Consider the following 144,179-nt stretch of genomic DNA (forward strand, 5'->3'; position numbering starts at 1 on the left):
CAGAGCATTGTGAAAATGACTGGTCCATAAAATGGCAGTTGAGGTGGTAGAGAATCTCACTTGTGAGACCCTGGAGTAGCATGCTTCAGAAGCAACTGATAGTTTTGGGAATGTGCCAAGAAGCTTGGAAGATATGGAAAAACATCTCTTTAATGTTGCAGGTCTTGGCAGTTATATAGTAGGCCCCAGGCAAGTATAACAAAATAGTTTCAATGTTGATCACTTTGTATTTCTGAGTTTTAAAGTTCCCCCAGTTAAAAAAGGGATTTAGTCATTGTGAAATGCATGCTTTTGGTTTGTATGAAACATATGCATACTAAACTATTGTCACATTAAAATTTATTTAAAAATACATGATCACATTAGAAAGCATATTTTACAGTAGTTAAAGCAGCAATAGTTTTTTTTATTACAAATTCTAAAAAAAGAATACAACTTTAAAAGTAAAAAGACACACTGATTATCATTGAAAACATTAAATTTAAAATTATCTCCTAAACACAAAAAATCTTTACATTAGCACAACTGCAATGTATTTGTTGGGTTTTACAGACATAGAATTGCTGTATGGTTTAGACCCTATCAATAATTTCTATTAAGTACAATGGTAACCAAGCATTAAGACAACTAGGCACAGGTAGTGGATCTGAAAAATAAAGGGTTCATTGACCAGTTTTGGGTCAGAGAAACCTATTCTGTTGGTAATTAAAGGCTCTTATAAATTGGGTCGTGGCCATGCACGTCAGTGTGCAGGAAGAGCAGCAGGCCCTACTCCTTCCTTGCCAGTTCCAGGAAGCAGCCACCTCTTCCATGAGTCATAGATGTTCCTTGGTCCTTATTTATCTGGACATACTCATGGGATATTCAGAACTGAAATTAAGGACCCCAAATTTATTTGCATTTGAAGTCTTTTATATCATATTCTCCCCATTATTCTAAGACCCCACCAACAGGGGTAGCTAGAGCTGCTCACATGGTACATACAGGCTGTCTGACCCTGGAACCAGCCTGGGGTTCTGGTTTTGATGGTGCTATCAGTGGTCAAAGAAGAGTCTTGAAGGCCCAGAGACTGTGGCAGTGGCTTTAGCCATGGTGAACAACAGCTGAGTACAATGTTCTCAGCAAGCAGTGTTACCCACTGGGTTGGGCCATAACAAAATGCATTTGAAATCAATAAGACTAAACCGTATACATAAAACAATAAAGAACATTATGAACCAACAACTACAACAACAACGGATCAGGCCTCTGAAAATCCAGAAACCAGAAAGCTATTTTAAAGTGTTTAAATATAATTATACAAGAAGAAAAAAAAAATACTCAGCTAAACAAGTTAAGCAACCTTATTTTCACATCCATACATAAAAAAAAAAAAAATGACCTTTGCTGGCATTAGGTACCATATGATCTTCAGTACTTTTCCCTTTGATATATAAGCACGTTAGAGGACTTTATAAAGTAGAGAACTTTATAGTAGAGGACTTTATAAAGTAGAGAACGTACAGAGAAGGCACTGTTTTGGCACTAGCAAAAAGGGTAGTTAACTTCACTCACCAGATACACTCGCTAATCATGTGACTCTTAATAATCCATGATGTACACTCTAAACCCAACCCTTGAAAGCCCTGTGGGAATTGTAATTTTGGTGCTGTCACTTGAAGCAATCAGGAGAAATCATGGGCAACGGTGCAAGGAAAGGAGAGCTGGAATTTTGGCACGACTTTGTCATGTAGTTATGCCCTGATAGAGAGAGATGATAAGGCTCAGCTGCTCTCTCATCATTGAGGGCAATTACTTTCCCTTATACTCCTTGTGAAGTACTCAAATGAATTTAGAAAATATGGTAAAAACAGATTCTAATTAAAAATGTTTTATCAAAAAGAATTGACAGCTAACTTGCCAACACCCAGGACTCAGAAAATATTTTGGCTAATATTTAAAATAAAAAAGCTTAAAAACTTTTTCATTAAAATAAAAAAAAAAAGGCTCTCATCCTGCCTTTCATTGGTTGATATCAACTTTGGTAACAGTAAAATTTATATACCGATATTAGTTTCAACATTGAGATGTTGATACATAGAACTAATGCACAAGTGTATGTATCTATGTATCAAATGATATTTTAGTTTTCTTGATGTTTATCTTGGGGGGAAATGTGGTTAAGCAATGATCTGAATTTTAGTATGTACTGAAGGCTTTAATAAGCTTTTCTCATAAGGAGTTTTTAAACTAGAGTATGCAGGGATAGCATTGCCTTTTATGGTAATTCACAAAGCATTCCTTTTTAGAGAAAAACATTAAGGAGTCATTATAAGACATTTTCATTGAAAAATGTTGAGAACATAGTTCCTAGTATATAAAGAAAAGTTATGGGAGCTGCTTTTACTTAATCACAATTAAAAGAATGTGATATACTTTTTTTTTAATTCTGGAGAGGACTTTATATAAATTTGATTGATTACTAGTCAAATCTACATAAAACATTTTGGTAATCTTAAAAAAGTAAATATAACATTTTGTTCAAAGGGTTATAAATTCAAATGCAGGCAACAGAACTGGTATGTCAGAAAAGGTACAAAGGAAACAAGTAAACAGTGATACCCAAAGTCCCTACCTCTACTCCATTTAGATTACAAAGCACCTGTTATAATATATCTATAATGTAGAGTTCAGTGATTTTATATTAGAAACATGATAAATATTTCTTAATCTATCTATAGAAAATATACATATAAAATTGCTGTATATTTTTAAATAGTTTAAAACCTAAAATACCTATCAATATAAAACACTAATTTTTCTCCACATCAGTTGGCTTTTCTATCCAAATAACAATATCATATCCAAAGCCTACCATAAACACAACTTAATACACTGATATTTGAAACACACACACACACACACACACACACATATACATCACACATACATACATAAACGTGCTTACATACATACAAACAGGCACATCCACTTGAGTCTTCACAGAAAAAAATGTGCTGCCATGACCAAGCATCTCTTCATAGACATTTTTGTCTACTAAGCATTTCAATGTGGAAAAAACAATTTTTAACTTAATTCTGCTCCCTAATTGAATACAGTGGGCATACTATTTTAGCTGCCTATCACATTCTAAGCTAATTTCTTAATTTTGTTATAGTAAAAGATTTAAAGATTCATATATGAAATTGTGCACATTTCCTGTGTGAAGGGCCCATTCTACATTGATTCTAGAATAAAAAGGGTCTAAGTGTACTGCTAGAACAGCAAGGATTTCATCCCCACAGTCCTTACTAAAATATTTTGCCCCTTGCTTATTTAACTCCTCCCCTTCAGTAAAACTTGGCTGGGCTTCAGATTTTACCACATGCGTCCTGGAAATTGTGGAATGTCAGTAATGAGTTGTGTTAGGGATGCTAAAACATAGCAGCTATAAACATAGGCCTCCTACCTGTTAATCTGATATTCAATTAAAACAATTCCTGACTACACAATATAATTGCAACTTGAATAGCATCAATAAGATAACTGATCTCCTAAAAGAAATGTCAGAAAACAAATGTTTTCCTTGCCTTTGGATTAGGGGGATCAACTAGCATGCTTGGTAACACTCACCCAGGTGTTCTGGGATGCCACCCACCTGTAAGTGTCTAGCTCTAGTCTCCTCTAATGAACCATTTAAATATTTGCACAAAAAGTCATTCATGAGGAGCAAAACACACTGAAGATGAATTTATGATCCACTATAAGGTAAAATATAGAACGTAGAATATTTTAACATATACAATTATTCATAGACAAAGGTTATCATGTTTATATAGCTTTAATTCAGTTTGGTTAATTTTTTAGTTTAAAGCTTTAAGTAATTATGTTCTTAATCAAAAGAATTCCCCCACTTATTGATGGCTAATGTGAAACACTGCAACTGGTACTAATAGTTTAACTGGTACTAACAGTTTAAATGACTGTTAGTCATTTAAAAGCAAAGGAAATAAAAAGTGCTAAAAGATTTATTGGGGAGCAGGGTGGGAGACTTCCCTAAGTGCTTCCAAAAGAAACAACAGAATCAAAATAGATCTTAACTCCTTAAACTGGGTCAAATGCCCTTTACTATCCAAACAGGCACTTTAATATCAGAATAGGGGAGTTGTTTCTTACATTCTTGTATCTTTTCCTCTACTTGGTGTTGTAAAGGTAGAATTTGGTATGGTATCCCCTCACACTTAGGATAAGACAAAATAATAGAAAAAGAGGAGTGAATTTTGTGCCTGTTTAGTTAAAAATGTTGAACTGTGATCAGGGCCTACAAAAAATGTATGAATTATTCCACCAACTGAGTCATTTGTCAGATTCTACTGGTTTAAGTGACTTCCATTTATTCCTGCTTACAGGCCATGGGGCCCACCTCACTCCTTAGTTTTAAGAGTCCCAAGTAGATCACAGTACATCTCACAAGCACTTCAGTGGGTTGAGGGTGCAGACGGTGCAGGTATCTCACCTCTAAGGACCATAGCTTGCAAAGAAGAGTTCCAGGGGATGCCATCTGGTGACATGGAATGCCATTCTGTCCTGCATATAACAGCAGAGGCAAATGCTCCTTCTGGCTGAAGTTTGCAAACTGTTGTACCACACAGGAAAAAAATTGAACTAAACTCATTACTGGTATTTACAACTTAAAGAAAAGGCTCATTCTTTATCCCCTCACCCCTACCAGTGATAGACATGATAGTGGGCAACTGCATCTTTAGTGTACCTGCACTGACATTAACGAAGCCTATGAAGGAAAAGCAATCATTATTTCCCCAACCACAGAGGGCACTTACAAAGCACTTTCTATTCAGTGATTCACCTCTATTTGGTATGTGCAGTATATGCCATCAATTATGACAATACTGGTGTGATGTGACAAAATAATAGCAATACACCAACTAACTTTTAACATTCATGTTCCCAAACATATACCTACATTCACACATACACACACACATACACAATTTTAGGGATATTTATCACTGAGAAGAGAGCTCAGGAGGTTTCCCATGCATATAATTCACCATGTGAGGAGATACAATTCAGGTGAACTGTGCACGCCGCAATCCCATGACAACCTAGCATGATGATGACATCCTGTCATAGTTTATTCAATGTAGGATATGAACGTAAGACTGTGGACCAGCTCTGCTCCTGCAAGCATTAGCATTCACTTGTCTTTTCATGGAATATGAAAGGCAAACTGAGATTTCTTTGGTGATGGTCATTTGCTTGAATGGCAGATTTTTCCTCTGCTGCTGTATTAATGTTGTCTGAATAAGCATCTTCATCATCTTCTTCATCCCTTGGGTTGCCCTCCAGGCTGTGTCTAATGCCGTAGGCAAAGTAAATAAGAAAACCTTTTGGAGGGAAAAAAACAACAACAAAGTTTTAGGTGTGTCAGAAAGTAACTCTTCATCTGGGAAATTTAACATACAACTTAATAGGCTTTCCCCGCTTCTCTTTCTGCCATTTTAGAAGAATGGAATGCAAATACAAGGTACCCCATAGCATGTCTCCTCTATATTTTTTCTGGTAGAAAAATGTACTTCTTTATTTTTAACTTCATAGAATGCATTTTTCTCTAAATAAATGTCTTTCAGGCAATGTTTGTGTGGAATAAAATTACATGTATGTTTTCAAAACTCAATACCATACTTACAACAAAATGACATGTGGGTAAAGACTAAAATTACATCTTAAATATGCATGGTGGACTATCACAGTCATGGTTCGTTATTCTGGAAAGCATGTCCTATGTTAACAAAAGGGACATGGATATGCCTTCTACATGTCCCTATCACCACGAGAGGCCAAAGAATGGTGCATACAGGAACTGTCAATCAACGGTCATGCTAACTGTGTGAGGATAAGAGGTGATGTTTTATGTATTCTCTTAAGGTAATTACAACTATGCAAGCATTTTGCTGTGTTTTGATTATATTTTAGAAAACTGGGTGAGAATTTGGTTTGATATGACATTACTTTTTCTGTGCTTCATTTTTCTCATCCGTAAGTTGGAGAAAATAGAACCTGAGTGGTTTTCCAGGCTTACTGAGAGATCTAAATTAAAAAAGGGATCTGAGGGACTGGAGATATCTTTGGGGGGTAGGGCACTTGCCTAGCATGTGCGAGAGCCCTGAAGTCTATCCCCAGCACTTCAAGCACAGCAAAAAACAAACAAACAAACAAACAAACAAAAAACCAGGTATGTGAAAAATACCTGAGAAAGAAAACACTGATGTATTCTAAGACTTGGGATAGGAAGGAACTGAAGTATTTTTTAAAAATTTTAAAAAGCTTAAAGTTAGAGAGGAAATATTCTCTAATGACAGCCCATGAAAAATGAAAGAGAGGGCCAAAGTTCCCAAAACTAATACATTAAAAGACTTACCAAGAGCCATCCAAATGCTGAATCTGACCCAAGTATCTGCACTCAATTGGACCATCAGGTAAATGTTCACCAGGATGCTAAATGCTGGCAAAAATGGTAAGAATGGAACCTAAGAGGAAAAGGACATCTTTTTAAACTCATATTTGAAAGCATATTCCCCAAATGATTCCAAAATTATGCAATAAATTTGTCATAATTACTCTCAAAATGCATCATTAAATTTATATTCTTCCAAGAAAACCAACCCAAGTAAAAAACATACTTCTAGAGACTGTTGAAAGGAGAGACACATTTCAGATTATTTACTGAAGCTCAAAGCAATAGGAGATTTGATCAAACCCAATAACTTCTGCATCATCACCAAGATAAAGTGGATTTAGGGCTTATCCTTCTACTATAGAAATCAACAGGGCATGCCTCTGGAACTCTGTGTATACATGGTAACCCTCCCTCTTCAAGCCCAAGCCTGCTCTCACTTCTAATAGGACATGATTATTACAGAGGACAGGCTTTCAATGGGAATAAATGTGAGGGGGCTCTGAATCTCTAAAGATATTCCAATTATTTTTCTAATATTACAGATTAGTAAAAAAAAAAAATCTGTTAATTACCCTATATACAAATCTTGCGTTAGGAGCATATCCAAATTTTAGCAATGGGGAGTACAACAGCCAATATAGAGGGAATACTGTGACAAAAGGGACATGTCCAGGAATTTTAACATTCTTGTTCATGGGTTAACTTTGTTAGAAATATTATTATTATTTTTTTAAACAAGTCACAGTTCAAACAGAGGAAGTGAGTGCACACAATGCTTAGGATCTCTAATCCCTACCACACATACCATAAAGGCTACTTTTTGCTGATTTTGTGGCTGCCTCCAAATAGTGAGGATGACGGTGATGCAGAGAACGAGAAACAACACGAGAAGAGCGAGGCTCCAGGCTTCCCTCCTGGCAATAGCCTGGACTCCATAAGTGGTCAGAATACTCAGGCCCAATATGAGGAATGCTGCAAGGTGTTAAGTATTAAAATGAAGTCAGCACGTGCACTTCACTTCCGCAGTTCTAACAGTCTATTCTGATACAACATGAGTTCTTTATATATGTGCTTCACCGAATATAAAGATTATTTGCTTCCTCTTTTCTTCTTTTGCATTGGGAAAACAGATGGTTGATTTTACTGATTTAAGAAACACTGCACGATTCTGCATTACCATCTGCTTAGACAACAACCTTCTCACTTGGTGCTACCATCTTGCTTTCCTTGCCCATATGCCATCTGGATCCTCATTTGCTACTCTCTGACTATATTACATGGACTGATGGGATGCTATAGAGGGTAGACAGTCCCCCCCCCACCCCCCGCCATGAGAGATGGCAAGTGTATTTTAAACTGTTGCATAGAGTGATAACTCAGCTGGATAATATTTATGTCCTGCATCCTTTTTCCCTGTTTCAGACAATGACATGATTCCTAGTCTATGTTAGAGGGTCCTCCTATTTTCTCTCAGAGAAACCTGTTCTTCCCTGGCTTGCCAGCAATACTCTTGTGCCATAAAAGCCTTCTGAGAGCAAGGACCATCTCTCCTACTATCCAGGTGCCCAGTAGAGTGTCACACCGATGATGATTAAGAAAAGTCACTGGATTTATGGGTAATTAGATAACTGGGTGAGCAAACAAAGATTTACTTTGCTGCCTCCCAATCCCATCAGATTCCAGTTCCATTATTGGAAGAGGTATTTGACTTGATAGACTTAAAGCAGAGTATCCTAACAGCCAATGAAATGTTTTGCACTTCTGCAACTCTTTCCTTAGGGAATTTCTTCCTTTCTTCTTCAATTATCAAGACACAATAAACCTATCTTGATAATACTCCATAATCTCAACTACTCATAACTTGTTAGGGGGAAATTTCAGGACTCAAATTGGTTGCTAACACAGGTTAGAGTAATGTTGAGTCCTACTGTTCTGTTTCTTTCACTTCATTCTGGCTCCACCTACACACATCTGCTGGGTCTTTACAACATGCAGTGAAGAAGACTTACCTAGGAATCCTACCAGAAAGCTCACGAGAGAAGCCGACTGTCGTGTAGGCAGAGCAGAGGGGCTAAAGAGTGTTCGCAGGCTGAAGCCCTGTTGTTGCAGCATGATGACTTGGGACTCACTTTTTGAGGCTGTATCGGCACATGATCCCAGAGCTTCTTTCTCAGGGGAGTATTTGGGCTGCTCATAACATAAACCAGGCTGGTACCTATCCCCAAATAGATACTTGTGTTTTTATTTTCAAAGAGACACTTGGCTCAAATGAAACCAGCAGCTAAAACTCTTAAATAAGACATGTTACAAAGTCATACCGTGTGCAGTCAAATGACTCTTCTCAAGATCCAGACATATGAGGATTAAAGGTCACAAACCTTTTCAATAAAATATTTGTAGCAACCCTGGATTTTCTCTGATAACACTTAATTAAAAAGTTATACAATAGATGCAAAAAAACAGTTACATTTTAAGGTGAGACAATTGTGACAATAGGATAATTGCTTCTGAAATTGTCTAAGCTCAAAGGAAATGCAGTTCATGGAAACAGTATAGAAACTTTGGCTAAATACCAGCTACCGAATAGTATAATCTCTTCAGGTTGGTATTCAAAGGCCTCATCATTGTCTGGTCTCATTTCTACTAACTTTCCAACCTGACTCCTGTAGCTTAACCCAGACAAGCTCATCTAACCATTTTGCCTTCTCCCTACCCAGTGCATGCCATTTTCCTTTATGATTTGTGCCCTCTTCCTCTATAGAAAGTTGTTAAGATAGCAGCCTGCTCCTCCTACCACAGGCCCCACCTCCTGGTATCTCCCCGATCCTTCTCCAGTGAGGCCTCTTCTTCTGAGCAGCCTTTGCTTATTTTAGAAAGTAGTATTTTCCCTCCATATAAAGAAATATGCTTACTGAGAAAAAATACTCTATGCAGAAGAAAATTAAAACCACTTGGAACCACTCCTAGTGTTAATCACTGTTAGCATTTTGGTACAATTTCATCCAGGCATATATGTGTATACACATATATCAATTCTTTATGTAAACATATAAGTATTTAAATAAGCTCAGATGCTATATATAGGTTTATATCCTGAAACTGACATATATATCCACACATTATCATTTTATTTGCTGTAAAAGAATCCACTGAATAAATGTATCCTCATTTATCTAACCATTCTCCTTTTGATAGGATAGTTGCATTTTTTTTTCACTCTTGTAAATTCACTTTTTCCATGAACATCTTTTAAATCTATCTGTGCATGCTTCTTTGATTAAACTTTTAGTGTAAAATTTTAATACTGAATTATCGGGACAAAAAGTATTGTATATTTAAATGTTTATACATTATAAGAAATTACCATTTACATAGATTGGGCTGATCTATCACTAATGATCAAAATGTTCTCAATTCTTTGCTAAAGACCAAGTCTGCCTCTGCTTCTGCCAATTTACAGTGATGTTTACTAATGGACATGGCCTCTCACCTTGTCAGACTATTGGCATCGTTGAAAGCAAGGATGGTAAGACCCATTTTCTTTATTCCCTGAGACCCACCTGGCACATGCCTTTCAGAACCAGTGGCAACTCACCTGAGAATGAGCACACAGGCTGCGACCAGAGAGTAGGCCATAAGGGTGCCAATGGACATCATGTCCACAAGTGCCTTCAGGTCAAAAAGAAATGCCATCACAGCTATTGGGAAAAGAAAAGAAAAAAAGACCAAGTTCATAATTTTTAATGAAATTCCATACAGTTAATCACTTGACTCAGGGACAAATGACTGGCACTTTTTTTTTTTAATTTCAATATCAATGACAAATTATAGAAAATATATTTCTCACAGTTATAAAGTGTTCTTTAGGTCATATAAATTGCTAATCAGTCTTCAAAGACCCTCAGCTGTCTAGCAAGTACAAAATACGTCTCATTTATTATTTGCAACACGTTTGTCCTGACAAACAGTAAAAATATATGATAGAATACTGTCCTGGAATGTCTCAGAAGAAAAATATTGCTAGCAAATACTGGCTAGCTCATTATTAAAAACCATAAAAAAATTTCAGAGAGTTTTCATTTTAGAAATTATATAGTCATTTTAATTTCTATCTGTATTAAGAAGTACATACAACTCAAAAACTTTGAAATGAGTTTGAAAAATTAAACAATACAATAATTTTCAATTCAATATTTCTGATATAGATGAAATTCTACTGTGACTAAAGCTATACATTCTAGGTAGACTGGTTAGATGTGAGAGACCAGTTTGTGGTCCTGCACACCAAATCCAGTGATGTTAACAAGTAAAATAGACTTTAATATTAACTTAAATTTATTACATTTACATGGTATTCTAGACCTCTCTCTGAAAGATTTATATCTTATGATCTCATTTCATCTTTAAGTCAATGATCTTATGAGATGGGAAATAATTTCAGTTTAGCTATGTAAAATAGCTGGTATTGGACCATTTTTTTACCCAAAACCCAGCATTTGCCCATGGTCTGACCTAACAGGATTATCCCCATTTTATAGACAGGTTAACTTAGCAGGCTACAATCACCGGGCTGAGGCAGAGCTCCACCTAAACCAACATCCCTGCACTCCTTCTATAATATCACATCTTTTCTTTAAATACACTGTAAGCCTAACTTCAAAAACTCTTTATTGCTAGTATACTTAATTTTAGTATGTTTTATAAGGATCACAGTGAAATAAGATAGTTAGAGAGGAAAATATGATTGATTATCCATACAGGCAAGTAAGGTCTGAGAGTCCAAAATAACCAAAATGTAATGTTTCAGAGCATTAAAAGAAGAATTCCATTACAATTACCTTCTTTCATTATTAACTTCTACATCTTATTATGCTGCTAAATTACATTATTTTCAAGTGGAGAGGGATACATTATCTTTAAAATTCTGAATACAAAGTATTATTGGGTAATAGTTTTACTTAAAAGAGTAAAAGGTTTTAGAGATTAAATAAAATATGTGATCCTTTGACAGGAAAAATTTATGAACTATCTTTAATACTGTAATGCACTGATAAATAAAATGATTTTGGGGTCATCCAGCTCAATCTTTATTTTATAGGGACAGAAATCTGAGAAAACAAGTGACTTGACCTTCTAATCTACGCCTTGTCAACTGTCAGATTTATTGAAAATTGTTCACAAAGTGAAACTGTTTCAGCAAATACTTTCTAGCCCTGAAATCTCATTTCATATATAATGAAGCATTAGCCCTCTCTAAGTCCCCAATATATCAGAGCTTTAACAAAATCATTTTGACTTAAATGTCTACTACCAAGACTATATCATTTTATATATCTATAAAACATTCTATTGTTTTTATCCTGCTTCTTCTAACAGTCCTCTAAGACCATTCTTTTCAAGCTGTAGAATCTCTGAAAATTTTTGCATGCAATAAGAATCTGGCCGAAGGCATTTTACAAGGATATTAAGACATGTCAAAATGTAGGCAATCTGGATTTTCTGAATGTAAGTTACACATCCAAATTGGTGCAAATACAACTAGATTCCAAATGGGGTAAGAGGATATTGTAAGTCTTAGAGAACTAGGTATCCAGAAAGCAGGGATGCCACAGTACTGAGGGCAGCAAGTACAATGGCCAGCCAGAGGTTATCTTTTATCTTTGACATTCTCAATACTTGATTAAGGAGGGGTGAAATTTAGCTTTCAAAAAATCCTAGAATCATTATTTTAAAATTTAATTTTTCCCAAATTAAGTGATTCTTCAATTAAAATATTCTGTATCAAAAATAGAATTTCATGTGCTCATTTATCAATTTAAAAAGTATACCCAATACATATTGAAGAAGCATTATTTTATAACCTTTGCACATCAGTTAGAAGTCCAAATGGTTAAAATAATGACATAATAAAAAATCCCAAAAGATCAATTAAGGATGAATTTCAATTTACCACCACCACCACCACCACAATTTTCAAATGTTAATCCCAAAGCTCATACATTAATTTATCCATGATTTTGTTCTTAACTTACATGCACAGCATGCAGACCCACTTTCTAAGTCCATGCATGCGCACAAAATGCTCCAGTCCAGTGTTGAAGAATCCTATATTTGTAAAGCTTACCAGAAATGACCCCTGCAGTCAACGTGGCAGCAACTGGTGACTGCCTCTTACTCACTCTGGCAAGAAATCTAAACAGTAAACCATCCCGGGCCATGGCAAACAGAATGCGGGGTAAAGGAAACATAGAGCCCAGAAGACTAGAACAGAAAAATTCATAATTCACATGTAAGTTATTTTAAGTATTATTCCAGAAAGGTATATACACAGGTAAAGACTGGACATAATAACACGCAGAACCAAAAAATTCAAAACAGGAACAAGTCACAAAAAATTACTGAACTATTAAACTCCATATCAATCAAAACAGGTGATCACCTAACTTTCTATTCTTTCTCAGAATCCTTGATGAAAAAGATCCCCCTTTTCTCAACAGACATCAACCCTCTCTCACCTGCCACTGCACCCGATGATAAAGTAGCAATTATTGGTGTCTTCGTTTTGGAATTGATTTGAGCTAGACATTTGAAAAGCAACCCATCCTCCGCCATAGCATAGATTACCCGAGGCATTGGGAAAATGGATCCAAGAAGACTGAATGAAAAGCAAAGACATGCAGTATGGCAAACACATTCATGCAAGATTACACCTCAGCACTGAAATCAAGTAACTGTGTACAAATCAGCTGGACAGCTATAATTATGAAGTCATATTATTTTAAAATGCACTATGATTGGACATTTAAAAATATTTGACAATACATTGTACTAGTCGTTATTTTGTTCTAGATTATTTGCCCACCCAAATTATCACACTGAAAACAATATTGCAAGTAAGTCATCTGTGTGCACCATGAGTCTTACTGAATTAAAATGAAATAATTAGACATTACAAAAAAAACCCAAACAAATTAATATCATTAAGACATTTTTGGTGACAATAATTCAGAAATAAACTTCCTAAATTAACACATAATTAAAGAAGAGATTAAGCAGCTGTATCTCATATTCAATAACTATGCATTTTTATATTATCATTATTTTTCATCATATAGATGATCAAATTGGTAATAATTCCCAGCATCACAAGATAATTAAAGCTGAGACAGGTTTTTTTAAAAAATCAACTTACTGCAAATGTAGTACAGAGAAGTAGCCACAACTAAAAGTTAGTAACAGTAAAGTTTAACAAGAATTTTGCTTAAGATTTTTAATTACTTGTGTTTCTAGTAATACCATTCCATCTATTATTTAGTTGTAGAAGATGAACACTAAAGAGAAAACAAGTAAAATGCTTTATTTTTAAAAATCCATTTTCTCTTTTAATAAAGGTGTGTTGAGCTTAACCACAGATGAATCTCTGTCCAACCCTTCTAAGACTACAGTGACACAATGTTTACAATTCTGACTTTTTAAACCATGTGAAGGTCTTCAAAATAAACCTCAACACTAGCAGATGGCTGAGAAACCCACAATAGCAATTTCTTTTTTCTTTTTTTTTTTTTTTTTTTTTTTTTGAGATCTTACAATGCTACTCAGGCTGACCCAAAACTCCTGGGCTCAAGTAATCCTCCTGCCTCAGCCTCCTCTGTGACTAAAACTATAGGTGTACACCACTGTGTCCAGGTCACAGAATAATTTCTAATTGCCACTCAACATTATTATGTTTTTTAAAAATAAAAGAAATTCTGAAATAAAACTATACTGAAAGTTATATTTATTTTTCTAATTTGACTTTTAGAAAATTACTTTCACTCAAAACATTAGTAAGCAGGCAAAAAGATTAATTTTCTCTTTGTAAAAATATTCTATAGTACAATGTAGTACCATATTAGGGTAAAATTTTACTTTTGATCACATATTAATTGGAAATATGGATAACTCAAAAGAAAAACAAGATATGAATCCTAAAGTATTAAAACAAACAGCAACTGAATATGACCATGTTAGACTCAAATACCCTTTTCTCTTAAGATAAATAGAATATGAACTTCCACCATTAATTTGAGAATGGTAATTTCTATTTCTAGAGCAAGTTCATTCTGAAAAGTCTATGCTCATAATAAAAAGCATACGTTTATATTTTAAAATGATACAACACGTATCTTCCACTCACACAGACTCAGTATTACTTTAAGGGACAGCAGGAAGTGCCAAGTCTGCATACAGTTTCAGAGCGTCTCAAACACTGCAAGCAACACCAAGGCCAGCAGAAAAAACGTATGGCATTTAGAATCTTAAAGTTTTATAACACACACATATACAAAGATGAGTGACATATATGTGTATGTGCTGATGCCATATATATTTCAGTGGAAGCTTGGACCATCCATATCTTGAAAAGCTAATTCTAAACTGATGGGGAAAAAAGACTTTTTGTTTTAATCAATTAATATTTTTACATGGCAATTCAGTGCAAACTGTTAAGCACACAGCTGCAAAATAAGTTCATCATGTTAGGATATTTTTAGAACATACAAAGGCAGTGTTTTAGATACTAACTGCACTTTGGAGGAACCCAAACTGCCCCTACCCCAAAGGCAAAGCCATGTACCTTGTTGACAACGCACACAGAGAGCCTGCTGCAACAACATATTTGGCAGGGCCCCATCCAACATACTCAAATGCCACTGGAAGGGGGCTTTTTTCATCCAGGAGGTAGTAGGGCATCATAAGTGTCAAAGCTGCAGAGACCCCAAAATAAGCCATAAAGCAAACAAGCAAAGAAGTCACTATTCCAATGGGAATAGCTTTCTGGGGATTCCGGACCTCTTCACCTAAGGAAAGAAACAAAAGACATTCATGCTCAATATAAAATAAATTAAGGGCAAGGAACTGAATGTGGGTCAAATTCTTCCTGTCCTCCTCTACTCCTCTACTCCACTTATTTGACACAAAACTTCCCCTCTTTTTTTGAAAGTACTTAGCTATTACATAAAAATCTAATTTCCAGAGGGAGAAGAGAAGTCACGCATTTTACAAAAAGAGAAGTTTCCCATTAAAAAAAAAAAATATCAGCATTCTTAAGGATTTAGGGATAGGCCTACAGTCTTAATCTACTTGGAAAATGACTCATCCACAGAGATTAAATGACTGCCATGACACTCTGTCGGCTCTTAAACATGAAGGCTTCCCATAAACTTATTTCTAAAGGAATTCTAGTTGCAATATAAAAAAAAGAATATTTTGTATCCTTACAAAATTAGGCATTACCCAAAACATGGTCAACTATATTATAAGGTCATGTAATGGTAAGAACCCAGAGGAAACACTTGCAGAGTGATTCTTCTTTTAAAAATTTGTTCTTTTTAGATACACATGACTGTAGAGTGTATTTTGACATATTATACACTCATGGAGTTTAACTTATTCTATTTAGGATCCCAATCTTGTGGTTGTGCATGATGTGGAGTTTCATTGGTTGTGTATTCATATATGTACCTATCTGAATAGTTAGGAAATAGGAAAGTTGTATGTAGGATTCATTTTGTTTCCTATTTCCATACCCCTTCCCTTCCCTTTGTCTAATCCAATGAATTTCTATTCTTCCCTCCCACCCCTTTTATGTGTTAGCATACACATATCAGAGAGAACATTGGCCTTTGGTTTTTGGGATTGGCTTATTTCATTTAGCATGACAGTCTCCAGTTCTATCCGTTTACTGGCAAATGCCATATTTCATTCTCCTTTAAGGCTGAGCAATATTCCACTGTATAAATATACTGCATTTTATTTATCCATTCATCTGTTGAAGGGAATCAAGTTGGTTTCATAGCTTAACTATCGTGAACTATACAGCTGCTACAAACACTGACTTGGCTGTGTCACTGTGGTATGCTGATTTTAAGTCCTTTGGGTATAAACTGAGGAGTGAGATAACTGGGTCAATGATGGTTTCTGAGATGCAACAATTTGCAGTCCCAACCAGCAATGTATAAGTGTACTGGAGTGAGATGAAACCTCAGCGTAGTTTTAATTTATATTTCTCTAATTGCTAGTGATGTTGAACATTTTTTCATATATTTGTTGACCATGCATATTTCTTCTTCTGTGAAGTGTCTGTTCAGTTCCTTGGACCACTTATTGATTGGGTTATTTGGGTTTTTGGTGTTAAGTTTTTGAGTTCTTTATATATCCTGGAGATTAATGCTCTATCTGAGGTGCAGGTGGCAAAGATTTTCTCCCATTCTGTAGGCTCTCTGTTCGCCGCCTTGATTGTTTCTTTGCTGTGAAGAAGCTTTTTAGTTTGATGCCATCCCACTTGGCGATGCTTGATCTTACTCATTGTGCTTTAGGAGTCTTGTTGAGGAACTCAGTTCCTAAGCTGACATGACAGAGCGTTGGGCCTACATTTTCTTCCAGTAGGCATAAGGTCTCTGGTGTAATGCCTAGGTCCTTGATCCACTTTTGAGTTTTGTGCAGGATGAGAGACAGGGGTTAAATTTACTCTACTACATATGGACTTCCAGTTTTCCTAGCACTATTTGTTGAAGAGGCTATCTTTTCTCCAACATATGTTTATGGCACCTTTAGCTAGTATGAGGTAACTGTATTTATGTGGGTTTGCCTGTGTCCTCTATTCTGTTCCATTGGTCTTCATGTCTGTTTTTGTGCCAATACCATGCTGGTTTCTTTACTGTATCCGTGTAGTATAATTTAACGTCTACTATTGTGATGCCTCCTACTTCACTTTTCTCACTAAGGATTCCTTTGGTCATTCTGGGCCTCTTATTTTTCCAAATGAATTTCACAAGTGCTTTTTCTATTTTTATGAAGATCATCATCAGAACCTTAACAGGAAAATTGCACTAAATCTGTATAGCACTTTTGGTATTATGGCCATTTTGACAATACTAATTCTGCCTATCTAAGAACACGCAAGATCTTTCCTTCTTCTGAGGTCTTCTTCAATTTCTTTCTTTACAGTTCTACAGTTTTCACTGTAGAGGTCTTTCACTTCTCTTGTTAGCTTGAGTCCCAAATGTTTTAATTTTTTTGAGGCTAGTTTGAATGGGATAGTTTTCATAATTTCTCTTTCAGTTGATTCATCATTGGTGTACAGGAATGCAATTGATTTATGATTGTTAATTTTATATCCTGACACTTTACTGAATTCATTTATGAGTTCTAGAAGCCTTCTGGTTTTGTGCAGGGTGAGACAGAAGGGTTAAGTTTTTTGGGTCATCTAAATATAGAATCTTTTCATTGACAAATAGGGATAGTTTGAGTTCTTCTTTTCCTATTTGTAACCTTTAATTTTCTTTCTTTTGCCTAACTCCTCTAGCTAGAGTTTCAAGGATTATGTTGAAAAGAAGTGGTGAAAGAGGGCACCCTTGTCTTATTTCAGTTTTTAGAGGGAATGCTTTCAATTTGTTTCCATTTAGAATGATGTTGGCCTTGGGTTTAGTGTATATAGCTTTTACAATATTGAGGCATGTTCCTATTATCCCTAGCTTTTCTAGTGTTTTGAACATGAAGGGGTGCTGTATTTTGTCAAATGCATTTTTTGCATCTATAGAGATAATTATGTGATTCTTGTCTTTAAGTCTATTGATGTGATGAATTGCGTTTATTGATTTTATAAGTTGAACCAATCTTGCATCCCTGGGATAAACCCCACTTGATTGTGGTGCACTATATTTTTAATACTTTGTATTCAATTTGCCAGTATTTCATTAAGAATACTTCCATCTGTGTTCATCAGGGATATTGGTGTGAAGTTTTCTTTCCTTGATGTGTCTTTGTCTGGTTTTGGTATCAGGGTGATATTAGTTTCATAGATTGAGTTTGAAAGGGATTCTTCCTTTTCTATTTCATGGAATAACTTAAGGAGGATTGGGATTAGTTCTCTAAAGGTCTGGTAGAATTGGCTGAGAATCTGTCTGGCCTTGGGCTTTTATTTGTTGGTAGGCTTTTGATGGCATCTTCAATTACATTGTTTGAAATTGATTTGTTTAAATTTTCTATGTTGGAGAGTAATTCTTATTTGAGCACTTATTGTACAGGATAAAGATAAAAGTATCAGTCAATGTTTAGTCTGACTAAAGAAAAGACAATTTAAGAAGATAATCACTTTAAAGTGATAGCACTCCAAATAGAAGGTGAAGGATAGTAATTATGATTAACACTAAGTATCTGACAGCTTGCAAAGTACTGGTCCCATATGCTATCTTAGGTAATCTTCACAGTATCTGAGGGGTCTGTACAGCTATAGAAGCCAAGGCTCAATAGTTTCAGTAAACTACTGAGTGTCACTACAGGTGTCACAGATGGATCTGGAACCAGCACCCTTCCTACCCAAATCCCACTCCTTCCTTGACTCTCTGCTGCCACGCACAGCTACTTCTGTGGTAAAGGAATACTTTCACCTTCTACCTGGAGCTAAGACATTATTCTTACCAGTTGTTGCAATGCAGTCAAATCCCACAAAGGCATAAAAGCAAGTGGCAGCACCAGCTAAGGTTCCTGCAAAGCCATAAGGCATAAAGCCACCAGCCCCGTAGATGCTTGTTCCGTTTTCAGAAGGTGGCTCTCTAAGGAAGAGAGCAAACACACTGTTAAGTCATTTTCATAGAAACTTACACTTTTGGTGATTTGTCTCAAACAACATCCTTTGAAAGTTGTTGTATTCATCAGCTCTTTGAAGCTGACATATAAAAAACTAAAACTAACATCTTATTTTGTCACCCTGTTCTTGACGATGACCCTCTGTGTCACTAACATCCAAGCAGAGGCTGATCAATAGCAAATGCATATACGACCCAGACCTACTCTGGCTGGAACCCACAAGTAGGCAGGATTTTCAGAGTACAGACCCTACCATGGGCCAAGCTCTGCGACAAAGACAAGAAACTTCCTTCCTATTTTTCCAATATAAGTACATTCTTCAACTCATGAAGCAGATAGGAACCAGATTACAAGTAAAACAGAATTCCCTAGGCTTGCTCAATAATATGGAAGCTAAGATTTCATTATATGTTAAAATCTGTATAAAATCAGAGGAGACTAATTTCTACCTCATCAGAATGACCATGAACAATATATATAAAGAGAAACATTTACATGTATCTTACTCTATATAATAGATGTTTTTGTAATCTTATTTCTGCTTATATACCTAATATCATTCTCCAAAAAACAAGACCTGAAAATTATTAAAAGTCTGAAAAAATGCAAAGAAACTGAATGTGGTCCCAAAGGATTCATGACTCAAAAACACTCATTGTTTTTTAGAGGTGGTGAACAGCTCGGGGGAAAAGGTCAAGTTCTTCCAGTGGTTAGGGTTTGCCCTGGCTCTTCCCCGGAACCAGTAGCTATACAGCTTCTCACAGTGGCTCAAGAGGGAGCACACCTACACCTATAGTCTGGAGGGGAGTCTGGGAGGGAGAGCCTTGGCATAGACCATAGACCAGAGCCCAGAGCCCAGAATGGTCTCGGAAGCAAAACGTTTGAGAGCCACTACACTAAAGAAAACTTTCATGTACACCCCATTACAATGTAACATTAAAATAAAAATTAAAAGAGGGATTAAAAAAACGTAAATATTTTACCTGGCATTTGCTGATATATTTTTGAGAAACTCTTCACTAATCTTCCAGTTAGCCACATTTCCCTTCACAAAGCCAGCAACCATGACAAAAAGAAGGACCAGGATATTAATAGCTGTGAAGAATTTATTTACCCAAGCAGACTCCTTTACTCCAAAAGATAAAAGACCTATGGAAAAAGAAAGAGCATTGTCATTTTACCTACAAGAAAGGCCATGACATTCTGAAGCAAATATAGACTTAGGGATGTTATTGTTATCAGCATTCTTGTATTTAACTCCCATTTATCCATTTCCATGGCTAGTTCACTCATTAGTTGGCTCATTGTGAAGCCACATCTTCTGAACATAACCAGTTTGATTTCTGGAGGAAAAAGTGCTCAGCCTGGAGATTCCATACTAAGAAATATAAGTCTAGTAACTCTGGCCATTGTTACCAATGGTAGGCAGATGTAAAGCAACACTTCACTCTAATGGAATGCTATTCTAAAAAGCTATTTTAAGCAATTAATTTCATGGTACTGGGGAATGAACCTTTTAAAATTAAAAGCTCAATCATACATCTGCCATGTATTTATTTTACACATAGCTAGAATATAATTCTTCAATTGTCATGCTAAAAAGTTCCTTGTTAAATTTATTTAATCAATAGCTTTATTGTATAGTAAGATATAAAAATATTCCATACAAGTAATCTTACCAGAAGAACTATGAAGAGAATAAAAGTCAACCATGATGTCTCCTCAAGAATTTTGCACAAATACAGAGACATATTTCCACATCAATAAATACATAACCTCATTTTTAACAGCTGTGTAACCAATTATACGGAGATACCATACTTTAATCTCTTATTTATAGACAATTAGATCACTCTTAAATTTTTTTACATTTATAAAGAGCAGTGATATCATCCTCTTATAAATATCTCTGTATACTTTCAAATTATTTCTTTACAACAATTTTCTTTTAAAATTTTTTTTTTAGCTATACATGAACACAATGTCTTTATCTTGTTTATTTATTTTTATGTGGTGCTGAGGTTCGAACCCAGTGCCTCACACATTTGAGGCAAGCACTCTGCCCTGAGCTACAGTCCCAGCCCACAACAATTTTCTTTTTTTTTCCCTTCTTTTTTGATAGTGGGAATTTAATCCAGGGACATTTTACCACTAAGCTGCATCCCCAGCCCTTTTTTTTTAACTTAATTTTTAGTTGTAGTTGGACACAATGCCTTTATTTTACTTATTTATTTTTATGTGGTGCTGAGGATCGAACCCAGGGCCTCACCTGTACTAGGCAAGTGCTCTACCGCTGAACCACAGCCCCCCCAGCCCTTTTTATTTTGAGCTATTTACAATAAATTTCTATAAGTTAATACTGTATCAAAGGGTATGCAATTTTACCCAAGGCTTTTTAGTCATATTGTGAAAATATTCCACAGAAACTCTGGCCCAATTGAAATTGCCCAGTTTTTCTATCAGTATATTCTGTTCATATTGATTTATAAGATTTATTTATAAATTAATGCTATAAGCTTTCTGTATAATATATACTTTCCCTATTTATCATTTTCTTTCTTTCTTTTTTTATTTATATTTTATTTTATTTCTCTATGGTACTAGGGACAGAACCCAAGGCCTTGTGCCCATGAGGCAGGTGCTCTAACCAGTTAGCTATACCCAGTTCTGTCATTTACTTTTAACCTCCCTATTGATTATATATATAGAAAAGTTATTCAAAGAACCTATAAATTTTCCTCTTTTAATTACTATCTTTAATGATTTTTTTCCTAATATTAACCTATAAATGTTCATATGTTTCCTTCTAGTTATTAATGATTATTACATTTATCATATTTGAATCTTTAATCTATCTAGCATAAGATATGAATTATGGACCTAATAAAGTTTACATATTATTATTGGAGAAATGATTGCTATGGAAATACTATGCCACAGATTTACCTGCTTCTTCTCTACACCCACAACACCCTGCATAAGCAAGATTTTCCAAGCAGAGGTGAGAGAAGTTGAATCTCATTCTTTTAATTCCCAGAATCTCATAATAATAACTCTGAATGATACAAAGGACAGCCACAGGGTCAGGACAAGCACTGACTCTGTAATTGTCTAGCTGGGTTACAAATGGTTGCTATACATCCCAGAGAATAACAAAGCCACTATCACATTTTATATCAGTTTCCCAATGCTCCATGTGCACTCTTTACTCTGAGGTCTCATCTCCCACCAATAGATTAGAGACCAATAAATATCTCATTTGAAAATGGCATGTACCTCCCTCCGATTGACAAGGCAGGGGGTATTACCAAAGGAATAAATATTTATAAGAGGGGTTTCTGACCTTCAAAGACTCTAAGGACAGAGTTATAATGTAAATTTAGACTATCTTTAAAGGAAAGCTATGATGATGAATGAACAGAGAAAAATGATGTAGGCTCAGGCCAAGCCTTAGTCTTGCCATGGAATTTAAATGGGTCACAGCTACATGCTGCTCAATGCTGAGAGAGTAATGCTGAATATTTTAAGTTTAATGAAATCACCTCTAAATAAAATATGATATAACTTATTTAATGTAAGCTAGGCTGTTTAGCTACCAAACTAAATTCCATCATCTGTTGAAAGTTAAACATTTTAGACCTATAAATTTTGTTCATGTTTCTATCCCTATATAATACATTTTATTAAGGACTAACTTTTTAAACAATAAGGATATTTTTAAAATTAGATAATTTTACAGGTAAACATTTCATAATGAGCCAAAAGATATTTTTGTCACATCCTTCTAATCTGGGGGAAAAAAATAGAGGTAAGGCTGGACAGGCAAGAGCAGGTAGATTACTCACGGTAAATCAAGTAGGAAGTAAGAACAAATAAATTTTTTTTTTTTTTTTTTTTTTAAGTGCAATCCTTGATGGGCTTAACTAGGACTTCAGGGCTGTCGGTTTGGCTGAGTAATAGTGTTTGCCTAGCATGCCTAATGGCTCCGGGGTAGAGCATTTGCCTAGCATGCTCAAGGCCCTGGGTTTGATCCCAAGCGCACACACACACACACAAGCAATATCAGGACTGCAGACAGCACTATCAATCAAAATAAAAGAACGTTCAAATAATTAAAACAAGTAAAAGGGCATAGCAGGAAGCAAAATAAGCCAATCCCAAAGAATCAAAGGCCCAATGTTTTTTCTGATATGAGGATGCTAATTCACAATAGTGGGCAGGGAGAAGAAGAGAGGTATTCTGGACTAGACAGAGGGACATGAAGGGAGGGAAAAGGGCATGGGGGTAGGAATGATATAATGAACTGGACATTATTACCCTAAGTGCATACATGATTACATGACTTAAGTACTCTACATCATGTACAACCAGATGAATGAGAAGTTATACTCCATTTATGTATGACATATCAAAATGTATTCTACTGTCATATATGACTAATTAGAATAAATAAAAAAATATATTAAAGAAACAAAGAAAAAAATGGGGCTGGGACTGTAGCTCAGCCTGGCATATGTGAGAAACTGAATTTGATCTTCAGCACCACATAAAAATAAACAAATAAAATAAAGGCATGCTGTCCATCTACAACTGAAAAAAAAAAAAAACAAAGAAAAAGAAAACAGAAGGGGACAGCAGGGATTAACTATGCTTACAAAATGAAGTTGGCCGTCAATTGAGTGCTTGCTATGTACCAAGAAAGAGGCATGTTTAAGGTAGAAACTGATATCCTTATTTTATGGATGAGCAAACTGAGTGATGGATGGAAAGATTAAGTAAACTGTTCTAAGAGCAGTAAGTGGCAGAGCAAGATTGAAAACCGGATTGTTCCTACTTCTAGTTCTTGTGCCTTTTTAAACCACTATGCTATAACACTGGTTAAAAACTGAAAAATTTCATCAATTATGTTTGCTATATAACATCTGTGTTCAAAAACAAAAGGTGTGGGCTGGGGTTGTGGCTCAGTGGTAGAGCACTGGCTTAGCACATGTGAGGCACTGGGTTTGATTCTCAGCACCACATACTAAATAAATAATGGTATTGTGTCCATCTACAACTAAAAAATATCCAAAAAAAAAAAAAAAAAAGATGATCTGAATGCCTCCTTTTCAACCAGGATGCCTACAATATGCAGATAGAAAACCTGAATTTCTTCTAGAAATAGTATACTTGCAAATATCCTTAGTTGTATTGGATAAGATGGGACAATCCCAAGAAATCATACATTTTCCTTATTGAAACTTCACTGCCACTCCTGCAAATGTTCAATTCATATTATAAAACTGATGTCCTCATGCTATCATTTGGCTAATGCCTTTTACTCAGACATGTTTCTTCTATCATTCCAAACAATTCAGATTCAGACTTTTGTTTTTGGTTTGGTACTGAGGTTTAAACCCAGAGGCACTTTATCACTGAGCTACAAACCAACCTTTTTTATTTTTAATTTTGAGAAAGGGTCTTGCTAAATTGCTGAGGCTGATCTTGAACTTGCAATCCTTTTTTTTTTTTTTTTTGAGTCTCCTGAGTTGCTTAATTTTGAGACATAACCAATCACAGAAGATAAAATGAGTTTAACCAGTGACAATGCCCACAGACATCCAACAGAAACCTAAGTGTGTAAACATGCTGACTTAATCTGGAGAGCTCACACTCCAAATTCAGCAGTGACCTACTTTCCTGAGATGATTAATTTGGAATTTGGCTCATCATAGGGAAAAGTATGTTTGGTTATCTTACCTGCTAGAAGTAATATAAGGCACACAGCAAAAAAGTCTGGATACTCTGCAAGGCCAGTATAATTCATTTTGAAGTATGTTCTGAAAAACTGACCAATCTGCTTGCTAAGAAGTTCATCAAAGGTGCCACTCCATGCTCTTGCCACACTTGATGTACCTTCCCAAAATATAGAACATTCAGAGAATAAAAATCAATAGCAGAAAATTAACATCATATGCTACTTGGTCTTATTCTAGGATTAACTTACATTAATTCACATAGATTGAAAATTTTAATCACATTAGAAAATTATTTTAATAATTTTGTAATTATACAATAGTATCAAATGCTCAAGTTCAAAACTGTAGAATCAGGTGACTTTATTTGCAATAAAGAACCATATATAATATAATTATATGTATATATATATATATATATATATATATATATATATATATATATATATATATACATACATATATTTCTTTTTTTTTTAACATGGGATTTTTCAAACCCATTAGGAGACATATCTGGTGTTGAAACAAAATCACAGAATTGGGGCAGGGATGTAGCTCAGTGGTAAAGTGCTTGCCCAGCATGCATGAGACCCTGGCTTCAATTTTAAGCTAAAAAAAAAAAATAAATAAGATCAACAGATCAATCAATTGATCAATCACAGAATTGTGCAACTGGAGACATTTTAGAAATGAGAAAAGTGAGACACTGGGATGGGCGGTCATGCAGCTGCCAAGGAACGCAGACCTGCACCCGCACCACCAGGCCTCTTGCTCAGGGGTGCTGCTTCTACCATTCTACACAATTTAGATTTATCTGTGAAACGTACCTATCACATATGACAAAATGAGATTCCAGCCAGTGATGAAGGCCCACAGCTCGCCAACTGTAACATAAGTGTACAAATATGCAGACCCAGTTTTGGGGACTCGGGCCCCAAATTCAGCGTAGCAGAGGCCAGCCATCACGGATGCCAGGGCGGCGATGAGGAAGGAGACCACGATGCTGGGGCCCGAGTCAGCTTTGGCAACCTCCCCAGCAAGGACATACACGCCAGCACCCAGGGTGCTTCCCACCCCCAGGGCGATGAGGTCCATGGTGGTCAAGCAGCGGCATAGTTTGGAATCTTCCAGACTGTCTAGAGTGACGATTTTTCTCCGGATCAGACATCGGGCAAAAGTCAGCACTGCTTTGCAGGGAATCATTCTGAAGAGTGCAACCTGAGTGGGAGAGAGGAGGAGGAGAGGGTCAGAGGCATCTGGAAACAGCATCCCCCATCTGGCGACCTGTCCTGTTCTGACTCAGGGTGACCACATTCACTTTTTACCTGTTAACATGGCTCAGAGCAACCACATGATGGAGGGTTGAGAGCTATGCATTGCTAGAGCCCACTCACACTCCACACTTAAGATGCCACTGAGTGGCTGATTTGGGAAGCAAAGGGTTAGCAGACCTGGGTGTTCAAAAGGATTTGTCACTTTTGTTCACTTTCTAAAAATTTAAAAAAGTATTCTGTTGACAGAAATTCCAGGAGGTGGTTAATTTAGTCATTGCTCCAAGGAAGGAAGTGAATTGCCTCATCTTTTAAGTTTGTTTCTGTATCTGTAAGCATTCAGGTATTTTAGACCTTACTAAATGTCAACTCAGGTATTTTAGAACTTACTAAATGTCAGGGGTTGTGCTATGAGTATGTACAGAAAGGTGTTACACAGATGTGTTCTCTAGCTTTATGGCATTTACAGTATAGTTTTGTCTAAAAGCAGGTAAAATGGTGATCGTGATGTACTAGCCAGTCTGTGTGAGCTATAGTTTCCTTTTAAAACAATGTAGAGCAGATGTGAACTTGCTAGGATAATAAAATTGCCCTCAAAGCATGCTGAGATTATGTGACTAAAACTACTATTCAATCATGCTTTAAATATGACTTCCTATATTCATTTGAGATTTTAAAAGAAATACGTAAACCCAAAATCCATGTCAACTATTCTTATTTATAGCCTTTTTTAAAAATGGAAGAAATAAAGAAGGCAAAGAATCTTACTCCCTATTCCTCATTTTATATTTCTAATATCTGTTTAAACTTGATTCCAATGAATATGTACAACCTATGTATAAAATATAAAAATTAGAAAGCTCTACATGGCCTTGTCTACAGAGACATGTGATTCAGCAGGCAAATTCTAAAGAATAGGAAATAGAATACAAATTGCTTATCAGTCAATAAAATTTTAACTGAAAAGTCATGTTTGTTTTCACTTCATGTATTGTACTTCTGCACAATGATCTTGTTGGCTTTGAATGCTGTTTCCTTCAACTTCTTTATATTCACCATCAATAACCTCAACTCATAAGATCACAACTTGACATCTTCCCTCAACAGGTTAGACCTTTATATACTATAAAATAAACCCTTGAACATGTCTCAACCTTAGTCTAAAGCTTGTATTAAAATATTTTATTTGTAAGAATAAAATAAAGCTACTTTTCTGTACTAAATCTAAGTGACATTCATAAGAGAAAGAGATATTTCTGGAATGTGAACAAATCAGTATCACATTAATTCTGGCAGGTAAAATTAACCCACTGAACATTATTCATTGACATAAATACAAGTTCTCAATATTGAAGGCAGCTAATTCAAAGAATCTAAAGCAACATGGAAAACAAGTAAAAAATTTCTTGAAGTTAAAAATAAACTTTTACACATCTTCAATTTCTTCCACACCAAAACATAGCACTTCACAAGTGCTTGTTGAAAAATTTGCAACTTTGTCAATACTATATTTAGGCATTGATAGCTATCCCTGTATAACATATCTAGAAGATAAAGTAGGTACATGTTCTGCTTAGAAAGAATGAGAAAGTGGAAAGTAGAAGTTTTATGTAGAGTTCAATTAAGAGGGGAGGGAAGATGGGAGAAGGTATTTATTAAATGCTGAGTTTCTGTAACGTTTGAAGTATTTTTATACAGACCTGTTCGAAGATCAAGAATTAGGCACCACTGCTAAAGGAAAAGTGCTTGGAAATGGTACACTGAATTTCACTAGAGATTTAAGATCATGGGACATGTCATACCCAACTGTAGGAATGCAACAAGTGGGCAACAGAAAGAGGTATACCTATTTGTCATTTAACTAAATAAACGTTCATGAAGGAGCTAGCACTTATTTAACCTTGACTTTTGTGAATAAAAGACACAGATTCTACAACTAAGCATATTTAACAAAGGAAAAAAAATCAGGAAGCAAGCAAGGAAAACAAAGCAGGGATTTTTGATAAGATTGGGAATGAGCTTTTACTTTTAAAACCTTTTTCTGATATTATAATCACACTCATGTATGTGAAATTTTGAGAGGAAAATATAGCATAAAAATGAAAGAAAATAAGGAAACCAATTGTTACCTGAAATCAATAGATTAGTAATGGTCAGCTCTTCAATATAAAATTGAATGTCATTCACTTCAGATTATGAAGGAAGTAAAAAGTGAAACCTTTTAGAAATGTATCGATTTCATCAGGTAAGACTGGATTTCTCCTGCTTGTCTCCTATTAAAGATGCAAAGTATTTTATGTGCAGATAGCTTTTCTATGTGGCTCTGGGGAAATAAGACACACAGGTCCCATTTGTCAAGCATTCATTTGCTTCTGAGTAATTGAAAAGCATACGTCAGAAATTTCTCAGAACTGACAGATTACTCAATGTCCTTTGCAAACAATCTCAACTACACATAGCCTGGTAAAATACCAATAATAAAAGCAGTGACACAAAACTAATTTTGTAGAAATATAATGGTATGGGAGAAAAGGAACATGAAAACATACTGGGTCAACTTAATGAGTCATTCTTAAATAAACATTCATCACATCCTAGTGGGCGTATCATACAGTGCTTAGTATCTAAAGAAAAAAGATAATCTCATGCTTTTATAAAATATATATATATATTTTTGCGGAGACAGCGATACATAGAAATAGTGTGGCAACAAGGGAATGAGAAAAATGATATGTGTGTCCAGTGTTAGTGAAATAATTTGCTATCAATACATTTTTTTGTTTAATAACTTTTCCTTTAAATATTTTTTTAAAAATCTTGTGAGATAGTTACATCAACCTTACTCTATTTTTTGTTAAGAGAGAGAGAGAGAGAGAGAATTTTAATATTTATTTTTTAATTATCGGACACAACATCTTTGTTTGTATGTGGTGCTGAGGATTGAACCCGGGCCGCACACATGCCAGGGGAGCGCACTACCGCTTGAGCCACATCACCAGCCCCTTACTCTCATTTTTGCAAGGCACTTTCACTGCTAAAAAAATATTCAATGGACATCATTATCCAAAGTATATGTATAAAGACACGAATTGGTGTGAACATACTTTATATACAACCAGAGATATGAAAAATTGTGCTGTATATGGTAATAAGAATTGTAATGCACTCTCCTGTCATTTATTTTTAAAAATCAATTAAAAATTTTAATAAAAAATTATACAGCAGGAAAAACGTAATTCACTCATACTTAACCTTTTGCAACAAATCCATACGAAGTGATGCTATTGATACAAGGGGCTGACAGTTTTTCCAGGAGTGCAATATAGATCTGTACCATATACCCCCTGTCAGCTTCTGCTCTACTGACCAAGAATTCATCTTTAGTATGGAACCTACATATATGTGCTAAAAGACAGTGATCTGACTCTGGGAAGAGGCCCATGTAACACTCATCCCCATGTCCCTGGCCTTAGAATTATAAAGGGTGTCTATATGACATGTCTATATGATATCTATGTCTCTATATGACATCTCCAATCATTATGGTGGTATGAATAGATATGAATCCTTCTTCAATATTTTTTAATAATTACTAAAACAGTGGCTTCTCATTTGAGGAAGAAAAACAAGCATAATATTAGATGAGACCTGAAAATAAAATTAGCCAAGTGAGGACTGGGAACCATTAACAATACGGTCTGCTGCAGAAGGTTCTGGATGATTTCAATGAGCCAATGAGCCTAATGACACATGTGCATCTTCCTCAGCCCACCTTCACCCACTCCCCACCTTAAGTATCACAGTTTCTAAGCACCTTATGCCTTGACGAACTCCTATCAGTTTTTTTTAAGTGTTTTTCTTAGTCATAGGTGGACACAATAACTTTATTTAATTAACTTATCTACATGGGTGGTGAGAATCAAACCCAGTGCCACCCACTTGCCTCACACTCTACCACTGAGCTATGACTCCAACCCCAACCCCTATTAATTCTTGCCAAAGAAAGTTAAAACTCCTGCTTCAGCATCTTGGAGTTATGACCTTTAAAAACTTCTTCCATCCAGGTTGCCAACATGACAGCACAAAATTTTGGGATAGAGTAAATCCTCAGCCCTGATGATTTTCCACCACAGAGAGGACTTCAACTCCTCAGACATCTTTCAAAATCTGCTAATACAGTCAAAAGTCCATCCTGGATTTTCACTTTGGTTCAATAGTTTGATGTAGAGTTTAACTCACATAGAAATGAATTGTTCCCCTCCTGTTCTACGTACAGGCTGAAATTTCAAACTCAGTCCTCTGTCCCAGTATCACAGGCTCTAACAATAAATCTTACAGGCGTGGAACTAGCAATGACAAGCGAGTGGGACAGGTGTCCCAACAAATCATCCATGAATTAGCTCATTCAAATTTAACCAATTTTTCCTTCCTCATTCCAGTTGCTAGTTTCACAGACAGACATATGCACTTTGTTTTTGGACTGACCGAAGGAAAGTGATTACAGTAAATAGGACAAAGATCTTTAGCTCCTGGGATTTTTTTCTCTGAACTAGACCTTTTGATCTTGGATTTCCACACCCATCGTCAATTGTATTTCTACGACTTTAAAGTTCCAAGACAATTTTACAAATTATATTGCAGGTTAAATAACTTTAGTAAAAAGAAAGAAAGATATGGACAGGATGCCACAAAATTATTGGGTTTTCTCTTGGAGCTGAGGTTACAGATCAGCAGCAGAGTGCTTGCCTCGCAGATGTGAGGCACTGGGTTCGATCCTCAGCACCACATGAAAATAAAGTAAAGATATTGTGTCCATCTTTAAAAAATCTTTTAAAAATATTGGGTTTTCTCTTATTCTTTTTTCTTAGCTTTGTGAGATTAATTTCTTAAGAAATAACTATTATTCAGGATAAAAGGCAATCATAAAAGATAACTGTTTAGTCTGGGTTTACAAAACAAACAAATAAACAAAACCAAAACAACAAACTTTTGCATTCAAACATAAAACCTTAATTTTCTGGAAAATAAGAATACTTTTTCATATACATTTCACTTATATTTGATCCAAAATTTATCTTACCTTCATGTCAAATTTTCTGAACAATTTCTGAACAACTTACATAACTCTAATCTCTAAAGTTTTCTCCAGATAGGTGAATGTCATTGTAGATACCAGTATAAATTAAAACACAGTTGAGGCCACTACAAAGTTACAACCACTGTCCTAATACAGTTTATATTTTCTTCCTTTTTATAGCAAGGCAGTACTGTCAGAAGTAAGAGCAAAATGTATTATTTCAAAATTTCTGATACAGAGTCCAGACCCAGGCAAGAACTTTTCTTAAGGACATGCAAGAAATAAATGGCTGATGTAGAGATTTGAAGTTTGTAAAGACAACGGGTGCTTCAAAACATGTGAATTCATTTAACTTTAGTGAAAGCAAAAACCAGGAGCAAAATATACCTGTCATTCAAATAGATGTAAATAAATGAATAAATAAAGGGGGTGGAGCATGCAACCTTGTTCTTAGGGTTGGGGAAGAAGAAAGTGAAATGAAGAAAGCAAGCCCTCTGCATCTTGGTAACCAGAGCAGCTGCCCAGTCAGCACTCTGCCTGTCCTGTCAAAGAGCTCAGTGACTGGCTTAGACCCATAAGGTCTTCGCAATAGTTGGGTAATAAATCACTCTGAATGCCAGAGGGTACCACCTGTTCCCTCTCCCTAGGCTGCTGGGACCATCACCCTATGAGTGCCACTGCAAACATTAGGAAACACCCTTTCCAAAGTTATTTCACACCCGTCACTAATCTACAAGTGCTACTATTAAAAAATACCTAAGTACTGGGATGGGGTTGTGGCTCAGTGGTAAAGTGCTTGTCTAGTATGCACAAGGCACTGGGTTCGATCCTCAGCACCACATAAATGTAAAATAAAGATATTGTGTCCACCTAAAACTTAAGAATAAACATTAAAAAAACAAAAATAAAAATACCTAAGTATTGAACTCAAGGGCACTCAACCACTGAGCCAAATCCCCAGCCCTATTTTGTATTCAGAGACAGGGTCTCACTGAGTTGCTTAGTACTTTGCCATTGCTGAGGCTGGCTTTGAACTCATGATCCTCCTGTCTTAGCCTCCAGAGTTGCTGGGATTACAGGCTTGTACCATTGTCCCCGATAACTTATTCTTTGATGACCTGTCACACTATCCCTGTAGGATCAGGACTGTTATTAATCTCATAGCATGGATGAGAAAACTGAGGTATAGAAGAGTTATGCAATATCACAATCAGCATGTCATGGAAACAGAGGAGAAACGCAGCAGGTGGGACCCTCTACTAACAACCACTATGCTGCCCAGTCATTATACCACGGATCCATCTCACTGACCACTCCTCCTCTCCACTCTCTCCCCATAGCACTGTTTTACAACCCCCAAGCCACAGTAAATGGGCTACAGACAGGTACCTAGCTTAGAGTTAAATACTCAAAGGCTGGGCACATTTAGGAGACCTTGTAACTCTGAACATTACAACAACTGAACCAGTCAAACCATCAGTCCTCTGGCTGGAGTCACATGGGCCGGGCACATAGAAACCAAGAAGCTGGCAGTAGAAGCCAGGTGTGGCCACTCAGAAAAGAGCAGGGATAACAGAGTTTGTTGCCCAAGCAGGGAGACGTGGAAGGAGGGGCGCAAGCCAACTTTTCCCTTCCTTCGGCCCCTGCTGATGTGATATTGAGTGTGCCAGATTCCCCTGCATCTTTTCCACAAACTTCTGTGTGCTTAAGCTATGCTGAGTTGTCTCTGGTCAAGAAAACCAGAAGCTATCGCTGAAGGTCATGGGGGTCACAGCAGGGCCTGCTCCACCAGGCTTTATACTCCCACTTTCAACTCTTCAATAAAATCTGGACCTTTGGCAATTTCTGCTACATTTCCTGATAATTCCTCTTCCTTCCAGAAACAGGTGTATGGATGCAATAACTTGAAATCTGTTTCAATATTTTTCCCATAAGGTATTCAAAGAGTTTAATACCCTTTAGGCCTGCTTTCTATGCACACCCACTGAACACTGTAATATTTGGCATGTTTTTTATGGGGCAAGCTATTTCAGATGAGTAGATTTTCTAGATTACTGAAGTTTATAGCATTAAATCTTTGGTTACTCTCAATTAAATTGCCAGTAATTCTTCTATAAATGCTGCTGAATTTTATGGTGGCCAATGCAGTGTCTAAACTGCTCCTCGTTACAAGAGGGGGATTCATTCAGTATTACGTCTCAAGAAAACTGCTTTAAAAAATAAACACAACTGTTTTAAAAACACTCTATATTACCTTACTCCTACCTTTAATCCACTGCCCATAAAATTCAAGCCAACTCCAGGAGGCCAAGAAAATCCAGATGACCTGGAGGAACCTTAAGCATGTCTTGGTTAGTAGCTGAATTTCAGATCTGAGACGCTAGAAGTAGGTGCCTAGACTGGAAAGGGAATTAAAAGTACATGAAACCTCTCTTTGTTTGAAGGCAAAGAGCTGAGAAATCCAATTTCCTCTAATCATTCTCTTGGAAAGTACCCCTTTCCATCCTCCACCTTTACCTCCTCCACCCCCCCAAACCACCTAACTTCATTAATAGTTAGAATTTGACCACTTTTGCTTCAATGGTTGGCAAAATTTCTTTCATAAAATTATGGTAGAAAAAGAACTGAACAAGAATTCACACTCATTTTTAATTCAAGTCCAAGAAATGGAGATGGATAATTCAAGTCCAAGTAATAACTTTTGAAACTATTTTTCAACTTGGAAAAGCACGTTCTGATTTGGTACCTCTTAAATTACAGGAATAATGCATAACCAGATATTTTTATCATTAGCATCTTGGCAGTTTGGTGAAACACTACTATCGACTAAGAGAAGTTTGTGAGTTCCCCCCATTGGCTTTAAATACTTCTGAATAAAACACTCCTGTTGTGTGCTCAGAGAAGCAATGAAAATGGTGCCAGTTCTTCATCATCATGGTTCAGAGTCAGTAAAAATTATATTTAGAATATGCAAACTAAGAATAATTTTTAAAATTGAAATGTTTTTAAATTAAAATGAAACAATAAGATCCCTAAAATTGAAGTCTGACTTCCTTGTCACATTTCTATTCTCTTATTAGTAAGCTGTAACTTCAAACAATTTCTCTGAAGAGTGTTTACTAGAATTCGTCTTAATTTTTATATTATTACATAGACTTGAATTCAACCTACCAGTCGTTCAACACAATGCCAATTTCTCTAAAAGATCAAGCCTTAAAATTTTCAAAAAATAAAACGTCTACATGCAATTTCTTAACAAAATTCCAGGGGACAGAGGGGAATAGACAAGTGGTCATTACCAAAGAATTTGCTAGATAGTTGTGGCTATGGGAAGTCCAGGCACTACTGGGACTCACAGAAAGGGCTTGCCTTGGTCAGACTGGGGCTGGAGTCGGAGGCAGCAAGGGCTCTTCCTTGGGAGAAGCCACGACTAATCTGACTAATCCATTATTCCACTCCTGAATCCATTCTTTAAAAAAGTTGAATACTGTTTAGCTACTCCTTAGAGCAAAGAAAAAATCAGAAAACCAACTATGCTCTTTTCTAATAACTAAGCAATATCCATAATCTTCAAAACATGTTGAATTTTGATGATTTACATAATCTGTCACTTCTTAAAATACACATTCAAAAATTTTCCTCAAAAAATTTCCTCACTGTATTTTTAAAAAAACTCTGAAAAGATTCTGAATTTTGTAAAATACTTATTAGCAATTAATATTTATTCCCCTAATAAAGAGCATAAAAGAAAAAAAAATCCTAGACATATTATTCTGCAAATTCTTAGTTAATAGTTCCTGGAAACACTTATTTTGATTTTTAGTTTTCAATAGCATTAGCTTAAGTGGCTATACAATTTAAGATTCAAATTATCATAGGGCTTTATGTAAAACTGTGGATGTGTAACCGATGTGACTCTGCAATCTGTATTTGGGGTAAAAATGGGAGTGCATAACCCACTTGAATCTAATGTATGAAATATGAAATGTCAAGAGCTTTGTAATGTTTTGAACAACCAATTAAAAAAAAAAGATTCAAATTATCTCAGAATCTAAAAAACTACTGGGTAATCATTGATCAATGAGTTTTAAAGTAATATGCAAAGAGTAGGTTTATATGAATAAATTCATAGAAACAAAAGAATAAAGCATTGCAAACTCTGAAACTTATATAAAATATGTATATATTTACTTAAATTTAATTAAACTCTACCTGCTACTCCTGATGCTTCTCATACTTCTTGTTTAAAACATTCATTTTTAATCTTATTACCCCAAACTAAAATTTAGATAAATGTAAAGTTAGCCTTCTCTCCTCTAAAGGCTTTATAATGGCAGTGGTACACCTGCAGTATTCAAGTAAGAAGAGTGCAGAAAGAACCAAGATAAACTCCCTTTGACCCCACATGCATACTGCTTCTGTAGGAAAAATCATCTGATCTGTCCCCTTCATGGTATTCAGCCCTAAGATGCAGAGAAAAAGATCCACTCTTTGGCCCTGAATTCTGGCTATGTCCAGAAAACCAGCCCTGATCTTAAATGATGCCCAGGAGAAAAAAAAAAGCAAATATTTGAAACCATGTTGTACAGAGATGTATAAATGAACTAGTTTGGCTCAACAATTTAGTTTCCACAGTTTTATAGATGCTTGAAAATATTTAGAAATATCAGCACATAGTAAAATAAGAGAATTATAAAATGTAAACAATGAGCTGTTCGTTTTCAGACTCCGGATCAATTTATCCACACTTGCATCTCATTGGCCTCCTGCCAACTTCAACAACTCCAACATTTCAGCCTGGGTTTCAAAACCCCTCCGCTGTGACTTGTTCTCAGCAGAACCTCCTAGCCTTATGTTTTGTTATTCTCCACATGCATATTGTAGTCTAGTCTGTCCTCATACTATCCTTAGAACATTTGTCTTCTCACCTACATAGGTTAAAAAGATGCCCTAAGCTGTTTCTGGCTGCCCCTCGCTGGTCCCTAGTCCTTCACCTGTGCTCTCACTCCCAGGTCTTCTGAGCCACTGCAGAGACAGATTGAGAAGGTTCTCTGCCTTCTCTATCAGCTCCTGAGCTTTCTTTTTGACTCTAGGTAAAGACAGCAGCCTAAAGAACGAGACCCTCCAGAATGTCCACCTGCTAAGTGAGAAGTGGGGAGGAGAGGAAAAAGAAGTGGAATACGGTCATGTCTCCTTCAAGAGATGTGACTGAAGATGGAAATTCCTTTGAAGTGTCCTTTTGGCAGCTGGTCTGTGCTGCTTTGAGAACATCTCCCTGAAGACATGTGGTAGGGTTCACACGGTTGCTCACACCCTGTGCCCTCTTGCTCCCTGCTCTCCCAGTGAAGGGAATGTGGCTTGCCTGATGTAAAAGACACTGTGTGTGTTCACATTCCATCACTTCTAAAAAATTTTTTTTTTTTTTTTTTTTTTTTTTTTTGCTTAACATACATTTCAAAATACACCCCTAGCCTACTCTGTATTTTTAGGTCACTTTTTCTTTACCATAGTTAGTATACAGGTGACTACTTGCTTTCCTCCTTGTTAGGAGTTGACTTTTATCCTCCCACAAGCTATGATGATGTTCTAAACCCCAGTACCTTGCCTGGTGATGTTATTTGGAAACAGGGTCTTCGTAGATGTTATCAATTTAAGATAAGGTCATTAGGCTGGACCCTAATCCACTACGACCAGTCTTTATAAGAAGAGGTTAAGTGCCACATGACCAGTCTTTATAAGAAGAGGTTAAGTGCCACGTGACACTCAGGAAGAAGGTCATGTGATGAACAGAGGCAGAAGTTGGAGTTACACAGCTACAAGCTAAGGAACACCAAGACTGCCGGCCACCATCAGATGCTAGGGAAGGTGAGGGAGGATTCTCCACCACAGTGTCAGGGAAGTGTGGCTCGGCTGTGTCCATGATTCTGGACCTGTATCTTCCAGAACTGTGAGATAATAATTTCTGTTATTTTAAGATACCTGTTTTTTTTTTTTTTTTTAAATGGCAATCCTTGGAAATTAATACACTTATTTAGACTACAAGTTGCTCTACAAGTTTCTTGAAATCAAGGTCTACATTGTATTCATTTGTTGCATCTAGTGTCCTCAGTCTTTGAAATACAGTCAGGAGTGCAGTAAATATTTGTTCAATGAATGAGTGAATGAATGAATGGCTTGTACTTGGTTTGTAGTCAACTAAATTTTTTGTCTTTTTTCTCAAAGATATTTACATAGATATCATAATGCACTAATAAAAAACATTTATTTTATACTTTTTGGGGAGAAGGAGGGTACCAGGGATTGAACCCAGGGATGCTTAACCACTGAGTCATAGCCACAGCTCTTTTTATTTTTTATGTTGAGACAAGGTCTTGCTAAATTTCTTAGGGCCTAAGTTGCTGAGGCTGGCCTCAGGTTTGCAATCCTCTCCCTCAGCCTCTCTAGTTACTGGGATAATAGGGTGTGCACCACCATTTTTAAAAGGTGTATCAGTATAGAATGGGTTCCTTGACTTTCATTTTGTCTCACTACCTTAAAATCTAAATTTATCATTTTGAGTTTTATAGTGCTTGGGATCATATTGCAGTGCAAATCCATCAAACAGTTTGTTGAAACACGCCATACACCTCTGTGCCACTGCAAAACGGATCTTAACCCAAGTAAATGACAAAAAAGGTTAAGCCTGATGGAGCAACAAAAGATCACTATGGCATACAACCGAGAACTTCCCTCTGTGATACTGACCCATAAGTCAACACCCTGAGCGTATGATGCCCCTACGGAGAAATCCACCTTTCTCTCCAGCTTATCCTAAGGTTATCAGAATATATGGTGCTGAGTGCTTTGCTGAAATCTTAACACATTATGTTTAAGCTTCCCAAATACAGCAGTCTGATAACTATAAAAGAGAGGATGTGAAATGTGTTAGGCACAATTTGTTCTTGGTAAACTCAGGGTGCCTTTTGGGGATCAGTTACTTCTTTTCCAAGTACATACCACAGATTGCTGGAATTCTGCTAATGAACTGTGTCCAACTCCCTGTTGTGGTTTCCAGGCTCTACACTGGTCTTCAGTTTAAAAATAAGGGTGATTGCCTCTTTCCTTTCTGGTACTTCAGGGTGCTAGCATTACAGGTGGTCGCTCCACACACATAGCTACAAATCCTCTTAATATCACAGGATGTAATTCATTCGAAAACTGAACGAGCTAGTTAGGTTCTCTCTCACCAGTTTGGGCTTGGCTTCCCTCATTGTTATCCACTCGACCTTCTACTCAGATGGCCATTCTTCCTGGATGGACAGAAGCAAGATGGAGATTCACGAGCTCTGTATTGCCTAGGTCACCTGCTGCTGCTACCAGGTAAGAATTCGCCCTTTGTTGTTCACCTTCACGATCAAATATTTCATGAAACTCAAACATTTCTTTGTGACTTTTTCATAAATTCATACTATTTGCTGTATTCTTCTTAAATATGAACCCCTCAAATGAATTCCTGTGGCAGTGACATGAATGCTCTCGTATCTGCCCCTCCTGTTTCCAACGCTAAGTATTCGTTATCTGACTAGGCTTTTAATTGTATTATGGTCTTTTCTTCTTCTCATAGAGTATAACCTTTCCGGATTAGAGTTCATGGAGTTCTATTTGTGTTTTCTCTGAGTATTCTGAAATCTGCTTTTGAAAATGTAAGTATATGGATTGTGTCCACCAGCTAGTCATTAGAGAATGTCCTTGGGTATAAACAAACTATTCTGTTATCAGGAGAAAAAAGTGTTATAGATTAAAAAAAAAAAAAAGTTTCTGCAATTTTTTAAACCTCCCAAACTCTCACTACTCAGCCTCCCTATTTCATTTATCTTCTGTGAACAAAGACCAAGTTTGTTTAAGAATCTTTCATAGGAAGGTTTCAACAAATCCTGCTTGCAGGAATGTCCTTTGCATGCAGCAAAACAATGTTTCATCATCTGCAGCTCTAGCACCATCCAGTTGCTTAATGTGCCCCGAGTGTGAACTCACACACAGCCCATCACTAAGGAGGGACGCAGAATTATACCACAATAAGTTAAAGGTAAACAGTTGTCAGATTAAAATCACAGTAAACAAATCCTCCTGCAGTATCACCAGGCTTCCCTAAGGACTTGCCATTCCTGCAGTTCACACACCGGAACCTGTTATCTATGATGGTGCCCCTTTCCTAGGACATTGTCCTGTGAACGAAAAGACAATTTGTTAGGCAATCAAAAGCAAATGCAACAAGTGCTAATAATTACAACTAAGATCTCTGGCCACTTGCTGCTTTCATGTTTGGGTTTTTTATTGTATATTCTCATGGCATACAACATAATGTTCTTATATACTTATTCATAGTGAAATGGTTACTATAGTCAAGCAAATTAATACATGCATCAGATCAGTCACCTTTAAAAAAAAAAGACTTCTAAATAGTTTTCCAATTAGAGAAATACCCATAATGAAAGGATAATTTTAAAAACACAAATGTAGAGAAAATATGTAGGAAAAGGGTTCCATATTAGATTACAATTTTATCTAATTTCAGGAACAGAGTCAAGTTCTGAGTCATCCTTGACTCCTGCCCCAGTCAATAATTTTTGGTGACTTCTTCAATACTAAAAGTTAAGGTGCTATTGCTAAAAAAAAAAAAAAAAAAAAAAAGGAGCAAGCACACGATATCACAGATATTAATCATGGAGGCTAAGAACTTGTTCCTGACTTCTACATGGTGGCTGTTACTTCTGCTACAAACAAGAAACAAGCCAGGAAAAAAAAAAAAATCAGGATTAGGTGTGAAAGTTACAACTGTATACATAAATGCACAAACATTTCATCTGATTATTTTTACTAATTCTTAAGGTGGGGATAAAGAAAAAATAAAAGGCAAATTACTTTTTTTTTTTTTTTGGATAATTTACAATTATTCCCATACTTCTAGGCATAGAACAGAACTTTAAGATGGCACTCATGCAAAATTAAACACTTGAAAAATTTCTAATGAGAATCAGGTGTAGTTATATTGCCACCCATGCACCAATCTTACAGGTAAGTGATAAAAGTGAACGTCTAAAAGCAACCCAATGTGGGAGCAGCTTGGGATTTTCGATGCCCTCAGACAGGTTTCTACCTCTCAGTTCCTCATCTTCTTACTGGTGAAATGAAGAACACAGTGTCATTCTTGGAAGGATGCTGTAGGATCCAATGAGATAGATACTCGAAGTGCAGAAAAGGCAGGCACTTAATTTATTATTAAAATATAAACCAAAGTCATGTATTTGAAATTCTTGTCTCAGAACACCAAAAATAATAATAAAAACCCCACTTATAAAAACCACCTGTTTTTAATGAGAGAGGCTGTGTATACACAGAAGTTAAGACTTACAATGAAAGGAATTGCTGATCACTAAAGAAGAGAGCTCAGGCCCAAAGACTTTTTTCCAGGCACACAGACAACTAATGAGACTAGATCAGAACCCAGGTCTCCCTGTTCCACACAGCGTTCTGATGACCTGTGACTGAGTGGTTCTCTAAAGCTGCCACCTCATCCCTTCCCTGTCTCCATGAGATTTTGTATAAATAGTCTCTCTCTTTACATAAAGCTCCTTTATGTTCAAACACCAGCATACAGACATTAGAGTCTTTTGAAGGCAGGTTCAAAACCGTACAGATAGGGTATCACTGATCTGCAATGCTTGGGGCCAGAAGTGTTCCAGACTTTAGAGATTTTGTGACATTGGAATACCTGTAGACTTTCACTGGTTGAGCATCCCTATTCTGAAAATCTAGACTTTTTTGAGCATCACTTTGGAGCTCAAAAAGTTTTAGATTTTTGAAGTTTGGATTTTCAGATTAGGGATGCTCAACCTGTCTTTTAAGTGTCAGGAGACTTGAGAAATCAGAAGCTGAATCTTACAAATACATGCTATCATTAATTCTTCTTCTTTTTTTGTACTGAGGGTTGAACCCAGGAGCACTCGACCACTGAGCACATCCCCAGCCTTATTTTGTATTTTACTTAGAGACAGCGTCTCACTGAGATGCTTAGTACCTAGCTTTTGCTGGGGCTAGCTTTGAACTTGTGATCCCCTGACTCAGACTCCCGAGCTGCTGGGATTACAGACATGCACCACCACGCCCGGCTCTTGTTAATTCTTATAAGAATATCTTTCCCATATAACACATACTTAAAACTAAGAAATATCCATATACTATTAATTTTTGGCAACTACATGGGATTTCCATTTCCTGAAGTATATGGGTAGGATACTCTGAAAAGCTTTCCTACAAAAACCCAATTAAATTCTGAATATATGAAAATGTGATAGATTAGCACTCAGGAGAAAGTAAGGGAAATTTCACAAAAGGTTAGTGGCGGAGGGCATGAATGAGATGGAAGCAAAAGAGTGGATAGAAAGTTAATGTGATGGGGAGAGATGCCTAGGCAAGTGGGAAGCCGCAGGCCCTCCTCCAGATGAGAGAGTTGAAACCAGACTACAGTGCTAGACCAGGACAAAGAGGACTCAAGTGGTCCAGGTCAGTGGCATTTTTGTGTACCTAATAAAATAGACTTAGCATGTTTTATATACCAATGTATATCCTCCGTGGAGGAAAGTCCACTTAATTTTGGCCTTCAGAATTTCTACAGATTAAATTCAACAAAATATGGGCTCACAATCAAAATATCCCAAACACACACTATTAAATAAACCACTACAGATTAAAGTCAACAGGCTATATGTGAAAGTTAATAGAAACAACATATCTAACCCTCCTCAAACTTCAGATTAGGGAAATCTCCACTAAGCATAAGGAATAGCTATGTAGAAAAAGTTTTAGAAAATAAAAGATCAAACTTTTAAAAAATGAATCAAAGCAGAAAACTTACGAAATCACCCACCCAGGTAGATTTTAAAAATAACTGAAGAGACCTCTTGGAAAAATATAATCACAGAAAAATTTAAAACTTAGTAAATGAGTTAAATGGCATATTAGACACAGCTAAAGAATTCCTTAACTAAATGGAACACAATAATTACACATAGGTTATTACCAGGAAAGAGAGTCAATAGACTTGTTTAAAGTATGCATGGCAAACTTCAGATCTAAGCACCAAAAGAAAAGAAATAGAGTTCATATAAGTCAAGTAAGTAGAGGAAGTAAATGGAATAATAAAATCCAAATAGTACAGAATCGTGGTCAGATTTGTATAATAGTTTCCTTTGAAATTTGCTTCATGGCTTAAACTTTATCTTATTGGTTTTTGGGTATGTTTCTTATGGGTTTATAAAGAGTATAGATTCTCTAATTTCTCGATGCTGAGTTCTGTGCATGTTAGTATAACACATTTACTTGTGTATTTGTTTATTGTTGCTCCCTGTGGGTTAATTTCCATGAGAGTGAGGACTTTGTTTTGTTTATGACTCTGTCATTAATGACTAGAACAGTGATGCACAGTAGAAAAAAAAAGGAGGTAAGAAATGGGGCACAAATAAAACATAAGTTAAAATGACAGAAACATGTCTAAAGGATCAAGAATCTCCGTAAATATGATTGACAAAATTTCCTGTCAAAATCAAAGAGCATCTATTTGAATTTTTAAAAAACTCATAACTGAGATATATCAAAACAAAAGAATATGGAAAGGTTGGAAATAGATGGAGAAAGAATAAACAGGATAATAATCATAATAAATAAAGAAAAAACAAGCAGGCAAATGCTGATAAGTAGAGAAAGAAAATTCAGGCAAATTCTAATAAAAAAGAAAGCAGAGTTTTTATGTCAATAAGATATTACATAACCATGTTAATATAAGATATGATGAACTTTGAGGCTAAAGGCCTAATAATTAGAGCTATTACATAAAAATTAAAATTATTATTATATACTTGAATAAATTCAACTACATTTCTATGTATATGTTAGTCAGTTTTGTTATTATAACAAAATACCTAAGGCTGGGAGCTTTATAAAGAAAAGAAGTTGACTTAACTCAAAAGTTCTGGAGGTTCAGAGGCATGGAACAGACATCAGCTTAGCTCTGGTGAAGGCCTCATATGGTGGATGGCATCAAGATAGGAGTTCATGCAAGAAGAAGAAATCACATGCCTAGACAGGAATCCAGAGTGTAGGGAGAGGCCAATCTTGTTCTTCTAGCAACCTTGTGGGAACAAATTCAGGGTCCTCTCCCCAAGAGCAACAACTCCAATGACCTGACCAGCTCTAACTTAACCCCACCTCCCAAGGGTCCCACCACCTCTCAACACTGCCACACTGAGGACCAAGCTTCCAGTACACAAACCCTTGGGGGACAAATCACATCTAAACCATAGCGATGTACTAAAATAAAAACACTTCAGAAAACATAAATCAAAAACTGAAAGAAATATGGGGACAAACTGAGGAATGCATGCTTAATGAGAGACTTCAGCTCACCTCCCTCGATTATTGATGTTAAAAGTACAAAAAATAAGCAGTATTACAGATGATGTGAACAGCTAAACTAACATGGTTTTATTAACTTATAAACAGCAATCAGTTCTACTGTGCATCACGGTTCTAGTCATTTAATGTCAGAGCCAGAGCCGTAAACAAAACCAAGTCCTCATTCTCAGGGAAATTAACCCACAGGGAGCAACAATAAACAAATACACAAGTAAATGTGCAGGCAAACATGCTAGGAATTCTGAATCAAGAAATTAGAGAATCCATACTCTTTTTAAACCCATGAGAAACAAAACTGATAAAATTTTAACCCATGAAGCGAATTTCAAAGGAAACTCTCATACAAATCTGACCACAATTCGGACTGGTGAGCTAGTTAGGTCAATCCCAAATCTACTTTAAAACTCAAATGTTTTGGAAGTTTATGGATACACTGAGGAAAGAACTGTAGGTCAACAAACATCTTCCAAGTTTTTAAATGCCCCACTTAAAGAAAAGGACCTTTAAGCTACCCTAGAATAATTGTGCTAAATGTTTTAGTGCCTTCATCTCAGAATTTATTAGTCCATTCTATTTTTTTTAAACACTGTTGACTGTTTAAAAATTCTTCAATACTGAAAATCTGAATCTCTCTTGCCTATCTTCATTTTAATTTCCTCTATCACCAAGTCCCCTGGATTCATTAGGATTAGGCTCAGATGTCAGGGACAGAAAACCCAGATGGCAGTGGTTTGAACCTGCAGCTTTATTTCACTGTCCTGTCAGGCAGGTCTAGAGTTCATCTGCTGAGATCTACAGATCAGGGACGTGAGCTCCTTCTAGCTTATTCCTGTCAATTCACTATACAGCATTCACCCCAAGGTCTAAGCAATCTCTTCAAACTCCAGTCCTCATATTTGCATTCCAGTCAGTACCAAGTAGGAAGGGATAAAGAAAATACCCTCCCACACACCTTTGAAGGATATTTCCCAGAAGTCACAAAGGACATTTCCCCTCACTTGATATTAGCTAGAATTCAGGGCTGGGACGTCACTCAGTGGTTTGCTTGCTTAGCATGCACAAGGCCTGGGCTCAATCCCCAGCAGGGAAGGGGCGGGGAGGATATTAGTAGAAGTGCTTCAGTAGCTACAGTATGCTTCATGGGAGACTAAGAACCCAGTCTTTATTTTAGGTATTCATGCTTATGCCCAGATAAAAACTGGGAAACAGATAAGGAGGACAAGCAGCATTCTTTATTCATTGTCTGAGAAAACAGAATCCTGCCCAGTCTCTCCTCTGGACCACCCGCCCGCGTAGGCACAAACAAGTGCAGGATGCACTCAAGTCCCGGGACACAGCGTCAGTCAGGTTTTTAGGCTCTCAGGCCCCAAGTACAGCCTGGACCATCCCCCCCCCCCCTCCTGCCTCAGAGGCTGAGTTGCTGCAGGCACTGCAGTCATTAAAGGCACAGTCTCAACAACATTTTGTAGCCTCTGTTAAAAAACAACAACAAAGACAACAACAACAAAACAACTTTTCCAAATGCAATTTCCCTAGGCATGGCCCCAGGTAAGGCTTCCCTGGAGAGCTGCTTGACAAAACCTTCAACAGGAAAATGAAAGCACCGAGAAACTGGCTTCCGCATTTGGGTTTGATTTTTTCCTTCACTGGCTGCTCATGAGCAATGCATCACTGTGGGTGTGGACACAGAGCTGGGTTTCCTTCAAGCCTTCCCCTCTTGTGTTCTCCTCCTTCGCCAAGCTGTCCCAGCACCCCATGCTAATGAGACACTTGCTGCCAGAAAGCTGAAAAGAGGCCACAGCCCAGTGCCACGTCTCCTTCCTGTGAGGAGCCCCTCTCTGGGCTAAGTCCTGCCCCTGCTGTCTTCACAGTGTGAAGCTCAGAAATGGAATTCCAGAGGCACCACATGGATGTCAGGCAGGGATGAGTGTGGACGAGCAGTAGAACTTTTTCAGTGTAACTTCTTTAGTGCACACAAACTAACAGGACAGAAACTGTGCCTAGAGTTAAATACCAAGGAACTAGCAGAATACTGCCAAATTCATCTGATGCAAATTCTTAGAACCCTACACTCTGTTCCCTTGCCATCAATCACAAAGAACAAGCACAGGTCATTTACAAGCATTTTTGTACGGGGGAGAAACAAAGTACACCAAACATTGCCTAAGTTCTACAAGTATTTCCCTCCATGTTTCTGAAATACAAACGTTTCTTTGACCTCCTTTCATCAAAACATACAATTTCATGTTTTAAGTGTATTTTTTCCTAGAAGTAATAAGTATCTTAAAAAGGCTCAGGGACTACAAAAAACCCAAACAGAACAAAACAAAAAGATTCAAAAGATGAATAGGAAAAAAATCATAGTTACTTGCATATATTAGCCTAATCAATAATATCAACAAATCAGTCAGAGTAAATATCATTATGGTACTATGTGTTTTCTTTCAAAATCAAATTCCATCTCAAAAATGCTGAGCCTGAAATAGATTTACAAAATGTCATTTCAATAACATGTATCTTAGCTCTAGATGAAAATTTTAAATGATTTTCAAAGAGGTAACAATTGATTTGCTTTTAAGACACTTTCAAAAATCTTATATAGCAGTTTTGTGGTCACAAATGAATAATGAGTGTAAAATAAACTAACATGTTCCTTCATTTAAAAATACATCCTCTTTCTTAAAAGACTTGGAAATTTGCAAATACTACTACTGCTTATGGGGACTTATAGTACTGAAGATTCCTTCAATCTAAAATTCACCCCATAGTTCTGATTTCATAGGAGCTTATTACTCCTTATTGCAATTCAGACACCTCAATGGGGGACCCCAACATAAAGTCTTTACCCCAGCATTCAAAGTCTCTACCATGACCTCGATCCATATAGTTAGACTTCTCTCTCAGGATTAAATCAAACAATATAAATGAAACGTTTGAAACAGCGTTGGCACATAGAAAGCAAGTAATAAATGGGAACTATTTCCACAATCTTCTTCTTCCCCTTCCCTTTGCATAGATCCGTACACTCCACTTTCTTTGATCAAGGAGAATCGTGTGCTCTTGCCAACAGGTCCCATAATTTCCAGGTTTTTTTTTTTTTTTTAAGACAGTTTTATTTAAAGTGACATTTCTTTATCTCGATGTCAAATATGTAACCTTGATACAAATACAGGAGGAGTTCTCATGCTGTTCCATAATCAACAATGTCTTTTTAAGAAAAAACTTTTTGTAGTTATAGGTAGACAGCATGCCTTTATTTTATTTGTTTATTTTTATGTGGTGCTGAGGATGGAACCCAGTGCTTCACATGTGCAAGGCAGGCGCCCTGCCACTGAGCTACAGCCCCAGCTGTTTTAAAGCCCCAGCTTTTTAACCTATTCTTAAACATGGAGATGTTCTTTCACACCTCTTTTATGGTCTTTCTCAAATCCCAGCTTCTCCATTAAACTTCCTCTTGGCTTCTGTGAGGGGTTTCCTCCTTTGACAGCCCATAATACCCTACTGACACCTCTGTGGATGGCATCCATCACTAGAGCCCTGCACTAGAGCAATGTCTGTATTTAGCTTATCACCTCATTCTCAAGGCATGCTCATTTGATAAAGCTAGAGGGCAGCCTATTGGATGCATCTTCATATGACCCCTTCCTTTGTAGAGTTTACTACCTGCCTTTGAATTGAAAAAGATAATAAAATATTTTTAATTTTTTGGAGTGAAAGTACATTTCTGTGTTGAATAATACTTATGATTTTTATTTAAGGATAAGGGTTCATGTATGCACACACACACGGATTCCAACGATTCCCCAAGCATAAGATGACTCTGCTTTGAAATATATCTTGATGGAACATATACTATAATAAAGTTTTTATCTTTGAGGATTCGATACTAAAACATATTTGCTATGTGTAACACAAAAACCAATATTTTTAAGACTGAAAATGCTTTGGTTACTTATCTAAATCTCAAAATGTCCCCAGTTTTAAGTCCGCACCAAACAGTATCCCACAAGCTGAACGTGAACTTTTGCCTTTCTCATCTGTAAATTAGAGATAATGATGTGCCTGCCTGTATTCTCAAGACCTGGAGAACCTCTTATCTTGATGTGAATGATCTTGATGTGAGTGAGGGAGACAAGAAGAAGCTGCAGTGAAAAAAGTTAAGAGACTGGAGGATTTGAAGTAAAGATCAGGAAGCAACGAAGCAGCTGAAAATACACAGCTATATATAAGGCAAAAGAAGAGCCCAATGATTTAGTCCATAGCCTCAGGAAGGCTCACCTGGAGAATGGCTGGGAGGAGCCAGAGGTAGAGGCAGGAAGCTTGCAGCTACACGGGGAAGAGAAAATGGCAGGAATATGGAAGTGTGTCTGATATTGCCTAATGAGAATTTGATCATCAATTCAAAATCTGACAAGCATTCCAGAATGAGACAGGCTCATAAAATGTACACAGATATACTACCATTGCTGTGATATTTACCTCTGGTGCCACTACTGAGACCCAACTTTTATCAAGGGAACACAGTTTTAGGAACTAGGCTAAGTACATTAGATAGGTTAACCTAACTAAATTACCCAATAATGCTATGAGGTAGGTACCAATTATTATCTCTAATTTACAGATGAGAAAACCAAAGCTTAGAAAGATAAACTACTAGCTAGTTTTACATACTCCCCCTCCCCCAATTCTTGTGTGATTTTAACACCTCAGTGTGATAGTATTTGGTGCTGCAAACTTTGGGATGCAATTAGGGTTAGAGGAGACCATGCGGGAAGGACCCCCATGAGAAGAGTCTGAGCTGGTACTCTACCATGTGAGGGCATAGAGAGAAGAGGGCTAGCTAGAAATCAAAAAAAGAGCCGCAAGCAGAACCTTACTGTCCTCAGACTACTAGCCTCCAGAACTATAAGAAATAAATGTCTGTCGTTTAAGCCTCCCATCCTGTGGTATTTGTTACAGCACCTCGAGCAGACTAACACACTAGTACATATCAAGTTTAAGATCCTAAATTAAGTCTGACTCTCCATGATAGATTAAAATATGCATTAATATTTAGAAGTAATATAATGATTTTTTTTTTTTTTTTTTGATACTAGGGATGGAACTCAGGCACTTTACACTGAGGTACATCCCGGTCCCTTTATTCTGTTTTTTTTTGTTTGTTTGTTTTTTGAGATAGGGTCTTGTTAAGTTGCTAAGAGTCTCACCTAGTTACAGAGGCTGGTCTCAAACTTGTGATCCTCCTACTTTACGTAGCATCCTAAAGTACCAGCATGGACCAGTTCACCCAGCATGAAGTCTTACAATAAAAACAAAAATAAAATTTGTTGACTAATGTTCTATTGTGTTGTAGCCACTGAAGTTTTTGATTAGATGTTTGCACCATCTAAGAGACAAGCATGAAGTTTATATTTCTTCCACAATTCAGTTTTCCACAATGAACACTGGGTTGAGGAAACTGACTGCTGTGTTGAGCAAAGTGTTAATTACCACATCCCAGGAAGTGAGAGGCACAGGCAGTTCTCCACGAATAAATAGTCCTGTTATGAAGCACACATTCTAAACTGAGATGAAATACTATCCCGTGTGTGCCTTCAGGAAAGAAACTTGTCGCCATAGCTTGGGGAAGAGCCAATACTGGCTAAAGATTACATCATGGAGCTCAGTATAGTAGCTGAAGAGGATTGTGAAATAAGAAGAAAGAAGAAAAAGGAATAAACATCTGAGCTATCATATGGGGAGAAAATGTAATTCAAAGGGGATTTCATTTTTAAGCAAGATTCTTCTACACCAGATATGAAAATGACGAGTAACAACTAAGGCTCTTCATTGCTCTTCTGCTATATTGTTAGGCTCCCGGCACAGGTAACTTTATTTATTCCTTACCACCACTAGAAAAAGCATCCCATCTTCAATGATGAAACTTAAGCTCAGAGATGTTAAGTAACTCGATCAAAATCACAGAGCTAGAATTGGCCCTGTGTAACTTCAAAGTCATATCTTTTCCTCTATGTCACACAACCTAGAAGCTATGAGAAATGCAGAATTCTGTCTGTTCCCAGGCTCTAGGCAGCCTACCTAACACTGAGAAATAAGGCTTAGCTTACAGTTCCCTGCATATGTACAAACCAGGAGTCGAGAGTGTTGGCAGGTAGTTTACACCAAACTCAACACTGTACAAGACTTCACACCCCACTCAATATCCTCCTCTTGCCCCAAAAGTGGCATTCATGTAAATCCATAGGGATTAGAAAAATTTTAAAACTATAAGGTATATCTGCATTATTGATGCATTCTGCAAAAGTATTCAAGGGACATTAAACTATGACATATATACTATTCAGATCAAATAAATATTGATTTGGTAAATCTAAGTTTAAAGGTTCATCTGATACAACAAGTCTATTTTGGTATTAACAACTGTAATTTCCTTTTCTGCCCCCTTTTTCCTGTACTCTAGTGGCACACAGTTCTACCGATAAGTCTACCCATCAGACATAAAATAATTTCCTACAAGACGAGAAAAGAAATGCTCCATCATTGACCTACTTAGCCCAATCCATGCCATCAGATACTGGGAATATCCAGATCCCATACTAACAGATTTTTTTTTTTAATCCTTATCTTTGCAATCAAGTTTTCATGGAGTCTCCACCGCCTTTATCCTAAGACACAAAACCGACTTTTCTTCCCATTCAAATACACTTCAAGAGAAATCCAGAAAACTTATAATTTTAAGTTATTCTAGAATCGGACGGCTTAAAGGGCTCAGCTCTCACTAACTGCTACATACTTCCCCGGCTTTCCATGCATTTTAAGATGGGAATATGTATTTGAAATCGCTTTATACACCACCGTGTTCTGACGCTATTTAAGATCTAAAAGAAAAACAGAGGTCTTCTGGGTTGCAGTTCACTCCACATCTAGTCTTTCGAGAATGTCAGGGACTTTGCTGATTTCTTTATAACTATTTATCAGTCACTGCTTCCAACGCCCAATGTATGCTTTAGGAACCCACAATTTTTAACTCGATCACTCTCTGGTTCACCAGTTCTCCACATTCCTTACTATTCTGCACTTTCTGTTTCATTCATTTATGTTACTTGCCTGGATCCAGAGAACTGAGACCAAATCAGTGGAGGTCTGTTGAGGTGAAGGAAGTCTCACAAATGTGCAGAGGTGTTTTTCTCCTAAGCAATCCAGTAAGGCTGAGCTTGTATCCTTGTACACTTTCTCCCTCTCTCTCTCTCTCTCTTTTTGTGGTACCAAGGATTGAACCCAAGGGTGCTTAACAACCGAGTGACATCTTCAGCCCTTTTAATTTTTTGAGACAGGGTTTGGCTAACTTACTTAGGGCCTTATTAAGTTGCTGAGGCTGGCCTCAAACTTGCAAACCTCCTTCATCAGACTCCCAAGATGCTGGGATTATAGGCATGCATCACCATGCCTAGCTGGGAGCTTGTACCCTTACAGAGAAGAGGGTGTCTTTAATATTTATGTGCACTTTTCAGGTTGAGATAAGCCCAGGAAATTTTCTCCCCCTATGCTATTCATTATTATGCATATGAATATATGTATTATCCAAGGAATAAACTGAAATTTCTTAAATCTTGGAAAATAAAGGGTTTAAGTTCTTTATGTGTGTAAATAAAGGTAAAGTGTCACTTTCTTTTTTTTTTTCCAGTGCAGAGCAAATTTGTAACTATAAAATGCTTTAAAACTCATTAAGATGGCCACAATTAAAAGGTACAGAGAAAAAAGATATAAGGCTGTGGACAAAGGGGCTGGGGATGTGGCTCAAGTGGTAGCGCGGTCACCTGGTATGCACGCGGCCCAGGTTCGATCCTCAGCACCACGTACAAACAAAGATGTTGTGTCCACCGAGAACTAAAAAATAAATATTAAAAACTCTTTCTCTCTTTCTCTCTCTCTCACTCTCTCTTAAAAAAAAAAAAAAAAAAAAAAGGCTGTGGACAAATTGGAACCCCTGTGTGGTGGTGGAAATATAAACTGGTGCCACCACTGTGAGAAACAGTATTGTGCATTCAAAAATCTTAATTACCATGTGATCCAGTGATTTCATCTCTGGATATGCACCAGAAAGAAGGCAGGGTCTTAAAGAAATATATGTATGCCCACGTTTGTAGGGGCACTATTCACAATATCCCCCGCTCCAAAGTAGAAGAGTTCCAAGTTTCCACTTGGAATATGGATAAAGGATCAGCAAATGTGGAGTATTCATTTTTTCTACAATGGATATTATTCAGCTTTAAAAGGAAGCAAATTCTGACACATGCTACAACAGAGATGAACCTTGAAGACATTATAGATTGAATAAGAAAGTCACAACAGGACAAAGACTGTGTGATTCCCTCTTATGTGAGGTCCCGAAGGTAGTCCCATTGATGGAGACAGAAAGCAGAATGGTGGTTACCAGGGGCTAGAGCAGGTGGGGAAAGGGGAGTTGTTTAATCAGTATAGTTTCAGCTTTGCAAAATTAAAAAGTTCAGAGCTCAGTTGCACCACAATGTGAATGCACTTAATACTACTCAACTGCACACTTAAAAAAGCTTAAGAGTAAACTTTTATGTGTATAAAATTGTGGTGGATAAAAAACTAAAAATAAACACTTTAGGAGGGTTGAGAAAAGATTATATACTTTTTGCTCCAAAACACTTGGGGTTCTATTTTTTTAATGATTTTAAAAATGATACTGGATTGTATGACTCTGGGACCACGGGAGAAAAAAAAAAAAACATAGCTTTTTGTTATTCAGTTTTGGCTACAGATGCACTAAGTTCCAAAAGCTCCTTTTCATTTGTGTCTGCATCTAAATACACAGAAAAGTTCTGCACTTACTAGGCATTCCATAGTTACTGAGCAGTCATAGTAGTAAAATCACGAAAACTGAGATTACAAAGTTTAAAATTTCTCTGATCTGGTATGCCAAAGATTTCTAATCATCTTAAAAGGACAGATGATTTTGTGAAATCAATGGTTCCACGCATCAGTTTGTTAGGAGGTAGCTTATAGAAAGAATATAAATTTTAGTGGCAATAAAATGAGTTCCAACTCTAAATTCTAACTTTCAAGAGTCCAAGTTGCAAATGGGAAATTTTTTAAACTGAGAATGTTGCTGTTTAGGCTTTGGAAAGCCCCCAGTTCACTGCCTTGTAACAGTAAACCCTTATAAAATAATATTATCCTTGAAAAACCTAATCTAAAACAAGTAGATGCTTTGCATAATAAAATGTTAAATGTATACATAACACTTAATGCTTTAGAGACAAATTATATAGAATACAAAGGTGATTGAATTCTATCTACTCTATATCACTTGAACAGTAACAAAAGTTAATAGCAGAATTTTGAAAGGGAGCAACTATATTAGTTCAATTCTAAGCATGCATTGAGCCCTTTCCAGCTCCATTTAAAAGTTACTCAGAAGCGATGCTTCCTTGCAAGGTTAACATGATGGTACAAATGAATGCAGAAAAAAGATTTTGAGTTACCATTTTCACTGGTTTGTTTCTATCCTCCGAAAAGGTTGTAAATTATCCTATAATTAGCATATTTACAGAAAGGATTGAGGGAAAAAGGAGTGTAGGAGAACTAGCAAGGGAGAGGACAGCAAGGATGCCCCACCTGTGCCACAAATATGCTGAGTACAGGCTCCTCACACCCTGGCACACTCCCCAGAGTCTGTGCCAGATGCACATAACCATGTTCTTCAAGGACAAACTGATCCAAAGAAGATGATACAAACTTGAGGCCAAGGACAGCAGAGTTAAGGGACACACCTAGGACAAGATCTATAAAGGAGCTCAGCCTTCAGAGGTGGGTCTCTGGTGAGCACAAGAGTCAGGTTTAAGTAGGTTTCCTATTCACTCTAAAGAGAAGAAGAAAATGGAGGAGAACAGGAGGAAAAGAAAGGGAGGAAAGAAGGAAAATAACCAATGGTAAATTACTCTTTCTTAAACAGCCCTTACCCCAGGAATGTCCCAGTTACAAATCAGGGTCGCTAACATCTGTGAGTGGCATCATACCCCTGTGGTCAGGAGAGACCACAAGACACTTTTGGTGGGAAAACCTAAGAAATAATGAATGTGCTATGTTTCTTGTTCAGAGCAGAAAACTTAAGGGTTCTTCTGATGCTTTAACCACTCCCTCCCTGTCTTCCTAGCCACCAAACTAATTTGGAAAAATCAGCACTGTAGTATGAGGGGTTAAGATGCTAAGGGAAAAATGCTGATTTCACCCATTACAGTTACAGATACTCAATGTTTTATTGTCTTTAAATACAAAAATATTATTTATATTACCAGTTGGGAAATATTTTGAGTTTTCTGCAGATATGTCTCTCTCTATATAGTGGCCAGCTCACTACATAATACACACACCTTTGAGAAATGGTCAGACATGGTTCTGCTTGAAATGAAATGTAATGCATAGGCTGCTTCTGAGTCTAGAATCTCGTGATTTACTAATGCTAACAAGTAATATCATGTCTTTAAAGATGTGAAAAATGTCAAGCCAGGAAATAATTCCAGTAGGTATTCTATTCAAATGGACAGTAGAGAAAAATTGCTCCTTAAAACATTTTTCTGCATATTATCATTTTGCTGGGGGTGAAGAAAAAGAAATAATATTTTTTTTCTTTTATTTTACACTTAGTTTTTTAAAAAAGAACACCCCCCCCATTAATTCTTGAAAACAACCTTAATTTTGATTCATGAATACAAAATGAGAAGTCAAATTACATAGTTCAACTTTACTGATTCCTCTGGTATAATATGTAGTGCATGAAAATTACATGTGGTAAATTACACTGTTAAAACAGAGAGTTTGAATGTACAACTACTATTGGTCCTGAAGATTAGGGCTGGTGTCCACACTCTGCTAGTAGATCTCCCCAGATGCCCACCATGAAAATCCAATCAACAAAAAGACAAACAATGGATTCAAAACTGGATCAGTACCCAATACTTCAAAACTGGATTTGCAGAAATTATGTGGCTCTTTGCAGCTTTAAAAGTTTAAAATCTTTACAAATAGTGCTTTCCCTTTTTAAAGTCACAGTAACAATTTAGCACTTAGAAAAAGAGACCAGGCATACCTAGAGGTAACATTGCAGTAAAAAGAGAAAAAAAAAATTAAAATAATTTACAGAAATAACTTTTTAAAAATTATATTATTTTATTTTTTTAGTTGTAGATGGACACCCAGGGCCTCATGAATGATAGGCAAGCTCTGTACCATTGAGCCACAACTCCAGCCCACAAGAATAACTTTTAAAGCAACAATACTAGGTTGTTTGTCCTTCACATTTCTTTTGTGTTCTGTAGCAAAAATGATCAGAGCAATGTAAATATGTTATTCATTATCCAAAAAAGTTCATATGATCCATTTCAGGGCAGATAAAATGCATTATCAACAGAAATTTTATGCAAAGTCTGCTCTTTTTTTGTTTGGATCACTGAACTAAGTGCAAACCATCTGTTACCTAGAAAAATCAGAAAAAGTAAAAATTCACACAGCTTTCTTTTTTTTAACACACCCCAATAGCACTCCAAACAGACCTACTTTTACACAAGCACCATTTATGAGGTTTAAATCTTAATGACTGTAAATGGCTTTAAAACCCATATTTACAATGCTTTTATGTTTTAGATTGGCTATATTTTTCTGATTTTCCACAAATGTATGACATTTAATAAAATTGTTCATATGCTAAGAATGTCACACTATTAAAACGTCCTATCAAACACACCAAGCTCTAAGAAATTTTTAAATCTAAAAACCTTTCAGTTAAAATTGTATTTTAATCCTATTTATAAAATTCCACATAGGTAGTTTGTTATAGCTATTATGATTTTCTTTCATGAAAGCAGAATGGCCCGATATAAATCAGGATGTTTTCCAAGTCAAAATGCTTGGACTATTGTCTTCGCTTGGTGTCTCACTGTCTAACCTCAGCTGACTTACATCTCTCTAGACGTCAGCTCCTTAACTTAAAAAAGAAGAACTCTAAAATGTCATTCTTGGGAGTTTACTTCCCTTCCAAATGCATGTAGCATTGTACTCGGCTCATAGGTAGTACCAGGAACTTGGAAACTCTCCACAGCCAAGGGAAGGAGAAATGAACACTTCTAAAGTGTTAGAAAGTTTCCTTAGGGCAGTTTTAAATATACTGCTTACAGCTTGAAATACAAAACCAAATACCATGCCCCAGAATGCTGGAGATCCACCCCAGAACCTTAGGCATGCTAGACCATCACGCCCCAGTCCCTCACCATTTTTACAGTAACAAAATCAAACTATTTCCAGGATACCAAGCCTTATTCATGCATCAACCATCAAATAAAAAAGTGATTTTTGTTTCAAAGGTGAAATTTCCAGTTTCAGAGAGTTTAAAACAGGCACCAGCCTTGATGTTTTCACAGCTCTAGTACTATGAATTTTATCAACACCCACGATTGTTCCTCAATGGTATGTGAATCTGTTTTTTGCTATTTTCTGGATGAATAGTGCACACACAAACCTTACTCCACCTACATAACCACTAAATGTGATGCATTTTTAAAAGGTTTATTTTCCCCTTGGTGCAACAAAACATTACAAATCCTTACAACGCATCAAGCAAGAACTTCTGCACAGAATCAACTCTCAAATTCCTCACTTTGCCTTATTATTATTCACTCAGCACATTACTAAACACAAGGAAGAGGGAAGGCTTTTGGGTTTACATATTAAAAACAATGCCCACTGGGCTGGGGATGTGGTTCAAGCGGTAGCGCCCTCGCCTGGCATGCGTGCGGCTCTGGTTCGATCCTCAGCACCACATACAAACAAAGACGTTGTGTCCGCCAAAAACTAAATATTAAAAAATTTTAAAATAGAAAAAAAACAACAATGCCCACAGTGATGCTCCCCTTGCTCTTTAGTATATGACCTCTTTGGTTTTATTCTACTGGGAGTTTATTAAATTCCAGAGATTTCCACAAGAGCCACCAAGGCAGCAAGACTGGATTTCACAGTCACTCTCTAAAGATGCTTCAACTTTAAAGAAGATACTGACTATTGCTATTCATTCTTGTTTTTTTTTTCCTGTTTGTGGATGCATTTACAAATACTCAAAATCATCGTGGCTAAACCTCAGAATTAATTTACTTCCTGGTCCAGAGGCACATGTTGAAATATGCTGAGTCTGAGAATTTGGAGGAAAAGATGGTGATGCAGGAAACTAAAGTCCAACATGTTCCTTCAAGGCCAGGAACAGCTTCTACTGTGAAGCAGTCACCCCAGTATTACTAGTGTAGCTCTTTGACTCAGAGTGCCCCCCACTGCCACACCTACCACAGAGCCACTCTCAGTCCTTCCCTGAAGACCAAAATCCATCTTTAATCATTAAGAGGAAAGGATACATGACCAAGCCCCCATCCTGCAGAGAATTTTCCTACAATATTTTTCCGAGGAGTTAAAATGGTTTCTGACCACAAGGTTCTTGTCCTAGTATCTTAAAACAGTAGCTGTCCACTGGTTGGTATATAGGCAGTCTTGAACTTCCACAAATCTCACAAAAAATTGTTGGGTGTTGGGGTGCAGTCTAAATGTCTGTATGTGCTTTCTTTTTTTAATGGGGAAGTGAACTGAGTGGAATGGGAGGATACACAATTTCATCACAAAGTATCTACATATTCCCCCAAACATCAAGGAAGCCATTTCTATACGGAATGGCTGCTGTGAACTGAGGTTCTTATTTATATCACTGACTAGAAGTGTAATCAGAATGGACAGCATATCAGGGTAAAGGAGGAAGAGCTCCTTTCTTATTCTATCTTATAGACACAAAGAATAGGTGAAATTGCATTAGCTCAAGTACTAAACTGAATTAGTAGGTCACTAAACTAAATGTATTTCCTTCTAACATTATTAGAAAAGACTGCTGAAAATTATTTCATTCAATTTCAAACTGAATCTCTTTAATTCTCCCACTTGATCCAGTCGCTCAGTCCTTCCAGATCTGCAGTTAAATTTCAGAGATTGCTCAAATAGCATGGACTTCAAAGTTGTAAATATTAACTATTCTACCTAACAAGAAAGTGAACTTCTCCAAAACTGTTAATGTAATTTTTTCTATATTACTTGTCTGTAATGTACAAAAAAGGCAAAGAGGATTTGGGAGGAAAATAACTCTGAACATACACATAGATTCTTTAAGGAATTCGTTTAGAAATGTAACAGATTTAATAAAGCTACTCTGGCAATTCAAAATGACCTCAATTTTATCCCCAAATGGAGACCAATTCTATTAATATTGGCTTTGCTAATTATAATTACATAAACATTTAAAAATATCACTTCAAGATTATAAATTGTGAATAAAGGGCACCTAATGAAAAATAAGGTTTTCAACCTTCTGTATTATTTAAAATGATCATTAAAGCAGACAAAAAAGTCTATACAGAGTAGCTTAAATTTGGGTGAATGAAATTTTCCCAGAGGAATTCATATCCAATTTGATACAAACTGTCAGGAAACTTTATTTGAATTTTTATCAGAAAAAAATACCTAGGATAAATTCCAACTATCCTCTGAACTATTGGCCCCATATAAAAATACTAAGTGCCTTTTACTTGAAAAGACCAAGAACATTGTTGAAGTGAAAACACAGTAAATTTCAGGAGGAAAAAAAATAAAAATCCATGTCTGAAAAAAGCCATCCTTCCAAAGGATAAGGGGGAAAATTCTCTCAATAAAAATATTCTTTACTTGAAGGAAAAACACAAAGGAGAGATTTTCGAAAATTTTATTCACTAATTTATTTAGGGGAAGTCCATGTAAAATCTTATCCATATATCACTGAAAAATACAATACAATGAATGCTTACCCAGTATCTACCAAGAACTAAAACGACAGATATTTATTGGCCACTGATGAACAAACAATGTCAAGAAAACAGTGTGTTGCCAAGAATTATGAAGGAAATTCTCAGTACTCCAGGGTCATTAAACAAAATCTTCATGTTTTTTCAATTAGAAGAAATGGACTCACTCCAGCACTCCTTTAAATAATGTCCCTAGTAGACTGAAACGTAAGTTAATTTCTTGCCCACTCCCCATTGTGCCCTCATCTTAGGAATGATTATCAAGATTTTTTTTTTTTTTTAAAGAACTAGAAACTTGGAAGTTGAGGCAGTGGTACACACCTTCACGTCTTCATGGATCACTACACTGTCCAAGAGAAGAGCTATGTCTGACAGGAATTGAACATTACAGAAAAACATTCTTAAAACACACACACACACACACACTTACCTAATAACCAATGGTAGGTCACTAAACTGAATGTATTTCTTTCTAACAAAGTACTCTTCCCTCTAGAACATGGAATGGACAAGAATGTCTTCCACCATCAACATTTTATTAGTTCTTCATCCATGCCAAGCTGAAAGCCAAGACTGGAAGACGCTGACTGCTTTCTGGGGTGGTCTTCAGAGGGTCTCCTGCTGCAGCAGCAATAATAGAAGGGACAGCTGGAAGCCTCTCAGGATTTGTGGGTGGTAAATTCACTTGGAGTTTGTGTAAAATCAGTGTAACAATTCAAATGAGAGTAAGAAATTAAGATATAACTTTACATTCTTAATTTGATTGCAGTTTTGAAATTTTAGTCTTTGTGATTTCTATCTAAAATATAATCTCTTGAGTGGGCAAAGTGGAGCAACACCTTAATCCCAGCTATTCAGGAGGCTGAGGTAGAAGGATTGCAACTTTTTACTTGTGAGATCCTCTCTTAAAAATAAAAATATTGAGGATATAGCTCAGTAGTAGAGTTCCCATGGGTAAAATCATCAGTAGTACAAAGTAAAAATAATAATGAAATAAAATATAACCTCATAGAATACTGTACCTTTTCTCTCAGATCTTTCAATAGTTTGTCAACACCCAGAGGCAGGGACCAAGTGACTTATTCTGTGTTTCTCTACAGACCCTAGACCCAGTCCACAGTCATATATAATACACATTCATTCATCCATAATGAATGAACTAAACTTTGATGATGAAAAACTCCATTAGATATTCTTAAAATCAAAGTTACAAAGTCCTGTCTCCTATTCCAATAGAATCTCCATGTATCAAAATGCCACTCAGTAATTTGGTTATTCATACAATTACTAAATTAACTTTTGCATAGGAGTAGTGGTACATTTTACACATTAGTTTCACAAAAATCAAATTCAGTTGTTTCCACTTCTTTTAGAAGCCATACAGAATGAATGATGAGCAGGGGGATTATACACAAAGAATCTACTTGCTTTGATTAAATAAGACACTGCATGTGATACATAAATGATATCCCAGTCCTGCCACTCTAACACATTTCAAATTCTAGAAAGTCTGTGATTTTTAAGAAGCAGAAACTGTATTGCATTCAGAAAATCTGCCCAAAGTTCGTATTAAGGAAGCCAATAATGCAGAAATTGCAAAGAGATTTTTATTATTTTTTTAGATTCTATATAAATTAACTGTTAGTTCCACTAGTGACTACTGCCACTCACCATTTACCAAAATAATGGCTAGATACCACAGACAAGGTATCTAGCCATTAAGAAAATACCCTAGCCAAACAATCTTTATGTTTTATCACGATCAAGGTATCAACTCACACAACATTTTTCTGCCAACAGAGAAGTAAAATCATGAGCTTTAAATTTTACTTTATAATTTGACTTTCTGAGGAGACAAACATCTGTTTTTCAGTGGAATCTGCTTATATGACCCCTGAAATGGGTACCAGTACAGTACAAAATGAAGGTGTCCGGATCACAGCCTTGTTTGGTCTCCATAGAAACCCCAAGCTCTATACTCTTTGATCACTACATCTCCCCTAGAAAGAAATGAGCTTTGATGGGGGGACAGCATTGTATTTAATATAATTGTATGTTTAGGGAGCCTTTGATACAATTGTATGTATGATAAAGCCAGAATGGGTTAAGAGAATTTTCTCCCACAACTGTGGGAAAAACTAGTAAGAATCAACAAGGGACATAAAAATTCTTTGTTGTGTATTGTTCACCAAATATTCCAAAAATGAATATAACAGTGTTTTTTTTTTTTTTTAACTCCTAGAAGAAAGGTCATGTAATGTTCTCATATCATTTGCCTTATAGCATGCAGCAGCACTTTTTTATTTTCCTAGAATGTGCAGGTATAGATTCATAATTTATTTCATTTTTAAGGGAAAAATAAGAAATAAAATCCAATACATGACATACCCTAGCGGGATGATCCAATCTTGGATGAATAAAGTTCCATGTCAAGCTAAACCAAGATTTTCAACAATGTATTAAATCAATAGGCAAAAAAAAACCAAAAAAACACAACAGGGAATCACAGATCTCTCTGTAGACAGAGATTCAAACTAAGCCTAAATAAGGACAGAAGAGACATAATTCACATTCAAATCCAGTCTTTTAAGCAATAGCCACAATTACACATACCTTTCCTTAAGTCAATACTAATTATACTTACCAGTGAGAAGGTTACCACAATGGCAGCAGAGGTTCTCAGAACTAACCTGAAGTTTATGAGTCCATAAGCATGTAAAAAACAACAATATACTCCTTGTTTCCATAGACTAACATATACCAGTTCTGTTTACTAAATTGGACAGGAAAAATTAATAGATGAGGGCTGGGCTGTGGCTCAGCAGTAGAGCGCTCACCTAGCATATGCAAGGCGCTGGGTTCGATCCTCAGCACCACATAAAAATAAATAAATAGATAAATAAAGGTATAGAAAATTTAAAAAAATTAATAGATGAATCATATGCTGAGATTGTTTTGACTAGCTGGCACCTGAAATGAATCCCCATTTGGTTTGGTTTTGTCAAAATGGCATCCACATACCCATAACCACCACCACCGCTTGTAAAACAGCCAGAAAGGCAAATAACAGGAAATAAAAGAGAAGTCAGGATAAATTTGTTACTAGCAGTCAAACAAAAATGCTAAGCACATGTGCTTTTACTGATCATCTTTGTAGATATCTTCATAGATCAGATGCATTAATCCCCTGCTTTCTGAAGCGCACAGTACTGAAATCATCTGTTGAGAGGTGGTAATATTTTTTTTATACAGTTATGGCAAATTTAAAAAATTGCTCTTTTTAATTCTCTATCAACACAGAATTTCCCAAAAGTGAAAATAATCATCAAATACCTCCAAGGCTGGAGCTACACATTATTGTTCACATAGTGGTATTTGTTCAACCTTAGAGACACACTAACCATGTGCTATGAGATGCACAACTGTGTTGCTAATGTAGAGAACAATGGAAAGAACAATTTATTAGTTTTTTGTTGTTCTTCGAGGTTATAGCTATATGGATCTGAATACTACACAGAGGTTTAGAATAAGTTAAGCAAATTTTCTAAGCCATTCATCACGTGGTATCACCTAAGAGAAACTTTAAGTATTTAGTTGTATTGCAAAACATTTAAATGATGCACATAGTATCAAATGTGAAAATTCAGAAATATATTCAACTGAAAATTTTACTTTTATTCTAAATGTTTGGCATCAAGAAAGCAATAAGAAGTCAATCTTCAAAAATCCATGTGTTCACACCCATTTTTGTGAAAGAGTGAAGCAAAGAGTAATATAAGGGTGTTTTCATGATTGTGTTTTGAAAGCTGGTCACTGAAGGGTACCAACATAAAGCCAGCAGATGGCTCTGAAACACACACACACACACAGGATAGGGGGCAAACAAATATAACAAACCAGAAAGGAAGACATTAACCAGGCTAAATAAGTCATCAGAGAAAATCTACATGGGAAGGACCATTTGAAAAAAGTACGACCAAAAAAAAGAAGATGCAGGTTCCATTCCTGGACAGAACAGTCAGGACAAAAAATGAGCTATGAGAAGAAAACAGGGACCAGGCACTGTCACTCTGCAACGGTGAGCACATGTGTAGTGATAGAAAAGAAACATTAACTTTAAAACTCTTCAGACACGTGTGTTCAAGTGGCAAAAATACATAGAACTATAAGATGAAAAACTCCAGAGTATGCTCAGATTTCTCAAATGACCACAGCTATCATGTCTCTCCTCTCAGTTTCTAGTCTCTTTTTACAGTCTTCTAACTCCAATGACAATGACTGAAGACTCTGGAAATCAAGCTATGCTGATATGCTAAAGAAGTCAAGGACTCTGCAAACAGAATCTCTGCAGATACCACAAAGTTTTAGTCTGGTCTCCAAGGCCTGCCATACCTGAAAAGATTAAAATGGCTTAAGGCAAATGACATTTACAAATCAAGGCAGGAAACTTGAAAAATCAATATATATGTTTATATATAACATGGACTCCCGGAGTCACCCTGGAGTAGTCAACTAACAACATTTTAGTAAAGGGAGGAAAAATGGTTCACATTCTGCGCTGAGACACCATTTCATGTCAACCTTCTGTGAAGTTAGAAGGAAAAAGGATTTACTATCCCAAAGTAATCATAAGGAAGTATAGAACATAGAATGGTTTTATCCTGCCTATGTTGAGAAAAAGACAACAAACACAAAGCGTTTCACTTTCCTGAGAAGATAATTATTAGTAGTACTGAGGGAGGAAAAGGGGGAAAAAAAAAAAGTTTTAAAACACAGGCTCAGGCAAGAATCAACAGGCCGGAGACCACATACACTTCATAGTCCAGTCCCTAGATTCAGGTAGTTCTGTTTCAGTAAGATCTGAAGATATTCCCTGTTCAAACGTCTAGGTCGATCTTATCAGTCCGAAATGAGTCACCTAAAATCCTCTCTTAAAGTTTTGCATAAGTGTATTCAAGTTTTGAATAGAATGAACTTTTTTACTCTTGAAATCTAGGTAGTTTCCTCTTCCAAAGCCTTGTATGATTTTGTGACTTTTGCTAAATGTATTTCTTTGATACAGCTACACGGTACCATTTCTGATTACCTTATTCCATAGATGGGATATATGTGAAAATTGAAGGTTTAATATTCTCTGGTTGAACCGGCGTTCTGTGGCGACGGGCTTAGCAATGAGTGCTAATGCCTCACGATGTGAATTTCCAGTTCAATGCTGAAGGCTTCACAAAATGGACTTAAAAGATACACCCTATCTCAAACACGTTTAAAACTACATCCATTTACTTTAAAATGCCAATTTCAACACCAGGAAGGGGCCATTTTACCTGTCCTACCAGGTTTCCAGCAGGAGGTGAAAAGGCTTCCAGCAACCCAAGCCGTGTTCCAAATTTAAACCAAGAACCCTGAAGGTGCAGAAGGCGACTTCTGGGACCTTTCGTAAGTCCCAGACACAGGACTGGCCTACCTTTCCGGGAAGGGGTGCCCGCCCCCGACCCCGGAACAACAGTGACCCCCACGGAGTCCGGGTGTCAGGCTTTCTCCCAGCTCTCGCGACCCGCGCGGCTGCTGCAGAGCCCGACGCGGCTAGACAAGGAGAGGCGCACGGCGGAGCGCAGCCTTGCAGGGTCTACAGCTGCAGCCTCAGCCCACAGCTCCCGGGATCTCCTCCTAAGAGTTACTGGAGCCCGGCCTCCGGGCAGCTGCGCGCAGCTGGACACGGCCTGAGAGTCCCCGCCACACTTATTCCCCGCCAGCCCCCGACGCTCAGGCCGCCCCTCTGTGCGGCCGCAGACCCGGCAACTTACTGCTGCGCTAGGGCCGACCGAGGGGGCGGTGGTGGGCGAGCTTGTCTTTGCGCAAGGCTGGAAGTGGCTGGAAGAACGGCCGCCACCTCGCTCGTCCCCGCTGAGTAGAAAGCCTGGCGCCGAGCTGCACTAGGCGGGCTGGGCACGTGGGCGTCCCTCTGTGTAGCCGCTCCGGGGGCGGGGCGAGGGGCGGGGAGGCACCGCCTTCTCCCGCCCCCGCGCTTGCCGACCCCCCTCCCCAAGCCCGCCTCCCACCGGGTCGGTCCCGCGGCTGGCCAATCCTCTGAGTGGGCGGCGTCCAGCTCTGCTCAGCTGGGATTGCCTGGGGCCAGCAGCGCTGGCACACGTGGGCGTGCACTCGCCTGGGTCACAGTGGGTGGGCGCTGGCTTGGAAAGGAGGATCTTGGCGGGAGAAGAAATTCTCCATTTCTTTGGGGGCACATAAGCTTAGGAGCATTTCCGAAGTTTCTCCTAAATGGACTTTCCCCCCCGTGTTTACTTTTCATTCTGAGAACAATTGGGAAATAAGAAAATAATAAATATAATGGTACATAGAAGCCCAGATGGTTATGCTTGTCGATTAGTACTACTTCCACCAAGAAAATAAAAGTTTATAAATAATGTGTAGTTGGTATTTTGAAAACTCCAGTAACGTGAGTAGGTAGTCATGATTGTTGGGAATGGGTCTATAAGAAAATGGCATTTGCGATTTCCAAGAGAGCAAGAGCAGAAGTTACACAATCAAGGTCTCTCATACTGTGCTATTGTTTACTTTGGGAGTCTCTGATAAGATTAGAGTCACAATGTGAAACTCTTGTTAATTTTAATCCAAATGAAGCAAAACACTGGCACAGAATTTAACAAAAGGTTTATACTATTGTTTTTGTTTGGCAGAAAGGTCTACCTTAACATTGTAGTAATTTTGCTTTATTCATCTACTAGGAATATCTTTGACATAGTGCAAGATTCATATTGATGCAGTGACACATACTTTTAATATTATGTTCTAAACCGTTTTTTCTTGAAGGCACGTTTTACCAAGAGACTAATAAATGGTGTGGAGGGGGACTTCACCTCAAGAAAATGGTACATGCACGAAATCTCAATTACTGTCTTCATAGCTCATTACCCCTTAGTCATCCATGGATTCCATTAAGGAATTCCAGGCCTAAAGGACACTGTGATTATTAGGGAATTATATGTTCAAGTAAATATCCTAAGTGATGAAGACTCTACTAATGTAAAGTTATTTTCAAGGTATAAAATAGATTATTTATGCAAATGATCACTAATAACATTAGAAAAATTATAGGTATGGACACTGACACCAAATTCCTATTCCAATTAAATCCCTAGCAGGCATTGCACAAAGGAGTGAAAACTAAAAAACTCAAGATGTTTCGTCTAATTTTCAAGGGAAAGGATCTAATCTAAAAATTTTCACTTGATTTAAAAAAAAAAAAAAAAGAAATTTCTGCTTTAAAGTATAAGACACTTTCCCCATATATTTTTATTTAAATACCCTGTATTTAATCTGTGATTAGTTTGCAGCACAATGATTTGAGATAAACAAATGTATTCAACTTTTAGTAACTGCTGATTTTGTCAGAATACCAATCCTAGAGTTTATTCTGCCCATCTGATTTTGATACTTCCTGGGACGAAAACACAGTGTGTCCATGTGTAAATAATAAAAACCATTTCATCTTTTAACAAAAATGAGCAAGTTCTTTCTAACAAGTTTCCAATATGAGTACTTTGGCACACTAGTCTTAATATATTTGAAATTATTGATTAACCCCGAGTCGAGTCCTGCATTACATCTTTGATAATTTCTCAGCTTTTAAACTTTGTGTAGATGAAGAAAGAATAAGATGAACACAGATCTAGTATGAGCTCTAACATGTACTGTTGGAGATAAGAGAAAGTGGAATAAAAATTTTAGAAGTGAAATATTTGAAATAAGTTGAACATTTTATTTTTTTTTAAATCTGCCAAGTTTCTTTCTTAGGAATGAAACAGAAAATCCACCTTAGTCATATTCAGGAGTAACCAAGACTGTTGCCTTCTGAGGATTTCACAAACAAACCTTAACTCCTAAAAGTTTATGAAATTGCAGGGAATTCCAAGGGACTGTTGTAGTTGAATATATTCCACACCCTGTCCTCCCACACTTGCCAAATACAACCCAAACTAAATCTTAAGTCCACAACGACAAAGGATTTGCTTTAACTATCAATAAGGCTGAATGAGTTGATTATTATTAGTTCTGCTTTGTGACTTTATAATCTTCAAGCTAAAATCCTCCATTTTTCTCCAAATGATTAGATCACTAGATATTGATCTCAGACTTGTAAAGGTAACTTTCCATTGGTCACATTCCACATTTGCCCATCCCTTAAGGTAAGCAATGAAATGTTGAATAAATGATTGAAAATGAGTACGAGAAGTCCTTGTGATGACAAGTTATCTTTTAAATTCATGTTTTTCTGTTTCTCTTTTAACTAAGACCAAATAATGGTTTTGCAATGGTTTTCAGTCCTACACTGCTTCCCTTACACATTTCCCTGCATCCTGTCACTTGGCTTCTTGCTGGGTTTTCTTTACTTTGGCCATTAATCAAGAATCGCCCAGAATTCGACGGGCACTGTGCTGGGTTCTGTTTCCTTCTGCCAGAATTCCTGCTGGGATTGTATCTGCTGGGAAAAACAAAAAGTTAACTTTCTCCATCCAAACATCTTCAGTTAGCCTGTGATTCTAAGGACTAAAAACTGGGATTTTAGAAAAGAGCTCAACTAATGGACATCCTTTTTTGTCCTTCAGCTTTGACAAAGGTCCTAATTGCTCCAAAGATGTCTTCCTAAACATGTCCAGTAGACTGTTCTCAGTTTTCATGAGCCTCATATTCTCTCTTGCTTTCTGTTCTTTCTTGAAATTGCCTCCCACCTTGGCTTCCATGATATCTTAGTTTTCCTCCTATCATCTTGATAACTTTTTGTTCTGCTTGCTAATTATGGCCTTCTTAAGGTTATGTTCTTGAATCATTCTTATCTCCATCAACCTTCACAATCTTAGCTGAGATCCATTCCTAAGGCTCAACCAACTTGATGGCATGGATCCCCAAAGTTGCCTTATCAGGCCTCATGTCTCACCTTTGCTCCAAATTGTGTCTCTGATGAGATAAACTTGCAAAAACTAGATGGCTGAAATGAGGTCTTTACTTACTTATGCTATCTTTCTCCTATTTCCTTCTTTCTTCCTATTCTCCTGACACTTCAGGCTTAATGCCTTAGAATGATTGTTTACTCTTTCTTTTACTTTTTTATATTCCCCCAACCACACACTTCTGCTACTATTACTCCATTTGCTCTTTAACACAGAAATAACCCTTGATTTCTGTAAATTCACCTTCTTAATCTGTACCCTATTATGTTAACTTAAGTTATTTCAATCTTCACAAAAACTCATGGTATCTTCTAATTGATTATAGAATTCAACTAAACTCCCTAAGTCATGGAAAGTCTCCATCATCCACCTTAGTACATTTTCTTTGGCTTACCATTTAGACCTATATCATCCACATAGTAGCCTCTACCATATGTGGCTCTTGAGCATTTGAGTGTGGCTAGTCCTAATTGAGATTCATTGACATGCAAAATAAATGTTGTATTTGAAAGACTTAGTAAATAAAAATCATGTAAAAAAAAACTTCAATATTTTTTTTCACCCGAGTACTTGTTGAAATAATTATTTGGATATATGGAGCTAAGTATGATTAGATATGATTAGAATTGTTTTAACTTATTTTTTTGTACTTCTTTCAATGTGTTGCAAATGTAGCTTACTTTATATTTCTATTACAATCTGGTTTAGACAATGAACAAACCTGGGCTAGGTACTATGCAAGAACAGAGAAAATTTTCAAAGAGAAATAACCCTACTTCACTGTTGAAAGCCATAGTTTAGTCAGAATGACGCATGGCATTTTGTTAGAGGGAATGGTTGAAAGGTGACCCTGCTCCAGGATTAGGGCGGCTCCAGGATTAGGGAGTATCCATAGGGCGGCTTGGATCCTGCTGCCTCAGGCGCCAGCTACTTTGGAGTTCCCATTGAGAATTGGCAAGCCTGGTGGAGGGAGTGTGTTCCCAGGAAGTGTGTGTAGAGTGCCGGTGAGAGTTCAGGAATAAGGAGTTGCTGTTTAAACCTACAAAGCTTTGTGGCGGCTTGGTTATTTTGTGCCCAGACAGATTGTGGCACTTCACAACCTGGGTTTCTACACAGCCCAGTTGAGGAGATGTTATGGTTTGGATTTTAATGTCCCTGAAAAGCTCTTGTGTTAAGCAATATAAGAATGTTCATCAGTGAAATGATAAGATATGAAAACCATAATCTCATCAGTGGATTAATCCACTTGACGGATTCATGATTTGAATGGACCACTGGGTTGTAATTGTAGGTCGGTATGGCGTGGCTGAAGGAAATTGGTCACTGGGGGCATATCCTAAACCATCTCAGTCCATGGCTCCTTCTACCCTTTTTCTGCTTTCAGATTACTATGAGCTGAGAAGTTGATTTTTTTTTTTTTTTTTAAAGAGAGAGTGAGAGAGGGAGAGACAGAGAGAGAGAGAGAGAATTTTTAATATTTATTTTTTAGTTATCGGCGGACACAACATCTTTGTTTGTATGTGGTGCTGAGGATCGAACCCGGGCCGCACGCATGCCAGGCGAGCACGCTACCGCTTGAGCCACATCCCCAGCCCCTGTTTTGTTTTTTTGTTTTGTTTTGCCATACCCTTCCACCATGATGTTTTGAATCACCCCAGACCCAGACCAATGGAGTTGGTCAGCCATGGACCAAGACCTCTGAAACTGTGAGTTCAAAATAAACTCTTTCTCTAAGTTATTCTTTTTTTTTGTTTGTTTGTTTAAATAAGCACTCTACTGACTAAGCTATATTCTCAGCCCTGATCTGTAATTTTTAAAAAATATTTTATTTACATTTTAGTTTTTGGCAGACACAACATCTTTGTATGTGGTGCTGAGGATCGAACCCGGGCCGCACCCATGCCAGGCGAGTGCGCTACCGCTTGAGCCACATCCCCAGCCCCTCTCTAAGTTATTCTTGTCAAGTATTTATCTTGGTCTCAAAGATGCAAAGCTGACTAACAACAGAATATAAGGCATTGAAAATCAATTATAAATAAAACCAGTAGACAAATTCCAAAAGAAAAAGATTATTCCTGTGAGAGAGAGCTTTAAAAAGGAAGTGGTTGGAAATGCCTTTTCTGAAGAAGTAGAGTTTTAAAACATCCTTGTCTGCAGCTAGGAAAGAAAGAGAAAAGCATTCTGGGGTAGAGGAAGTGAAGAAGCCCTGAATAGGCTTGGGATAAAATGGGTAGACCAATTTGTCTGGGGTGGAATATTGTGCTCAGATGTGGATTGGTTTTCCACATATCTTTTGCCTCCATGCGTTCAATTACCTTCAGAAGGACTTCTCTGCCCTATGAAGCTAGAAAATAAAGGGGATATTAATGTTGCCAGTCAGTCCTACCTACTTTGTTCTGCTTCTGACCAAGATTCTAAACCTGTGCACCAAACATAAATTTTTGTACAATGGTACTATGTGATCTTTTCTCTAAGGAAATATTGTCCTGAGTAAACCATTTCAATGAAGAGACCAACCCATGTGAAACAGAAGTCAGTGTTCATTTAAATTGCTACTTATCTAGTTGACTAATCATTCCCCTCAGTCCTATCTTACTCTACTATACTTCAAGCTCTGATGCTTTTTCATTTCTAACCACTGGCCTTCTGTGAATTTGATAGTTATGACAAAATGACAGAGAAGAGACAATGTAAATATGTTTTAACAGGGAATGTGGTTGCTTTCTCAAGCTACCTTACTGCTGACTTCACAACATTTTTTCTTAGCCTAAGTTGTGTGATATCATAGGAGGTTGCAATCCTACATGTTAAACTCAGTTGTCTTCCATTTTAAAAATATGTCTCCGTGTATACCTCTATGAAGAAGAGTGTCTTACTCTCAACCAAATGAGAAAGAGATACTTGAGTCTCAACAGTTGGAGCTAGAAGAAGTCTTACATGCAAGTAGAATTATCTCTTCATAGGAGCCTAACTCAAATCCTTTCTCAATTCCCTGTCATGAACCTCTGAGACCTCTTTCTGGCTGCCTTTGAAGCCACGCTTGTTTCAAGTCCCTTGCTTATTCTCAAGGAACACTGGCTTAGCATCAGCATCAAAATGAAGTGAAACCTCCTAGATGGGAAATTCAAGGAAACCATTTCAATTCTAAGTGCTAGCAGTAAAGTTACATGATTAAGAAAACTCTAAGTCCTAAAGAAATGAAGCCACAAGATAAAATGATAGGAGGTTTGCACTGTTAAGTTACTGAATGGGAATCTTTTCATGACACATCAGTTATATCATATATTCATAAAGTTAGCCATAATAGAATTACTCAGAAAAGTTTCAGCCCAAGTTTGGAAAAGAAAAAAAAACACAAAAACCTAAGTTCCAATTTCCCCTTAGCAAAAACTTCTTACATAGTGCTGTGAATTCCAGATTGTGAAACTTGGTTCTTGAAATATTCATGTGGAAAATATTACTGTCTGACACCTTCCAGTGCTTCCCTGTGGCCTCATTAGAAAATTTAATTCTTTGAGATCGAATGGTAAAAATGTCCATTACTGTCTGGTACCGAGGAGAAAGGAAACAGGAGAGTAAATTCCTTGCTCTGCATGACTTCGATATATTTAACTGTCTTAGATATATTTATATTTAACTGACTTAGACAGAATCCATCCTTGAAAATGTGAGTTTGTAATGTGTCCTAATGTCCTCAGGCAATGAATGCTTCAGATAATATGTTTTAAAAGTTCCTACCTATTTTACTTTTAAATTTGGATTGGTATGAATTGATGCCCTTTGGCAAATTAAGCAGTCACTTTTTTTTTTTTTCCTTCTGAATCCCAGACAAAAATGCAGTCTTAGTTAATGATGAGTGGTGTGGTCTACCAGCATCTTTGTAACAAGTCAGTGCATGCTTACTCAGTCAGAAGGAGAACATCTGGGGCTTTTCCTCAACATAGAGAAGAGTTGTAACTACCCACTCTGATGTGGATTGAACCCCACTCTCAAGGATTAAATCAAACTACACTGTGTGGAGATATTGTGCATTTTTTTCAGAAGCTTTAGAGGAAGCTTTTCTTTTTCTCTTTTACCTGGAAAGGGAGAGGGACAAAGAGAAAGAGAGACTAGGAGACCTGAGTGGGATGCCGCCCTAGAGAACATTGCAGATATGTTTGGTTTTCATTTTAATCTTCTCTAAAATTTAATTTGGGGGAAGAAATTATGAAATAAAAAGACAGTTGTATACAGATATGCAGTAAAAAGCCCACATTAATCTTACTGGTTCCTAACTTAACTAAATGTTTGATTTTGAGCAAAACATTCCTTGATTAAATCAATGTGTTTTCCTTTTTTTCCAGACAGTGGGAATACTAATGCTTATTTAACTTCTCCAAGACATTGTGAAGACATACATAAGTAAGGGAAAAGATTGTGTACAAATTAAATTACTAAGGTTTTACTCTTATATCACTTCATACTTCCACCAATGTATTCAATTCTAAATACAATTTAAAATTTTAAATCTCTTAATTTTAGAAAAATGCCACATGATCTCACTCATATATGGACTATAAAAAAGATGATCTTATACAAGTTTAGAGTGAATGGAGTTACAGAGGATGAGAGGGGAGGAAGAAGAACAAATGGAGAAAACCTATCAGTGCGTACACTAAGTTACTGTTGGATAGGAGGAAGTACTTCTGCTATGTTGTTGCATAATAGAATGACTATAGATAACAAAAATATACTATATATTTTAAAAATATTGAAGAAAGAATTATAAAAGTTTTCAACATAAAGAAAAAATAAAAATTTGAGAGTATATTTAACTGATTTAAACATTATGCAATGGATTAAATGATTTAAATGTTATGCATTATACTCATGTGTTGAAACATTAAATGGTACTCCATTAATATATGCAATGTTTTAAGTATCAGCTAAAAGATACAAAAATTTTAAAAAACTCTTATTTCACAAGGTAGAGATAAATATTGTGATGAAAGCATTAGATTAAAGCATTAGATTTAACTGTCTGACAAGAGTAATCTAAGTGCTGTGAGTGTGAATATGGTTTACTCTCCAAAGATTTGTGTTATGGAAATTTAGTTAGGAACATCCAGTGTTAAGCTAAAGAACCTTTAAGAGGGATTAATGCTTTCCTCCTCAGAGTGAGTTAGTTATTCTCATGTTGAAAACGATATTGATTACAGAAAAACTGTGTCTTCTAGTTAAGTTATTCTGTATACTTGACTGTCCAATCAACTGTTTAACCCATTCACTGAGTTCTTATTATGTTTATAATTTTTAGTTCTAAAATATCAATTAGATCACACTACATTTGATCTTATCCAAAAGACCAAGACACAAGTCTGCTCTTCTCTTTATTCATTCCTTTTTAAAAACTCCTTAATAACAGTAAGGTTTTTTTTCTTTTAGCATGTATTTTTTTTTTTTGGTGACTCTTGTGGTGTTTATTGACAAAAGAGAATTTCATGTACTGTGGCACCTCAATAGTACTCCTAGAGCTATTACATGGCTGGATACCAGCCTGGCCGTGTATGCAATCTCTCTTTCTCTCTCTCTCTCTCTCTCTCTCTCTGTATGCTTGCACTTGTGTACTGGTACTCTCTAAACCAGAAATTTCTATTCAGAGAGCTTTACCTTTAATGATAAACATCTTGATTAAGGGCAAAATGCAGCCCTCTTTCTTGAACACTTCTCCTTGCTTATATGTTGAAGATACACCTCACACCGCCTACAGGGGACTTGTGAAAAGGCCCTTCATTTTCCACCACTTAATTAGGCCTGCCTGATATTTCTGCATCAGTTAATATTATGGTTTTGTACTGTGACCTCAAGCAAATTTTGACATAGAATTAAACTCATGCTTCTTCCATCCTATTTATATTGTTTGGATCACAAAAATGACAAAATTATTATCCAACACCATGTTTGACTTGAATATAAATGGAAGAGTCAGTACACTGTCATAGAGCCTCATGAAGGTTATAAGTAGGACATGGTAAATGATTGGGTCGCTCACTTTGCAACAAATGTTCAAGTTATAAAACTTAATTTAATAAAAATCTGTTTTTCTCCCAATTGTTATAAATGTTGAAATATAGCAGTTCTGAGCTAAATGAGAGGAGGTAGCTGTATACTGTATATATCCCATATGCAATGCATTTTTGAAGACATGCTGACAATTATCCCACTTTTTGATAACCTAGTTAAGGTGTAACTAGCATCTGGATGTGTCCCTCACCATTTTTAGCCTAACATTTCCTCTAATTCACAGGTTGAATCATCAATTTTTCCTCTGCTTTTCTTTCTTTATAGATCTTTTTTGCATAGAGACAAAGGAATGATAGTATCATCCTTCTTACTAATTATTTCAGTAAAAAGTGGAAAGATGTGATTCATTAAAAGTGAAATTGATTAACTTTTTCTGGTAACATGTCAAACGTGGAGATTAAAAGCATCTAGACAATTCACTGTGGGCCCATAGGAATTGGCAAGTAATAAGATAGTGGAAAAGTTGAAGGTTTATCTCAAAATGTAACACAGATTAGAGTATTACATTTTAAAATTGAAACAACCCAACTTACGGGCAAGTTTAGGCATGTGTGCACACAGACGTACTTTAAAATATCTAGGCAGTCTCTATGGTGAATGTCCTTTTCAATGAGAAGATGTTGTACATTTTTATGAAATCCAATTGCCACTTTAACTATTAATTTTATTTTTACTTATATCCACTAATGATTTCTAACTGTTTTAAAGTTATGCTTAATGTATCTTGCAAAACAATATTTCCTATTTTTAATTGAGTTTGGGTAAATTCTTTTTTTTTAATTTTATTTTATTTTTTTATTGGTTATTCAAAACATTACAAAGATTTCAGAATCACATCGGTTACACATCCACATTTTTACATAATACCATAATAGTAACTGTTGTATTCTGCTACCTTTCCTATCCTCTACTATCCCCCCTCCCCTCCCCTCCCATCTTCTCTCTCTACCCCATCTACTGTAATTCATTTCTCTCCTTATTTTTTTCCCATTCCCCTCACAAACTCTTATATGTAATTTTGTATAACAATGAGGGTCTCCTTCCATTTCCAAGCAATTTCCCTTTTCTCTCCCTTTCCCTCCCACTTCATGACTCTGCTTAATGTTAATCTTTTCCTCTTGCTCTTCCTCCCTGCTCTGTTCTTGGTTGCTCTCATTATATCAAAGAAGACATTTGGCATTTGTTTTTTAGGGATTGGCTAGCTTCACTTAGCATAATCTGCTCTAGTGCCATCCATTTCCCTGCAAATTCCATGATTTTGTCATTTCTTAGTGCTGCGTAGTACTCCATTGTGTATAAATGCCACATTTTTTTTATCCATTCATCTATTGAGGGGCATCGGGGTTGGTTCCACAGTCTAGCTATTGTGAATTGTGCTGCTATGAACATCGATGTGGCAGTATCCCTGTAGTACGCTCTTAGCATGTATTTTAGCCTATTTTCTACTGCTATGACAGAATACTACACAATGGATAATTTATAGAGAAAATAAGTTAATTGCTCATGGTTTAGGAAGCTGTGAAATTGTGGATTGAAGGCTGCATGTGATGAGGCCTTCCTGGTGGGTCAATCCATGATATCAGATGGAAAGAACAGAGAGAATCCATGAAGAGAAGGAGTTTGCTTTTATGAGAAAGGCAATCCTGTGATAACTGTACCACTCCCATAATTAAGGCTTTAATCTGTCATGATGGTCCTGCCTAAACACCTCAGAAAGGCTCACCTCCCAATACTATTATAATGACAATGAAGTTTCAACATGAGTTTTAGAACAGACATTTGAACCATAACAGCAGGTATAGAACTATTTTGTTGTAAGCTGGTAATTGTGCATTGAATCACCAAGGGATCCACTACAATTTACCATTTCCTGTGTTGGGAAGATGGACTAAGGAGCTAATTACTTAAATCAATCATGGATTAAGCTAGGCCAGAGGTGAGCAAGCTTTCAATAAATCTTGGACTAATCTTTACTTATGGGGCACTGCTCAGATATGGGCCTGCTTGACTTTCACTTGGGAGTGTACATGACACTAACTGCTCAGCTTTGAAGGATTATGGGGATCAATCTCTACAATCCAAATGTTCACAGTCTAGCTCTTCAGCCTTCTATGAAATGAAAGGCCGGAATCCAATTAAGTGTCTTAATGGATAAACTGAATGTGCTTGAGACAAGCCACTTTACTGTGTCTTGTGTACAAAATATAACATGGATTTAGGAAAATATGCCTTTTAGAAACTTCGGAGTAGCTCACCAACATCTCACAATGCAGAAGAGACTTTGGGGAAAATGATTACCAGTTGAAGTCCCCCAAATGTCTACTTTATGAATGCAGGCCTGGGAAGTAACAAAGAGGACTGGAGTCCCTCTGCTTCTCAGCAGAGTTCCTGTCCTCCAATGGAGCCAAACCTCCTCCTCAATTCACATCCAGCATTCACTAGTTCTCCAGAGAAAAGAATGCCTGTCGATACTCAACTCACTTCACAATTGTGTTCCAGTTGGAAAATTTAGTTCATTGAGTCCTCCTTGCCTCCTCAGCTTTCTGATGACCTCAAAGTATGTTTTTTATGGTTTAATTGGAGATCTCTAGGTCTTTTTCCCCAGAGAAAACAAAATTTGCCAAGACTTATCCTATTTTGTAATCAAAGACGCAAAGGAATTGTGTGGAAAGTGTTATTGTCCTGTTTAGAGATTACAAAGACATTCTCCCTAAGTTTAAATCATTTTCCCAAGGGGTAAAGGGCAGTGGTTAAAAAAAAAAATCTCTGATGTCTGACTCCTTCCTGTGTTCTCCAGCATACCAAGGTAAGTTTTATAGCCCCCAGAATTCAGTCACAAAACAAGAAACCACACTCCTGAGATAACCACAAGTTACTAAGTAGAAGGCATAGCTGTCACCATGAGGACTGGAGAGCAATGGAAAGAGGTCAGATATTCAAATCCAGATCTTGGGAATAGGTTCTATGATTCTAGGACCCCAACCTCTGAGGACAGGTACAGCCAAGTTGGTGCTGGAACCTCTGGAATCTGGCAGAGGGCTCAGAGAACCAGGACCCAGGGCTCTGAGGATAAGTTGTTGGTAGCTTTGCTGTATCTCTGGGGCTGATGATACTTTTGCTTCTGGAAGTTCCTGAATATACATAGGAATAATGTACAGACTGAAAACTACTGCTGCTGATTTTTAGATGAAAACTCTAAGTGAGGTGATGCTGATGCAAACTTCAAGCAGTTCCCACAGGTATCCAGTATCCCTGTGGCTCCCCCAAGGGCAGAAACTGCTAAGGAGGACTGCAAAGAGGTGTGATTTGTGAGTTTCCTCTCTCCCTGTGACACAGCAGAGTGAAAAAGGAAGGTGGTTTTGATTTGAGAGATGGGGAGTACACACATACACACACACACACACACACACACACACACACACACGATCCATACAGTAGGCCTTTGCTGAAGAAACACAAAGAACTATTTCCATGAAAAATAAACCACAAGGTGGGGTGAAGTTTGTAGTAGAATGCTTGCCTAGTGAGTGCTAGGCTCTGAATTTACTCCCCCCCTACTGCTGAAAACATAAAGAAATAGCCAACAAATCACTAAAATTTCTTGAAATAATGAAAAGTAGGAATGTTCTAGGAATTACATTTATTAAATGGTGAATGTTTCTGATCCTGAAGCAATGATCTCTGGACCTTTCTGTCGGTGGTTTCTAACATCGGCAATAACATTTCTACTGCCAGGATAATAAATGTTAATGCATGGGAAATTTCATTGAGGATTGGGATTCTTTTCTGAAAATGCAAAAATTTTGCTCTTCTGTCTCAGTTAAAATTTAAATAATGTGCTCATCTTTGTCAGGTGAAGAGTAAGTTTGAACACTCAGCTATTCCATCTCAGGTGAAGGTTGTACATTTTCCTCTGTTTTCTTAGGCATTGGTTATCGTTTTCTCATACAAAACAAAAGTAACAACATCAAAAGCATAAGACCAAGTGGAAATAAAAAAATAAGTGGTGCAGGGAAATACTTTGTTGCCATTTTCTCAGGGGGTGGTGCAGGAGTTGTTTCATTGGGTGGTGCAGGGGTTGTTTCATTGGGTGGTGCAGGGGTGGGTACATTGGGTGGTACATGGGTTGGTGCACCGGATGGTGCAGGGGTTGGTGCACCGGATGGTGCAGGGGTGGGTGCACCGGGTGGAAAAGGGGTTGGTGCATTGGGTGGTGCAGAGGTTGGTGCATTGGGTGGTGCAGGGGTTGGTGCATTGGGTGGTGCAGGGGTTGGTGCATTGGGTGGTGCAGGGGTTGGTGCATTGGGAGGTGCAGGAGTTGGTGCATTGGATGGTGCAGGGGTTGGTGCACCGGATGGTGCAGGGGTTGGTGCACCGGATGGTGCAGGGGTTGGTGTAGGGGGTGGTGTAGTGATTGATGCAGGGGGTGGTAGAGTGGGTGGTTCAGGAGGTGGTGGTCCACTGTCAACACTCCCTCCGTGGCCTTCTTCTGTGCAGTTTGGGGGACCCCAGTAAGGGTCACAATGGCAGTGATGTTTGTTGTTGCAGATCCCTTTCATAGCACAGTTCTTTGATGAACATTTTGCATTAAATGTCAACAAAAATTTAGAGACACACTTCCGGCGAATGCACACAAGTCCATCACCACACTCTGTGCCATCTTTCACAGCACCAATATCTGGTATGGTCATCCCAAAATGATAGTCGGTACCCCAGCAGGTCACACCATTGAAGTCAATCCAATGAACTGTAGAGTGACCTGTCAAAGTAGGAATTTCTTTCACATTCTCACACTGAACTCTTCCACAGAGGAAATCTGATTTATTACACATAACATAGTGGTCATCACTGAGACCACAGTTACCAAAGCGGTCACCTCGGCGGTTCACTTCCGTGTAGCAACTCTTCTGTGCACTCCTGGATTCTTTGCCAAATATCTGTTTGCACTGTTCATCACGTACATTGCATGTCTTCTCATGGCAGTAGCCACTGTCCCTGCATCGGAGCCCATCCTGCACATACACATCTTCTGGACACTCAGGTGAGGTGCCATTGCACCACTCTGGAAGATCACACTCACTGACATTTTCTCTACACTCTTTACCTCGTGGCAAGAGATAGCAGTCTTCACAACAAAGCCCAGAAGCACATTCAGCCCCATTTTTCAGAGTGCAGCTTACTGAACAACATGGATGGTTTGAACACAAATTTGGGGGTCCACAGTCACACTCCTCTCCTTCTTCAACCACACCATTCCCACAGACACTCCCTCTGGGGCGGGCCACTTGTTTCGGTGATCTAGTTCGCAAACAGTTCATAGATGGAAAGTTTTCCCACATATAAGCATAACTGCAGTTGCTGAATTTTTGCCCATATGGTGGTTCTCTGGACATTATACAATGGGTATGCCCACATGTACATATTACTGCATCATGGTACATACCCAAATTGTGTCCAATCTCATGTGCTATGGAAAGTGACAATTCCAATGGGTTATCATCCATGACACGATTCACTCCACATCCCAAGTCAGATTCACATACAGTTCCAACATAAGATAAGCCAAGATATATATGAAAATCTTGTCTTGCCAATAAATGTACAACATCGGTTTTTACGCGAGATTGAAAGCTGGTTTTCCTCCAATTGCAAAAATCATCCAGGAGTTTAGATATGTTATCAGTCACACTGACAAGGTTCCTTTCATTCCAGACCTCAAATCCAAGTAAAATCAATTCAACATCCAATTGTTTTAAAAGGGAATGTACTGTATTGCCAATGACAAATATTTCCTGTGTAATAAGTGAGATATTACTTTTCTTATAAAGGTATTGCTCATAATCTACAACAAAAACTGCTTCAAGATACCATGTGTGGGTCCACCACCCTTCATAACCACTTTGCCTCAGAATGGAATTATCACGCCTTTGGAGCTTCAGTTGTCGTGCTAGTTCTTCTTCTGTTAGTCCACATCTCATGGGTGGGAATTGTGTCTTCTCTGTGTCCATCATATAAAGCAGATGTTCAAATTTGGTAGAAAGTCTTTTGGGTTTGATTTCATAAACGGTGTCATGGATCTCTAGTATTCCTCGAAAGCCCCCCAAACAGGTGCTAAGAGCAACCAGGGATTCTGGGTCCCCTTCCACATATCCATCATAGTAGCAGTCACTCTGGACAAAAGGGTGGTCCTCGAGCAGAGCACCCTGCTTTGTGTAGGTGAACACAGAGAAGGGTTTGGACACCAGAAGTTTCTTGACCTTCATGTGGACAATGTGTTTCTCGCCTCCAAAGTGAAGACTGTAGGAGATCCAGTCACGGGGTCTCATGACCCTATTGGTGCCAGTTATCCTCAAGGGTATCACTACTTCTGGGAGGCTGTGGTGTTGAGAGTGGCCAATCTGGGCCCATCCAGAAAGGAAGAGCAAGATTCCCAGGTACAGCTGCAGGACAGTGATCCTCATATGCACCAGGGCCTCACCCACAGCCATCATGGACAATGAGACAGGCGAAAGGGCAGGGCAGGAGGTGCTGTTGTCCTGTCTCCTCCCTTTGACTTGGTTGCAAGCAGCATTGACCTTTAATGGGATGTCTTCTGGCAGAGTCAATCCATCAGAGCAACACAACTAAAAAAAAAAAAAAATGAAAAGGGCAGAGATGGGGTGGCTAAATTATGAACTGTCTTAGGTGGAGGAGAACAGCAGGATATGGGCTAAAATGCATTAGTGTTTAGTTAGAGCATGACTCCATATAGTGCATTGGATTTGCTTTTTAATTTTGGTGAGGTAGGGTCAGACTGTGAGTGTTGAAAGAATGAAAAATGGCTACTGGTTGAGAATTGCCACACATGGATGAAGGACATTTGGGTTTAAGGATATGTGGGTTCAGAATATCATTCTCTAAATACATGTACAAATGGGAATATCTTCACAATAAATATTTAAAACAGAATCTTTCGAATATTTAAATAAATATATTTAAATATTTAAATAAATATTTAAAACAGAATATTTCGCTCTCTACTCATATTCCTATGTATGCCTTGTTTTGATGAGGGAATCTCAACTTATACAAATTTACTTGGAATAAATAACAATAGGCACCCCTTTCTATTTCAAGTGATTTTTTAGACACATTACTCAGCAGAGACATGTAAATCAATTCTCACATACATTATTTTTCTTCATGGTCCTTAATATAGATTTCCATGCAACTTATGACTTGTCCTCTTTTCCTCCAATCCTGTAGGATTTCAATGTCAAAACATCAATTGTCCTTCAAAAGCATTAGAATCTGCTTATAATGAGTACTTTCAGGCATTAAAGCAAGCAAAAGTGGAAATGGAAGGGGGAATACCATGGGTTGATAGATACTACTCAAAGGTGTTTACATGTGATTATACTCATACCAAAAATAATATTTATCAATTTCTCTGGCCCTATGATAAGAAAAGGAGATCAAACAAGCTGAAAGTGTAACAGCTGGAAAAGAGAGGGTACTAAAAGCAAAATAAAGTGCCTTCAGAAATGAAAAGGGAATCAATGAACTCTGAGAGGATGGAGGAAAACTTCAGTGCAGGTGATGTTGTACTAGAGCATAGGCTTCAATATCCCTGGCATAATCCTCCCAAATCAAAGGCTGAATGTTTTCTTTTATATAAGGATGCTGACTCATAATGGCAATGGGGGTGGGTAGCATGGGAGAAATGGAGGAACTTTAGATAGGGCAAAGAGGGGAGAGGAGTAAGAAGGGGAAAAAAGGGTAGAAATGATGGTGGAATGAGTTAGATATCATTACCCTAAGTACATGTATGAAGACACAAATGATGTGAAAATACTTTGTGTACAATCAGTAACTTGAAAAATTGTGCTCTATATGTGTAATACAAAATGAATTGCATTCTGCCATCATATATAGCAAATTAGAATAAATAAATAATTTCATTTTAAAAATCCCTGGCATTTTAGGATGCCGAGGAAACCAGCTCCAAGATTAACTTTCCCATGATTTGTCTCAGAAATGACATAAAATACAGAGGTACCGATTAAACAATCATTTTGAGAGTACAAATATCCTATGATGAATGAGTGTAAATGAGAAATCTGATAAAAGCACAGTTCCTGGCTGATAATACTGATTTGTTGCTTTGTTATCAAGCAAAGTAGGAATGATGCTGCAGAATATGCAGATACTGTGCAGCACACCTGGGAAACATCAAAGGATGATACAGGTCAATGGTGTGGATCATAAATTTACAGTTTTTGCAGCAAAGATATACTTTAAGAATCTGTTAAATTGCATTCAATAGTTTCCATATAACATGCCTGTTTTTCTTGACCTCATGAGAATATCCACAGTTTTCATGACATCGTTAAAGCAATGATAACATAAAAGTGATGACATTAAGAACCACCACACTGGTTAGGGGAGAAAGAGCAACAGTACTGGCAGAGGAATGTGGAATGTGCGATGAGGGAATCTAAAAAACACTGATCAAATACCATTTCCCACAAAAGGAATTCAAACACGAAAGTAGCTGGATTTAGTATCTGTTGCCTCCTGGACCCAGGACACATTTCTCCTTCATTTTTTCTTTGATCTTGATTCTCATTTCTTTGAGATTTTCGCTCTCTACTCATTTTCCTATTACTATGGAATCTTCCTCTCACAAAACACAGCAGTCTCTCCTCTGTTATCAGTTCTTCATGGAAGACTCTTTTTCTTAGTTTTACAACATTTTTTGAGTCAACGATTTGAAGTGCACCAAGGGAGATTTTTTTCCCCTCATAATCCCACTCTGTCATACAGACCAGATATTCAGTCATAACTTGCTTTGGTTGCAAAGCCACTACCAAACTGAAAAACTAGCAGCCATCTCCTTCCACCATTATCTACCATTCTTTCTCATACTTTCATCAACCTCCTGATTAATCCCCACAAAAGCCAGGAAGTGTTGGGTGCCTACTGCTGCTTTCTTCTCCACCAATAACTTTATCCATGCTCTGTGTTAAGCATGTGGGCAACCCACAAGCTCCCAGATGTGTTTTTGTTACCGTGACAACTTGTGCTCAACAGTTTTGAGCCATTGACAGAAAGCTGTGTCCTATATCATGTCATCATGCTTGGCCATCTTAACTCTCACATATTAGTTAGCCATAATTTTATTCTTAAATAACAGTTACTCATCAGTTTCTTGGAGGATGCACATAAGTTTCCTTCCATGTTTCCCCACTTTTCAAGCTTCCATCATTGACCTGTCTCTCCCATACCTCAGCTCTAGTCTCCATTGGTTCAACCACTGTTGACCAATGTGCTCAACCCAATGTAGATTACTGCATTCACCACTGTGGCCACACACTGCCAATACTTCTGGGGAAATAAATCATAGCAGAGTCTATTTAGGAGGACGGATAACGTAGGGGGACACACAGAACTAGAATAAGATAGCCTGATAGCTCAGCTTAAAGGACAAAATGGCAAACAGACATTGATTTTTAAATACTTCCATGATTTTAAAAATCTGTGCATTTTGTCCACATGGTCTCCAAACTTACTGTTTTTTTTTTCCTGAATTTCCTCATCAATGTGTAGGACCCTCAACTGAAAATCAATACTGTCTTTGTTTTTGCAAGTTGTTATTATTATGAAATTTCCATGATGGTAATTTAAGTTCTAAAACCAAGAATTTTTCATTTAATGCTATTTAATAAAGGATCAGGTGATTTTATTTTCTTTCATTTATTATTGCAGACAGGGGACCTGTTTGAAGCTGGGTACTATCCTCATGTTTAAAATGACAAGAGCACTGTGATTGCTTGGGGAAGTAATCAAGTGAAAGATGAGGAAGCTAATTTCATAAATGCCAATAACCCACAGGAGTAAGCAAGATCAGTAAAGAATACCACTGAGGACAACTTCTCCAAATCATGAGTAAAATTCTGATCTGCTTCTCTGCTCTCCATGTCTTTAGATGCATTTAATAATTATGAAGGTGTGTAGATTTTTGTTGTGATGGAAATTGTCATTGATTACTTGTGTGCATTGTTAAGAGTAAACCAAAATAAATCTGTCAGAATGTATTCTTAAGACATCACTTTCCAAGCAATTAGTAGGTCGGAAAACAAACTCAAAAGAAAATTGGAGCCAGATTATCTTTTCACTCATTACATTTTTTTTATACAGGGACTCCAGATGTCAAGACCTGAGAGAATACTATGTTTTCATTCATAAAGTGGAATAATTTCATAACAGTATAGAGACCTCATAGTTGATTGTCATAAGGCAAAGCTTCATCAAATCCATCATTCTTATATTCTAATTACTACCTACACCTCACTCTTATTTATAGTCTAATTCCATGTTTTGAATCTTGAATAACAACACATTAAAAATGGTTTACAGGGTTCCCACCAAATAAAGTAGAATAGGAAATGGTAAAGTGCATAATCTTCTTCAAGATCTGAATAAGTAGGCTGGTGATGTAACTTGTCAGTAGAGTGCTTACCTGGCATGTGTGAAGCACTGGGTTCAACCCTCAGCACCACATAAAAATAAATAAAATAAAAATATTGTGTTCTTCTACAACTAAAAAAATATTTTAAAAAAGATCGGAATAACTAGCAAGAAATTATGGTTTTATTGAGCTGTGTGTGGGGAGAGGTCTAAGGGTTTGTGTTCATTCATGTCCTCATTATTTGAGTTTCTCTTCTTCAAAACTAAACTCTTGAATGACTTACCAACAGATGAAGTGATGATTCCCATAATTATTTCTAGGTATATCCCCTTCGTGTCTCATTTCTGACACCCACCAACAAAGACTTTCTGGAGAACTCTCATGACAAAGAGAAATGTGAATCCCCTTCCCTTCAATTGTCTCTCATTTGATTTAGTTCTAGATTGAGCTTCCTAGCAACAAGAGTCTCTCAGAATTCAGAAGAACATGACAACAACCCCAGATTCCTCTTCACTCTGGCTCCATCATCTCTATCAAACTTTATTGCTACTTACTACTCAGTATAAATAGTCCTGACTTCCTTACCCTCACTGATTGTTCAATGTGAATAAGACTAATTTCTTTACTCCTTACTCCCATTCTATATGTTTCCCATATACACTATGCACTTTGCTCATATCACTATCCTGGTCTCAGTTTCTTTCTTTCTTTCTTTCTTTTTTTTTTAAGATAGAGTGAGAGAGGGAGAGAGAGAGAGAGAGAATTTTAATATTTATTTTCCAGCTATCAGCGGACACAACATTTTTGTTTTGTGTGTGGTGCTGAGGATCGAACCCTGGCCGCACGCATGCCAGGCGAGCGCGCTACCGCTTGAGCCACATCCCCAGCCCCTCAGTTTATTTCAACATTGAACCACACTGTGGAACACTTGAAGGACTTCAAGTTCCAGAAAAAAAAAATTGAGTCCATTTAAAAATCATTCTCACAGACACCCAGACATCAGCATTCATCTGTATCTTCATTCCTTGGGCAATGACTGAGAGACATTGCATATCTGCAGATGAACTTTCTTGCCTGCCCCACTCCACTTTTATCATTATTTCTTAAGGGACCAAACTTGATTTGGTAGTTTTCATGTCTGTATTATTTTGTTAGGGCTGTCATAGCAAAGGAATATAAAATATGTATCCTGAAAAAAGGAAAGAAATTTACTCTATGATCGTTTTTAGAAGTCAGAATTTCAACATCATGCTATCCTCATGCCCCTAGTGCTTCTAAAGTTGTTAAGGAATGATTTAGTTCAGCCTTCTCTCCCAGCTTCTGATCTGCAGCCGCATAATTCTAATCTCCATTTACCGTTTTCCCTGTGTCCAAAACTCCCCCTTTCATAGGGTCACCGAATTACATCAAAGAACATGGATGCTAGTTAAGTAAAAAACTATCACAAGAGACACAGGAATTCATTATGTAATAAGAAAAGATTGATTCATCAGAAAGATATATGACAATTATAAATATCTCTGTGCACAACATCATTGCACCTAAATATCTGAAACAAATATTGATAGGTCTGAAGAGAGACATAGACAGCAATATAATAACAGTAAAAGACCTCAATACCCTGCTTTCCATTGTGGCTGTGATATTATACATATAGTTCATATGTAAATAGCACATGTGAACAACACTATAGAATAAAGAAACCTATAAGACATGAACAGAACATGCCGCCCAGTTGCAGTGCATACACATTCTATTCAAGCAGGCAGAGAACATGTTGGTGGACTGATCACATGTTACATTCCAGAAGAAGTCACAACAATTTTAAAAGATTGTATTACGTTGTTAAGTATCTCTTCTGAGCAAAATGGAATGAAACTAGAAGTCAACAGTTGATGGAAAACTGGAAAAATCCATAAATGTGTAGAAATTACACAATGCACCCTCACACAACCAATGAGTTCAATGTGAATAAAGGGAAACATTTTAAATATCTTGGTTCAAACAAAAATGAAAACAGAACATTCCAAATCTTCTAAGATTCATCAAAAGCATCTTGTAAGGGCAGCCGATAGCAATAACTCTCAAGGAACAAGGAAATAGGAAAACTCTAAGCCCAAATAATCAGAACGAAGGACATCACAATTATTAGAATAGAAAAAAATAGAGAAAAGAATCAATAAGGCTAAGAAATTTTTAATTTAAAGATAGAAAAAAACGAAATCAACCAACCCTTTAGTGCCAGTTACAGTGGTACTTGCCTGTAACCCCAGCCACTCAGGAGGCTGAGGTTGAAGGACTACAAGTTCAAATTGAACTTCATCAACTTAGTGAAGCCCTAAGCAACTCAGCAAAACCCTGTCTCAAAAATAAAAAGGGCTGAGGATGTACTTCAATGGTTAAGCGTCCCTGGGTTCAAAAACCAAAACAAACACACACAAACAAAAAACACCCTTTAGCTAAACTAACACAAAAATTGAGGAGGCTCAAATAAAATTGGAAGTGAAAGAGAAGACATTTCAACAGATGCTTCAACAAGAGTGTGCTGTTATTAAGCAAGATGGGCTTCCTTGCCTACTCTCTCGCTTTCTTTCTTACCATATGACCTCTTCTACATGTGCCACTGGCCTCTCTTGTATGTATATCTGCTACTGATGCCATCTGCCATGGTATGTTGTTTTCCCAAAGGACTCAGTAAAGGCTAACAAGTTGGATCTGGTTTTGGACTTTTAGTCGCCAAACAGTAAGTTAAATAAACTATTTTTATTTATAATTTATCCAGCCTCAGATATCTTGTTATAACAATTAATATAGACTAAGACAGTAGGGTTTAAAGAATTGACCTGTTTGAACAAGATTACTCTCTCCAAGCAATCCTTCAACAACAGTTCCATCTATGGGGCCACCCCATGAGTGAGCAGCAGTAGATGCTGGAGAATGACCCTTGACTGTCATCTGGTCCAAAGGACTTTAGCATCTGTTCATGCAGCCTTCCCTTTTGCTGGCCCTGTGTCTACCTTCTTCTTAACATGTTTATCATTTAAGGAGACTTGTTTCAAAAATAATTCACAATAGGAAAACATACAGGAGAGAAACATTTTGCAATTACATTTCATTTTAAATGCTTAATCAGGTCACAGCATATGTAGGTATGGGATGATTATGTGAAATATGAAAAAAAAATCTCTATTTTTTAAATTAAATGCTTCTTAGTATGGGTTTCCAAAAAATCTGCTAGCCCTCTATTTTAATGTAGAAGTTACAATCTCAGCTTCCATGGCTTAGGGATAGGGAACAGCAAGCTTTGCACCTAGTTGTGTGTTAGATAAAAAGGAATTAGTAAGAGGAAGGATATGGAACTGAGAAAGCACTTCGAATATTAAATTAAAACAAAAACAAGGGGCTGGGGTTGTAGCTAGGGGCATAGCACTTGTCTCACATGGGTGAGGAACTGGGTTTCATCCTCAGCACCATACCAAAATAAATTAATGAATTAAAGGTACTGTTTGTATCTAAACTCAAATTTTTCTTTTCTAAAAAATCAATGAAGAATTCTTAAAAAAAAAAAAAACACAAAAAACCCAAACAAACAAAAACTGAGCCTGACAGGCAATATACAACACAGGCAGAATTTGGGGTTGAAGATTTTCAACATTTGAAAGTTTACTCATCTAATCATGCAGTTAATGGAAATTCTTTATCAAATTATTTTTAAATCCCAAAAGTTGACATTCATTTAGTATAGGCTTAGGATTCCCATGAGAGTATTTTTTTTGATTAGTTAAACAAATGCAAACTTTGGTATACATTTCTTTTAAAAAGGTACATAAGCACTTTTCCAAGAAAAACTCTTCTTGTTTGTATGGGAAACTATACAAAGGAGTTCATTAGCAATAAGATTATGTATGATCATCAGAATGATAAGTAATCTTTTTTTAACTGAGTGCATATTCTAATTCTCCTGTATGAATTAGGGGAATACAATCTTTGAAGTATTGTTAGGGAGGTCATCTTGATTAAATTGAACTTGACAGTGTCTCTTTCTCTAGATCCAATGTGCTGAGACTTGGAGCCCCATATAGAATCATAGAGAATACTGGTTTAAATATGATTTGATGAGTACATTCCAGCATTAGATAAAGCAACTCAGGGCAATGAAAACTGCATTGAGTAACCATCTAACATTTCCTGTGTGTGTGTGTGTGTGTGTGTGTGTATGTGTGTGTGTGTATGTATGTATGTGTATTTGCAAGCGTGCACATGTGGTAGGAGTTTATTGGGGTTTCACATCCTTTTATATTTAAGAGAGTTTGGCACAAATATCTAAGGAGGTAGATACCTATTTTGCAAATGCATGCTGGAAATCCATAGCTTTGCTGCTTGTGCTCTGCAGGATCCCAGAAGAGCCATTGATGTGGACTAGAGTCTGAAAGTCACCTCTTTGCAGTGTACAATTTAGCCTTAAAAGCAGTCTTATTATGAATTCAAGCTGTTCTGCATAGATGAGCTTCTCAGAAAGCAGAATTTGTCCGTTTAGTATACAAATGGAAAATGCCCATGTGTGTATATGTTGCTATGGTTTAGACATGGTTTGTCCCCCAGAGGTTCATGGGCTGAATGTTGAGAGGTAGTAGAATCTTTAACAGGTATGTGTGTGGGGGCAAGGATAATAACAATGGAAGGTTAAGGTCATGGGATTGATGCTGTCTCCAGAGTTCTAGCTCTCCTGGGATCAGATTAATACTTGTGATACTGGTTGTTCCAAAGTGAGTTTGACTTTTTTTTAGTTCATTCTCTTGCTTTCCCTCTCTGCATACATGCTTCTCTCACATGTGCCAGCTGATCTACTATTTAGTGAAATGGCCAGGGGGCCCTTGTCAAATGCTGATACCATGCTGTTCTTCCCATTTATCAGAATCATAAAACACAAAATCTCTTTTCTTATGAAGTACTTGGCTGTGTTATAGCAACACAAAATGGGCAAAGACATATTTGTAAATAACCATTTTAAATGGACTTTTAATATGAGTATACAATCTCTTGGTTTCCCAAAGAAGGTAGAACAAAATCTTGTTGCAACTTTGGTTCTTGAATATGAGCATGTAAATAATTAGAACACTGCTTTGTAGTATGTGTTACCCAGGTGGTTATTGAATTAGGTGTAGTGAATGAGCACTACAGCTGTGTTTTTTTTAAGTTATCAAAATGCTTTTTCTAAAGCATGTTTTCAATGAAAAAACAAGTTTTAAAAGGACCTGCCTTAGTTTGGGATCTCTCAGAGATGCTGAAATAAGGATTTGAGTTCGAGAAATTTATTTGAGAGAACTCAGGATGGAGGGACTGAACAGATGGGACAGGAGCAAAGGGTCTGTTACCAAGAGCAGTGCCACACGAACAACTGGAGCTTAACTCTTCTTGGTGACTTTGGGAAACAACATGTAAGTCACAAGTCTCAGAATTGTCTTATTGAGAGGAAAGGTGATATTTGCATGCCATCCTTCATCAGGCTTGGTTCAGGGCTTCTCCTGGGGAGTTGTTGACACCTCCAGAAAATGGGTGCTCCATTTTCAGTTAGCTACAACAATCTGATAATATCAACTAAGAAGGAGGAAAACGTTTATTTTGGCTCACAGTTCTGGAGGTCCCAGTCCAGGATCAGTTAGCCCATTGGTTCTGAATCTGTGATGAGACAGCACATCATGGCAGGGAACATAGGGTGGCACAAAGTCACTCACTCCACAGCCATAGATGAAAACCAAGCATGCCCCAACAGTCAGAAGACCTCCCACCAGGCCCCACCTCTTCAGAGTTTCCACCACCTGCCCACAGCACCATGGGCTGGGAACCAAGCTTTAAATACATGGGCCTTTGGTGAACATTCCAGATATAAGGGGTAACAGTGGGCAGGCATGCCTTAGTGGCCAGAGAAAGCCTCGGTGGATATCTTGTAGGACATAATCATCCTTGCCTTTATCATGTAACAACAACCCTTTTATCCTCATGTGTATCAGGCTTCATTTTTCTTGTTGGTCCACTAGAAGAAGAAGCAAAAGGACAATGGAGTATAGGTAACTTTAGATTTAGTAGGACCCTTGTTCTATCTTTTTGCAGTGGGTTTCCTTTTCCTCACAGGATCCAGGACTTCTTGGCTCAATACGGCCAAAATTTGTGGAGATTTGAAGCACAAATTTTTCAAGTGGCTCCCTGACCCAGGCATTTTGAACATGAATTCTATGGAGGCTAATTTCTTAAGTGATGTTAAAATAGCTTTAGGTTTGGGGACCATAGTCCTTGCTTCCTACCATTCTATAATATAGCTCTTAGTTTATCATCAGGGAAGTTGGGAGCCTTTTCAGTTTCCAATTTGGTTATTCTCAACATACAGACCAGGGACTAGATTTTCCCAGTCATAGCTACAGCATTTGAATAAGCACTTAGCAGAGTAATTTCTACTTAGTAGTCCATAGTTCTAGTGGATCTACTGTGAAGTGAACTTAGGCAAGGACTTCAGACTTTATTTATCATCTAGCCTCTGTGTACACACACTCTAAAAAGGGACTGTGGTGTTGGTTTAGGCCCTTTACATAAGGGACTTGCATCCAACAGGTGATTCTTAAATATGCTGAACAACTTGCAAGAAACAGTTGCCTGAATATTATTTCACCCATAAGGAGAGAGAACTGGTATATTTGTACTCCATTTTCCTTATAAGTTGAGGGCTGCTTCAATGTATTAATTATCCATACCTCTGGCCTGCCATATGCCAGGCACAACAGAAAAACAAAAACAAAAACAAAAACAAAAAACCTCCAGTTGTAGGCATTTGGATTCTATTCAGTACTATGTTCACTACTGAAAAATTAGTCAAGGGGATATACATGAGACAGGGCCATTACCTACTCCTTTTAATCAACCTTTAATTTTAATTTACTTGACTTTATTTTATTGTTATTTCTTAGCTTATAAATAAAAACCCAATTGACTCCTTTCTTTATATATCTTAGAAAACTGTAAAACCTAATCAAATTATGGATTAAAAATGAATAAGATTGTAAACCAATAAAATTCATATTGATAGCATTAATTTAATGTAACAGATGAAAGTTCATTAAAACTAAAATGCCAGATAAAATAATGGATATAATACTGCTAAGATTTTTCATGTCTGTCTGCTTTTATTAGAAAGGAAGATCCAACTTTTCCTGACATTTTTCTTGTCTTTTTCTTTTTTTTTCAACAACTAAAAGTTTTCATTTATGTGGTAAAATATAGACTGACTTATTTTTGCTTGGATTGAAAGCATTATTTATATATTAAGACTTTTTGAGCTCTTGCCTTCTTGAGCTCCAACAATGAAGGTATTATCATAATATCAGTGTTAATGCAAGCACTTGAAGGAACAATTAATGCAAACATTTGTTAAGCATTTTCATGCAGAGCTGGCACTCACCAATTTCAGAAACAGTGCTGTGCTGAAGTGATTGAGAGTATTGGATCCATTGTAAGAATAAGAACTTGGACTGGGTGTGACTCAGTGGTAGAGCACTTGCCTAGCACACAGGAGTCACTGAGTTCAATCCAGAGCACCACATAAAAATAAATAAACAAAATAAAGTTGTTGTGTTCATCTACAACTTAAACAATTGTTATACAAAATTACATATATGATGGTGTGCGGGGGAAGAAAAAAAAAGAGAGAAATGTGTTACGGTAGATGGGGTAGAGAGAGATGATGGGAGGGGAGGGAAGGGAAGGGGGGGATAGGAAGGGCAGCAGAATACAACAGACACTAGTATTGCTGTATGTATAAATGTGGCTATATAACCAATGTGATCCTGCAATCTATACACCTGGAAAAATAAGAATTCATACCCCATTTGAATCAAATGTGTGATATGTCAAGATCATTGCAACCAATAAAAAAATTTTAAAAAACACAAAAGAATACAGAACTAATGTTGGTCAGTGTGAAAATTATGGCTAAAGAGCAGAATATGAATTCTATGAACCTTGACATTAGAAGAATATAGCATAAGTAATCGTTTATTTAAAAGTCATGTAAATATCAAAACCAGGATATTGGGATATGGAAATACAAAAGCCTAAATATAAGTACTCATTTTGTCATTTTTCCTGATAAAGTTTTAGTTCTGTTTAGGTGTCTGGATATATCTAAATATTAATAAACAATAAGTAATAGATGAGTTTTCTGATGTTTCAAGAACTTAATAACATCTTAAAGTTTAATATTATAAAAATTTCTTAAGGACTTTTTTGCTTAATTTTAGAAAAATTTTGAAAGAAATACATTTCACAATAAACAAATATTAATTTCACATTGACCAATTCCAGCAATTTAATTTCAGTATACTTTTCTTTTGTTGAATTAAAGTAAAAATAAACTGACTACATTAATTTTTGCATAACATGTACACCATAATTGCTGGATCTGAAAACTTTCCCTTCTTCATTACTCCTTTTTTTGTTTCTGAACAATGATATAGATGGTTAGAATTATATGTTACTTTTGGCTACTGGTGTTTTTGCTTGATGAGAATTTGGGGGTATTTTGAATTTTTTTCTTTTGATTTTTCTAGAAATTTTGTAATTAAGAAATTTGTATAAGACAGAAGTCAGAAAAAAGTATTGCAAAACATAGTGTAAAGAAACTTAATTTCCATTATTTCTTTAATTATTTCATAACTTCTATATTGATTTAAAGATCTGAACATATTTTAAAACCAATTCACAGTACTAACCAACCTGTTTCTGAGGTCCAACTAGTCCAGATGTAGCGTATGTAGGGTATATGTATGTGTGTGTGTGTGTGTGTGTGTGTGTTTGGGGGTTAATGGGAATTTTCTCCCCTTCCCCCCAAATGGAAAATGTTCCTTTTTATTCTACCTCTATTTGTGGTTAAAGTCCATCACTTTTCCTTTGGTTTAACACATGGTTTAAATTTCTGAAATTTACAGTTAAGATTAGTGTCTTTAAAAATAGCCAACTAGAGACAATGAGACCATGTGACAGGGTGATTATGCCAGGAAAAAAAAAAAAAAGGAAGATCCTCCTACACTAAAGTTCTCTATCCCGGGGGTGATTGGTAGACTTTGAAGTTCAATGTTATGACTTTTATTCTTTGCTAATAAATAGGCAATGAGGAACAAGAATCTTCCAACTCACCAATTCCTAAAAAGTCCATATAACTTAAATACTATCCTGCACAAAGTTTAAGAATCCATGCCAGCTACAACTGCAATTCCAACCCTTATTTCAACCAGTGTGTTGAAGTTATGTTCAGTCATAGAAGTTCAAATGTAAGAGCTTATGAAGATTCATTCCTATGAGAAACAACCATACATCTAGAATTTCCAGGTGTTATAGCTGGGCCAGGGTAGGATGTTAAGTGAGATCTCTTCCTGTTGTCTCAGGATTGCAGTTGAAAGGGAAAATTAAGGGGAAAACTCCTGAGTATCCCTCATTCTAAGTTCAGGGAAATTAGAAGTTGAGGCTTATCGTTCTCTACCAGTCTGAGAAGATCTGGGTATGAGATGAGGGCTCTGGAAGCATGAGATTCATGGATTGAAATTATTCCCATCTTTGTCTAAAACCAAAGATGAAGGACCTCAACCCCACAAAAATCACTTCCAAGGACTGGAATCAGGGGAGATTTTTGTTTAATATTCTTGTTGACAAGAATCAGGCCAACAGGTCTGGTGATGGGACTAGTTTATGGTATGAGAGAATAGAGGAAGGATGTTGGTGTTTGTTGCCATGCTCCATGGGGGCTGAAATCTCACTCCATTCCTTGCTGAGTTTCTTATTTGAGAAGGGGACAGTACTTGATCATCTGACCCACTGACCACAGAACTGGCTTCATGAGTTATACTGGGAGTATTGCCAGGACCATGGCATTGTTGGGAACAAAGAGGTGGACATATGAGAGAAGTGTGATATGAAGTTTCCAGCTAGTTGGTAGTTGTAACCAGCTCTGTAAAGGCACTATCAAAGATGAACAAATCTTCTCCAGAGTGGATGCTCTTGAGCCATTTATACTCATACAATGAGCTATAAAAGCACTTATAATCATTGGGGGAAAAGGACTGTAATCTAGAATCTAGAATCGTAGAATACAGTAATGAGAAATCTCTGTCCTTGCTGAGATCATACAATACTTAGGCAGTTGCTTTAAACAGTTGAGCAATTTCTTTAAACAATAATTATATATCTACCATATGAACCAAACTTTCCATTGCTAAATATTTATGAAACAGAAACAAATACCTATGTCCATACAGAAACTTGGATATCATCCAGACACTGAAGTGCATGGCTGTAATGCCAGTTATTTGGGAGATTGAGGTTGGAGGATTGCAATTTGAAGGCCAGCATAGGCAACATAGCTAGACCTTTTTCAAAAATATACATTTTTTAAAAGTCTTTTAAAAATGGCTTGGGATAGGACTGGGGTTGTGGCTCAGATGGGGAACGCTTTTCTGGCATGCGTGAGGCACTGGGTTCGATCCTCAACACCACATGAAGTATAATAAATTGTGTCCATCTGTAACTAAAAAATATTTTTAAAAATGGCTTGGGATAAAACTCAGTGATAGAGGGCTTACCCATCTGGTATAAGGCCCTGGGTTCAATCCCTAGTACCACAAAAGCAAACAAACTCGATACAAATCTTCATAGTATCTTTGTTTTTAATAAACCCCAGGAGAAATAACTGAAATGTTCATCAAAATGTACCAATTAGGTATAACCATGTATTTAGATATTAGTCAATAAGAATAAGAATTGTACTACTGAAACACACAATAACAGGATTAATTTCAAAATATTTTTATGCCAAGTGAAATAAACAACTCCCCCCACACAAAATGCATACTGCACATGAAAAGGAGTGTTCAGGGAGAGTTAGGAGCCAGGTAACATAAGAGACAAGAGGGAAATTTAGGTGTTAATGGATCTATGAAATCATGGCCACATTCAAGGATATGAAAACTATTGTTTTGATTGTGGTCATAGGTTCCATTGGTGCTTAAATATATCCAAATTTATCAAAATGTACACGAGGCAGACCTGCGACCGACCTGCGGAGCAGGCCCAGTGGCCTGCCAGAGTGGTAGACACATCACCCCATTTGGAGGACGGGTGGAGCAGAGCCGCCGCCTGCGCCTGCAAGTCAGGTAGACCTGTGACCTGCCTGCGTGGTGGACACATCGCCCCAATTGGAGGAGGGGTGGAGCTGAGCCGCCTCCCGCGCCTGCAAGGTGGGCAGACCTGTGACCCACCAGCGGAGTGGTGTGGTAGACCCATCGCCCCAATTGGAGGAGGGGCGGAACTGAGCCGCCGCCTGTGCCTGCAAGACGGGCAGACCTGCGACCCACCAGCAGAGCAGGCCAGCGGCCTGGCAGCGTGGTAGACACTCGCCCCAATTGGAGGAGGAGTATAGCTGTCGCCCGCCCCTGCAAGGGAGACTTTGCAACTATACAAGAGCAATATAAATATATAGGGGGAAAATTCAATAACACAATAGTTTCACCAAGCAGAAAGAAACACAAGCAGTATGAAAAGACAAGGAAAGAAAGGACCACAAACAATGCAGGTCAACTCAACTTTAGAAGAGGTAATAGCTGCAGCAGATGGAATATCAGATAAAGAATTCCGGATTTACATGCTTCAAATGATCTGGAGTCTTAAGGAAGACATTAGACAGCAAAATCAGACAATGAAAGATCACTTCGACAATGAATTACATAAACAAATAAAAGAAGCAAAAGATCAACTATATAGGGAGATAGAGGTTATAAAAAACAAACAAACACAAATCCTAGAAATGCAGGAAGCAATAAACCAACTTAGAAACTCAAATGAGAATACTACCAGCAGAGTAGAACACTTAGAAGATAGAACATCAGACAATGAAGCCAAAGTATTTCAACTTTGAAAGGAACATAGACAGCTCAGCGAGACTGTTAAGAAACCATGAGCAGGGCTAGGGATGTGGCTCAAGTGGTTGCGCGCTCACTTGGTGTGCGTGCGGCCGGGTTCGATCCTCAGCACCACATACAAAACAAAGATGTTGTGTCTGCCAATAATTAAAAAATAAATATTAAAATTCTCTTTCCCTCTCTCTCTCTCTCTCTCTCCCTCTCCCTCTCTCTTTAAAAAAAAAAAAAGAAACCATGAGCAGAACATCCAAGAAATTTGGGATAACATAAAGAGACCAAACTTAAGAGTCATTGAGATACAGGAAGGTATAGAGGTCCAAACCAAAGGAATGAGCAATCTGTTCAATGAAATAATACGAGAAAACTTTCCAGATTTGTAGAATGAGACAGATTCCCAAATCCTAGAAGCCTGTAGGACGCCGAATGTGCAAAATCATAAGAGATCCACACCTAGACACATTATAATGAAGATGCCCAACATACAGAATAAGGAGAGAATTTTAAAAGCTTCAAGAGAAAGGAAGCAGATTACATTTAGGGGTAAACCAATTAGGATAACAGCTGATCTTTCAACACAGACTCTGAAAGCTAGAAGATCCTGGAACAACATATTTCAAATGCTGAAAGAAAATGGGTTCTAACCAAGAATTGTGTATCCAGCGAAATTAAGCTTCAGGATGAAAGATGATATTAAAACCTTTCACGATAAACAAAAGTTAAAAGAATTTGCAGCTAGAAAACCATCTCTACAAAACATTCTCGGCAAAACATTACAGGAAGAGGAAATGGAAAATAACAATGAAAACCAAAAGTGGGAGGTAGTACAGTAAAGGGGAAAAATAATCAAAGAGGAAAAACCAAACCATGTTAAGTAACATAAATAAACAAATATGGCTGGAAGAACAATCCATATCTCAATAATAACCCTAAATGTTAATGGCTTAAACTCACCAATTAAGAGACACAGGCTAGTAGAATGGTCCAAAAAAAAAAAAAAATCCAACAATATGCTGCCTACAGGAGACACATTTGATAGGAAAAGACATACATAGACTGAAGGTGAAAGGTTGGGAAAAATCATATCACTCATATGGACTTAGGAAACAAGCAGGAGTGTCCATACTCATATCAAATAAAATAGATTTCAAGCCAAAGTTAATCAAAAGGGATAAAGAGGGACACTACATACTGCTCAAGGGAACCATACACCAACAAGACATAACAATCATAAATATATATGCTCCAAACAATGGTGCAGCTATGTTCATCAAACAAACTCTTCACAAGTTCAAGAGTCTAATAGACCACCATACAATAATTATGGGAGACTTCAACACACCTCTCTAACCACTGGACAGATCTTCCAAACAAAAGTTGAATAAAGAAACTATAACTCAATAATACAATTAATAACCTAGACTTAGTTGACATATATAAAATATACCACCCAACATCAAGCAGTTACACTTTTTTCTCAGCAGCACATGGAACCTTCTCAAAAATAGATCATATATTATGTCACAGGGCAACTCTTAAAGGAGTAGAGATAATACCATGCATCTTATCTGATCATAATGGAATGAAACTGGAAATCAACGATAAAAGAAGGAAGGAAAAATCATGCATCACTTGGAGAATGAACAATAGGTTACTGAATGATCAATGGGTTATAGAAGACATCAAGGAGGAAATTAAAAAATGCTTAGAGATAAATGAAAACACAGACACAACATATCGGAATCTATGGGACACAATGAAAGCAGTTCTAAGAGGAAAATTCATTGCCTGGAGTTCATTCCTTAAAAAAAGAAAAAACCAACAAATAAATCATCTCACACTTCATCTCAAAATCCTAGAAAAAGAAGAGCAAAACAACAGCAAAAGAAGTAGAAGGCAAGAAATAATTAAAATCAGAACTGAAATTAATGAAATGGAAACAAAAGAAACAATTGAAAAAATTGACAAAACTAAAAGTTGGTTCTTTGAAAAAATAAATAAGATAGATAGATCCTTAGCCATGCTAACGAAGAGAAGAAGAGAGAGAACTCAAATTACTAGCATACAGGATGAAAAAGGCAATATCACAACAGACACTTCAGAAATACAGAAGATAATTAGAAATTATTTTGAATCCTTATACTCCAATAAAATAGAAGATAGTGAAGGCATCGATAAATTTCTTAAGGCATATGATCTACCCAGATTGAGTCAGGAGGATATAGACAACCTAAACAGACCAATATCAATCGAGGAAATAGAAGAAGCCATCAAAAGACTACCAACTAAGAAAAGCCCAGGACCAGATGGGTATACAGCAGAATTTTACAAAACCTTTAAAGAAGAACTAATACCAATACTTTTCAAGCTATTCCAGGAAATAGAGAAAGAGGGAGAACTTCCAAATTCATTCTACGAGGCCAACATTACCCTGATTCCTAAACCAGACAAAGACACTTCAAAGAAAGAAAACTACAGACCAATATCTCTAATGAATCTAGATGCAAAAATCCTCAATAAAATTCTGGCGAATCGGATACAAAAACATATCAAAAAAATTGTGCACCATGATCAAGTAGGATTCATCCCTGGGATGCAAGGCTGGTTCAATATACGGAAATCAATAAATGTTATTCACCACATCAATAGACTTAAAGATAAGAACCATATGATCATCTCGATAGATGCAGAAAAAGCATTCGACAAAGTATAGCATCCCTTCATGTTCAAAACTCTAGAAAAACTAGGGATAACAGGAAGACACCTCAATATTGTAAAAGCTATCTATGCTAAGCCTCAGGCTAGCATCATTCTGAACGGAGAAAAATTGAAGACATTCCCTCTAATATCTGGAACAAGACAGGGATGCCCTCTCTCACCACTTCTGTTCAACATAGTTCTCGAAACACTGGACAGAGCAATTAGACGAAAGAAATTAAAGGCATAAAAATAGGAAGAGAAGAACTTCAATTATCACTATTTGCAGATGACATGATCCTATACCTAGCAGACTCCAAAGGGTCTACAAAGAAACTATTAGAGCTAATAAATGAATTCAGCAAAGTGGCAGGATATAAAATCAACACGCATAAATCAAAGGCATTCCTGTATATCAGTGACAAATCCTCTGAAATGGAAATGAGGACAACCACTCCATTCACAATATCCTCAAAAAAAAAAAAAATAAATAAAATAAAATACTTGGGAATCAACCTAACAAAAGAGGTGAAAGACTTATACAATGAAAACTACAGAACCCTAAAGAGAGAAATAGAAGATCATCTTAGAAGATGGAAAAATATACCCTGTTCATGGATAGGCAGAACCAACATCATCAAAATGGTATTACCAAAAGTTCTCTATAGGTTTAATGCAATGCCAATCAAAATCCCAACGGCATTTCTTGTAGAAATAGACAAAGCAATCATGAAATTCATATGGAAAAATAAAAGACCCAGAATAGCAAAAACAACTCTAAGCAGGAAGTGTGAATCAGGTGGTATAGCGATACCAGACTTCAAATTATACTACACAGCAATAGTAACAAAAACAGCATGATACTGGTACCAAAACAGGCGGGTGGACCAATGGTACAGAATAGAGGACACAGAAACCAATCCACAAAATTACAACTATCTTATATTTGATAAATGGGCTAAAAGCATGCAATGGAGGAAGGATAGCATCTTCAACAAATGGTGCTGGGAAAACTGGAAATCCATATGCAACAAAATGAAACTGAATCCCTTTCTCTTGCCATGCACAAAAATTAACTCAAAATGGATCAAGGAGCTTGATATCAAATCAGAGACATGGCGTCTGATAGAAGAAAAAGTTGGCTACGATCTACATACTGTGGGGTCAGGCTCCAAATTCCTCAATAGGACACCCATAGCACAAGAGTTAATAACTAGAATCAACAAATGGGACTTACTCAAACTAAAAAGTTTTTTCTCAGCAAAAGAAACAATAAGAGAGGTAAATAGGGAGCCTACATCCTGGGAACAAATCTTCACTCCTCACACTTCAGATAGAGTCCTAATATCCAGAGTATACAAAGAACTCAAAAAATTAAACAATAATATAACAAATAACCCAATCAACAAATGGGCCAAGGACCTGAACAAACACTTCTTAGAGGAGGACATATAATCAATCAATAAGTACATGAAAAAATGCTCACCAGCTCTAGCAGTCAGAGAAATGCAAATCAAAACCACCCTACGATACCATCTCACTCCAGTAAGATTGGCAGCCACTAGGAAGTCAAACAACAACAAGTGCTGGCGAGGATGTGGGGAAAAGTGTACACTTGTACATTACTGGTGGGACTGCAAATTGGTGTGGCCAATTTGGAAATCAGTATGGAGATTTCTTGGAAAGCTGGGAATGGAACCACCATTTGACCCAGCTATTCCCCTTCTCGGTCTATTCCCTAAAGACCTAAAAAGAGCATACTACAGGGACACTGCTACATCGATGTTCATAGCAGCACAATTCACAATAGCAAGACTGTGGAACCAACCTAGATGCCCTTCAATAGACGAATGGATAAAAAAAATGTGGCATTTATACACAATGGAGTATTACTCTGCATTTAAAAAATGACAAAATCATAGAATTTGCAGGGAAATGGATGGCATTAGAGCAGATTATGCTAAGTGAAGCTAGCCAATCCCTAAAAAACAAATGACAAATGTCTTCTTTGATATAAGGAGAGTAACTAAGAACAGAGTAGGGACAAAGAGCATGAGAAGAAGATTAACATTAAACAGGGATGAGAGGTGGGAGGGAAAGGGAGAGAGAAGGGAAATTGCATGGAAATGGAAGGAGACCCTCAGGGGTATACAAAATTACATACAAGAGGAAGTGAGGGGAAAGGGGGAAAAATATAAGGGGGAGAAATGAATTACAGTAGAGGGGGTAGAGAGAGAAGAGGGGAGGGGAGGGGGGAGGGGGGATAGTAGAGGATAGGAAAGGCAGCAGAATACAACAGACACTAGTATGGCAATATGTAAATCAGTGGGTGTGTAACTGATGCGATTCTGCAATCTGTATATGGGGTCAAATGGGAGTTCATAACCCACTTGAATCAAAGTGTGAAACATGATATGTCAAGAACTATGTAATGTTTTGAACAACCAACAATAAAAATTTAAAAAAAAATGTACAGGATAAATGTGCATTTCATCATATGCTAACAATACCTTTAACTTAAAGATATGAAATGAGGCTATAAGCGTTGAAAGAGATTGATCTAGAAATCAAAGTTATTGAAAAACTATGGAATTGGACTGAGGGAGAATTAGGACGGTAACTCCATACACAGAAATCGGTTAATTTAAAAAACACAGTTGGGAAATCTTTTACTGTTTATATTCACTGAACTGCAACTTCATAGAGAATCTTTTAGAAACCAGCCACTCATTTGTGGTCATCAAATGCTGTACACAACCCAAAAGTCTCATTATCCTTATATACTACCTTGATCTCCAGGTATCACTTCTACTAGTGGAGTTTAAGGGTCTCTTGGTTCATTCATGACATGCTGGAGTTTGAGAATTAATCTCATTTCCCCCCACTTGAAATTCTGACCTAGTTGAGAAACAGACACTAATGTTGGATCTAGCTTTAATTTATTATGGATGTCATATTTATTACAATATTCCTCAGACTTAAGTCCATCCTTATCCTTCTACGATAGCTACAATTTGTTTGATTGCTCCTTCTGGGGATAGTTGCAGCAAATTCATATAAAGAAGCCTGTTCAGAGGAAGAGGGACAAAATCTGTCAGTTCAGACATTGAAAACACCACTGAGATGAACTTCTTGAGAAAATGTTTAGAATCATAAAAGGAGTTTATTGTCATAAACATCAAGCTAATGATGAATTACAAATATTCAGAAACCACTTTGTCTTAGCTCCTCACATTGCTGTGAACAAAATACATGACCAGAACAACTTAGAGGAGAAAAAGTTTATTTGGGTTCAAAGTTTCAGAGGTTCAGTCCATGGCCAGCTGGATCCCCTTCTGAGCCAGCTGGAGGTGAGCAGGAATATCATGGCAGAAGCCCATGGAGGAGGAAAACTGTTCAACTCATGGCAGCCAGGAAACAGAAAGAGAGCAAGAGTGGGGGAAGGGCCAAGGACATACATAGTCCAAGGACATGGACCCAGTGATGATTTCCTCCAGTCATGCCCAATCTGACTGTATATACAGTTACCACCAGTGGTCCATTCAAATTAGTAATCCATCAAGTGTATTAATCCACTGATGGGGTTACCACTGTCAAAACCTAATCCTTACACCTTTGAACACTCCTGCATTGCCTAGCACATGAGCTTTTCAGGGGATATTAGAGATCCAAACCATAATGCACCTTGATGGAGAATATACTATAGTGAAAACCTGTAGATTGTTTATTGTTTACACAGAGGAAAAGTCACACACTGAGTAACTACCACTTAATAGAATTTATATGTTTCTTTGTTTTCTTCAGTATTCAATTAATTTTGGAAGCATATTTTAAAATCACCAGCTATCTTTTGTAAATAAATGTGGGTTAGTGTTCAGGCACAAATTAGTATCATTTTTTTTTCTATACTCATTGCTTGTATCAACGTTAATCTCAACACAATTTTTGTTCCAGTTGATATCTAGCTCAACATCTAGTCTTTAATTAACTTTGTCTTCTTTCCACACAGTTATCTCTTTTCCCAAGCATATGTGTCAAGAACTAACCTATCAGTATGTTGTTTAACTGTAAACTACAATGATATAAAGACTGTGAAACCTATTGATGCAAAAGTTTTGTACCCTTTGCTCATTTAAGTTAGGTTAATGAAACCCTTTGGAGACAGAGATAGAGGTAGTGATAGAGATAGAGATGGCGGGGGGAGATTGAAAGAGAGAGAGAGAAAGAGAGATTGAAAGAGAGAATTGAAAGATTGAAATTATACTCACAAACACTCTTTTAATCAGTGTATTTATGATCCTCATCCAGCATATGATAGTGGATGAATCTGTGCCATATTCTTTAGCTGGTCTCAGATCCTATACACATCCCATCTTATGACACCAAGTATTATTCTGGAGCTTAAAGGTCTTATGTATTCAATCAATACCACACAGAATGCCATCTAACTAATTCATCCAGTGTCAAGCAAAAATGTGATGATATGTTCTAATGTTGGAAAAAAAATTTATCTGTTATATTAAATAAGAGTTTGTCTCCAAGGAGAAGGCCTTAGGTATCCTAACAGCTTCATCCTAAGCAATTTTTACTCTTGGAAGAAATGTATTTTTCTTTGCCTTCCATGTACCTGCTTAACCTACAACCTAGGAAAGATACAATGCCTTTGTAACATACTATTCACAAGTGTCATTAATAAAGGGATTTGAGGAATTAATACTGTTTTCCATTTGGGCATTTTCTTAAACTTTATAGCTGATTTGTCATGTTGGTTGACATATTTGTAAATCGATGTATATATTTTTCTTTAAAGAGTGGAATTTCTTTTTTCTTTTTGATACAGGGAACTGAACTCAGGGACACTTTACCACTAAACCTATATCCTCATCCCCTTTGTATTTAAAAAATTTTTTAGTTTGGAGATAAGAAACAAAAGAAATTATTGTTATTTTCTCTCAATAACAATAGTTCTTCTTCTTTTTTTTCTGGCTAAAGTAGTATATCCTATGTGTGAGACCAAAGCACACCTCATTTTAATTTCCATTTGGCCTATATGGTACTTCATAATAAAGAAGAAGAATGTTATGTATTTCCCTCTTGATTTAGTTTTATTATGATGTAGTATATTAAGATTTGATTATGATTATTACACAAAGTAATTATTTCTAATAATTATTTAGGATTTTTTTTACATAATTTTGCTAAGTAACCTCAAAATCTGTTTTTATCTTTAAAAAGTATTGAGTTGGGCTGTCCTTGAACTTGAGAACCCCTGAGTCAGTCTCCTGAATTGCTGGGATTATATGCATGTGTCTGTGGTTGATAGGATGGCTAATCTAATAAAAGTTGCTCAAATATTTATTATCTTCCAATACAGTTGTCTCTTTAGACTGATTTTGTAAACTAATTTTTCAGTCTATATGTTAGCACAAATATTGGTTTATGTTTTCTTTATGTTGTGTTTTGGTTTCTTAATTTACATTTATAACTATACAGGATTCGAGTATTTTAAAATATTACCTTATTATTTAATGTATCATTTTTGGTTTATTATTTTAAAATGATCTTTTGTGATTGGATACAAAAAGAATTATAGCCTACAAAAAGTAATAAAAAATAACAGGGCTGTGCACATATTTTTCTCTGGTCCATTAAATTTCCCTTAGGACAAAACAAATAAAATCTGCAACATTTCAACACTCTTGTAACTATGTACCCCCATAAACAGGGTAAGAGACTATTTCTGAGCTTGGATTATGTAATCCTTTAGGATTATTATTATTTTTTTTATTTAAAAAATTTTAAAAATCTTTCATTTATTTATTTATTTATTATTTTTATGTGGTGCTGACCTTCAAACCCAGCGCCTTGCATGTGCTAGGAGAGTGTTCTACTGCTGAACCATAACCCCAGCTCTTATTTTTATTTTGTTTATTTATGATTTTTTAAGAAGGAGTGTAGCTATACTGCCTATGCTGTTCTCAAACTCTCGGACTCAAGTGATCCTCCTACCTCAGCCTCCTGTATAGCTAGTGCTACAGGCATGTGCTACCTTCCCCAGTTTAAGATTATTTTAATGTGATGCTTCTATTATTGCTCCCAAGAAGAAAGGGTCAAGTGACATCCCATGTTGTACAGTACTGGGGAAACCTGAGATTTGTATTGTTAAAGCTCAGTGTTATTCCTGTGTATTGGTAAGCCACTCTATGGTCAGAGAATCCTAGAACCAATGTGAATCCTAGCTTGGCCCAGTACAGTATTCCATCTGCACAAAAGGATGATCTAGGATTTAAAATATCTTTCACAAGATCTTAATGCATGTTGGTGACAGAGCCAGGAAAGAAAAACTAACAGATCCCAAATTTCTCTACTTTATAATTTGATTTCTCAAAGCAAGTCTTGTGACGTTGCCTATATGCAAGGTAGAAATATTTGAGCTATGTCAATATAGCTACTCCTGCTCTTGTTTTTGGTTTCTGCTTCCATGGAATATTTTTGTCCATCCCTTTATTCTGGTGTGTCATAACCAGTAAGTGTATTTCCTATATGCAGCATATTGCTGAGTCTTTGTTTTTCCTATTCAGCCATTATAATAAATCTTTTATGTGGGGAATGTAAGCCATTTACATTCCAACTTTTTATTGCTAGGTAAGGACTTACTCCTGTTGTTTTGTTAATTTTATGGTTGTTTTGTATATGCTTTGTTTTTTTCCTTCTTCTTTTGTTCTTTTGCTTAGTTGGTTTTTGTATTTATAAGGGTGGATTCTTTTTCTCTTTTGTTTATCTGACTGTTAAGTTTTATACTTTCTTACATTTTCTTGATAGTAGTTATTATCTTTTTATTTTGATGTGCAGAACTCCCTTAAAGAATTTGTTGTAAGACTAGCCTAATGATGAGGAATTGCCTCAGATTTCACTTGTCTTGGAAAGATTTCATCTTTAGCTCTGAAGGGTAGCTATTCTGAGTATAGTATTCTTTTCAGCAGCTTTTATTTTATTTTGGTTTTATCTTTAGGGTTTCAAAGATATTTTCCCAATGAGATATCCAATGAGAATTTTGCTGTTAGTTTTTATATGTGTGCTTTGATGCTTTTCCATTGCCATTTTTAGAATTCTATGCCTTGGACTTATAACATTTGATTATAATATATCTCAGAGAGTAAATGTTTTGGCTGAATCTTATTGGGGTTTTATAGATCTGTGTATTGACATCTTCCCCAAGATGTGGGAAGTTTTCAGCTAGAATTTTATTATACAAGCTTGCTATACATTTTCTTCTGTCTTCTTTCTGTACTTTCTACAATGCAAATGTTTTTATTTTTAGTGGATTTCCACAAGTCTCCAAGATTCTCTTCATTCATTCTAATATTTTTTTCTTCTTCATGTGTATTGAGGTGTTAGGAAAGAGCAGAGATAGAGACTTGGATATTTTAAAAAAGATCTGTTTTCAAGTTCAGAAGTTTTTCTCATGCTTTATATATCTTGCTGTTATTGAGAATCTCACTTGCATTTTTTATTTCCTTTATTGAGTTGTCAGCTCCAAGATTTAAATTTCTGTTTCTTAAGTATTATCTTTACACTTTCCTGAATACTCATTTATATCATGAGTTGTTTTCCTAAATTCACTGAAATGTTCCCTACATTCTCTTTTATTTATTTTGTTTAAAATCATTATTTTGAATTCTTTTCTTGGGCAATTTGTTGATTTCCTTTTCTTTGGGGACTGTTGCTAGTTATTGTGTTCCTTTAGAGATGTCATGTTACTTTGCTTTTTTAATGCTTTGTAAGTGTCCTTATGTTGATATTGGTATCTTTGATGAATCAATTGGCTTTACTAATTTTATAAGATGGCGTTTATGGTGCTGTGTTCTAGGATGTTGTTGGTGTAAGCTATGATGGCTTTGGTTAAAGTTGAGGATGTAGTTTTTCAGCTCTAATCAGGACCAATGCTTTTTCACCTAATACTCAACTCTTTAACTGTTCTTAATACTAATTAAGGCACATAATGTCTAGCATACCACCAATATTACAGGAATAGTTAATATAGTGGAAGTCATAGAAAACACCAATTGTTTGATTTTAAGTCAGACATAATGCATGATTATTTACTGTTTTTACTGATGGATAATTTGTTCCTACTATCTCTAGGTATTACATCAGTTAACACTAGATATCAAAATAGGAACTAAGGACCTAATCTATTACTATATAGTGTTTGCATACATTGGTGCTCATGGGAATTCCCCTCCCCATCTGTGAGATGCTAGTAACATTGATAGACCCTATAAATGAATAAGGTAGAAAATACACAGCATTAGATCCATCCAGATAGATGGGTAGACAATCAATACGAAAACCAAGGGAGCAAATCGCCACAAATAACACAGAATACCTCAACAATCTGTTGAGAGCCACAGCCGAAGGGGCTCCAGCAAACTTTCAGACTGCCAGCTGATGATTGGCTCACAGCGGCCCCAGCAACACCTAGCTGATTGGCTCCTCTGTGGAGATGCTCATTGAGCTGTTTCCCTGCCCTTTCAGACTACCAGCTGATGATTGGCTCACAGCAGCCCCAGCAACATCTAGCAACATCTAGCTGATTGGCTCCTCTGCGGTGATGCTCATTGGGCTGTTTCCCTGCCCTTTCAGACCACGAAGCTGCTCATTGGGGGACTTTTTTGGCTCCGCCCATGCGACCCAGCCAATCGGCCTCAAGAGCAGGAGGATTGTGGGAGGAAGAGGTTGTTGGGTGTGTGGCTTGTGGGAAGCCGGTGGTAGCAGTTGGGCTCTGAGGGTTTTTTCCTGAGGAGCTGTTTTGTTTATCTTGTGTGGTTCTAAAAATAAAGTTAGTTTCTTTTGACAAGTGGCTCCTGAATTGTGCCCAGCCAGACTGCGGCACCCAGAGCTTGGTGCTGATAACGCCAAGGTCGCGGGTTCGTTCCCCGTACGGGCCACCAAATGCCGCAGTCTGGCTGGGCACAATTCAGGAGCCACTTGTCAAAAGAAACTAACTTTATTTTTAGAACCACACAAGATAAACAAAACAGCTCCTCAGGAAAAAACCCTCAGAGCCCAACTGCCACCACCGGCTTCCCACAAGCCACACACCCCCACAACCAACCTCCCACAATCCTCCTGCTCTTGAGGCCGATTGGCTGGGTCGCATGGGCGGAGCCAAAAAAGTCCCCCAATGAGCAGCTCCGTGGTCTGAAAGGGCAGGGAAACAGCCCAATGAGCATCACCGCAGAGGAGCCAATCAGCTAGATGTTGCTAGATGTTGCTGGGGCTGCTGTGAGCCAATCATCAGCTGGTAGTCTGAAAGGGCAGGGAAACAGCTCAATGAGCATCTCCACAGAGGAGCCAATCAGCTAGGTGTTGCTGGGGCCGCTGTGAGCCAATCATCAGCTGGCAGTCTGAAAGTTTGCTGGAGCCCCTTCGGCTGTGGCTCTCAACAACAATCCACTTAATTGACTCAAAAGTGGAGGAAATATCAGAGATAGAATTTAGAAAGTTCATAATCAAACTGATCTATATGGTAAAATATAATGTAAGGAGTGGAATCAGAGAGAAAACACAGGAAGTGAAAGATCACTTCAATTAAGAGAGAAAGATTCTGAAAAGAAATCAAGCAGAAATTCTCAAAATGAAGGAAATGATAAATCAAATTAAAAATGCAATGAAAGTCATCACCAACAGACTAGACCACTTGGAAGACAAGAGTTTCAGGCAATGAAGACAAAATATATAATTTAGAAAATAAAGTTGAACATGGTGAAAAGATGTTAAGAATCCATGAACAGAACTTCTAAGAAATATGAGGTAACATGAAAAGGTTAAACTTAAGATTTATCATGATAGAGGAAGGCTTAGAGATACAAACTGCAGGAATGCACAATCTCTCCATTGAAATAATATCAGAAAATTTGTGAATCCTTAGGAATGAAATAGAAAACCAAATATAGCAGGGTTATGGGGTCCCAAATATACAAAATTAAAAAGATCCATACCAAGGCACATTATAATGAAAATACCTTACATACAGAATAAGAATAGAATTTTAAAGGCTGTCAGATAAAAATGATGGGTAAAATTTAGAGGGGAAACTAATCTGGATCTGAGCTGATTTCTCAGTCCAGATGCTCAAAGCTAGGTGATCTTGGAATAATACACACACACACACACACACACACACACACACACACATACCATGCTCTGAAAAAAAATGTATGCCAGCCATGAATACTATGTTCAGCAAAAAAATCTTCACATTTGAGAAGGAAATAAAAACCTTCCATGATAAATAGAATTCAGACCTAAAAAACCTGAACTACAAAACCTACTCAATACAATATTTTATGAAGAAGAAATAAAAAATAAAACTGAAAACCCACAAAGGGATGAACTACACTAAAGGAATAATCAATCAAAGGAGAAACTAATTTAAATTAAAAACCAGAAATAAATGATATAAAATGAAAATAAAAATAAATAAAAATCATTTCTGAATAATAAAATTGAATGTAAATGGCCTAAATTCATCCATCAAAAGACATAGACTGGCAGAACAAACAAGACCCAGGGGCTGTGGCTGTAACTCACTGTCAGAGCACTTGCCTAGCATGTTCAAGGCACTGGGTTTGATTCTTAGCATCACATAAAAATAAACAAATAAAATAAAGGCATTCTTTCCATCCACAACTACAAAAAATTTAAAAATCCCAACCAACCAACCAACCAAACAAAAAACCCCTCAAGACCCCAAAATATGCTATCTCCAAGAGACTCACTGCATAGGGAAAGACATTCACACACTGAAGGTAAAAGGACGGGAAAAACATATCATGTACATAAATCTTGTAAATGAGAAAGGATTTCTAGCCTCATATCAGATAAAACGGATTTCAAGCCAAAGTTAATCAGAAGAGACAAAGAAGGACATTTCATACTGCTTAAGGGAATTACATGTCAACAAGACAATTACAATCAATTGTAAGTATTTTGCCCCAAATAATGGAGCATCTACATACATCAAACAAATCCTTCTCAAATTCAAGAATAAAATAGACCACAGCACAATAATATTGAGTGTCTTTAACACATCCCTTTCACCATTGGATAGATCCTCCACACATAAACTAAATAAAGAATAATATTATTATTAGTAATAATATTATTAGTAGTATTAATAAATACTACTAATAATTTAGACTTAACAGACATATAAAGAATATTTCATATATCAATGACTGAATACACTTTCTTCTCAGCAACACATGAATTCTTCTCTAAAATAGACCATATCTTAAGGCACAAACCAACTCTGAGCAAATATAAAAAGATAGAGATAATACCTTGCTTTCCATCAAATCATAATGGAATGAAATTAGAAATCAATGACAAAGAATAGAAGCTACCCTGATACCTGGAGACTAAATAATACACTATTGAATGATTAATGGATAGCAGTGGAAATCAGGGATGCAATAAAAACATACTCAAAGGAAAATGAGAATTGAAACACAACTTATAAAAATCTCTGGGACAATAAAGGCAGTTCTAAGAGGAAAATTCATTGCAGTGAGTGCATTCACTAAATAAACAGAAAGTCACCAAATAAACAACCTAACATTATATCTTAAATCCCTAGAAAAAGAAGAAATCAATACTGAAAGGAGAAGACAGGGAATAACTAAAATCAGAGCCAAAAATCTATGAAATTGAATCTAAGAAAAAATTCAAAATATAGACTAAATAAAAACTTGGTTCTTTGAAAAAATAAATAAAATTGGTAAACCTTTAACTAAGCTAATGACAAAAAGAGAGAAAACTCATATCACTAAAATTTATGATGCAAAAGGAAATATCACTATAGACACTATTAAATACAGATAATAATCAGAAACTCCTTTGAAAATCTATACTGCAATAAAATAGGAAACCATGAAGACACTGACAAATTTCTAGAGACATATGACCTCCTCAAATTGAAACAGGAGAACATAGAAAATTTGAATAGATTAATTTTAAACAACGAAAGTGAATATGCCATCAAAAGCCTACCAACAAAGAAAAACCCAGGAACAAAGGAATTTTCAGCTGAGTTCTACCAGACCTTCAAAGAAGTACGTATGCCGATACTTCTCAAATTTTTCCATAAAATAGAAAAGGACGGTGCCCTTCCAAACTCATTCTATGAAGCTAGTATCACCATGATAGCAAAACCAGACAAAGACACATCAAGGAAAGAAAACTTTGGAACAATATCCCTGATGAACACAGATGCAAAAAATTCTTAATACAATATTGGCATATAGCATACTAAAACTTTAAAAAGGTAGTGCACCATGATCAAGCGAGGTTCATCCCAGGTATGCAAGGTTGGCTCAACAAACAGAAATCAATAAATGTAATTCATCACATTAACAGACTTATAGGCAAAAAATCACATAATTATCTCAATAGATGCATAAAAAGCATTTGACAAAATTCAGCATCCACTCGTGTTCAAAACCCTAGAAAAATTAGGGATAGTAGGAATGTACCTCCACATAGTAAAGGCTATAGATGTTAAACCAAAGGCTAACATCATTCTAAATGAAAAAAAAATTGAAAATATTCCCTCTAAGAATTGGAAGAAGGTAGGGATTCCCTCTTTCCCTAGTCCTATTCAACACAGTCCTTGAAATCCTAACCAGAGCAATTAGAAAAAAGAAAGAATTTAAAGAGATACAAATAGTAAAAGAAGAACTCAAAATATCCCTATTTGCCAACACAATTCTATATTTAAAGGACCCCAAATACTCCACCAGAAAGCTTCTTGAACTCCTAAATGAATTCAGCAAAGTAGCAGGATATAACATCAACATGCATCAATCAACTGCATTCCTGTATACTATACCAATGATGAATCAGCTGAAAGAAATCAAGAAAACTCTTTCTCAATAGCCTTGAAAAAAATAAACCTAACGTAAGATTAAATAAATCTAACAAATAAATAAATTTTAACAAGATAAAATAAATTTAACAAATGCATCTAACATAAGAGGTGAAAGACCTCTACAAAAAAGATTATCGAACACTAAACAAATTGAAGAAGGCCCTAGAAAATGGAAAAATTCCAAAGATTTCTTGGAAATGCAGAATTACTAATATCAAAATGGCCATACTACACAAAGCACTATGCAGATTCAATGCAATTACTATTAAATTCCAATGACATTCTTCATAGAAATAGGAAAAGCAATCATAAAATTTATTTGGAAAAATAAGAGGCCCAGAATAGCCAAAATATCCTTACCAAGAAAATAATATGGGAGGCATTACAATATCAGACGTTAAATTATGCTACAGAACCATAGTAACAAAACTGTCATGGTATTGGCACAAAAACAGACATGAAGACCAATGGAGCAGAATAGCAGACACAGAGAAAAACCCACATAAATATAGTTTATCTCATATTGGACAAAGGCATCATAAACATATATTAGAGAAAAGATAGCCTCTACAACAAATGTTACTGGGAAAACTGGAAATACATATATAGTAGATTGAAATTAAACACATATTTCTCACCCTGTACAAAACTCCAAACAAAGTGGATCAAGGATCTAGGCATTAGATCAGAGACCCTGTACCTATTAGAAGAAAAAGTAGGCACAAATCTCCATCGTGTGGGCTCAAGAACAGATTTCTTGAATAAGACTCTGAAAGTACAAAAAGTAAAATCAAGAATCAATAAAAGGGATGGAAACAAACTAAAAAGCTTCTTCAAAGCAAAGGAAACAATAAAGAGCAGGAACATAGAGCCTACATATGTGAGAAAATCTTGACCACCTGTACCACAGATAGAACATTAATCTCTAGGATATACAAAGAACTCAAAATTTAACAACAACAACAACAACAAAAATAAAATAACCAATAAAAATAAATAACCCAATTAATAAATGGGCAAAGGAACTGACAGGCACTTCACAGAAGAAGAAATACAAATGGTCAAGAAAAAATGTTCAAAAATCTGCAATTTGGGAAATGCAAATTAAAACTACACGGAGACTTCATCTCACTACAGTCAGAATGGCAATTATCAAAAATGCAAGTAACAATAAGTGTTGGCAAGGATGTGGGAATTTTTTTCAAAATCTAGAGGAGATCCGCAGAAGATTTGAATAAGCAGGGAAAAAATGAGCAAACTTGAAGATAGATCATTAGAGAGAACACAATCTAAAGAAAGAAGAAAAGCTAACAATGTCTCTGAGAAATATATAATCCAATATGTAGGACTGGGATGGATTCTTACTTCCATTTAAAAAAGAACATTGACAAACAGTTCTTTGAACATTACTTGCATCAAATTCCCTTTCACTTTCTTGGACTCCAATACTAGGAATCAAATAATTTTTTACATATTTCATATACTTTCTTTCATGGGCCTTTTTTATGCTTTATTACGGGTGTTTTTAAACTGACATGTCTTCCAGTTAATTAATTTTGTATATCTGACTGTTCAACTGATCTACTGAGTTCTATTTACAATAATTTTGAGTTGGAAAATGTCAATTAGATAATTCCTAATTCGCTGAAGATATTCTACATTTTCATACATTTTGTACATATTCTCCTATTTTAACATACATTAATCATGATCATAGACTCATGTATTGTTTCTCTACATTCTGAATCATTTTGGAACTTCTTAGAGTTTGTTCTTGTATCTCCTTACTCCATTTTTTAAAAAAATTCTCTAATAGCAAGTCAGGTTTTTTCCTTTTACCATGTATTTTAGCCTATTTTCTGCTGCTATCACATAATACTACAAATTGGGTGATTTACAGAGAAAATAAGTTTATTGCTCATGATTCTGGAAGTTGTGAAATTATTGATTGAAGGCTGCATGTGATGAGGCCTTCCTGGTGCATCAATCCATGATGGCAGATGGAAAGGACAGAGTTGATGCAAGAGAGAAGGAGATTGCTTTTATGAGAAAGGCAATCCTGTGATAACTGTACCACTCCCATAATGAAGGCTTTAATCTGTCATGATGGTCCTGCCTAAACACCTCAGAAAGACTCACCTCCAAATACCATTATAGTGACAATGAAATTTCAAAATGAGTTTTGGAACAGACATTTGAACCATAACAGCAAGTGTAAAAATATTTCACTGTATGTTGGTAATTATACATTGAATCACCAAGGGATCCACTACAATTTCCCATTTCCTGTGTTGGGAAGATGGACTAAGGAGCTAATTACTTAAATCAATCATGGATTAAGCTAGGCCAGAGGTGAGCAAGCTTTCAATAAATCTTGGACTAATCTTTACTTATGGGGCACTGCTCAGATATGGGCCTGCTTGACTTTCACTTGGGAGTGTACATGACACTAACTGCTCAGCTTTGAAGGATTATGGGGATCAATCTCTACAATCCAAATGTTCACAGTCTAGCTCTTCAGCCTTCTGTGAAAGGCCAGAATCCAATTAAGTGTCTTAATGGAAAAACTGAATGTGCTTGAGACAAGCCACTTCACTGTGTCTTGTGTACAAAATATAACATGGATTTAGGAAAATATGCCTTTTAGAAACTTCGGAGTAGCTCACCAACATCTCACAATGCAGAAGAGACTTTGAGGAAAATGATTACCAGTTGAAGTCGCCCAAATGTCTACTTTATGAACGCAGGCCTGGGAAGTAACAAAGAGGACTGGAGTCCCTCTGCTTCTCAGCAGAGTTCCTGTCCTCCAATGGGGCCAAACCTCCTCCTCTATTCACATCCAGCATTCACTAGTTCTCCAGAGAAAAGAATGCCTGTCGATACTCAACTCACTTCACAATTGTGTTCCAGTTGGAAAACTTAGTTCATTGAGTCCTCCTTGCCTCCTCAGCTTTCTGATGACCTCAAAGTATGTTTTTTATGGTTTAATTGGAGATCTCTAGGTCTTTTTCCCCAGAGAAAACAAAATTTGCCAAGACTTATCCTATTTTGTAATCAAAGACGCAAAGGAATTGTGTGGCAACTGCTATTGTCCTGTTTAGAGATTGCAAAGCCATTCTCCCTAAGTTTAAATCATTTTCCCAAGAGGGTAAAGGGCAGTGGTTAAAAAAAAAATCTCTGATGTCTGACTCCTTCCTGTGTTCTCCAGCATACCAAGGTAAGTTTTATAGCCCCCAGAATTCAGTCACAAAACAAGAAACCACACTCCTGAGATAACCACAAGTTACTAAGTAGAAGGCATAGCTGTCACCATGAGGACTGGAGAGCAATGGAAAGAGGTCAGATATTCAAACCCAGATCTTGGGAATAGGTTCTATGATTCTAGGACCCCAACCTCTGAGGACAGGTACAGCCAAGTTGGTGCTGGAACCTCTGGAATCTGGCAGAGGGCTCAGAGAACCAGGACCCAGGGCTCTGAGGATAAGTTGTTTGGTAGCTTTGCTGTATCTCTGGGGCTGATGATACTTTTGCTTCTGGAAGTTCCTGAATATACATAGGAATAATGTACAGACTGAAAACTACTGCCGCTGATTTTTAGATGAAAACTCTAAGTGAGGTGATGCTGATGCAAACTTCAAGCAGTTCCCACAGGTATCCAGTATCCCTGTGGCTCCCCCAAGGGCAGACACTGCTAGGGAGGACTGCAAAGAGGTGTGATTTGTGAGTTTCCTCTCTCCCTGTGACACAGCAGAGTGATGAGAGATGGGGAGAACACACACACACACACACACACACCACACACACACACACACTCTCTCTCTCTCTCTCTCACACACACACACACACACACACTTGATCTAATCATGCAGTAGGCTCAAGAAACACAAAGAAGTATTTCCATGAACAATAAACCACTATGACTAATATTTGGTGGTAGAATGGTTGACTAGCATGCGCAAGGCTCTGAAATCAACCCCCAGTGCAGTAAACATTAAAAAATAATGAAATCAGCCAGGGGCAGTGGTGCACACATGAAATCCCAACAGTTTGGGAAGCTAAGGCAAAAGGATCGCAAGTTCAAAGCCAGCCTTAGCCAAAGCAAGGTGCCAAGCAACTCAGGGAGACCCTGTGTCTTAAGAAAATGCAAAATAGGGCTGGGGATGTGGCTCAGTGGCTGAGTGCCCCTGAATTCAATCTCCAGTACCCAATAAAAGAAATTAGAAAACCTACTAAAATTGCTTGAAATAATGATAAGTAGGAAACTGTTATTAATTACATGTATTATGGTGAATGCTTATGATCCTGAAGCAATGATCTCTGGACCTTCCTGACAGTGGTTTCTAACATTTGCAATAACATTTCTACTTCCAGGATAATAAATGTTAATGCATGGGAAATTTCACTGAGGATTGGGATTATTTTTTGAAAATGTAAAAATTTTGCTCTTCTATCTCAGGTAAAGTTTATATATTGAGCTCTTCTTTGCCAAGTAAAGGGTAAGTTTGAACACACAGCTATTTCATCTCAGGTGAAGGTTGCACATTTCCCTCTTCTTTCTTAGGCGTTGTTTATAGGATCGCCAAAATCAAAAGTAACACAATCAACATCAAAAGACAAAATGGAAATAAAAAAATAAGTGGTGCAGGGAAATTCTTCTTTGGCCTAGCTCTCTTCATTACTATTTTCCCAGGGGGTGGGCCACTGTCAACACTCCCTCCATAGCCTTCTTCTGTGCAGTTCGGGGGCTCCCAGTTAGGGTCACAATGGCAGTGGTGTTTGTTGTTGCAGATCCCTTTCATAGCACAGGTCTCTGGTGAACAATCACTTGCCCACAATGACATAGAGACACACTTCCGGTGTATGCACACTTGTCCATTACCACATTCTGTGCCATCTTTCACATCACCAATATCTGGTACAGTCATCCCAAAATGATAGTCGGTACCCCAGCAGGTCACACCATTGAAGTCCATCCAATGCACAGTAGTGTGACCTCTCAAAGAGGGAATTTCTTTCACATTCTCACACTGAACTCTTCCACAGAGGAAATCTGATATGTTACACATAACATAGTGGTCATCAATGAGACCACAGTTACCAAAGCGGTCACCTCGGCTGTTCATTTCTGTGTAGCAACTCTCCTGTGCACTCCTGGATTCTTTGCCAAAGATCTGTCTGCACTGTTCATCACGTGCATTGCATCTCTTCTCATGGCAGTAGCCACCGCCCATGCAACGGACCCCATCCTGCACATACACATCCTCTGGACACTCAGGTGAGGTACCACTGCACCACTCTGGAAGATCACACTCACTGACATTTTCTCTACACACTTGACCCGGTGGCAAGAGAAGGCAGTCTTCGCAACAAAGCCCAGAAGCACATTCAGCCCCATTTTTCAGAGTGCAACTTACTGAACAACATGGATGGTTTGAACACAAAATTGGGGATCCACAGTCACACTCCTCTCCTTCTTCAACTACACCATTCCCACAGACATTCCCCCTGAAGATGTCCATTTGTTTTGGTGCATTGCGCAAACAGTTCATAAATGGAAAGTTTTCCCACATATAAGCGTAACTGCAGTTGCTGAATCTTGTGCCATCTGATTGTTCTTCAGACATTATACAATGGCGTTGCCCACATTGACATATCCATACATCATGGTACATACCCAGATTATGACCCACCTCATGTGCAGTAGTAAGTGAAAAATCAAACAGATAATCATTCGTGAGACTTTCCACTCCACATTCCATACCAGGTATGCATACAGTTGCAATATAGGCTAAGCCAAGATGTATACCAAAATCTTGTTTTGCCCAAAAATGTACAATATCATGTTTTTTGCGAGATTCAAGGCTGATTCTCTTCCAATTGCAAAACTCATCCAGGAGTCTAAATATGTTATTAGTCACTTTGATAAAGTTCTTTTCATTCCAGACCTCAATTCCAAGTAAACTCAAATTAACATCCAATTTACTTAAAAGGGAATGTACATTGTTGAGAATGACAAATGCTTCCTGTACCACAAGTGAAACATTACTTCTCTTATACAGGAATCGCTGATAGTCTACAACCAAAACTGTTTCAAGATACCATGTGTGGGTCCACCACCCTTCATAGCCACTTTGCTTCAGAATGGAATTATCACTCCTTTGCAGTGTCAGTTGTCGTGCTAGTTCTTCTTCTGTTAGTCCACATCTGTGGGGCAGGAATTGTGTCTTCTCTCTACGCATCTTATAAACCAGATGTTCAAATGTGGTAGAAAATCTTCTGGGTTTGATTTCATAAACATTGTCATGGATCTCTAACATACCTTGAAAGCCCCCCACACAGGCGCTCAGAGCAACCAGGGATTCTGGGTCCCCTTCCACATAACCATGATAGTAGCAGTTACTTTGGACAAAAGGGTGGTCCTCATGCAGAGCACCCTGGTCTGTGTAGGTGAACACAGAGAAGGGTTTGGACACCAGAAGTTTCTTGGCCTTCATGTGGACAATGTGTTTCTTGCCTCCAAAGTGCAGACTGTAGGAGATCCAGTCAGGGGTCCTCATGCCTCTACGGGTGCCAGTTATCCTCAAGGGTATCACTACTTCTGGGGGGCTGTAGTGTTGGGGGTGCCCAATCTGGACCCATCCAGAAAGGAAGAGCAATATTCCCAGGTAGAGCTGCAGGACAGTGATCCTCATATGCACCAGGGCCTCACCCACAGCCATCATGGTTTATGACTGGAGGCAAAGGGGCAGGGCAGGAAGTGCTGTTGTCCTGTCTCCTCCCTTTGACTTGGTTGCAAGCAGAACTGACCTTTAATTGGATGTCTTCTGGCAGAGTCAATCCATCAGAGCAACACAACTAAAAGAAAAAATGAAAAGAAGGGCAGAGATGGGCTAGCTAAATTATGAAAAGTCTAAGGTGGAGAAGAACAGCAGGGTATGAGTTAAAATGCATTAGTGTTTTTTTTAGGGTATGACTCCATATAGTGCACTGGATTTGCTCTTTAGTTTTGGTGAGGTGAAGTCAGACTGTGGGAGTTGAAAATTATAACAACTGCCCATTGGTTGAAATTTGCCATACCCATGGGTTCTTGAACCATTCTCTAAATACATGTACAAGTGGGAACATTTTCCCAATAAATATTTAAAACCAGAGTCTGAATGAAAAGCTGAATATATACCTTGTTTTGATGAGGAATTACAATATATACAAATTGACTTGGAATAAATAATAATTGGTTGTCTTTCCTATATCAAATGACTATTTACACACATTACTCAGGAGAAATATGCAAAACAATTTTATATACATTACTTTTCTTGATGATCCTTAATATGGGCTTCCATGCAACTAATTATGATTTGTATGATCTTCCTCCAATTCTTTCGGATTTCAATGTCAAAGCACCAATTGTCCTTCAAAGGTATTGGAATCTGCTTGTAATGGATATTTTCAGGCATAAAGCAAGCAATAGTGGAGTTGGAAGGGGGAACACATAACTTGGTTTTGTTACTGAAAGGTGTTTTATGGAATTACACTCATACAAAAAATAATATTTTCAAAATCTCTGGCTGCATATAAAGAAAAGTAGATCAAACTAGCTGAAAGAGGAACAGAAATAGGGAGGGTGGGAGCAAAATAAAGCCTCTTGATATGAAAAGGAAATCAATGAACCCTGGGAGAATGGAGGAAAGCTTCAGTGCAGGTGATGTTGTACCAGAGCATAGGCATCAAATTCCCTGGCATTTCAGGATCCTGAGGAAGCTGCTCCAAGATCAACCTTCCCATGGATTTGTCTCAGAAATGAGAAAACCTACAAAAATAGAGATTAAACAATCATTTTGAGAGAACAAATATCCTATGATGAATGAGTGCAAATGAGAAATCTGATAAAAGCACAATTCCTGGCTGAAAATACTGATTTGTTGCTTTGTTATCAAGAAAAGTAGGAAATGTACTGCAGAATATGCAGATACTGTGCAGCATGCCTGAGAAATATCACAGGATGATACAGGTTAATGATATGGAACATAAATTTCCACAGTGGTTGCAGTGAAGACATACTTTAAGAATCTGTTAGATTGCATTCAATACTTTCCAGATAAAATGCCTGTTTTTCTTATCCTTTTGAGAGTATCCATAGTTTTCATGATATCTTTAAAGCCATGATAACTTAAAAGTGATGACATTAAGAACCACCACCCTGGTTGGGGGAGAAAGAGAAACAATGGCAGTAGAGGAAAGTGGAATCTGTGACAAGGGATCTAAAACACAATGATCAAACACCACTTTCCACAATTGGGAACTCAAACACAAAAGTGTCTGTATTCAAAACCATTCTCCTCCTGGACCCATTTCTCCTTAATTTTTGTTTGATCTTGGTTATAAGTTCTTTGAGCTTTCTCTCTCTTTAAAATAATTTTCCTATCACTCATGGAAACTTCTCACTAAACACAGCAACAGACTTTCCTCTGGTGAAACTTTGTTATGGAGAACTCCTTTTTCTTAGTTTATTTTACAAAATTTTTTTGAGTCAACAATTTGAAGCACATATTGGAGGTGACTTAGTTTTTCAGAACCCCACTCTGTCATACAGACCAGATATTCAGTCATAACTTGCTTTTGTTGTCAAAGCCACTTCCAAACCAAAAAACTAGTAGTCATCCCCTCCAACCTTTATTCCCATTCTTCCCAATTCTTTCAACAACCTCCTAATCAATGCTACACAAGCCAGAAAGTGTTGGGTGTCTACTGCTTCTTTCTTCTCCATCAACAACCTTATTCATGCTCTCACTATGTTAGGCAAGATTGTGGGCAACCCACAAGCTCCCAGATGTGTTTGTTACTGTTCCAACTTGTGCTCAGCCACCTTTAGCAATTGACAGCTATGTCCTGTATCATGTCATTATGCTTGAATATCTCAACTCTGACATATTCATTAGCCATAACTTTATTCTTAAGTAAAAGTTACTCGTGAGCTTCAAAGAGGACATACAAAAGGTTTTCTTTCATGCTTTCCCACTTTTCAAGTTTTCTTCATTGACCTGTCACCCCCAAAACCCAACTCTAGTTTCTATCGGTTCAACCACTGTTGACCAAAGTGCTCAACCCAGTCTAGACTAATGCTTTCACTACCGTACAACACACTGTCAATACTTCTGGGGAAATAAATTGCAGCAGTCTATTTAGGAGGATGGGTATGCAGGGAAGACACATGATACTAGAAAAAGATAGCCTGATAGCTCACCCTAAAGAATGAAGTTACAAATATTGATTTTTAAATACTTCCATTCTTTTAAAAATCTGTGCATTTTGTCCAACATATTTCCCCTAATTTCTGTTTTTGTTCCTCAATTTCCTTATTAACGGGTAGGACCCTCAACTGAAAATCAATATTGTTTTGTTTTTGCAATTTGCTATGATTATCAAATTGCATAATGTTAATTTAAGTTGTTAATGAAGAATTTTTCATTTAGTGCTGTTCAATTCAGGATCAAGTGATTTTCTTTTCTTTCCTTTGTCATTTCACATAAGTAGCAGGGGACCTGTCTGAGGTTAGATACAGTCCTGATCTTTAAAATGAGAAGAGCACCTGGATTGCTTGGGGAAGTAATCAAGTAAAATAAACGGGTGACTAACTTCACATTGGCTATAAACTCACAGAAGTAAGCAAGGTCACTAAAGGAAACTTTGTAGATAACTTCTCCAAATCATGGGTAAAATTTTGATCTGCATCTTTGCTCTCCATGTCTTTACATGTATTTAGTAATTACGAAGGGGTGTAGATTTTTGTTGCGATAGAAATAGTCATTGATTACTTGTGTGCATTGTTGAGAGTGAGCAAAATAAATCTTTCACAATGTATTCTTAACACCTCATCTTGCAAGCAGGTATTAGGAAAACAAACTCAAAAGAAAATTTAAGGAAGACTATTTTTTCACACATTACATTGTTTTCTACAATGACTCCAGATGCCAAGACCCTGTTTTCATTCATCAAGTAGAATAATGTCATAATAGTACAGAGGTCTCAAAGTGACCGTCATGCACCAAAATTTCATCAAATCCATCAGTCTCTGTATTCTAATTAACATCTACACTTCACTCTTGTATATAGTCTAATTCAGTGTTTTCAAACTTGAGTAACAATACATTAAAAATTGTTTATAGTATTCCTACCAAATAAAGTAGAAAAGGAATTTATAAAGTACATAATCCTCTTCAAGATCTGAATAACTGCCAAGAACTCATAGTTTTATTGAGTGTGTGTGCGTGTGTGTGTGTGTGTGTGTGTGTTCATTCATGTCCTCATTGTTTAAATTTCTCTTCTTTAGATAAACTCTTGAATGACTTACCTACAGATGAAGTGATGATTCCCATGATTATTTCTAGGTTCTGACACCCACCAACAAAGACTTTCTGGAGAACTCTCATGACAAAGAGAAATATGAATCCCCTCCCCTTCAATTGTCTCTCATTTGATTGAGTTCTAGATTGAGCTTCCTAGCAACAAGAGTCTCTCAGAATTCAGAAGAACATGACAACAACCCCAGATTCCTCTTCACTCTGGCTCCATTATCTCTACCAAACTTTCTTGCTACGTACTTCTCAATATAAATAGCTCTGACTTCCTTACCCTCATTGATTGTGTCCCAATAACCATTCAATATGAACAAGACTTACTTTCTTACTCCCATTCTATATGTTCCTCATATACACTATGCACTTTGCTCATACAGCTACCTTGGTCTCAGTTCACTTCAAAATTGAGGCACACTGTGGAACACTTAAAGGACATCAAGTTCCAGGGGGGGAAAATGAGCCCATTTAAAACATTTCTGGAGACACCCAGACATCAGCATTCATTGGCATCTTTATTCTTAAAAGGCCAATGAGTGGCTCAGAGACATTGCATGTCTGCAGCTGGACTCTCTTGCCTTCCCCCTTCCCCACACTTTTATTACTAGTTGTTAAGGGACCAAACTTGATTTGATGGTTTTCATGTCTGTATTATTTTTGCTAGGTCTGTCATGGTAAAGGAATATAAAATATGTAGCCTAAAAAAACCCAGAAATTTACTGTATAACAGTTTTAGAAGCCAGAAGTCCAACATCGTGGTATCCTCAGGCCCCTAGTGCCTCTAAAGTTGTTAAGGAATGATTTAGTTCAGCCTTCTCTCCCAGCATCTGGTAGTTCCCTGGTCTGCAACCACATAATTTTAATCTCCACTCTCTGTCCAAGCTGCTAAGAAAAAAACTGTCACAAGAGACACAGAAATTCATTATGTAATGAGGAAAGATTGATTCATCAGAAAGATATATGACAATTATAAATATCTCTGTGTACAACATCAGTGCACCTAAATATCTGAAACAAATATTGACAGGTCTGAAGAGAGACATAGACAGCAATATAATAATAGTAAAAGACCTCAATACCCTGCTTTCCATTGTGGCTGTAATATTATACATATAGTTCATATATAAATAGCACATGTGAACAACATTATAGAATAAATAAACCTAAAAGACATGAACAGAACATGCCACCCAGCTGCAGTGCATACACATTCTATTCAAGCAGGCAGAGAATATGTTGCTGGACTGATCACATGTTACATTTCAGAAGAAGTCACAACAATTTTAAAAGATTGTAGTTACGTTGTTAAGTATCTCTTCTGAACAAAATGGAATGAAGCTAGAAGTCAACAGTCAATGGAAAACTGGAAAAATCCACAAATGTGTAGAAATTACACAATGCACAACCAATGGGTCCGATATGAATAAAGGGAAACATTTTAAATATCTTGGTTCAAACAAAACCAGAACATTCCAAATCTTCTAAAATTCATCAAAAGCATCTTGTAAGGGCAGCTGATAGCAATAACCCTCAAGGAACAGGGAAATAGGAAAATTCTAAGCCCAAGTTAGCAGAATGAAGGACATCACAATGATTAGAACATAAAAAAATAAAGTAGTAAAAAATCAATAAAGCTAAGAATTTTTTTCCTTGTATAGATAGGAAAAAAAAATCAACCAGCTCTTTAACACTGGGTTCGGTGGAACATGCCTGAAATAAAGCAGCTTAGTAGGCTGAGGCAGGAGAATTGCAAGTTCAAATGCAGCCTCAATAACTTAGTGAGGCTGTAAGTAATTTAGCAAAACTTTGTCTCAAAATAAAATATAAAAAGTAGTAGGAAGTTACTCATTAGTTAAACACCTCTGGCTTCAATCTCTGGTATCAGACAAACAGACAACAAACCAAAAACAGCTTTTAGCTAAACTAAGAAAAAAATGGACGACGCTCAAATAAAATTGGAAATGAAAGAGAAGACATTTCAACAGATGCTTCATTAAGAGTTGGCTTCTTCATTTTGCTTTCTTGTGTTCTTTTTTACTATGTGACCTCTTCCACATGTGTCACTGGCCACTCTTGAAAATACCTGCTGCATGATGCCATGTGCCATGTTGTGTTGCTGTCAGAAAGGCCTCAGTAGAGGCTTACGTGAGGGAGCTGGTTTCGGACTTTTAGCCACCCAAACTGTGAGTTAAACTGCATTTACTTATAATTTACCCAGCAGCGGGTATTTTGTTATAGCAATCCACAATAGACTAAAACAGTGGGATATTAAAGAACTGACCTGTTTGAACCAGATTACTCTGTCCAGGAAGTCTTTCAAAAACAGTTCCATCTATGGGGCCACTTCCATGAGTGAGCAGCAGTGGATGCTGGAGGATAATCCACAACGGTTTTTTTAGTGGTCCAAAGGACATCAGCATGCTGTTCATGCAGCTTCCCCTTTTACTGGCCCTGTGTCTACATTCTTCCTAATATGTTTATCATTTAAGGAGACTTGGTGCCAAAATAATTCACAATAGGAAAACAAGAGAGGAGAGAAAAATCTTGCAATTACATTTAATTTTAAATGCTTAATCAGGTCACAACCTATGTAAGTAAGGGATCATAATTTGAATTACACGAAAATATTTTTGTTTTATCAAATGCTTCTAGTATGAGTCTCAGCAAAATATGCAGGGCCCCCTCTTTTATGTAAAAGTTGCATTCTCAGCCTCCTTGGGAGGCCAGATAGGAAAACCAAAATTTGCACCTAGTTGAGTATTAGATAAAAATGATTTGCTGAGAGGAAGGCTATGGGATGGAAAAAGCACTTCAAATACTAAATTAAAACATAACAAAATAAAAAGCCACACAGGCAATATACAATAGAATCTGAATTAGGCTTTGGGGTTGAAAATGTTTAACACTTGAAAGTTTAATCACCTAATCATGTAGTCAAAGGATTTATTTATAAAAATTATTTTTAAATTCCCCAAATTGATATTCATTTAGTATAGGCTTAGGATTCTCTTGAAGGTACTGTTTTGATTTTTTAAAAAATAAAAACCTTAGTATATATTTGTTTTAAAAAGTAACATAAGTACTTTTCCCAAGAGAAACTCTGTTTGTGTGAGAATATACAAAGGAGTTTATTAGCAATAAAATTGTGCATGATCATCAGAATGGTAATTTTTTTAACTGAGTGCATATCCTAATCCTGTTGTATGAATTAGGGGAATACAAACTTTGAAGTATTGTTAGGGAGGTCATCTTGACTAAATTGAACTTGACAGTGTTTCTTTCTCTAGTTCCAATGTGCTGAGACTTGGAGCCCCATATAGAATCATAGAGAATACTGGTTTAAATATGATTTGATAAGTACATTCCAGTATTAGATAAAGCAACTCTTGGCAATGAAACTGCACTGAGTAACCATATAACATTTCCTCGGTGTGTGTGTGTGTGAGCACGCGCGAGTGCGTGCGCATGGACACATGTGTGCACATGTGGTAGGAGTTTGTTGGGGTTTCACATTATTTGATATTTAATAGAGTTTGGCACGAATATCTAAGGAGGTAGATACCTATTTTGCAAATGCATGCTGGAAACCTACAGCTTTGCTGCTGGGCCCTGCATGATCCCAGAAGAGCCAATGATGTGGATTAGAGTTTAAAAGGTTAGGCAGAGTACAGCTTAGCCTGAAAATCAGTCTTATTGTGGATTCAAGCTGTTCTGCATAGATGGGCTTCTCAGAAAGCAGAAATTTGTCCACTTTAGTATACAAATGGGAAATGCCCACGTGTATATATGTTGCTATGGTTTGGACATGGTTTGTCCCCCAGAGGTTCATGGGCTGGAAGGTTGGTCCCCAGTGTTGAGAGGTAGTGAACTTTAACAGGTATGTGTGGGAAAGGGTAATAATAGAGGAAGGTGAAGGTCAAGGGATTGATGCTGTCTCCAGAGTTCTAGCTCTCCTGGGTTTAGGTTAGTATTTGTGAGACTGGTTGTTATAAGGTGAGTTTGGCTTTTTCAGCTCATTCTCTTGCTTCCTGTCTCTTGCTTCCCCTCTCTGCATACATGCTGCTCCCACTTGTGCCAGCTGATCCACTGTTTAGTGAAATGGCAAGGGTGCCCTTGTCAGATGCTGATACCATGCTGTTTGTTCTTTCCATTTACAAGAATCATAAGACACAACAACTTTTTTCCTTATGAAGTATTTGGCTGTATTATAGCAACACAAATTGGTCAAGACATACATATTTGTAAATAGGCATTTTAAATGGATTTTAACATAAGTATACTATTTCTAGGTTTTGGTTCTTGACTATGAGCATGTAAACAATTAGAACACTGCTTTGTAATATGTATTATCACAGTGGTTATTGAAGTGGGCATAGTGAATAAACCTACAGCCATGTTTTTTAAAGTTATCAACATATTTTTTTCTCAAGCATGTTTTTAATGAAAAACAATTTTTAAAAGGACCTGCCTTAGTTTGGGATCTCTCAGGGACACTGAGATAAATAAGGATTTCAATGCAATAAATTTATCTGGGAGAACTAAGGAAGTAGGGAAAGAACAAATGTGACAGGAGCAAAGGTTTCATTACAGGAAGAGTGCTGCATGGACAATGGAGCTTAGCCCTTTGTGGACACTTTGGAAAATAGCATGTAAGTCATGTTAGTAGTCCCCCTGGCTCCAAAGACTAACTTCCCCATCCCCCAAGAAGAGCCGTCCAATGGTGAGCCCTGCTGGCTCACATGAACCTGCCGTCCAATGGTGAGCCTTTCTGGCTCATATGATCCTTACCCACCAATCAGACTAGCCCTGCTGGCTCACATGATCCTTACCCACCAATTAGAAAGCACCCCAACCAACTGTCAAACTGTTCAACCATTAAACTGTCATAACTGTCAAACCACCCCCGGCTCTATAAATATGCAGAGCTGTTCCTCAATAAATGGGCATTTTCTCCGATGGAAAGCCTTGATCATTTTTTCAAGTCACATGCCTCAGAATTATCTCACTGAGAGGAGAGAAAAATGTGATATTTGCATGCCATCCTTCACCAGGCTTGGTTCAGGGCTTCTCCTGGGGAGTTGTTGACACCTCCAGAAAATGGGTGTTCCATTTCCAGGTAGCTACAACAATCTGATAATATCAACTTAGAAGGAGGAAAAGTTTATTTTGGCTCACAGTTCTGGAGGTCCCAGTCCAGGATCAGTTAGCCCATTGGTTCTGAATCTGTGGTGAGACAGCACATCATGGCAGGCAACATAAGGTGGTACAAAGCCACTCACTCCACAGCCATAGATGAAAACCAAGGAAGAAGGGTCAAAGTTCCAACACATCCTTCCCTAGCATGGCCCCAACAGTCAGAAGACCTCCCACCAGGCCCCACCTCTTCAGAGTTTCTACCACCTGCCCACAGCACCATGGGCTGGGAACCAAGCTTTAAATACATGGGCCTTTGGTGAACATTCCAGATATAAGGGGTAACAGTGGGCAGGCATGCCTTAGTGGCCAGAGAAAGCCTCTGTGGATGTCTTGTAGGACATAATCATCCTTGCCTTTATCATGTAACAACAACCCTTTTATCCTCATGTGTATCAGGCTTCATTTTTCTTGTTGGTCCACTAGAAGAAGAAGCAAAAGGACAATGGAGTATAGGTAACTTTAGATTTAGTAGGACCCTTGTTCTATCTTTTTGCAGTGGGTTTCCTTTTCCTCACAGGATCCAGGACTTCTTGGCTCAATCTGGCCAAAATTTGTGGAGATTTGAAGCACAAATTTTTCAAGTGGCTCCCTGACCCAGGCATTTTGAACATGGATTCTATGGAGGCTAATTTCTTAAGTGATGTTAAAATAGCTTTAGGTTTGGGGACCATAGTCCTTGCTTCCTACCATTCTATAATATAGCTCTTAGTTTATCATCAGGGAAGTTGGGAGCCTTTTCAGGTGTTTCCAATTTGGTTATTCTCAACATACAGACCAGGGACTAGATTTTTCCAGTTATTATAGGTATAGCATTTGAATCGGGAATTAGGTAACAGAGTATTTTCTAATTGGTAGTTCCTAGATCTACTGTGAAATGGACTTGGCTCAGGACTTCAGAATTTATTTATCATGTAGCCTCCATGTACCTCCCACTCTAAAACTGGACTATGATGGTTGTTTAGGTCCGTTACATAAAGGACCTACATCCAACAGGTGGTTCTTAAATATGCTGTGCAATTGCAAGAAACAGTTGACTTTCCTCTCTCATAAAGAGGGAGAAATGAGGTATTAGTATTCCATTTTCCTTTCATTATGGATTGAGGACTGCTTCTGATGTGTTAATTCTCCAATATATCTGGCCTGCCATGTGCCATGCACAGCAAGATTTGGTGGGAAAAGAAAAAGTTCTAAGTTGCAGGATTTAGGTTGGCAGTCAGTACTATGTGCACTACTAAAACAATGAGAGCCAAGAGGATATGCACGAGACAGGACTCTCAACTGCTACTTTTAAAACTTATATATTTAACTTTATTTTAATTTTATTTCTTATAAATAAAAAGTTAATTGATTTCTTTCTTTATAATCTCTTAGAAAACTATAAAACCTACTGAAATTACGAATTAAAAGTGAATAAAATTGTAAACCAATAAAATTCATATTGACAGCATTAATTCAATGTAAGAAATGAATATAAGTGATGATAGTTTTTTAAAGCTAAAAATTCAGGTAAAATAATGAATAAAATACTGCTGAGGTTTTTTCTAGTCTATCTGCTTTTATTACAAATGAAGGTCTAACTTTTCCTCATATTTTGTCTATTTTTTCAACAATGAACAGCTTTTATTTATATAGTAAAACATAGACTCACTTACCTTTGCTAAATTGAAAGCATTATTTTTATATTAAGCCTTTTTAGGCCCTTGGCTTCTCAAGCTCCAACAATGATGGTATGATTTATAATATCAATGTTTTGTTTTTGTTTTTGTAGTGGTACTGGGTATTGAACCCAGGGTTTTATACATGCTTGTCAAGCACTCTACCTCTGAGCTGCATCCAAGCCCTAATATCAATGTTGGTGGAAGCATTCCAAGGAACATTTAGTGCACATATCTGTTAAGCATTTTCATGCAGAGTTTGCATTCACCAATTTGAGAAACCGCTATGCTGAAGTGATAGAGTGCCGCAGTCTGGCGGGGCACAAATCACGAGCCACTGAAGCAGGAACAAACTTTATTTCTGAACTCCACCAGCACACTCCACACATGCTCCCCAGGAATTCTCCCACACACCACGCGGCTTGTCCAGGAACCAGCAGCCGGAAATATCCCTCCTCTGGCACTTCCCCAACCAATGGGAACTCTCCGGGAATCCCGGCGAGAGCTCAACTGGAACTCAACGGGAACTCCGGGAGAACTCGCGGGCGTCACCTCTCAACCACTACTTCTGGCAAAAATGCCATGTGTCATCCAGACTCGGCTGTGGCCCTCAACAATAGAGAATATTGGATCAATTGTAAAATACAGAACTAATATTGGTCAATGTGGACATAATGGCTACAGAACAGAATATGAGTGCTATGAAACTTGATAGTATAAAAATATAGCATTTATAAACATTTATTTAAAAGTTGTATAAATATCAAAACCAGGATGTTGGAATATGGAAATTAAAAAATCTAAATGTAAGTACTAATTTTGCCATTTTACATAATAAGGTTCTACAGTTATCTTTATATATCTGGAATTATCTAAATATTAATAAATACTATAAATAATAAATAATATATGAGATATCTGAAAACTTCAAAAACATAATAATATTTTAAAATTTAATATTATTGAAACATCTTAAGAACTTTCCCTCTTAATTTTAGAGAGATTCTTAAAGAAATATATTGTGCAATAAAAAAATAATAACCTCAAATATACCAATTCCTGAGTTTCATTTCAGAATCATTTTCTTTGGTTGAATTAAAGTGAAAATAAACTGATTATCATTAATTTTTGCATAACATATACACCATAATTGCTGGATCTGAAAACTTTCCCTTCTTCATTACTCTCTTTTTTGTTTCTGAACTATGATATAGATGGTTAGAATTATATGTTACTTTTGGTTACTGGTGTTTTTGTTTTATGAGGATTTGGGGATATTTTGAGTTTTCTTTTTAAAAAAATTTTTCTGGAAATTTTGTAATTAAGAAATTTGTGTAAGACAGAAATCAGAAAAAAAAATTACAAAACATAGTGTAAATAAACTTAATGTCCATTATATCTTTCTTTAACTATATCATGACTTCTGTATTGATGTAAAGATCTGAACATATTTTAAAACCAATCCACAATACTAACCAACCTGTTCCTGGGGACCAATTATTCCAGATGGAGCATAGGTAGGGTGTGTGTGTGTGTGTGTGTGTGTGTGTGTATGTTTGAGGATAAATTGATATTTTCTTTCCCCCCTCAAAAGTGGAAGATGTTCTTTTTATACTGTCTCTGTTTGTGCTTAAAGTCCATCACTTTTCTTTGGTTTAAATCTCTGAAATTTACGGTTAAGATTAGTGTCTTTAAAATTAGTCATCTAGAGCAAATGAGACCATGTGACAGGGTGATTATGGGGTGGGGGGGGAGGAAGATCCTCCTACACTAATGTTCTCTATCCCGTGGGTGATTGGTTGACTTTGAAGTTCAATGTTATGACTTTTATTCTTTGCTAATAAATAGGCAATGAGGAACAAGAATCTTCCAACTCACCAATTCCTAAAAAGTCCATATAACTTAAATACTATCCTGCACAAAGTTTAAGAATCCATGCCAGCTGCAACTGCAATTTCAACCCTTAGTTCAACTAGTGTATTGAAGTTATGTTCAGCCATAAAAGTTCAAATGTAAGAGCTTATGAAGATTCATTCCTATGAGAAACAACCATACATCTGGAATTTCCAGGTGTTATAGCTGGGCCAGGGTAGGATGTTAAGTGAGATCTCTTCCTGTTGTCTCAGGATTGCAGTTGAAAGGGAAAATTAAGGGAAAAAACCCTGAGTATCCCTCATTCTAAGTTCAGGGAAATTAGAAGTTGAGGCTTATCGTTCTCTACCAGTCTGAGAAGATCTGGGTATGAGATGAGGGCTCTGGAAGCATGAGATTCATGGATTGAAATTATTCCCATCTTTGTCTAAAACCAAAGATGAAGGACCTCAACCCTGCAAAAATCACTTCCAAGGATTGGAATCAGGGGAGATTTTGTTTAATATTTTTGTTGACAACAATCTGGCCAACAGGTCTGGTGATGGGACTAGTTTATGGTATGAGAGAATAGAGGAAGGATATTGGTGTGGGTTGCCATGCTCCATGGGGGCTGAAATCTCACCCCATTCCTTTCTGAGTTTCTTATTTGAGAAGGAGACAGTACTTGATCTTCTGACCCATTGACCCCAGAACTGGTTTCATGAGTTAGACTGGGAGTATTGCTAGGACCATGGCATTGTTGGGAACAAAGAGGTGGACATAGGAGAGCAATGTGATATGAACACATAGTTGGAAGTTGTAACCAGCCCTGTAAAGGCGCTATCAAAGATGAACAAATCTTCTCCAGAGTGAATGCTCTTGAACTATTTATACCCATACAATGAACTATAAAAGCACTTATAATCATTGGGGGAAAAGGACTGTAATCTAGAATCTAGAATCATTAGAATGTAGTGGTGAGAAATCTCTGTCCTTGCTGGGATCATACAATGACTTTGGGAATCAGTAGGGCCATTTCATTAAACATTAAATTTATAGAAACCATATGAACCAAACTTTCCACTGTTAGGTATTATAAAACAGAAACAAATACCTGTCCATACAAAAACTTGTACATAGGCCAAGTTCGGTGGTGCATGCCTATAATCCTAGCTGCTCTGGAGGCAGAGGCAGGAAGATAGCCAATACAAAGAAACTCAGTGAGACCCTTTCTCTCAATAAAATACAAAATAGGGGTGATGTGGCTCAGAAGTTGAGTGCCCCTGAGTCCAATCCCTGGTAACCAAGAAAAAAAAGTACTTGTATACAAGCAAGACACTGAAGCACGTGGCAGTAATGCCAATTATTTGCGAGACTGTGGCAGGAGGATTGCAGTTTGGAAGCCAGCCTAGGTACCTTACCCAGACCTCTCAGAAATAAAATGAATAAAAGTTTTTTAAAAATGGCTAGGGATATAGCTCAATGGTAGAGGGCTTACCCAGCTTGTTCAAGCCCCTGAGTTAAAAACCTCCTACCACAAAAGCAAACAAACTTATCACAAATGTTCATAGTATCTTTGTTTGTAATAATCTCCACAGAGAAATGACTCAAGGGTTCTTCAACATATCAGTGGATATGCAAATTAGCTATAACCATGTATTTAGGTATTAGTAAGAAAAAGAATTGCACTATTGAAACACAGAGTAACAAGATGAATCTCAAAAAAATTATGCCAAGAGAAATAAGCCAAACAAAAAAAATAATAACTGCATATTGTATATGAGAAGGCAGGTTTGGGCAGGGGTAGGAGTGAAGGACTACAAGATGCAAGAGGGAAATTTGGGTGTTAATGGACCATGAAAATGTGGCCACATTGTTTGGATTGTGGTCATAGTTTCCATCAATGCCTATATGTATCCAAATTTACCAAACTCTACACTTTGAATGTGCAGTTCATCATATGCTAACAATACCTTTAAGTTGAAGATATGAAATGAGGCTAGAAACGTTGAAATGAGACTGATCTATTAAGAAAAGTTATTGAAAAGCTATGGAATTGGACTGAGGAAGAATTAGGGAAGTAACTCCATACACAGAAATGGGTTAATTTAACAAACACTGTTGGGAAAATGTTTACTATTCATATTCCATCGAACTGAAACTTTCACAGCGAATCTTTTAGAAAACCAGCCACTCATCTGTAGTCATCAAATGCTGCAGTCAACCCAAGAATCTTATTATCCTCATATGCTACCTTGATCACCAGGTCTCATTTCTGCTAGTGCAGTTTAGGGATCTCTTGGCCCATACATCATATACTGGAGTTTGAGAATTAATTTCATTTTTCCCTCTTGAAGTTCTGAGTTGAGAAATAGAAACAAATGTGGGGGTAACATTAGCTTTAATTTAGTATGGCTGTCCTATTTATTAGAATACTCCTCAGACTTACATCCTTCCTTATAATGCAAGCTTATCCTACCAGTTCCTGGAGAGGTACAGATCATTTGTCTGCTCCTCCTGGAGATAGCTGCACCAAATTCATATAATAAAGCCTGTTCAGAGGAAGGGTGACAGAATCTGTCAGTTCAGACATTGAAAACACCACTGAGATGAACTTCCTGAGAAAATGTTTAGAATCGTAAGAGGAGTTTATTGTCATAAACATCAAGCAAATGATGAATTACAAATATTCAGAAACCACTTTGTCTTATTCAGCTTCTCACATTGCTGTGAACAAAATACATGACCAGAAAAACTTAAAGGAGAAAAAGTTTATTTGGGGTTCAAAGTTTCAGAGGTTCAGTCCATGGCCAGCTGGATCCCCTTCTGAGCCAGTTGGAGGTGAGCAGGAATATCATGGCAGAAGCCCATGGAGGAGGAAAACTGTTCAACTCATGGCAGCCAGGAAACAGAAAGAGAGCAAGAGTGGGGAAAGGGCCAAGGACATACATAGTCCAAGGACATGGACCCAGTGATGATTTCCTCCAGTCATGCCCAATCTGACTGTATATACAGTTACCACCAGTGGTCCATTCAAATTAGTAATCCATCAAGTGTATTAATCCACTGATGGGGTTACCACTGTCAAAACCTAATCCCTACACCTTTGAACACTCCTGCATTGCCTAGCACATGAGTTTTTCAGCGGACATTAGAGATCCAAACCATAACACACCTTGATAGAGAATATACTATAGTGAAAACCTGTAGATTGTTCATTGTTTACACAGAGGAAAAGTCACACACTGAGTAACTACCACTTAATAGAATTTACATGTTTCTTTGCTTTCTTCAGTATTTAATTAATTTTGGAAGCATATTTTAAAATCACCAGCTATCTTTTGTAAATAAATTGTGGGTTAGTATTCAGGCACAAATTAGTACCATTTTTTTTCTATACTCATTGCTCGTATCAACATTAATCTCAACACAATTTTTGTTCCAGTTGATATCTAGCTCAACATCTAGTCTTTAATTAACTTTGTCTTCTTTCCATACAGTTAGCTCTTTTCCCGACCATATGTCAAGAACTACCTATCAGTGTGTTGTTTAACTGTAAAGTAAACTATAATGATATGAAGTCATGCATAGCAGTTCCTATTTCACTGTGACCTATTGATACAAAAGTTTTGTACCCTTTGCTCATTTAAGTTAGGTTCATGGCACCCTTTGGAGACTAAGATAGAGACAGAGATAGTGATAGAGATAGAGGCATGTGGTGGGGAGATTGCAATTATACTCATAAATGCTCTTTTACTCAGTGTATTTATGACCCACATTCAGCATATGATAGTGGATGAATCTGCCCCTCATTCTTTAGCTGGTCTCAGATCCTATATATATTTCATCTTATGGCATTAAGTTCAATTGTGGAGCTTAAAGGTCTATGTATTTGGTACAACACTAAACAGAATGCAATCCAACTAACTCATCCAGTGCCAAGCAAAAAAGTGGTGGTAAGTTCTAATTATGGAAACAATTTATCTTGTTATATTAAATAAAAGTTTGTCTCCAATAAGGAGTCCATAGGTATCCTAACAGCACCATCCTAAGAAATTTTCATTCTTGTAAGAAATGCATTTCCTTTGCCTTTCATGCTATCTACTTAATTTACAACCTAGGAATGATATGATGCCTTCTAATACACACCATTCACAAGTGTCTCTAGGAAAGGGATTTGGGGAGTTAATACTGTTTCCCTTTGAGCATTTGTCTAAAATGTTATAGCTGATTTGTCATGTTGGTTGACATAATAGTAAGTTGATTATTATATATATATTATAAAGAGTGGAACTTCTTTTTTCTTTTTAATATAGGGAACTGAACTCAGGGACACTTTACCACTGACCTAATATCTGCATCCCTTTTTTTATTTTTTTTGGCACTGGGGATTGAACCCAGGGGTACTCAACCACTGAGCCACATACCAGCCCTTTTTTGTATTTTGTGTAAAAACAGGGTCTCACTAAGTTGCTTAGTGCCTCACTGTTGCTGAACTTGTGATACTCCTACCTCAGCCTCCCTAGGATTACAGACATGTGTCACCATGTCTGACCCGTTTTTTATTTAAAAAATTAATTTTGAGGTAGGAAACAAAACAAATTATTGATATTTTATCTCAATAACAATAAGTTCTTTTTTTAAAAAGTAGTAGTATATGATTTATGTGAGACCAAGGTATACCTCCATTTAATTTCCCTTTGGTCTATATGGTACTTTATAACAAAGAAGAAAAATGCAGAAGAACATTATGTATTTCCCTCTTGAGTTAGTTTTATTATGATATATGATATTAAAGTTTGATTATAATTTATTATACAGAAAGTAATTTTTGATTCAACTTACATATTTTTACATTTTAATTTGTTATAAATGACAGCAGAATGCATTTCAATTCATATTACATATATAGAGCACATTTATTCGTATCTCTGGTACTTTTTGTACACAAAGTAGAGTCAAACCATTTGTGTCTGCATACATGTTCTTAAAATAGTAATGTCCATCTCATTCAACCGCTTTACCTATCCCTTCTCCTTCCCTTCCCTCCTGTTTGCCCTATCTAGAGTTCTCTAATCCTCCCATGCCCCCCACTCCAATCCCAATTTGAATCGTCATCCTTAAATCAGAAAACATTCAGCATTTGGTTTTTTAGGGTTGACTTACTTCACTCAGCATTATATTCTCTAACTCCATCAATTTACCTGCAAATGCCATGATTTCATCCTCTTTCAATGCTGAATAATATTCCATTGTGTATATATGCCACATTTTCTTTATCCATTCATCTACTGAAGGGCATCTAGTTTGGTTCCACAGTTTAGCTATTGTGAATTGTGCTGCTATAAACATTGATGTGGCTGTGTCCCTGTAGTATGCTGTTTTTATGTCCTTTGGGTATAGATTGAGGATTGGGACAGCTGGGTCAAATGGTGGTTCCATTCCCAGTTTTCCAAGGATTCTCCGTATTGCTTTCCATATTGGCTGCACCAATTTGCAGTCCCGCCAGCAATGTATGAATGTGCCTTTTCTTCCACATCCTCCCCAATACTTATTATTGTTTGTATTCTTAATAGCTGCTATTCTGACTGGATTGAGAGGAAATCTTGGACTAGTTTTGATGTGCATTTCTCTAATTACTAGAGATGTTGAACATTTTTTTTTCATATATTTTCAACTTACATATTTTTGCTAATTACAAAAAGAACCACTGTGTGGATAACTCATTCATTTATATCAAAATCTGTTTTGCGGGGTTGGGGTTGTGGCTTAGCAGTACAGCACATGCCTAGCATGCGTGAGGCACTGGGTTCAATCCTCAGCACCACATAAAAATAAAATAAAGTTTATTGTGTCCATGTATAACTAAACAATAAATATTTTTTTAAAAAAAAAATCTGGTTTTATCTCAAAAAAAAAAAAATTGAGTCAGGTTGGCCTTGAACTTAAGAAACCCGTCTCAGCCTTCTGAATTACTGGGATTACAAGCACGTGCCTCTGTGCCCAGCTTAAGGAGTACAATTTTAAATATTTCTATTTTGTTCCATTCTCTACCTTTAGCAACACAATTTTATATTGGAAAGTATTACTTTATGGTTGTTCTTTAAATAAGTTCATCAGAGCGATTGTGGCACTTTTACTTTTGTTGGTGTGAGAGTTTTCATGGCTTCCTGCCAATCTTTGACAAAGTTTTGTGATAAACACTGCCCCAGGGACTGTGGGTGATAAGATTGCTAATCTAATAAAAATTATCTCAAATTTCCATTATCCTTCCTAAATATTTCTCTCTTTAGGCTGCTTTTGTAAACTAATTTTTCAGACTATGTGTAGCACAAATATTTGTTGATTTTTAAAAAAAATTTTATTTATTTATTTTTTACATGAGCTCTATTATTATTATTATTTGCATTACAATTCTTAATACACCTTTATACCACAATTTATTATATCTCTGTATATAAAATATGTTGACACCAAATTCACATCTTCATACATGTATTTTGTATAATGATGAGGGTCTCCTTCCACCATCCATGCAATTCCCCTTCTCCCTCCCTTTCCCTCCCACCCCTCTTTCCTATCTAGAGGTAATCTTCTTCCCATGCTCTTCCTCCCTACTCCATTTTGAGTCACCCCCCCTTATATCAGAGAAGACTTTATGCTGTGTGATGGTTTGTTAATTTACATTTGTAACTACACCGAATTAGAGTATTTTAAAATATTATATTATTTAATATATCATTCTTGGTTTATTATTTTAAAATAATAAATCCTTTGTGATTGAATACAAAATGAATTATAGTCCACAAAATGTGATCAAAAATAAAAAACCTCTGCACACAATTTTCTATGGTCCATTAAATTTCCCTTATGACAAAACAAATAAAATCTGCAACATTTGAACGCTCCTTTAAGTATATACCTACATGAACAGGGTAAGATGCTACTTCTGAGTTTGGATTAAGCAACCCCTTAGGATTATTTTTATTATTTTTATTTTATGATTTCTTAAGAGAGAGTGTAGCTATGCTGTCAATGCTGTTCTCAAACCCTTGGGCTCAAGTGATCCTACTACCTCAGCCTCCTGTGTGGCTGGTACTACAGGCATGTGCTACCTCCCCCAGTTTAACATTATTTTAATGTGATGTTTCTATTATTACTCCCAAGAAGAAAAGGGGCAAGTGACAACCCAAGGTATACAGTGCAGCGGAAATCTGAGATTTGTATTGTTGAAGCTCAATGTTATTCCTGTGTATTGATAAACCACACTATGCTCATGGTAACCTATAACCAATGTGAATCCTAACTTGGCCCAGTACAGTATTTCTTCTGCACACAAGGATGATCTGGGGATTTAAAATGTCTTTATCTAAGATGGTAATACAAGGTAGTGGTAGAGCCAGGAAAGAAAAACTAACAAACGAATCCCAAATTTCTCTACTGTATCATTGGAGTCTCAAAGCAAGTCTCATGACTGTTGCCTGTGTGCAAGGTAGAAATGTTTGTGCTATGTAAGAAAAGCTACTCCTGCTCTTGCTTTTGGTTTCTGTTCCATGGAATATATTTGTCCATCTCTTCATTTTAAGTTCCTGTGTGTCATTTCCAGTGAAGTGTATTTCTTATAGGCAGCATATTGCTGAGTCTTTGTTTTCCCCATTCAGTCAGTATAAATCTTTTAAGTGGAGAATGTAAGCCATTTACATTCCAACTTTTTATTACTAGGTAAGGACTTATTCCTGTTGTTTTGTTAATTTTGTGGTGGTTTTGTATATGCTTTGGTTCTCTCCTTCCTCTCTTGTTCTTTGTAGTTGGTTGGTTTCTGTATTGATAAGGGTTGATCCTTTTTTTCTTTTGTGTATTGAGGTACTATTAAGTTTTACACTTTCTTACATTTTCTTGATAGTAGCTATTATCCTTTTATTTTGACGTAATTTTGATGCATTTGTTGTAAGGCTGGCCTAGTGATGATGAATTGCCTCAGTTTTTGCTTGTCTTGGAAGGAGTTCGTTTCACTTTCCATTCTGAAGGTTAGACATGCTGGGTATAGTATTCTTGGTCAGCGGGATTTTGTTTTGTTTTGGTTTCTTTCTTTAGAGTTTTAAAGATATTGTCCCAATCTCTCCTGTCTTGAAAGATATCCACTGAGAGATTTGCTGTTAATTAAATGGAGATTTTCCTATATGTGCTTTGATGCTTTTCTGTTGGTATTTTTTAGATTTCTATGCCTTGAACTTAAAATATTTGACAACAATGTATCTCAGAGAGTAATTGTTAAGGCTGAATCTAATTAGGTTCCTTTAAGCTTAATAGACGTGTTTATTGATGTCTTGCCCAAGATTTGGGAAGTTTTCAGCTAACATTTTATTAAACAGGTTTAATATTTCTTTTTCTCCTCTCTTCTTTCTGGACTCTCTATAATGTGAATGTTTTTATTCTTCGAGGGATCCCATGATACACTTGAGATATTATTTGTCAGACCTGACAAATAAAGGCACATCTCTCCATAATGGAGAGAGGCAATATAGACTTGGTGTTGGAGACTTTTATGGGGGTGGCTAAGGAATTAGAACAGGGCGGGTCCTAATGTGGGTGTTTAAGGGTGGGGTTGGTATGAGGGAGTGGTGAGCCTTTCTCAGAAAGTCCCTTGGGAGGGAAAGCAAAATTTTTCTTAACATGGCGACTGTCACTTAAGATGGCCATCCAGATGCTAAGTAAGCACCTTACATTCCCCCCCCCTTTTTTGTTTCTTATTGGGGTCTTTAAGGGACAGGGGCATAGATCAATTTTCTGCAGCTTCTTCCTGCTGGGAAGGGGCAGTGTCCGGACCCTTGTTAGGAGAGTGGTGTGTCACTGAGGCAGTGGTGATGGTCAGGAGGTGCTGGGTGATGCTGACTTGGGACAGCTCAATTTTGGTGAGGGATTGGAAGTCCTGTAACAGAAGCTGATTCACGGTTCGGTTAGAGATCCTTTGAATCTTGTCTTGAATAAATATAATGGTGCAGGGGGCAAGCATAAGCAAAAGGCCTATGACAAGGAGAGAGGTCAGGAAAGGAAGTGCCCACTGGAGAAGAGGGTTACTTATCTGCCATCCTCAGTTCCAATGGCAGTGGGAAGCTTTGGGACCTGAAGGAGATTGGAGATAAAGGAGACATTAGTAATTGAAGTCCCCTTGGTGGTAAGGAATCCAGGTTCCTTCCAAATAACAGAGTGGGAGAGAAGTATGCGGAAAGCATATTTAGAGTCACTGTAGACCTTGAGGAAGGCTCCCTTTGCCAAAGTGAAGGCTCTGATGAGGGCAACAAGTTCAGCCTGCCGATTAGATGTATTATTGGGGAGGGGAGCCACTTCCACAACTGAGGTTAGAGAGACTACTAGCATACCCTGCTGATGAACTCCCTCCTGAAGGAAGGAGCAGCCATCTGTGAACCCTGTGTATGTTGCCTGGAGCAAGGGGCTTTCCTATACATAGGAGGGATGTGGAAGAAACTCCTCCAGAGTTTCAATGCATGAATGGGTAAGAGGAGAAGAGACAGAAGAGTTGTGAGGAGCAGAGAGGGGGAGTAGCAGGGTTTAAAGGTGAGCACGCGTAGAAAGTAAGACTGGGATCTTCCACCAGGGAAACCTGTAGAGATAAAAGGCAGCAGGGGGGTAAGGAATGTAAGCCCTTATAGATGAGGAGTTCCTTTAGGTTCTGGGGAGCCAGGATGGTGAGTGGGGCACCAAAGGTGAATTTCTTTGACTCCTTAATGAGAGGTTGCAGCCAACGTTGTTAGACCAGGGGAAAGTTAAATTGACACTTTTTTCCCCCTTAGGTCTCCTATCAAGTCTACTCAGTCTGTCTTTTGTCAATGTTAGCTTCAGTGTGGCCTCAGCCAGAGAGATTGCTGCCTAGGGCTTTACTATATAGGAGAGTTCCGGGTCCCTTGCTTGTCTAGAAGTAGGGTCTGTGGAGGAATCCAGAGCTTTAATGGCAAGTAGAAGCTGGGCAAGTAAACAAGATGAGCAAAGAGAAGGGTTAGAGTAGAGAAAGAAGAAAGCCTGCACAAAAGTCATGAAGATTAGAAGGTTGAACTGGTCTATGGGCCTTTAGATCAGGAGCCAAGTGGAGTGAGGCTTAGTGGGTGAGGAGGCAGCCAAGAGTTGAGTCAGATGGGATCTGGGCGTTCCCTATGGTGAGTTGGAGTCTGGGACTGAGAAGGGAGTCGCCCACTACTTCCCTAGTCCTGGGCTTTGCCCCTAGAGAGTCTTGATTGCCTGGCCAGGGCTTTCATGACCTCTGCTGAGGACCTGAGAACCAAGATCCAAGAGTGAACTCGCCAAGGGGAAGGGATTGGGAGTTCCCCATGGCAAGCTGGAGTGAACTCATCAAGGGGAAGGGATGGGTGAGAACCTTGGTGCGGGGCCAAGATCTAAGTTCTAGAGAGGAGACTTGTACCCAAATGAGTCCAGAGTGTGGATGAAGAAGAAGAGCACTAGGTAAATGGAAGAAGGTGTGTGGTAATTGTCCTCCGGCCCTCAGGCCAGGATCCCAAAGCAGCTCAAATCCTTGGAGGGGAGAACAAGGCTAATGGGAGAACGTGATCAAAGCTGCTCTGCAAAAAGTTTTGAGATGGGGGCTGGGGATGTGGCTCAAGCAGTAGCACGTTTGCCTGGCAAGCATGCGGCCCAGGTTCGATCCTCAGCACTACATACAAACAAAGATGTTGTGTCCGCCAAGAACTGAAAAATAAATATTAAAAAGAAATTCTTTCTCTCTCTTTAAAAAAAAAAAGTTTTGAGATGGATGTGAATGAGCTCATGGTGTGAGGCTATAAAAGGACTTGAAACGTCTCAGACAGTAGGGTCCATCTCTGAAGGGGGTAATGGGAAGGCACTGGCTCATGGAATAGGGGAAGGTTCAGGGGAGTGGTAGGCGAGTCCGGATGGAAGCATATATGAGGGGAGAAGGAAAACATGGCTCCCAACTTAATCTTTACTTATAGAGCACTGCTCAGATATGGGCCTGCTCGACTTTCACTTGGGAGTGTACATGACACTAACTGCTCAGCTTTGAAGGATTATGGGGACTAATCTCTATTATCTAAAGGTTCATAATCTAGGTCTTCAGCCTTCTGTGAAATGAAAGGCCAGAATCCAGTAAGTGTCTTACTGGAGAAACTCAATGTGCTTGAGACAAGCCACTTTACTGTGTCTTGTGTCCAAAATATAACATGGATTTAGGAAAATACGCCTTTCAGAAATTTCAGACAAGCTCACCAGTTTGTATCCCATAATTCCATGAAATATGGCTGATGGGACTGATTACAAGTTCAAGCCTCCAAATGTCTACTTTATGAATGCAGCCCTGGGAAGTAACTCAGAGGACTTGAGTTCTGCTTCTCTTCCTCTCACTGGGCCAGATCTCATCTTCAATTGACATACAGCATCCACTAGTTCTCCAGAGAAAAGAATGCCTGTTGATTCTCAACTCACTTCAGAATTTCTTACAGTTTGAACTTCCCCAGCTCTCTGATGATGTCAAAGTATGGTTTTTAAGGCTTAATTGGAGTTCTCTAGGCTTTTCCCCAGAGAAAATTAAACTTACCAAGACTTATTACATCCTATATATAATTATAAATATCTTCTTATCCTGTTTTATAATCAAAGTTGCAAAGGAGTTGAGAGGCAAGTGCTTTGGTCCTGTTTAGAGATTACAAAGACATTCTCCCTAAGTTTAAATCATATTCTCAAGAGGATAAAGAGAATTGGTGAAAAAATTCAAATCTTCTGATGTCTGACTCTTTCCCGTGTTCTCCATCATACCAAGGTAAGTTTTATAGCTCTCAGAATTCAATCATAAAATAAGAAACCACACCCCTGAGGTAACCACAAGTTACTAAGTAGAAGGCATAGCTGTCACCATTAGGACTGGAGATCAATGGAAAGAGGTCAGGGCTATTCAAACTTGGAGCTTTGGAGTAGATTACGTGGGGTTCTAGGACCCCAACTTCTGAGGCCCAGAGAACCAGGACTCAGGATCTGAGGGTAAGTTGTTTGGTAGCTTTTCTGTATCTCTGGTGCTGATAATATTTAATAACATGCAGACTGAAAGCTACTACAGTGCGTAGATGAAAACTCTGATATGATGCTGATACAGACTTCAAGCAGTTCCCACAGGTATCCAGTCTCTCTGGTTCCCCCAAGGGAAGAAACTGCTAGGGAGGACTGCAAAGGGGTGTGATTTGTAAATTTCCTCTCTCCATGTGACAGAGCAGAATGAGAAGGGAAGGTGGTTTGGAATTGAGAGATGTCGAGTACATATGCACCCCCCCACACACACATACACACTTGATCCATCCATGCTGTAGGCCTTTGCTAAAGAAACGCAAAGAACTATATCCATGAAATATAAACCACTAGGGTGGGATGTAATTGGTGGTAGAATGCTTGCCTAGTGAGTGCAAGGCTCTGAATTCAATCCCCAGTACAGTTAATATAAAGAAATAACAAAACAAACTACTAAAATTGCTTGAAATAATGAAAAGTGGGAATGAGCTAGGAATTACATATATTAAATACTGAATTTTTATGATCTTGAAATGATCTTAACTTTCTGTCAGTGCTTTCTAAAATCTGCAATAACATTTTTATTGCCAGGATACTAATATTAATGGATGGGAATTTAATTGAAGATTCGGATTATTTTCCAAAATTGCAAAATTTTGTTTTTCTGTTCCTCATAAAGTTTAAACATTGAGCTCCTCTGCCTCAGATGAAGTTGAAGTTGAAGCCCTCAGCTGTTGCAGCTCAGGTGAAGATTGATCATCCAATTCTTCCATTCCAGGTGAAATTTTATTGTCTAGCTGTTCCATATCAGGTGGAGTTTGATCACCCAACTCTTTCATCTCAGGTGAAGTTTGAGCACCCAATTGTTCCTTCTTAGATGAAGGCTGCACATTTTCCTCTTTTTTCTTAAGCTGTGTTTTCTTTGTAATTAAAATCAAAAGCCACAAACATGTAAACAAGAGCCAATAAAGTAATATAAAAAGTGGTGTTCTCTTCCTCGCCCTCCCTTCTTGCACTTCTATTGCAGGGGGTGGACCACTGTCAACACTCCCTCCATGACCATCTCTTGTACAGTTTGGGGGCTCCCAATTAGGGTCACAATGGCAGTGATGTTTGTTGTTGCAGATCCCTTTCATAGCACAGGTCTCTGGTGAACAATTACTTGCCCACAATGACATTGAGACACATTTCCGGTGTATGCACACTTGTCCAATACCACATTCTGTGCCATCTTTCACATCACCAATATCTGGTATGGTCATCCCAAAATGATAGTCGGTACCCCAGCAGGTCACACCATTGAAGTCAATCCAATGCACAGTAGTGTGACCTCTCAAAGAGGGAATTTCTTTCACATTCTCACACTGAACTCTTCCACAGAGGAAATCTGATATGTTACACATAACATAGTGATCATCACTGAGACCACAGTTACCAAAGCGGTCACCTCGCCTGTTCATTTCTGTGTAGCAACTCTCCTGTGCACTCCTGGATTCTTTGCC

General features: G+C 37.2%; 2 protein-coding genes across 4 annotated transcripts in view; both read right to left on the reverse strand.

Annotated features, from left to right (window-relative positions):
- Positions 1–331: 331 nt before the first annotated feature.
- Slc7a2 (solute carrier family 7 member 2) lies at positions 332–64,444 on the reverse strand. 3 transcript variants are annotated; one of them, XM_076853756.1, is made up of 12 exons: positions 64,313–64,444; positions 25,650–26,040; positions 24,827–24,982; positions 20,071–20,236; positions 18,920–19,053; positions 15,075–15,297; positions 12,976–13,115; positions 10,056–10,158; positions 8,470–8,675; positions 7,266–7,432; positions 6,422–6,530; positions 332–5,387 (listed from the first exon to the last, which is right to left on the reverse strand). In XM_076853756.1, exons 2-12 carry the CDS (start codon positions 26,023–26,025, stop codon positions 5,191–5,193), a joined length of 1,977 nt encoding a protein of 658 aa, XP_076709871.1. In that variant the 5' UTR covers positions 26,026–26,040; positions 64,313–64,444; the 3' UTR covers positions 332–5,190. The 3 variants fall into 3 exon arrangements, with proteins under 3 accessions (XP_076709871.1, XP_076709870.1, XP_076709869.1); XM_076853755.1 differs by lacking the exons at positions 12,976–13,115; positions 64,313–64,444 and adding exons at positions 12,585–12,721; positions 33,436–33,490; XM_076853754.1 differs by lacking the exon at positions 64,313–64,444 and adding an exon at positions 33,436–33,490.
- Positions 64,445–143,357: 78,913 nt separating this feature from the next.
- Positions 143,358–144,179, reverse strand: part of LOC143398203 (disintegrin and metalloproteinase domain-containing protein 25-like) — a 2,376-nt gene continuing 1,554 nt past the window's right edge. The window contains exon 1 of the mRNA XM_076855265.1: positions 143,358–144,179. This exon is cut by the window's right edge and continues 1,554 nt beyond it. Coding sequence (XP_076711380.1) covers positions 143,358–144,179 — 822 coding nt within the window.

The sequence above is a fragment of the Callospermophilus lateralis genome, chromosome 4 (assembly GCF_048772815.1).
Source record: "Callospermophilus lateralis isolate mCalLat2 chromosome 4, mCalLat2.hap1, whole genome shotgun sequence".
Taxonomy (NCBI): Eukaryota; Metazoa; Chordata; class Mammalia; order Rodentia; family Sciuridae; genus Callospermophilus; species Callospermophilus lateralis.

Coding starts and splice junctions, on each gene's coding strand:
- Slc7a2 (XM_076853754.1), bottom strand. Junction 13,116..15,074: donor CTGTGTGCGTTGTCAACAAG/GTACATGGCTTT, acceptor CTTTTCATTCAG/TCTTCTTGGATCCATTTTCC. Junction 5,388..6,421: donor CAGCATTTGGATGGCTCTTG/GTAAGTCTTTTA, acceptor TCCCTCCAAAAG/GTTTTCTTATTTACTTTGCC.